Source organism: Anser brachyrhynchus (assembly GCF_964034855.1).
Source record: "Anser brachyrhynchus genome assembly, chromosome: 18".
Taxonomy (NCBI): domain Eukaryota; kingdom Metazoa; phylum Chordata; class Aves; order Anseriformes; family Anatidae; genus Anser; species Anser brachyrhynchus.
In genome coordinates this window covers 8,292,307-8,431,801 of record NC_137711.1, presented here as the reverse complement: position 1 = coordinate 8,431,801, position 139,495 = coordinate 8,292,307, and the positions used below count along the sequence as shown (strand labels likewise).

At 54.8% G+C, this 139,495-nt stretch overlaps 2 protein-coding genes and 3 long non-coding RNA genes across 10 annotated transcripts in view; all 5 read right to left on the bottom strand.

Moving 5' to 3' along the window:
• The window catches only part of SEC14L1 (SEC14 like lipid binding 1), a 42,785-nt gene extending 40,395 nt beyond the window's left edge, over positions 1–2,390 (bottom strand). The window contains exons 1-2 of one of the 2 annotated variants that reach the window (XM_080560633.1): positions 2,235–2,390; positions 495–585 (exon numbers count right to left, since the gene is read on the bottom strand). In XM_080560633.1, the coding sequence (XP_080416759.1) occupies positions 495–557 (63 nt within the window). In that variant the 5' untranslated portion in view covers positions 558–585; positions 2,235–2,390. Of the gene's footprint in view, positions 1–449; positions 586–2,234 lie in introns of those variants that run through there. The other variant, XM_080560634.1, reaches the window with a different exon arrangement.
• Positions 2,391–15,034: 12,644 nt separating this feature from the next.
• LOC308179874 lies at positions 15,035–18,611 on the bottom strand. The gene is made up of 3 exons (XR_013940649.1): positions 18,318–18,611; positions 16,129–16,312; positions 15,035–15,548 (listed from the first exon to the last, which is right to left on the bottom strand). It is a non-coding gene; the product is annotated as an uncharacterized lncRNA (long non-coding RNA).
• A 7,075-nt stretch (positions 18,612–25,686) lies between these two features.
• Positions 25,687–38,463, bottom strand: LOC308179867. Its single transcript, XR_013940648.1, has 3 exons — positions 36,695–38,463; positions 29,507–31,475; positions 25,687–29,466 (listed from the first exon to the last, which is right to left on the bottom strand). It is a non-coding gene; the product is annotated as an uncharacterized lncRNA (long non-coding RNA).
• A 10,791-nt stretch (positions 38,464–49,254) lies between these two features.
• Positions 49,255–59,211, bottom strand: LOC308179866. 3 transcript variants are annotated; one of them, XR_013940645.1, is made up of 5 exons: positions 58,114–59,211; positions 57,642–57,671; positions 57,138–57,236; positions 49,646–53,519; positions 49,255–49,516 (listed from the first exon to the last, which is right to left on the bottom strand). It is a non-coding gene; the product is annotated as an uncharacterized lncRNA (long non-coding RNA). The 3 variants fall into 3 exon arrangements; XR_013940646.1 differs by lacking the exon at positions 49,255–49,516 and having other exon boundaries at positions 49,658–52,147; positions 52,352–53,519; positions 58,114–59,210; XR_013940647.1 differs by lacking the exons at positions 49,255–49,516; positions 57,642–57,671 and having other exon boundaries at positions 49,658–53,519; positions 58,114–59,204.
• Positions 59,212–65,468: 6,257 nt separating this feature from the next.
• On the bottom strand, positions 65,469–123,246 carry MGAT5B (alpha-1,6-mannosylglycoprotein 6-beta-N-acetylglucosaminyltransferase B). 3 transcript variants are annotated; one of them, XM_080560513.1, is made up of 17 exons: positions 122,908–123,246; positions 116,750–116,862; positions 102,452–102,596; positions 92,352–92,464; positions 91,859–91,932; positions 90,590–90,760; positions 89,896–90,060; positions 89,044–89,213; positions 79,075–79,206; positions 77,987–78,120; positions 77,242–77,378; positions 75,779–75,934; positions 74,977–75,123; positions 73,543–73,659; positions 67,798–67,872; positions 67,155–67,429; positions 65,469–66,103 (listed from the first exon to the last, which is right to left on the bottom strand). In XM_080560513.1, the coding sequence occupies exons 1-17, from the start codon at positions 122,973–122,975 to the stop codon at positions 65,905–65,907; spliced, it is 2,391 nt and encodes a 796-aa protein (XP_080416639.1). In that variant the 5' UTR covers positions 122,976–123,246; the 3' UTR covers positions 65,469–65,904. The 3 variants fall into 3 exon arrangements, with proteins under 3 accessions (XP_080416639.1, XP_080416640.1, XP_080416641.1); XM_080560514.1 differs by having other exon boundaries at positions 77,248–77,378; XM_080560515.1 differs by lacking the exon at positions 122,908–123,246 and adding an exon at positions 122,035–122,319.
• Positions 123,247–139,495: the final 16,249 nt, after the last annotated feature.

Sequence of the window (139,495 nt, the reverse complement as noted above, 5' to 3'; positions counted from 1 at the left end):
CTTTTTGTTCATCCTTCTGGCCTCCCTTGGTTTTTTGTTCTCCCCACAAAGCATTGCCACTGCTCCTGATGCTTTTTCCTCTTCTGTTCACTTATCTTGCTTTCATGGCGTTCTCTGTGTTCTCTATTCTTTTCCACTCTATACTGATGGAGATGCAACCACAACCGTCTTTTAATCAACATACTTCATGCTTTCTCCCAGGGCCAGATTTGATTGCTCCCAATTACCAACAGGGAAGTACACTTCAAACCCACTTGGCTTTAAGTTTAAAACAAATCTGTCTATGAACTGTATGTAAAAATTCAGGGAAAAGATAATACATTATGTAAAAAATACGCTGGGGAAAGAGGAAAACCATCAAAACATATCTCCTGTACTTGGTACACCATCTCATGTTTGTGTGTTTCACAGCACCTAGCAAACAGTGCCCAGCTAGTACTTAGCAACACAAAGAACTGTCGAGTAAGAAAATGATAGCAAAACTTAATACTCACAGCCATAATCAACTCAAAAGGGTGTTTATACACCCGCACGGGAGACTGGTACTTCTGCACCATTGCTGCGGTTACTATGGTCAACTCAAACCTGAAAAAGAAATGTTTAAAATCATTCGTCAAATGTAGGAAGCCAGTTTTAATCTTCTCTTCAGACAACTATTTTGAGTGCGATATCATGCTTGCAATTCTATCTACAACTCCATGAAGACTTTTTTTTAATGAAACGGGTCCCTGAAAAGCTGTGTGTATTTTTTGTCAGAAATGACTCGTTATAATTTCTTCCAAAAAAAGACTTGAAATTAGGCACATTTTCAGTCCAGTTTTAGTAACAAGCCTTCAACGGACTTTATGACTATTCATCTGGGTGGTGAGACTTCCTGCACCGCTGTTAAGAACCAAACATTAGCACATACAAGCCAAAGGCAGAGAAGCTTTGCCTGGTTCCCCAGCACAGTAATTGGGCTGCTTATGGGTCATTCTGAATGGGGATTGGTTAAAGAAAGTTTTAAAATATTCCAAACGTTAAAAGCCGTCATTTTCAGAAATAATAATAATAAAAATATTATTACAGCAAACTAAGATGATGCGTTCCTACATCATTTCCAATTCAAAAGAATCAAGACTTTTTAAGAGAGAGGCTTAAGAAGTAGCTGGGGGGGGGGGGAACAAACCTTAGAGCAACTACAGATATTCCAACACCACCAGGAAGAAATTCACCAGCAAACAGAACAGGAGCTATTCCAGCAGCATTATACGTGCTTACCCCAGCAAAGCGTTTGACCCAAACTTTCTTGAATGCAATTACGTTTATTGAAAAATACTGGCAGCCGCACTTGCGGATGAAAACACTGGCTGCTAGCCAGACTAATTTTAGGGAGAAATGGCTTTATTACAATAAGTTAATTTTGCTTTCTTCTCTTTTTTTCGCTCTTTTTATTTTTCAAGCGCGTTCTCACATTATCTACAGCACTTCTGGAAGGAGTTACCAACTCCGAGCACGGAGCACCGGCACCGCAGCTCCTCGGAAACCCAACAAACCCCGGACTCCCAGGAAAGTAAAGGAATTTCCCCGCGACTGCCCCCGTCTTTCAACCCCCCCCCCCCGAAGCAGCAACAAAGCCCAGCACCCTCCCAAACCCTCGGCCAAACAAAGAACCGAGCACCTGCAGCGGGCTGGAGCCGCTGCCTTGCCGGGGGTGCCCGGGAGGGGGGCTCGGGGCTGCCGCCGGTAACGGCCGGGGGGTGCTGGGGGCGGACTGAGGGGACTAAAGGGGGACAGAGGGGGGATGAAGGAGCGAGGGAAGGGAACGGGGCGGGGGACTGAGGGGGGACACAGGGGGACCGGGGGGGCTGAGGGGGGGACCCCGGGGGGCTGAGGGGGGGGGGGAGGAAGGTAACTGGCCGCGGCACTGAGGGGGTCGGTGGGGACTGAGGAGGACAGGAGGTGGTTGAGGGGGACCGGGGCTGAAAGGGGACCAGGGGGCTGAGGGGACAGAGGGAGTCGGGAGGTGGCTGAGGGGGACCGGAGGGATGAGGGGGGCTGAGGGGGATCAGGGCTGGGGGGCGTGGAGGTGAATGGACAGAAGGGGACTGAGGGGACCGGGGCAAGGAGGTGGACGGAAGGTGGCTGCGGGGGACCGCATAGCAGCCGAGGGGACCGCGGGGCACCTGAGGGGGGACTAAAAGTGGCTGAGGGGACCGGGGGTGGCCGCCGGACCGCGCCGAGGGCCGACTTACCGCCTCGCCGCCCGCCGCGCTCTGCCCTCCTCATGCCGGCGCGGGGCAGCGCCGCCGCCGGTTCCGGCGGGGGAGGGGCGGGGGCGCCGCCGCCTGTTGTTACTGGTGACGGGGCGGGGGGGAGCGGCTTGGCCGCCGGCCAGCACTGCGCATGCGCGCCCGGTCCACGGTGGGAGGGGGCAGGAGGAGGGAGAGGACGGCGGGCGCCTTCTCCCCGCGCGGCCGTTTGCGCATGCGCGTTGCGCCCGGGGGGGGAGGGGGTGCGCACATGCGCAGTGTGTGAGGCGAGCGCGGTCACTGAGGGGCTGTGGTAGCCACCCAGCGTAACCCTCAGATACCCCCGTCAGCCCAAGCTTGGTGTTAAACCCTTCATTTCTGCCCTTAGTGCGGGGCTTTAGCTGATAATATGTAATAATGTCCCTCCCAGAGGCATGGCTGTGGCTGTGCCGAGCTCCTTATCGTTATCTGCAGCTCCTCGGGGCTTCAAAGAGGGGCAGCGTGCCTCGGGAAGGGGGGAGAGGTTCGGGGGGTGCCCGGGGTGAGGCAGGGCGGTGGCACACCGAGCCCCGTACGGGGTGTGAGGGGACAGGGTAACTGGGTACAGGGCGTGGGGTAGCACAAGTGGGGTCAGTAGGCACCGCAGGGTGACCTGACGGGGAACAAGTGGGGAAAAAACTGACCCGAAAGTGTGCCTGAGGCTTGAAGTGGTGAAGGGCTCAAAGAGGGGTGAGAAACGGTCCCAACAGACTGCCCGGGGCTTGAAATGGCAAAGGACTGAAAGAGGGGTGAGAAATGGTCCGGAAAGCCTGTCCAGGGCTTGAAATGATGGACTAACAGCAGGGTGAGAAACTGTCCCAAAACCCTGCCTGGGACTTGAAATGGCAAAGGACTGAAGCCTAGCGTCTTCTAGGTATCTTCTCAGGGCAAGTACTGTACCATTTTAGTAGAGATAACAGCGGCCGTGTTTGGGTTCATCGCCTGCGGAGGAGCAGAACCTGTCCCAGGACCGGGAGGCACACAGGGCACAGCCCTGCCAGCGCTGCGGGGGCACAGAAGCATGCCTCCAACACGCCTGAGCTGCCACCTGCCTCGCTCTGCTGTCCCCAGGCAGCCGTCACCCAGCCCGGGATGCCTCGCAGCTCCGCATGTCCAAACGACAAGCTCCGCTGTCTTAGTCCATGTCTAACATGGTCATAACATGATGTCCTGAAAGCAGGAAATACAGCCGTGTTTTGTACTGTACCAGTGTGTTACAAGCTGTGTTAAAATAAGGACTTGAAAATTAGGGGCAAACAGTTCTGTTCCCTTCAATGACTCCACTAAGGCGATGCTTTCGCCCTGAATATGTTTTATTATTACCTGCTTGCTCCCTCGAAAAATAAATCTGTCCACTAAAATTTAGAGTCATTATCCTGTCCTTTTGGTGCAGTTATTTCTCTAGGAAGGCTGAATTTGTGGTAGCTATTAAGTAGTGAATCAGCTACAGGTCTTTCTTACACAAAGCATGTGTCTTAAAGTTAGTCAAGAAAGGTCTGTTGTCTGATCCAGAACTAGTCCTTACAAGTAGTTCTTTAACATGTTGAGAAATTGTTTCTCTAAATCTGGTTTCTATCGTGGCACTTGGCCAGTCCTGTTCATGTAACCGAAGTTAGCTAGTTAATCTAGTAACTTTATAATTAGATTTAGGTATCTGATTGATATTCCCTGCCATTACGCCTGCAACATCCTTTTCCTGCTCCGAAGGCCTGAGATATAATCCTACCAGTATAGCAGGGTGAGGAATTTACACCCACTCAGATTCCTCTTTGTTCATAGTGCTTCTCCCCTTAGAGTCTGGGAAATCTTATTACCTGCCTCTATTTCATTTAACCAAATAGCTGTATAACCTGAAAAGCTTCGTTAAGACTCCTAAAGGCATTTGGAGTTTATTGATAAAGTGAAGGCATTATCAGTGCATCATTTAATGTCTAAGTCAGTCGTAGTAGGTGTCTCGCCTCTCTTTTGTAGCAATAATCTTAACGAGATAGACACAGCAGAGGAGAGTAGTATGTTTTAAAATGTTTCTATTATTGTTCATATTCCTGATACGTCTTCTCTTATGGAAGCTCCAGCAGCGCATCATTAGAAGGAGTATAAATAAATGAGTAAGTGGGTGAAATGTTTAAGGAATGCTGTGAGGGGTGATAAAAATTTAATCCCAAAGGACACAGGCTGAAAGTGCAAACCAGTATTTTCAGAAAATAAGGAATGCAGCTTGCTAGAAATGGAGGGAATACGGGCCTTGTGGAGGTTATGCAAGGTCAGTCACTCCCCACCACGTGAACGCTTTTCCTGGGTTTCATTCCTTCACGTTTCGAAGTCTGGTTACACAACTCAAAGCCCAGTCATTTATCCTGTTTCAGGCAATATTTCCATGGAGATTAGTTTGAACCATCGGCAGCCAATCCTTTATTACTAATAACAGCTAAGTTAAAGTGCAATTGCCTGGGAGCAGCGCGGGGCTGATGTATACACAAAAAGATTCAAAATGCCTCCAGGCCTTTCTGTAGCTGGGTGCAAGCCCGTGGAATTCAGCAGGCAGGGACTCGCTCTGTTCCCTTTTGTTTGCATCCCACAGAGTCCTAATAAAAGTGGTCATTGCTTCTTACTGTCCAGCAGGTCTCATCTTCACAGCTTTTGTACGAAAGAGAAGGGATTGTTAGGAGTTCTCAACAAGACAGGGCACGCATTCATTCGAGTTGTGGCTGCTAAGCAGTAAGCATATTAAGGAATGTGAAAGAAGGGATGAGATTTCGAGTTCAGATATAACGAAGATCTTCCAGAGTCATTCCCTAATAAATCAGCTCTGTCTGACTCAGTGGAATTTTTTATGTACCACTGGCTAAATTGAAATAAATGTCCTCTTCCTAAACATCTAAAGTCATGAAAAAGCTCCCAAATGATAATGTTTCCAGATAAAATAAGCAGGATAACTGACAGGCAGTTAGTAGGACAGAGCTGCGCCCTGCAGGCATGCGATTCTGGTTTACACGCACTTCTTATTAGGCACGGTTATATGTACTTAACTAGGTGTCACAATTCTCTCTTTCCTTTGTCAGTCTAGGGAGAAATACCTGGTGGTGGTGCTGGCTCTCAGCTGGTCTGAATTCCTTCGTTCAAAGAACCAAAGCAGCTGTGACATCCCAGTTGGGTCCTCCAGGCATACAGGAACGTGCTCCTCTGGATATATTTTTGAAAGCTCAAACCAGGGAAATGGTGCATGTGTATCTCTGAAAAGCACGTACTGGGGAAATGGTGCGCGTGCTTCTCTGGAGATCCTCAAGCCCTTTGTAAAGTCAGGGAGTACACTAATGATCCCAACGTACAGACAGAAATATTCAGGCTCAGAAAGCGCTACACAAAAACTCACACAGCGAGTCAGTGTTAGGAGGCAGACCAGAGCTCTGTGCTTCCAGGGGGATGCCCTTATTCCCCCATGCTGCTGCCTTTGCCCTTTGTGGTACTTTTCCACCATTGACAAGATTGGGAACAGGGTAAAAGGTGTCTGGACTGATCTGTGTTCAGAGAGACGATGTTAATGTAAGAAACCTAAGACATTAAACTCTTGCACAGAGATGCTCATCCAGGATTAAGCTGGCCTTAGCTTACAGTAGTTTAGTGCAGTATAAATGAGGGTGTAACTTCTACACCATTATTCGATTTTTCTGAGCTTTCCCATGCGTCACAGTGTAGAAGAGCCTTAAATGAACTTGTAGCCTGGAGCCCTTTGTGATTTGATGTCACAAACAGGCAGAAATGTGTTTTTTTCCTGTCTTCCAAAGTGACTGATAGGGAAATTGAATTGCAGGCTGGGAGCTGGCCAGGGACACCAGCTGCCAGCGCCTGGGCTCCAGCAGCTGACATCAGAGCCTGGATACCAATGACATTAACAGCTACGTAGGCAAGCATTACCAAATAGGACTAAGTTCTGATTCATAAAATATATGAATCAGGATGAGCACATGGAAAGCATCCACAGCCTCTCCTGCGAAGCCCATAACTGTACTGCGCTTCCTGCGTGCTTCCACCACCTGTAAGTACGGCAGTGTTAAAGCCAAGGTGAGCAGCTGGGGGGCTGCTGGCACAGCGACAATTAAATCATGAGGAGAGCTGACAGCATCAACTCCAACACTCATTTCAGTGCAGGAAATGGGTTACCAACACGCAGGATGCTTGTAACACCCAGGTTGACAGCACAGCCTTTTTGGAGGAACACGGGGAGAGGGGGGATGCCCTTTGGGGCCCTCCCAAAATGATTTTATCCCTGAGACATCAGGAGGTGGCACAGGAAAGCCAAACTGCCTAAGGGAACATGCCCCCCTCCCCTTCTCTTTTTTCAGCATAAAGGGAAAAACACTTGGATGATAACGTATTTGCTGGGGTATTTTACTATTGGTGAGGATGCTGCCATGCACGTGATACAGGAAGCTGGATCTGCAATCAAAGAAGGCTTTACTGGGCTTTGGGGAATGCTTAGCTTTCCTAAAGTGCCTTTGGAAGTGCTACTCGTGCCCATCTGCCACTGCCTAGCAGCCTTCTGGTACTTGCCTCGCAGGGAGGCTCCTGGTACCAGTCGGCTCTCTAAGTGCCTTAAAGGACTGCCTGGAACTCATCTAATCATTAATGACACTTTTCAGTCCTTAGAAAAACACCAGTGTTGACTAAGAGGCATTGCAAATGCAGAGATGAGTACATTTCCTATAAAAATAAAAACAAAGGCCGTTTACTATCCCTCCTTCAAATCAGTCTGAGAGCATAAACACTCTCAACTGCTTTAACAAGCACTGAATGAGCTATTGAGCTGTTCTCTAGCTAGACACTTTGTCTTTATTTGCCTGTAAAATACTGTGATTTTTTTTTATATATAATACCAGGGGATTAATAAGAAACAATTGCTCATTATTAAAAGTTTTCCACAAACCTAGCTCCTTTCACAGCAGGCGCTGACTGCACCAGTACTTGGCCCTTCTCATGGGGGCTCCCTCAGGACAAGCCTTCTTTGTGGGTGCTGCTCTGCTGGTATAAAAGTGCTCATATCTGTATTGCCTATTCCCATGCCTCAAAGAAAATGAGACGTACCATTACAAGACACTTCCCCACCAAAATAACTACCAGCAGAGCTATTTCAGGGTTTATTTCTTAAATCATGCTCCTAAGTGTAATAGCTAAAGCAGCTCAATCTGTCCCTGGATCAGGCCTCTGCTGGCAGCCTTCATCCAAGCATCTCCGAGAAAACACTTGAGAAACACGAGCCTCATGACGCTGCTCGCAGGCCACGGGACTGCTGCTTATCTCCTCTGATCAGCAGAATTCTTTGCTTGAATTCCGCTGCTGTATCCAAGGCGATCTCATTATTTGCTATACACGCTCGATCTGCTCGCTAATTTCTTTTTCCTTGTCACGGGGGAGGAACCTTCCTGTGCTCCACAGGCGTGCCTGTGCTTGGAGATGAAAGAAAGCCAGCAAGACGCATAAAAATGTCCCCCACTTGCAGCAGCCGCAGCCTGAATGGGAGCACGGTGCAGAGACAGATGTTCCTTCCAGCCGAACCGCCCGTGTCAGCGGCCCCAGCATCTTCCAGGTCCTGCAGAGCCTGGGCACTGCTGAGCAGAAGGCTGGCTGCGTCTGGGGAGCTGCTCTGCCCGTCCTCACGTGGCTGCAGCACGGATCTGTCTCGGCCTTGAGAACCCACCGGCTGCCTCGCCGTCCCGGAATTGATTTGACTAATGCGCCGCGTGATGGGAAGCCGCGTTTGCAGCCTCTCTGCTAGACGGGAGCGAACAGAGATCGATAGCATCCTCCGCCCCTGGCTAAGCGGACTGGGAGCAGAGCTGTGCTGAAGGGATACCCACCCAGAGGCCGCCCTCGGCTCTGTAGGGATGAGGGATGAAATATTTAACGCCTCGCAGCCCCTGTAGCTGTCAGCGTGGGGAACGGGGAGCGGGAGCAGGGAGGGAAGGGGCGGAATTGCCTTCTGAGCACAGCACCGGCGCTGCAACCCCTGTGCAAGCGGGACGTGGAGTTTTTTCTGAGGGCAGCTTCCAAATGGCATCCTCAAAATAACTTGCTTTAATGAAGGGAACGGTCTGCAGCACAGGAAGCCTGTTTGCAGTCGTGGTTTCAAGCTGGTAGCTACAGACTGACGTGTGGCCACTAAGTATTTCAAATTAGCTAATGAACAGCTGCTCCGTTTTATTTGCTTTTGAGCAAATAAAATTTAGTTGAGCCTGAGCCTCAACTAAACGAAAGGAGCCCGTATACCCCAGGCCATCCCCCAGGGCAGAGCCTGGAAATGAAGCCCTGCTCTCCTAGTGCCCTACCTGACATCCCCTACGTGCACTGCAAGCCAGGAGCTCTGCAGGAGCCTGTCCCAAATGTAGCCTGACTGGCAAATCCCTATTTTGTATCCCAGTCCATAGGAGTGGACACTTTTGGGCAGCCGGGAGCAGCTGTGTGCCTTCCCTCCTCGCTGTGACCGCACCCAGCACGGGCAGCGACACGCAGAGAACTGCAGGAGACTGCAAAACCCCCTCAGCACGTGGATGGAAGCTGCACCGCCACGGCACGGCTCAAACCAGCCCAGGAGGAGGTTTTAAACACAGGCAAACTAACTGCTGAAAAAAAAATACCCATCCCACCACGGCTGCTGCGCCGTGCCATGGGAACGATGCTGTGCATACGATCACATTTAGGATGCAAGCAGCCTGAGGGTCTTTTTACATTTGGCTTGAAAAGGCTAAAAATAGCACCCCAAATCACACTTTTTTTTTTTCTTTGCTTTGTCACCTCCTCCCCCTGTCCCTATTCTCTGGCGCTGTTACATGCAAAGCAGGATTTGGGATCCGAGGCCCGGTAATTAGACTCCAGCCCAGCAGCTGCAAGAGGAACAGCTGGAAGCGTTATTTTTGCAGGTTATTAATTGACTCCATAGAAAAAAAAAAGAAAAAAAAAGCCCAGCAAACAGAGCCAGCAAGCCACAGCCCATAGCCACATGACAAGGTCTTAACGACATAAAAAAGATAAAATAAAAGAGCGAGCCCAGTATCCTAAAGCCGATTAGTTATAGCAATTTCTCCGAAGCTAAATATAGAAAAAAAATCCTCCCCCATCTTCAGCTCTGTTGGCAGAGATCAGAAAGCACGAGGAAGGAGATAGAGATAAATTTCATTTTTCGCTTAACCTCCTTATCGGCTGCAGAGGAAAACTGCTGCTTTGCTGACGCTCCCAGCCCCAAAAAGCAGATTTCTGTGCCAGTTACAGCCCTTCCCCAGGGCACGGGCAGCCATGGAGTTGCTCTGAGCCCTGCCATTGTGGGCAGGGGCATGAAGCAGGGACCCCCCCGTGCCAGCATTAACGTAGCCCCTGTCTGGACACTGACAGCCAGCAAGGTCCTGTCCCCAGTGCCGCTGTAGCCTCTTTAGCCAAGCCCCAGGTTTAACTTCTGAAAATCAACCACTGCCGTAGAGCCGAGGCGAGGCAGCACCTCTTGCAGGTCACGCACGAGCTGTCCCCAGGCTGCATGGAGAGGATGGCGAGGAACATCGCGCCTGAGCGTCTCCTGTGCTGGCAGAGAGGTGGCAACAGGCCCTGCTGCCCCAACACCACCCAGAACCCGGACAAGTGGGCAGTGAGCACGCTGCTACGAGCTGCATGTCCCCACTCGGGGGCTCGCACGTTGCTCGTGCACCCCGTGCTCTGGCAGGACCAGGTCTCCCCAGGCGTTTTTCCCCAGTGAGACTCGGTACGTGCCACCTGGGCTGCCATCACACCTCTCCACAAGGTCTGAAGTGGTGGTTGCACAGGGACAGACGGCGCTTTGGGGGCAGCAGAAGGAAAGGAGACTTCTCCAAGGGGTGTTGGAGCCGCAGGTGACCTCCCTGCAAGCAGCCTGGGCTGGACCCTGCCCCCCTGCAGAAGCTCCTGCCTGCCCCGGGACGGGGACTGGAGAGCAAAGCTCATCTTGGAATGAAGATGATGTCCTTTGGCTGAAGGACAGGGACATTTTCCTTCCCAGCTGCTCCAGCCTTGCCCACACAGCCGGTGGGATGAATCCACACAGCTAACGATGCGACATGATTAGTAAACAAATGACGCGCTTGCACCGGGAAGAAAGAAAAGAGAGGAAGGGAGGAGGAAGGCAAGGGAACAAGGCACATAGAGGATAGGAGCATGCAGCAGGGAGCTCTTTAAAAATCTGCTGAGGAAGGCACTTGCACGGCACATGGTTTGGTCAGATCAATGAAGCTGCAGAGTGGCTTGCTGCTGGCAGGCACACAAATCCACTTTCTAATGAAATTTACAGCAAGTGGAATTTAGGTCACTACTCGGAAGCATTCAGTTTATTCCAGGCAGCTTTTTAAATATTTAAGGAATAGCTGTCAAATTAAGCCTGAGCACCTCTGGCTGGAAGGTCCAGCTTGGAGCCACTGCAGATTTCATAGCTAGAGCTTAAAAAACCATTTTGTAAAGCTTCCTTCAATTGCCCTCTGCCCGTTATCACGGCACAGTGACCGAGGCCAGGCTGGCTCCTGCCACGCAGCGATGCTCGCGCTGCACCCAGCTCTGCTCCCCAGAGCTCAGCCTGGCCTCGACCCCCAGGATGAGACCCGGGTCTCATGAGCTCCCTGCAGCTCGTTCTCTCCCTCCAAACGTGCTGCTGAGGGAAGAGCAGTACTGCAGCCAGACCCAGAGACTGAAAACAGCTCTCTGGGGAGCAGCTGGAAGCAAGCTCTTAGCAGAGGGGAACCTTAGCTAAAGGCTGAGCGATGCTGAATGGGAAGGATCCGGCCTGGAGCTGTGCTTGCTAACACTCTGCCCAAATGTCTCCTAAGAGAGCAGCCGAGGCTCCTCGATGGGCGATGGAGGGAGGAGAGGTGGGAACCAGGTGGTGCTGCGGCTGCTTGAGCAGCAGAAATGGCCCCAGCCCCAGCTCTCCACGCACTCAGTTCCTGTAAAATCAGAGCAAAAGTACAAACGTTTCCTTTTCTGAGATGCAAAGTTCAGCAGTTTGCATAACATACCGACGGGATTAACCAGTTCCTGTCCCAGCTCAAGGTCCAGCTCACCAGGCACAGACCTCTTGCGTTTTCCTACATGCACACAGGCAGGAGACGAGGTGGGAGCTGCTCCCCTTCCCTGGGGCCCAGCTTTCCTCCTCCAGCCCAGCCTGCCTGGAGCAGAGGTAGAGCACAAGTACCTGTACAAACACCTCTGCCTCCTTCCTCCCTTCCTTTTTTTTTTTTTTTTTTTCTTTTTTTGACTGATTTGGTGCTTGTGCACATAAATACCCATTTCACGCTCAGCTGCCAGATGCTTTGCTTGGCTGGGTGATGGCGCTGGCCCAGCCGTTGGCTTTGCACCAGGACCTGGCCCCGAGGATGCAGCCGGTCCCTGTCCCACCTTGCAGCGTCCCTGCTGGGCTCCAGGCTGGGTTGGGCACACAGGGACGCGGCTGCTGGCACCGCTGCCACATGGTCCCACATCACAGGGAAGCAGCGGTCACATCCCTCTGCCCTGTGATGGCAAAGGCTGCGCACGGGAAGCGCTGTGGCTGCATTTGCCCCCCGGTCAATCCCCAGCAGTGCCGTTCACCCAGGCTGTGGTGTTGGCTCCAAGGGGGGGAAAACGTCATCCTCATTTTACTTCTCCCCAAAGCAGTTGGCTACCTAAACGGGCTGAACAGCCAATTCCCCGTGGATGCTGCCGTGTGTCTGACTTTACCTCGGTGCACACACGCCCATTCTGCAGCGAAGATCTGGCTGCTGTCATCGCAGAGCTGCTGGCCCGGGCAGGTTTGGCAGACCCAGCCTGGAAGACCTGCTGGGATGCTCCAGCAGAGCACCCGCATATGCAAAGGGTTAGAGCTGCTCCAGTCCTTGGAGCCGTTTTCGAGCAGGAGCACAGAGCCAGGGATGGACTAAAAGCTGCAGAGAGCCACGTGGGGCTTGGCTGCATGGGGAGCACCCGAGGGCAGGGTGGAGGCAGCACTCAGGGGGGCCACCAGGACCATGCCCTGCCAACGAGCAGTGCTCCCTCCAGCCCCAAAACCCTGCTCCAACAAGGCATGCTTCCTCCCCGGCACGCCGTCAGCACAGGGAGCTTGTCCAACATAACTCATTGCTCTGAGACCCGCGGGCTCTGAGACGAGCTATCCTCACCCACTCAGGAAGGAATGTCTCGCAAACCGCACAAACAAGTGCATGGCTCGACCTTAACGGGGCTCCTCCAAGCGATTTGTCATGCTTGGATGGGGGGGGGGGTGTTTACAACCACCAAAGCACTCTGCTCACAGCTTCCTTCGCAGCCAGGGAAGGAAAATAAATGGGGTGCGCTTGGGGAGCCGGGGTAAGGCACTGCTTCGGGGGCTGGTGGTGAGAGGACTGAGCTTGGGTTGCTGGCAGACATGTCCCCAGAGGGGTGCTCAGCCCAGCTCACTTGGGAACAAGGCTGGGCCTGAATCCTACAGAGCCGATGGCAGCTCCTCTAGAAGAAAAGGATGGTTAGATCTAGCAGTGAATGTCTCAGAAAAATACTCTGGACTGCAGAGCCCCCAGGCTGACAGATCACGAGGTGACTGCCACGGTTCAGCAGACCCGGCAGTGACAACACTGCACTCCCCTCTGACCCCGCTGCAGGAGCTCAGCCTGCCCCTATCACCGCACCTCACCTGCACAATGTGAGCTCCCTCTGGTTCTCCAAGTGCTTTCCAAGCATGAGGAGGTCCCGGAGGTATGAAATCCCCATGGCTGAGCGTACCAGGATGCTGTCCCTGCAGAGCTACACCTGGAAGGCATTGCCCCCTTTCCCGTCCACACACAGAACACTGTCCATGTTGTTGCTGTCACCCCAGGAGAGCCAGCTGCAGCAGGGACGTGGTTATACCCTGCCTTCTTTCACTCACACCGATATTTCAGCTGTGTTGCTGTTGGGAGGAGCAGCTGCCACTGCAGGATTTGGCCCAGCACCTCCCCGCAGCCGTTCGGCGTTCCCTGCTTTCACAGGGTGAGCCAGAGCAGCCAGGGGAGGGACAGCACCTTGCTGAGCACCAGGTTAGAAACAATTTCCCTTCTGGACAAGACCGGTGCTAATCCCGTTAGGGATTTACACACTTACCCAACTAGTGGGCAAAACTTCTGGGAAAATAGGACAGGGTTAAAACATACCCATGTGATACCAATGCTTCATGACCAGGATGTTTGTGCGCTCTTTGTCCTGACATCAAATTCTCAGTTGCTATTTAAAAGGCTCCCAGCAGCTTCAGGCTGTAGGAGAACCCCACGGGTGTCCAACAAGCAAAGCCGGGCACATCCGTGTTCCCAGGGCACAAGAGGCTCCGGACAGGGAACGCAGGGATGCAACACTCACTGCTCCCGACAGACGTAAGCCACCTTCACAACTCAGTTGGAGTCACTTCAGCCGATGAATAAGGACGATACTTCAGCATGATGAACACTTTCCAGAGCCCCAAACGCACAACTGACTCACTCCCCCCAAGCCAGTTGTGCTCTCCTCAAACGAAGGCTGCTTGCAATCTCTAATCCACTTTCCTTGTCAGCAGCAGAGACCTCAGCAAACCGAGCCCATGAAAGCTGTGCCCTGCCTGTTAGTCAGCCCCAGGAGGATTTCACCAGAGCAGCACTGCCAGTGTAACCAACGAGCTTCAGCTCTGCTTTCACAAAAACCTGGGCGAGCTGGGAGCCACACGTGGCAGTCATGTGCACATGACTGTGACACGGCGTCTCCAAGCAGAAGCTGGGAAAAAGCACTTAAAAAGGAACACAGTGACCAACTTCTCGCTGACCTACTCTGAGTTCAAATCTCCAGAGAGCGCATTAACATTATTTTTGCAGAAGCCACAAGGTCAAATAGATGTAAAAAGTTTCCTTTAAAACAAAGCAAAAGCAGAAAAGGCACTGCAGGACTGCCCTTCCTCCAGGCGCTGCCTCACTTCCTCGCCATCCGCAGGCGCATTCCTTTCAGCCCCGTGAGCAACAACGCGTTTCCACCACGTCCCCATTGCTCCCCAGCAAGCCTCCACCCCAACACAGAGCTGGCAGTGGTAGGCAAAGGAACCGCTCCCCTCTCAGATGCAAAAAGTGGGCTTTAAATGTCCACTGACCCCATCCAGTACCAGCAGAGAGGAGCACACATTCAAGCTGCAGCAATCAAGTATTCCGAAATGGCCATCGCTCCTCCCGATACCTCCTTTCAAGTTCTCACTGCTCTAGCAAAGGCAGCATTGCTCAGGAACAGGGCCAGGTTTGGTTCTGCTCAGGAATTTGTCCTGAACATGACACTCAGAGGCAAAATTTAGCAAGGAAGAAATTCTGTACTTGGCCAAGGAGCAGTGTGGCTGCTGCAGCCCAGGGAAGAGGCACCACCTGTCGGCTCAACAGCCAGCGTGGTTTCACAACACACCAGCCTCAGGCTTGGTTCGGACTGGGAATATTGCAGATTCAGTGGAAATTCCCCCTACGAAAAGAAACCTAGAAGCCAGGCTCTTTGCAGTGCAAATGAAAACTTACTGTTTGCTTAGCAAGGGTAGATTTTACGACTCAGATGAAAGGGAAGGGAACGTGGTAGCTGTACCCGACGCAGAGCAGAGCTGCCTCCCCCGGGGCACACGCGTGCATTGCCTAAGAGCACAAGAGGATGCACGACGGCCAGGGCTGAGCATCACATGGGCTTCACGGCGAGCGCAGCTGATGGGTTATATAAAGCAGATGTAACCTGGGCTGCTGCCAACACAAAGAGCAGAGTTCTTCAACTGGAACATAATCCTGCCACAGCCTTGCTGCTCGCGCATCCGATTAAAGGAAGTCTCCCAGTTTCAGGGAAATGCCACCATTCTGCAGACCCTCGCACCCTCTAGTGGAGACCAGCGCTTGGCACACCAAGAAGATGTTCAGATTCTTTCAGGATTGCTTTAGCGACTGTCAAAGACTGAATTTCTCCTACAGATCCCCGAAGCACCACACCCAGAGAACACCATGCGCCCCCAGCATGACTGCCCTGGGCACAGGTGTCAGCACAGGAGAAGGTTTTATGCGCCTACCTGTCTACGTGCACACTTCCAGGGAGTTAAAATCTTTTTGCTTTGTTCATGCATACTAGCAGGCATTAAACACAGTCAGCTTGAAGAACTGGATTTTATTAATGTTTACCATCTACTTAGACAAAATTACCTTCTATAACCTAGAGACCACGCAGATATAACCACAGGGAACCACAAGGGCAGCACTCCCACCGTCACGCAGAGACCTTCAGTTCAGCCACCTGTAAAGAAACGACCAGGACACTGAAGCAGAACAAGCACACAGCAGGGAAAGCTGCACGCAGATATCAGAGCTGTTCAGTGCGCGTGCCAGGGCACCAGGCCCAACAAGTGCCACCAACAGCTAGCGATCCCTCTCACAAATGGTTACACTGCACGTTAATTGAAATGAGAAAACGCTTTATCCTTCAAAAGGTAGTTGAGGAAAACCCTCAGTCAGACAACTTTTAAAAAGGAATATTCTTCAAGCTTAGAAGATTTATTTCTTACTCGTATTTCTTCCCTCCTTTATTAGGAACCTGTCAAGTTTTAAATATAGCTATATATTTACCATAGAACCTTTTATCATTTTTTTGATTTAAAGGATAAGTACAGCTCAATTTCCCGGTGCAACAAAGATCAGGATATTTTCAACCGCCCTATACAGGGCTCCATACACTTTGACAGCCCATGTGGCAGAAAATACCAGTCGGTAACCCAGGAAGAGGGTGACATTAGTGAAAGGAAAGGGAAATGCTTTTTTCAGTAATAATGAACACAGGGTGTCAGTCTGCAGGAGCGCAGAAGTGAAATGCTTTCTACCTGCAGTCTGACCCCATCAGGCAGCTCTGTCCGGGTGAGTTCAAGATGAAGCAGAAAGGGAGGATTGGCTGCAGGTTCAAAGCACGCAGCTGTGCCTCCAGTGGGCAGAGAGCCCAGCTGAGCTCCGTTACCTCGGCCTGGGGCAGGGCGCAGACTCAGCAGCCTCCGTGGCAAGCAGGAACACCTACACAAAGAGCAGCGAGCGTTAAGGGGCACTTCGGGGCACGTGCACACTGGAAAGCTGCCGTTGCTAGGTTTCAGACGAGAGCCTGACACGAGAGCCCAGGAGCCGACCAACCTCCCTCCCCCAGGTGCCGCTGGAAACCCCATCATCTTTCAGCCACTGCACAGCCGAACCCGAACAACTGTCACGGCTGACTGAAATTCACCTTACACAGTCGGAAGGATCAAAAGGGGGATGTTAAACTGCATCACTGCTGCAGTTTTACCTCAGGTACAACACTTGCTCTGTTAGATGATGTCTGTAGGAAGAAGCACTACCTTTCGCTTCTTGGTAAGAGTTGATACAGGTGAGAAAAAAATCATTAAGCTCTCATGCCCATCTGCTGAAGGCTGCACTAGGGAACGCTCTGTCACACCTGCGTGTGCCTTGCAAGCTTAAAGAGAGCTGCAGGGAGCCTGGCAGGCTGGTCAAGAGATGCAGTGAACCCAGGTTACTCCAAACACGTGTTCCTACTTACACGGATGAAACAAACGCTTTGCCACTGATGCCTGCCACTGAAAATGGCAGTGCTTTTGTCAGCTCAGAAACGTACAGACTTTGGTTTCGATCCTGCTGCGGGGGAGGGCCACACCGCCTGATGCCTGCTGCACCTCCCAGCAGGACCTTCCCCAGGCCTGGCAGGCCATGGGAGCTGCTCCCACGCGGGGCTGCTGGCAGCTGGGCAGGATTTCATGGGAAACCCTCTGAGTCTGGATCTCAGTTCAGAAGAGTTGAGAACTGGACTTTTATTATCTCTGAACTGTGCTGTATTTGGCCTTCCCTGCTGCTGGCCAGTTTTAGATACGAAAGCTGTACTTCACGTCTCCTTGCCATTACCAGGCAAGCTTCAAATGAAAGCCCAAAGGCTTTCCCCTTGGTCTGACACAAACAACTCCCAGCTCTAGCTAGGTGCACAGCAGACTCAAAGGAACCCCTTGAGACTGCTCCTTGCCAGAGTAAAACAAAACAACGCCAAACTGAGTAGCACAAAACATCATGCAATGTTTTTTGAACAGAGAGCATTACGCAGGCAGGGTGTTAGCCAGAAGTTCAGCTGAAGCTAGGGACCGCTGCCACACTCAGATCCATCTTCTCTGTATGAGCTCCACTGAAACACCTGAGAAAAGCAGCCACCACCCCCCAGCTGTCTTTAAAATCCTTCCCTATAGCATTTTGACCTTGAAAAACGCCAAATGCATACTAGCGCTGAGCGCCTGATGGACACCAAGAAAACAACAAGAAAAATGCCTTGCTTTCTCTTGGAAAAGTATTATTTTCAGAAGCCCAGACCACTTTGGTGCCAGGTTCACAACCCAGGCCTGCGAGGACGCACAGCTGCCTTAGCTGGGACCTCAGCTGAACTCCTCGGCTGGAGGAGAAAAGTCAACACTGAAGAAAAGCACGGATGTAACGGGAGAGCAAAGCACACAGCTTCCAACAAAACCTCACACGTTGTTCAAGTAAAGAATCCCGCCTGTCAGCGTTCCCTGCTACCTGGGAACTAAAGCTTTGGAATTCAGATAAATCGATAAATTATTCCTGCGATAATCAAGGAAAAAAAATGTCAGCAGTGTATCCAAATTCTACCTTCAACGTCTGTAAAACCTGCCTGTAAAGGAAGGGCAACGTCATTTATTTCTACAATTCGATTTTTAAACCAATACAGCACAGGTTAAAGAAACGAATCCAGAGGCCATCCGGGGACTCTCCCCCTGGCAAAGGCAAGCTCGCACTGTGTGCAGTATCATACATGACCACCAAACGCTGCATGGATGCTCACACCTGTTACTGCACGGGAGGAACCCCGGCGGGGAGCCCGCGGGGGGTTGATCTGGGGCGCGGGGGAGGCCGGCAGGCACGGGCTGAGAGGCAGCCGCCAGCGGCCGTCCCCAGGCCCCCCACCCACCCGGCCCACTGCAGTACCTGCGGACAGGCAGGGTTCCTGCCTTGCCCGATTCCCCCTCACCTGAGGGACACGGACGTCCCACGCAGACTCGGCGACCTTTGCTCACAACTCAGGCCTGCAGGGCTGTGGCTCCTCTGGAGGCGACCCCCAGCGCAGATCCTGCGACACACGAGGCTCAGGGAGAAGCTGCTTCGTGCCACCCCCGCGGCCTGGCCCCTGCCCGCCTCCCAGGCCCTGCATTCTCCCCTGTGCCTCAGCACCTGCACCCCCGTGGCACCTCGCTGCCCCTCAGTGCCCACCTCAGCCCTCCATACCCTGACCCCCAGCCCACGATGTGACGCCCCAATCCCCACCTCCCCCTAGCCTCCTCTACCTTAACCCCCAGCCCCCTGTACCCTGACCCCCAACCCCCAGTACAAGCCCCCAGCCCTTCCCCAGTTCTCCATAACCAACCCCCAGCCCCAGTATGACCCCCCCAACCCTCCACACCCTTACTCCCCGCCCCCGCTACAACCCCCAAGCCCTGCCACAGCTCCCCGCTACCCCCAGTTCTCCATAACCAACCCCCAGCCCCCTGCAGCCAAGCCCCCAGCCCCATTACGACCCCCCCCAGCCCTGCCCAAGCCCCCAACATAACCCCCCACCCCTCCCCCAGCTCCCACTTTCCCCCAGCCCCCCATAAACCCCCCCAAGCCCCCACCTTCCCCCTCAGCCCCCCCACAAACTGACCCCCAGCCCCAGTACGCCTCCCTCAGGCCCTATAAACCAGCCCCAGCCCCCCATAACCATCCTCAGCCCCCCCATAAACCACCCCCAGCCCCTCACAACCACCCCCCAGCCCCAGTACGGCCCCCCCAGCCCCCCATACACCGCCCTCAGGCCCTATACCCCCCCCCCCCCCCGGCCCTGCCCGGGCCCCCCCCGCCACCACGCGGCCCCGCGCCCCGCCCGCCGCCGGAAGCACAAGGGCAGGAAGAGCACCGAGACGAATGGAAAACCAGAGCGCCTCGGGGGAGCACTTCCGGCCTCCCGCGGGCCTCCAGAGCCTTCCTTAAAGGGGCAGGCTTCCTCAAAAGGGCCCGGCGTTGCTATGGCAACGCGCAGCGCAGCCGGGCCCGGGCCAGGAAAAACGCAAGGAAAACAGGAAATGCGATGTGATCCAGAAAATAAAGCAAAAATAAAATCTGTATTCTAAGAATGCGCCCGCTTTCAGTCTTGTGTTTCCGAAAAAAAAGGCACATAAGCATTAAACCTCTGTGTACGGAGGGTTCGGAGGCTGGATTTGCTAGGAGCTGGGGTTGGAGTTAATGTGGAGTACATCAATATTTAGCCCTAATTTGCTGTTTATGGTTTCCGAGGCCCCCTTGTTTACGGTGAATTGTGCTTCACTTTCAGCGGCTTTGACAGCTCCGCTCATGGCTAAGTGAGAGAGGCTTTTCAGCATGAATGAAGGTATCTCAATCATGTAATTTAATCACAAATTTCCCTCCAAGACATCTCGGTACAAATAGCCCAACAGAAGGAGAACACCACAACAAGCATGTAAGAGCTTTCTCCCCGATGGCTGATTAAAAATGAATAAGCGCTTAGTTTTATTTGCGCAATAACACATTTTAGCAGACCTTTTATAAAATATAGACACCGATCTAAATGATGCATGTTGGACCTGGGTGGAAGGAGCAGCTTGCAAAGCCGAGCTCCGCACTGCTCACAAACCCTCACCTTGAGGTTGCTGCAGAGCCCTGGCAGCCTGACCCGACCCGCTGACAGAGCAGGGAAAATCAACCTTCAGGCTCTCGTTAGTGGTCCTACACCCCGTGCCACGCTGCCTGCATGCTCACAGAGCTGCTCTGTGTAATAAACGGTCCATTCGCTCATGTCTTTCTTCTGGAGTTTGTAAATACATGGTCAGACTGCTTCACAACTACCAAGAGAAGTCTTTTCTGTCCTCGTGAAATCAGAGCCCCCGTTTTGCGCACACACAATTGTCATGCAAAAGGACAAATGGAAATATAAATACCCACAGATCTGGGGACCTCAGTTTGCATAGCCTGCATCCACCTTTTCAGGGTACCAAGCCCTTTCCTTCTGCCCTTTGACCAGTGGACACAAGCCAAGGGATGCTCACCTCTCTCCCCACATGGCCCAGCTTTCAATCTGTTGCTTGTTTAGTATGGGATGTGGCAATGCTCAGTGGCTTTTTTTTTTTTCCCTTCCACTCAGAGTACAGCCCTGTAAGGGTACCAGAAGGTGCCCAGAGCATGGTGGGACTGCCCTGCAGGGAGGCTACTGGAGGCTGGACCCCAAATCCCCCCTGTCCCTCTGTGCAGTGGCTGTGCTGAGCAGGCTGGCAGCCCAGCACCCTCACAGAAGAAATGGGCTTTTCCAACCAAGTCAAAGAGGCTCCGAGCTCCCCACAACCTGCTTAACACTGTGGGACTGAGTACACCCTGATACACCTGCAGTGGTGTGGAGGGAGGTGAAGGCAGAAAAAATGGGGGTCTGGCAGATTTCATTTTAATTATTCAAAAATACAAGTTGGCCTTTCAGAAGAGGCAAGCACCTTAGCACTGGCAGGATGCAGCTGGACACGCTGTTCCAGACAGGCACCTCCTTCCCTCTCCATCCTGCATCGGGACAGCACAGGGGCACATGTGTGCAGAGCCTGAGAGCAGAAGCACACCAACTCCTTTTCTTTCCTCTTACTCTTAACACTGCTGAATGAGGCATGGTGCCACCCAGCTCTGACCGACAGCTCCCACGCCCCCGTGCTTTCATTTTTCCTTGATATAATACTGCCGGGGCTGCATCCAGCTTTAAATGTTATGCATCTCATTTGTACAGCTGAACCCGTGCTGTCTGGGTCTGAAAACAAACTCTTCTTTTTTTTTTTTTTTTTTTTTCCCCTTTGGTAAAAGAAAGCATTACCTTTCTGAGATTTACACACTAGATCAAGCATAAACCTGAATTATCTCCTTCTCCTTTTTTTTTTTTTTTTTTTTTTCCAGGGAGTAGATAATAAGTAGATCTATCTATCCATCTGCTCTGTTACATGTCGCCCAGCTTGGCAGCATTTCTGTTGCTATTAAACCCTGTCCATCCCCCTTGACATTTAAAGGGCCGTTATATGATTACTGTCACAGTCTCATACGTGGATCCTTAAACCAATTCTCTCCTCCTCTTCCCTCAGATGATGGATTTGCTCGTTTATGCCATAGTAATTTGTTTTTCTCATGCTGCGCTCCAGCAAAACGCTTTCACTGTCAAACATGGTTTTCAGTATAGACCTTCCCTGCAGTGCCATGTTGTAACTGAGCAGCTCTGGGCAAATTGGAGCTGCCCTGCCTTTCAACAGCATCAGCAAAACAAAGTAGCAGGAGCCTGGGTTGGATCCTCCTCGTTTGGAGTCACTGCTGCAGCACAGTGAACGGGGACAGAGAACAGCAGTGCAACTGCTGGGAACAGGGACCATTGTCCTCCGTGACTGCTCCAGTGCCCCGATGCAGGACGTGCCATGGGACGCACGGTCGTTGGCTCCACAGCGAGGAGCAGAGACTCGCTGCTTTCTGGCCTCTTTGGGAGCAGATTTCCAGCATTTGGAAACCACCATTCACTTGGGGGTTTGCAAATCACCTGTGGTGTCAGCACACACCAAGAAAACGCTGCTACAGGGTTTGCTGCCACTGGAGCTTTTCCGGAAGATCTGTGAAGCAGAAGAACGTTTCAGTGCACAACGTCCTGAGCATGCTTTGAAGTTCTTTTTGGCCTCTTCTATGTTCTCTTATTGGCAAGATGAAAAACAGTGACACAGGCAGTACCCAGCTCCCCCAGGCTCTGTTGTGCCACTTGGCCAGAAAGCTGGCCAATTCCTTGCATCAGAAATCAGCTTGCACTCTAGGTATCTGATAAGAAAGCCTAGCTCTGTACATCTTCCCACCACAGGTCACACGCAGACACCTGCCTCTCTCAGGGGTGTTCACACAAGGTGCTCACCCCATCTTCCCTGGCCAGCACAACCCAGGCAGCAGGACCGTGTCTGTGCTCTGTCTCCTCTTGCCTGGCTTAAGACCCTCACCCATCTCACGCTCAGAAAATGAGTCCAGTGGAGATCACGATGCCATCACACCTTTACAGGGATAGGGTCACAGGGGGTGGTGTGGCCAGTCACGTCACTGGGATGCCTGATCCCAAGGCTCTTGCTGCATGCATGTCCATCCTATCATGGGGCCAGGGTGCTTCTGAGCTGGAAGGCTGGGGCTGAAACATGAAATGTAAATTCCCTGCTATGCAAAACTCAGCTGTTTCTAGAATTCCCCCCAGCAGCAGATTCTCTGCTCCCAATCCCCTGCCTCAGAGAAGGACACAGAGGTTTCTGAACCTAATGTATTGCTATTGAACACCCTTGCTCACAGAGAAACATCCTTGTCCAAATCCAGCTGTGCTGGAGAGAGATGTTTCCTCTCTCAGCCACTTGTCACTGTCCCCAGCTGGAGCCTTTCCCTGCCATCAACCTGCCAGCAGCACTGTTTGCATGCTCGCTCCAACAAAACCAGCTGGGCTGGTGCCCACGTGCCCTGAGATGATAAACACCAGGGCAGGCGCTGCGGTGGCCAGGCAAAGTGGTGCTTTGTGTGAATTAGTGTGCAGAACTGCAGCTCTTCAAGGAGCTGAAACAAACCCTGAAGTGGGACGGAGAGTCCTCCCCACGTTGCTCAACCAGCATATCTGTGGGGTACAGGCCCAGGCCACGAAGGGCTGTGGGGCGCTAATGCCTTCTAGAAGCACAGCTGGATCACAAAGTTGACATTTCTTGGCTGTAGGTGCATCTGCAGGGCAGGAGCCCAACACCAGCAGTTACTCACCCAGTGTCCCCACCAAACCAGGGGACACAATCAGCTCTGCGAGCTGACAGACGTCAGGGATAACAACCGTCCTTAACCGCGCCCGGCCCCTGGTTTGACAGGATAGCGGGAAGAAGGCCGGGCACCTCATAAACGTGTGGTAGCTGGGGCCAGCCCAGGAAAGGTCATGCTAATCCCTCTTAATTTGTTGCTGGGGTAGTCCCACTCTGAAATGCCTTAGAAATACTCCAGAACACGTGTCCCAGGTCACAGCGCGTGGGGACACCCTGGCTGGCTCCCCCAGCCCTGAGCCTGGATGGGCAGCTGCCCTTTGAGATCTCTTTCTGTTGCGTTCACACAGAATTTGGCCAGTTTACTGCAGATTGCTGGAGCCTGGCAGGCTGGGGACGTCGCCTACCCAGCTCCTCTGGGCTGCGCACGAGTCCAGCACCCATCTCACGGCCGCCTAGGAGCTCCTGCCTCTCCCGGGGGGTCATTTAGCAGTAGCTCTGCTAGTGTGCTCTGCTACACAGCACGAGTGGATCCAGGGAGGAGAGAAAACCACATCTGGAGCCAGAAGATGGAGTACAGGGCCGAGCACTGGAAGGGCAAGAGTTGGCCAAAGTGACTCTGAAAAGCACACGGCATTCCTCGCTGGTGAGGTGCAGGCAAACCCCACCAAACCTGCCAGCCATGCTCCGTGCCAGCATCATCCACTGCCTCCAGTGGGGCAGGTTTGGTGCTAAAAGTCTTTTAGAATCCCTGAAGCACCACTTCCCATTTAATTCTGCAAATGGTGATTTGCAGGAAACTATTTGATTCACAGGTTCATCCTTTATTTTGGCAGATAACATCAGTTAAATGCCTGCTTATTTCTGCTTTGTGAGAACAATATAAACCACTTAAGTACACATACAAGATAGACTGATCCGTAAGTGCTTATGAGCTCTTTGATTTACTGGGGCATCTTTATCTTTGCTGAGTATCTTACAATGTCATTTATTATTTAGCAGTAAATTAAAGCAGAGGGTCTGTGATTTTCAACAACAGAAATTAATATCCCAGCACTCCTTTGTACCATATATATCTATAATTTACAGCCCTGAAATCAGCCAGATAGAGCTGGAAGATAATCCGTTTCCCCTTCTCCCTTGTTACCTTCTGATTACTGCTGCACAGGGGGAAATAAAAAATAGGCTTGCAGGAGAAACGCGCAAGTCAGTGAAGGATAGTTTTAAATTAAAAGTCCGGTTTTTGTAGCTCTCGTGAGATCCCCTCCTCTCCCCATTCCACCCTTGTGTGCACATCACTTATGGATAATATATCGAACAGGCTGCGATCTCGTCCGGAGACCTCTGAATTTTAACCACACCGATTCTATGCTCGGAGATAATCATTAATAAATAATAATGATAATAACAATTCTTCCAGCTGCAAGCGTCAAGCACGTGCTGCAGGGTGTTTTGGCACCGGAGGGGTGGGCCCGGCCCCTGCAGAGCTGGAGCAGGGTGGAGACTGTTTGGGAAGGGGTCAGCAGCCAGGACAGGTCTCTTCCTTCTGAGGCTGCACCGTGCTGGAAAGACGTGCTCACAGACCCTGTGGCTGATTTTGGGGACAAGGATGGAGGAATGCTGGAGAATAACACATCCTTCGAGCTGGCAACTTCTCCCCCTAGGCCTTGGGCAGCTTGCTGCCAGCAGCCCGGTGCCACGCTCCAGCGCAATAACATGGCCAGAAAGTTTTATGGGCTGCGTCGGGCCCTGGCTGACACAAAGAAGCTAATAATTTACAGCGATCTCCTGTAGCACAAAGGCGAAACATGCCTCGCTTGGATGTAGCTGTGCAAGCTGCAGGGATAAATCAGCTCCAGCAGGGAGCAAAGACGAGAAGCAGAAAAATGATCCCAAACTTGCTGCTTTTCCCTACAGGCGCCGTGGCTGTGCCAGGCACTGGGTTGGGGCTGTGGCAGGCGCTGCAGCTTCACCTGGCTGGGCCAGCACCTGCAGAGACATCCTGGTGACATCCCTGGCATCACACCGACGTGATGCTGTCACCATGCTTCCACTTACACATGCACCCTTTGATTCCCCCACTAAATTAAGCAAGCCGTTCCTCTTACCTCAAAACAGATAACAAAAAGGGAAGACAACAAGGAAAGAAATTCAGCAATTAACAAATCATGTTTTCACGCTCTTTTCTTCTTGGAAACGTGCAGAAGTTTCCAAGGAGAAACCATTGTGGTATTGTTTGTTTTTCAGAAGAAACGCGAGCTGATTAAAAGCAAACACAAAGCAATAGCTGTGGGGTCTCCGAGGCTCCCTCGCAGGAGTTCAAAGGAAAAGGGAATGACAATGGAAGCATCGCATCAAGACGTATTTAAGCTTTGAAGATTATATTGGTTATGGATGAATTAAAACACACAATAATTAGCACTGAAAGCTACAACACCTGAGGACATGGGGAGAACTGTTATCTTCATGCTAAGCCCTTCCAGCGATGCCAGTGTCAGGCTGGGTTATGGTCGCACAATCTCCAGCAGCGTCTGTGTCATGCTGGGCTGGATAAGGTTTATCGTGGGGAAACACCGCATTGCTCGGGATGGCAGCACGCCCCCGGACACTGTGCATGGGACAGCAGTGCTCTGTGCCCCCCAGATCCCATAACGAGCCCTGAGATGGACCTAGAGGTGGCACGGGAGAATGAAATTCCCCCCTTGAGATCCCTGGAGGCACCCAAAGCATCTCATCTGCTCCTGTCTATTGAAGATTACAGTTCTTTATTTTCTTCACCCCAGTTGCTTTGGGGAAAAAAAAAAGTGTGTGTGGGGGGAAACAGCCTCAGTGTAAGGTATGAGCCTCAAATAAATACCGTGGCTATGTTATCCCATTAAAATAAGCGTTTGCCTTCAAGCTCTGAGCACCTTGGGCCTTGGAATGCCCGAGGGGATCTGACTGCGGTGAGCAATGGGAATGTGCCTGCCCGCTGCAGCTGGCTCCTACTTTCTTGGCAAACTCTTCCCCCTTCTGTTAGCACAGATGTTTTTAGCACTTGGCTTCAGACCTGCCCCAGAGTTAATTTGCTTGAAAATTAGTCCCGTAGCTCAGGGTTCGTTCAAGTGAACCAGATTTGGCTTTTTTTTCAGTGGAGGAGGTAAAGGTGGAGGAGGTTTTTTCGGTGGAGGAGGTTCCAGGCACCAAGGCTCAGCCCCAGCCTGAGAACCCCTTCCCGTGAGGGCAGTGCTAAGGGATGGACGGGGCTGGGTGGCTGCACCAGCTCAGGTTTTGCTGGTGGCATTTGCAGATCAGCAATGCCCCTCGTCCTTGTTGTGCATCAAGGCCAGGCAGTGTATCATTCACTCCAGGAGGAGAAAACCCAACTTGTGCATCCAGCAGCATCAACACCTGCTGCCGCCTCCTCTTCCCTTTCCCTTTTGCTCCCTTCACTCAAGGAGCAAGGCAGATCGAAGCTGACCACGGCTAGCCCGTCCTCCCAAAACTTTTCCTCCCTGTAGGTGCAAAAGAGCAAAGAAACCTTCGTGATTGAAGTCACAAGTGGGGCGCTCCGAAACCCACCTGCGCCCACCCGTACAGATGCTCTCCCGTCTGTCGGAGGAGGGATGCGGAGCAATAACCCACAAAGCTGTGCTGATAAATTTAAAACCCCGGGGGGATAATAAAAAAAGCCTCGTCACCCTGAGCCAGTGCTGGGGGTGTCCCCGCTGCCGCTAGGTGTCACTGAAGGCTGGAGCTGGGCTCGGCGCCTTCCCTCGCATCCCCTGGGGCCAACAGCCCTTGGCCAAGGCCTTGGGCATCGCTGGGGGGTCTGGGGAGGCTGCAGGAGGTGGGGGGGTCCCGGCCCCCGAGCATCGCTGCTGGGGGCGCAGCATCCTCTGGGCAGGGAGGCAGCGGCTGCCTGGGCTGCTGGAAGCCTTGTGGGGGAACAGCAGAGAGAAATGGGCCTGTGCCCTGGGAGGAATCGCTGCTGGCAGCTCAGTGGCGTGCAAAAAGGCTAATTTTGGGGCAGCGAGGGGTCTGCAGGTTGGCACAGGGCACAGTGCTCCAAGCAGCAAGGCCACGAGCTTGGCTGAGCTCGCCCCAAAGCCACAAACCCACCTGCTTGTTTAACGTCCCTCTAATAAATAGCATCCTTCCCTTCCCGCGTCTGGCCACATCCTGGGCTGCACCACTGCAGGAGGCTTCACCCCGAGCACAAGGAAGGACTGCAGCGCTCTCCAAGGGACGGGGTGCTCGTGGGGGCATCAGGCGGCCTCCAGGCAGCTCCTCCACCCCAGCCTCCTGTCCTGCCTCCACAGCCCCCCAGCACGGCAGCTGCCCCGGGGAGCCGTGCCCTGAGCCCAGGGAGTGATTTGGTTTTTCACTTAAAGACAGCACGTCGGCTTCAGCTCCAAATTAAAAGCAATTTTGCACCAGCAACAGACAATGATGTAGGCAAAGTTGGAAATACTCCCCAGCTTCCCTCGCTAAAAAACATCAAGACCAGCCCTTCTCCCTGCAAATATCTCCTGTAACTATCATTTTCTAGTTAAAAAAAAAAAGGCAACAAATTCCAAATTAGATACCTGTAGTTGTAGGTTAAACTTCACATGGCAGATATTAAATATCACAGGAGAGTAAAAGCCCCATTCTCCTGCTAACCTTCCTCAATGAATTTGGGGGCTCCCTGTTTCCACCACCCCAACACCCAGTCATGTGTGCTCTGACATTCCTCTAATACAAAAAAATAGAAAAAAAAAATTCTAAGCCCATTTCTATTCTTATAAATGTCATTCAACATGTAGCAGAGCAGACCCTGCTCTGCAATAGACACCCATAAATCAATCCAAAAGTCCATGCTGATTAAAAAATGTGATTTTCGCAGCTATTTTTTTTTTAATCTATTTGCTCAAGGTGCTCTTGTAGGCAAAGACTTCCTCGTGCCCACCAGGGCAGGATGGTGGATGGGTGGGCTGGAGTAACCTGTGATGGCAGCGGGATGCTCCGCCAGGCCTCCTGAGGATAATTTTTTTTCCCCTCGAGGGTCTCAGGGCAGGGCTCGTTAGCTTCAGGGAAGGGCCATCACTGAGCAACTTTGCCATCCCTGTGACAAACCTCATGGTCAGTAATAACAAACACCCAGAGGCGGCTTTCAGAGAAGTGGGCATTGGGGAAGGCCCCAAAGGGACACGCTGGGCTGAGCCCTGGCTGCCCAGTGCCAGGGTGGCGCCGTGGCAGGGTGACAGCTCCTCGCCATCACACGGGGGGACAGAGCAAGGCAACCCCCAGGCTGTCCCTGCTGCCCAGGACGAGGGGGACAGCTCAGCAGCAGCAGCCACTGCTTCATTATTCCCATCCCTGGACTCAAATTGTGACCCTTATTGGGAAGGGGTAATAAAAAACAACCCGACCACCAAGGCCACAGAGCCCTGGAGAGCTGGGGGCCGAATCCGAGCTAATTTCATGCAAGAAAACAGCTATTAAGCTTTCTGAGGCCTTCTGAAGAGAATTAAAAGGGAATTAAGTTGCTCACTTCAGCTTAGTCAGTACAAATAAACCCTCAGCTGTTGGATTAGCGATGCCGGAGCAAGAGTGGTGGCTGCTGGATTTTTTTTCCTTTTGATTCTTGTCATTCGGGGGAACATAGTGTCAAACCAGCCTGGCTCTTCTCCAAGAAACAGCTGCCTTTGTGGCTGTGGTGCTGCTGCTTTCATTCCTGGCAGAAATAAAGGAAGCAGCAGAAAACCAAACAAAACCCTCCCTGGTCCCAGGTCCCAGTTCACACCGGTACCTTCTGTCCCCACAAGGGCCCATGCGGATCTCATTTGGAGGAGAAATCCTTTTTCAAACAACATTGGACAAGGAAATATACCTGGCACATAAAGAAACCCTCTCTCCCTGCATGCGAGCAGCTCGCTCTGCACAATTGAACTCACGCTGCCCCTGACAAAAGAGATGAGCCGAAGCAGAGAAGAAACTGCTAAAGAGCAGCTGCTTGCAAACGGTCTCCGAAATAAAGATTAGATGGGCTTAATGAACACATCCTCTGTCAACGGCACCAAGGCACAATCAGAGAGCGACCAGAGCCCGGCGTGGTTTTGTGCACCGAGATCCGAGAGCATCTCAGAGCCTGGCTGGAGCGGCCGAGCAGGCAGGGCTGGCACTGAGGCGGCCACAGGGGCTCATTCCTGTGCTGGGGCAAGTTGAATAAAAGCTTGGAAGCTTTGTTTCTGCACCCAGGGACTCCAGGTGCAAGCCAGCCTCCCCGTGCCTCAGTTTCCCTACCTGCAATAATCCACTGCTCTTTTCTACAGTGCATTGATGGATATCAACTTGCAAATTTATCTATGCACACACAAATATACACACTGATGGCTATCAACTTGCAAATCAATCTGTGCACACCAATATATACACACACAATTATAGTGGGATAAATAAGAAACCTTGACTAGGGTGCAGGATATATACCCCACCCTACACACATGCTTAGCAGGGTCACAGACTCACAGTGTTTAGGTACATTTGCAGAGTTAATCCAAGGCAGAAAACAGGACAGGTAGCCAGGAAAATTGTCGTGCTGGGACAGAGGTCGGCTGCTGGTATGTGCTGGGTCCTGCCATCCCCTGGGTGCCCTCGGTGCTGGAGCTGCAGATTCACAACCACGGGCAGACACGTGTGCTCCTCGCCACCCCTGGCTGCCTGTGTGGGGTACCCGGGGACATGGGCACAGCTGAACAAGCATGACCACTACCTGCCATCGTTAACGGGGCAAATTTCTTATTTTGGTGCTTGTTGAGCTCTTTCAGGGAGGCGTGAATGGCTGAGAGGTTGCTCCTCTGTGCCTCCACCACGCTGGGTGGCTCGGCTGTTGTGGGTGCTGTGAGCCACCAGGGCTCCTTGCCATGCCCAGGCATTTTGGGAATAAAGTCCTGCTGTGCAAGCATCCGTGCATGAGAATACAATGGCTTGGGGCAGAGGGGAGGCGTGGTGGGGACAGAATGGGGACTTACCCACCTGCAGCCTGCAGCATCCATCGCACCCCAGCTCTCCGAATCCCCTCCCCAAGGGGCTGTTAGACCCTTTGAAGGGGCTAAACACAAGTTCAAAGGCTGCAAACACGTTTTAAAAAGGCACAAGTAAATACTCACAGCCCCTAGCGTTTGCTCTGGATCAGGCAGCCCTTGCAGTGCTGCCCTTCCCCTGCCTCGGGGCCCTTCCGCTCTTCCTCCTCCTCCTCACCTCCCGTCCCTCCCATTCCCAGGAGCTCTGGAAAGCAACGAGCTCAAAGGGGAGCAGAAAGGGAGGGAGCTGCGGAGCCTTGCTGGCCAGGGGGGTGACACACGTGGCATCTTTATGCACCGATAATGATCCGCATGGTCAGCACTCCCTGCCCGACCCCAAGCCTGATGGCGAATAAAACTGCTTCCTCTATTAGCACGGTGCCACTCGAGCCAGCAGCCAATTTTCCTCTTACGGATCCAGCCGATGGGAGGGATGAGCAATTCCGACACCAGAAGGGAGAAGGTTTGCAGAGCGAAGGGGCAAGGCAGATCCCCCTGGCACCGAAGGGCAGGGCGAGGGCTGTGGCTAACAGCCGGGAGCAGTGGCACAGGCACCCTGGGGACAGGGAGCAGCCAGGAGCATCACCAGCCACCCCCAGGGCCTTAGCAGGGATCCCTCCTTCCCTGCACCTGCAGGGTACACCCCACGGCTGCGCTCTCACCAAAGCTTTCTGCATCTTGTTTCAGAAGCTCTCCTGAGTGCAAATATTTCTTGCATGCAAATAACTCTCCCCCCGCCACGGCACCACCAGGCTGCAGACACGTCACACACCTGGGGACAAGTCCCAAAGGTGTCACCTTCAGTGGCACGAGAAGGAAGTTGACCCAGCCGGGCTCCATGGCTTGCCTCACTCCAAGCACCCCTGGATGACGCACTTAGGCACCGACCCCAAAAATCAGTGGGAACCGACCTGCCAAAACGTGAGCCAGGACAACACCACCGAGAAAGCCTTCATGTGGCCAGGCTGCAAGGAGCAAGCAGAGCCCAGGACCTGCCTGTCACCACGAGCCCTCGAAGTGGGAGCATTTCGGGTCCTGAGCACGTAGCCCGGCACCTTCTCTGCGGCTGCTGCCGCCACCGCGACGCCGTGCCTGGGTGCCTCTCCTGCTGATGCTATTCGGGCTGACAGCGTCTTTTTGATTAAATCCTGCAGCTTCCAGGGCGCCGTGCTGCCTGGCATGTAACACACCGTTAGTGGGGTGTGTTCATCGCCGCCTTCTCCTCCTCTGTGCTGCTCGCCTCTGGGCAGTATTAAGGACTACGTGTGCTCCCTTCCCTGCTTTGATCACACACTCCATAGGGGCTTTTCCTTTTCACGGCTGCAAAACGGGGGTAGCAGGGCCTCAGAGTATGCTTAGCATTATCTCAGGCTTATTTAAGGGTGGCAATAAACCCGATTTGCTTTGTACGAGCCCTCCAGGCTGCTTGCTGCAGGAGAAACGGATGAACTAGGCCTGGTGGGGGGTCCTGTGCGGTGCCCCAGCCACTCAGCCCACATGGGTTCCCTCTTCCCCTTGGCTTTGTGTGCAAAGAAAGCAGACCACAAGCTCTCCATACCTGTTTCCAGACCTGTTTCCGTCATTGCTGGGGCTGCAGAGAGCACGCAGGTCCTCGGAGCATCTTAACACGTGCCTTGCTCCTGCATTGCCCGGCAGCATTTCCCAAGGGACAGAGCAAAACCCCCCCAGGATGGAGAAACAGGCATTTGGAAACCCCCACAGGCTGCTGCAGGAGCTGGTTTGGGGGAGGCAATCGGGGAGAGCTGCACTGCAGCACAAACAGGGCAGAAGGGAGGGGGCTGGAGGGACTGGGGACCCCAGTGGGCTGCACAGGACAGGGGTGCTCCCAAAGCCTCTTGCTTGTTATGGGGCAGAGCCTGATCCTCCGCAGCAAACACAAGGAGGCAGCCGTGGAGCTGCCTGATAAGTCAAATCCTTAGCCCTGGCCTAAAAACATTGGTCAGCGCCCTCCTGTCCTGCAACAGGGGGTTGTTGCTAACATAACCAGGGGGCAGGAACTCGGCAAAAACTCCAAACGCAGCCAAAGCGACTTTCCCAGATGTGCAAACCTCACCCAGCCCCCATTTGTATGTTTTGATATGCCATTTATATTGTATTTAAGATAGATAAAATAGCAATCCCCTCATTTTAAGCAGCTGCTAGGCAGCCCAGCCCATCCACGGGGCAGAGGCAGCTCCGGATCTGGGAGCAGGCACGGCACCGAGCTGCAGTCCCGGCAATGAGCTGCATCTTGCTAATAAAATAATTGAACATGATCGCCCGCCCTACTGGGATCGTGGCCAATATCCGTCACAGGAACCTCACCTGAAGCAGATTGTTCGTGAAGGGGGGAGAGGGGAAATAAAAGCCAGTGCAAGGCCCAGTTCTGCCGTGAGCCAGGCTGGGTGCAGCTGCAGAACCCGTCCCTGGAGCTGGGGGGGCTCGCACCACGTCGATGGGGATCAGAGGGGCATGAGAGCCTGTCCAGAGACCCCAGGCCCCTGCTGAGCTGGGAGCACTGGTTTTTCTGGGATGGCAGAGATGCTGATGATCTGAAGGAGGCCTCTTAAATGATGCCTCAGTGCAGTTCGCACCCTGCAGGCAGCAGCCTGGCCATGCCACGTGCCTGGGGACAGCCTGAGGACGGAGGGGACCAAACGTGCCCACCACCCCTTTTCAGATCCCCTTGCTGCACCCCCACATCCCCAAAAGCAGTAGCTTTTGGCCCAGCCCCACCACATGAGATAGTGAAGGGAAAGGTGGCGGCTGTTGCAGGAAAACAATGAGAAAGCAGAAAGAAAAATGCCAGTGATATAACTTTGCTAATAAAAGACATGACAAGGATAATAAATGCAATCCTTCCTCGGCTGCCCTCGCTGTTCCAGAAGCCATCCGTTACTCTAAAGCGCCGGATGAATTTTTTCTCCTTTTCAATAGCGAGCAGGCTCGGCTGCCCGGCACGTCGTTTGTTTCCAGCGTGGTGCAAGTGTCTGGCTCTGCTGGCAGCAGCTCCCCGCCGCCAGGATCCTTACAAAGGTTTTTTTTTTTTCTTTTTTTCTCCCTCTTGGAAACCTGCGTGTGAGTGCACAGTGCAGACACACCGCTGCTCGTCGCTGAGCTAAATGACAAACCGCTCCGATGGCTGCTCGGAGGGGATTTGGGAAAGTTCGGCATGTTCTCAAGTGGCATCCTCTGGACTTGGCTCCGGATGCTTTAGGTTTTGGTGTTATGTATTAACTGCTCCTGGATACGATCGAGTTAACCAGTGAGCCAGGACCCAGAGGCACAATCCAGCATCCCTAAACTGTACCGGAAAGAATTGTAAGGATTTTGCCCTGGGAGAAAAAAAAAATATAGATCCCCTTGCTCCCTGCAGCAAGCTCTGCCCTGAATAGCTCTGACAACCCAGCAGGGCCTTGTTCCCCTCGCCAGGAGCGTGTCCCCGCTCAGCAGGACGGCTGCTCCAGCCATCCCCTTCCAGCCCAGACCAGAGGCTGGAGGCACAAAGGGAGACCTCTCCTTTTTGGGACCACTTTGCTTTCTTATTTTCTACCTTTTATATTCCCCGCACAGCCCATGTGCCTGGCAGTATGCTAACACCGCCACCAAATTGACGTTGGAAGATGAGAGCAATCAAATCCATTTCCACAGGATACATTTAACTGGACAGGTTTTGCTTTAAACCTAAGTACCCTACCGGGGATTCATTACCCAAATCCATCCACTTCCCATTTGTTTTTAACAGGAGGGAAGATGAGCTCTGAATAATTAAAGGCAGCTCCTCTCTGCGCGCTGCCCCTGCCTGCTCACCCCGCTGCGGGGCCCAAGCCCAGCACCATTTATGACCCCACAGAGCCCAAAATGTTTGGGAATTCCACAAAAAAGAAAAAAACACCTGCATCCTCTTTGTATGACCCATGCAAAATCCCAGCTTGGACATGAGTTGCCCCATCCACACATTAAACCAGGTACCCAGCAAAATCAGTGCTAAAAAATAAAAATATAATAATCACCCTAAAAAAGGGAGCTGAGGGGGAAGGCACTGAAGTTTTCCAGCTTAGAGCTCATCCAAATTCTGGTTTGCAGTCACATCGTCTGCCCAGGGACATCTGATGGCAATCGCTTCCACTCGCAGGGGCAGTGGGGGAAGTGGTGACAAATCCCTCCAGTTAATTAAAAAGCCCCACTCCCAACAACACAGCCGAGCTTTTGAAGTAATTTATGATCGCTTATTCATTTTGTCCCAGCACAATCTCGGTGGAAATGTAAAATTCAGCTACTGTATGATTTTCTCTTCGCATTGACTGGAAGAAGAGAGAACGAATAGATTCTGTTAAATTAATTATCAGCATTGATTTCTTGTCTTTTTTATATTTTTATCCCAAGACAGAGCCTTCAGTAACTTTGAAGAATCTCAAGCACTCAGGCTTGGAAAATTGATCTAGTGGTTTCTGTGAAGCAGCGTTTCCAAGCTCCCCTTCCTCAAAATACACTCTAAATGTTAATTTGCATGCTCGAGAGGACCTGGGTGATTCGTCATCATACCTCCCTCCTCTCCCCTCTCCCAGATGTAGCTACTAGTTCCCTTCTTAATTGATTTTCATATTTAGACTCAGTTCCAGGGAAAGTAATTTGGAGACTGGATCGGGGACTGAATTAATAGCTGACAACAAACGGGAACTTTGATGGGACTTCATTAGGCCATCGGAGCACCCGAACTCGCGCTCTCTTCCTCCAGCAGTTTAATTTTCTTGATCCATTATAAATCATTATATTGAAAAATAGCTGCTAAATAGACTCCTCACTTCTTTTGCAAAGGAGCCTAAAGCTGCTAGATAAGGGGAAGGAATTGCTTGCAAACATTGATTTGAACACCAGCTCTGGAGGGCCTCCTGGCATCAGCAGGGGCTGGCGGCCAGGTGGCAGCTCAGGTGTGCGGGATCAGGGCAGCACAGGGCCCCAAAACAGGGGCTGTGAAGGCTTGTCCTGTGCTTTTTCTGCTCGGATTCCCCATCCTGATGTGCTCACAGCACCAGGTTGTGCCTGGGGACCCCAGGGCACGAGGGATGCTCGTGGTGGCCAAATCGCTGCAAGCCCTGGCTGGAGAAACCCTCCTATGTCCCTGGGCTGCTCGGCACCTGCTGGCACAGCATGGGAAAGAGTTGGCTGGCCGCTGTCATCCCAGAGCCCTCATTAACATTGCTTAATTAACACTCACAGGCACTCCAGGCAGTGTGGCAGTGCTCCAGCTGATGGCATTTACCTATCACCAGCATTTTGCTGCACTGGCCTGCCCAGGGAGCTTCAATCCCACCACAGCTCTGGGTCCACTTATTGCACTTTTAGCACCTGAACATGCACAAAACCCTCTTGTAGAGAAGAAAAGTTTCTCTGCCAGTACATTTCAAAGGAAGAAATGTTTCTCTGCCAGTCCATTTCATTTTAGGGCCGCTCCAACGCTGGCTGGAGAAGGCAGCTTCTTCCTCTAACTGCTCTAAACACAGTTAATTCTTTTATAAATTAACTCGCACAATGTCACACTACATTACCTCACCTTGGAATATTTTTATTCTGAACTTTGCATGGCTGATAAATGGAACGATGCTTGGATTTTCTCTGGGGATATTTTACCCGCACCGCAACTTATTAAAATACAGCTGACTGCGGAAGAAACGGCGCTTTTCCAACAGGGCCCAGGTTATCCAGCGAAACACAGATAATGAATAATGGTTTATGGCAAAACTGATAATTCAGCAGCTAGTATGTAGCCCGACGGCTTCCTTTAATCACACGAAAGTACCGGGCAAGGTGCCATGCCCCAGAGGCCACTTGGGAAGCAGAGGTCCCAAGGATGGGTGGCACCAGGTCACCTCGAGGGGTGGCATTGGGCACCTGAGTGAGCTTTGCTGGCCACAAAGTCCCTGCCCAGCTGCTGTGACTGATTGCAGCACTTTATCCCTGGCTGTGCAATGCCTTTATTTTATTTACAGCAGGGACCAAGAGCTAGAGCCAGGCAGCTCTGTTTGGGGCTGTGTTTGCTGCCTCCCATGCACAGGGCACGAGAAGGCACCCGGGATTTTGAAGAGGGCAGCAGCAGAGCTGCTAAATCTGGCTGCAGCCCCCACCAAAAGCACCCCGAACACGCAGCCACAGAACTTTGCCCACAATAATCATGCTCAGCTCCATACCTTGGGGCTGAACAAGGGCAGGTCCCACACCATCTCCCCATAGCCCCAAAACCAAGCCCCAAACCCCAGCAGCTGTGTACCGCAGGGCCACCCCACAGCAGAGAAGAGCATCTCCTTGGGTGGGGGCAGCACTATGGGCACCTGCTGGCCCCATCCCAGCCTGGCCCCCAAACCAGCAAACAAACTGCTTTTAGCCACCACATCCTCACTGGGTCCCAAAATCCATTAAAGGACAATTTCAGCAGCTGAGAAGAGACAAGCAGCTTTCAGCCAGAGCCAAGAAGCAGGCACAACCCCTGGTGCTCCCAGCTACGTAGCCATGGACAGCAGGGAACGCGTGCCACCACGTACCTCTGGGTACCAGGGGACACCGGTGGCTGCAGACCACGGTCCCCAGCAGCTCAGCATTGCAGAACGGGGCCGGGAGGAAGCCCCCAAGCAGCTCCTGGCTCTGCCTCCCCAGTACCATCACAGGAGATGCAAACCCTGCTGCTCCCCAGCCCTCCCCTTTATAGCACCTGAGCAACGGCCCCATTAACCCCCAGCTGCCCCCCAGCTGCCCACCTGTGCGGGGAGAGCTGTCACCTCGGTGCTGTTCCCATCCCTTTTTTCCCTTTCCAGCCCTCGCTGCTACCTGGGGCATTGGGGTTGCAACTGGGGTTGCAATGGGCAAGGGGTGCAGAATGCTGATGGGTGGAAGAGCAGCTCTGGATCGCTCCACGCGGCAGCTGTGGCATCAGCCGGCAGGAAAAGTGCTCTGCCAGGGGGGTTTGGCAGAGACCCAAATTGGGTGGCACCCTGGGACGGTGCGGGGACAGCCGCGGGCCCTGCTCGGTGCTGCCAAACAGCCACGTCGGTGCCGTGCCTCAGTTTCCCTGAGGTACCCGGAGCCCAACCTCAGTTCCCAGCAGGGCTGGCAGTTATGGGTCAGACATCCCTGGTGCAGCGAGAATCTTGCAGAGGGATGTGCATCCAAGTCAAACCCTTTTTCCTCACCTCGCCTGGGCAGAGCAGACACTAACAAGACCTGACAGTGCCCGTACCAAGCGGGCGGGCAGGAGCAGAGCCCTGCAGGGATGGAGCTGGCTCCCCCAGCCTTGCCCCCGCTCCTGGAGGATGTTTCCCCCCCTCCAACAATTGCTCCTTCGCCCCCAGCTCCAAACCCGCCGCTGGGGCAGAGGAAGGTGGCGCGGCAGCCCCGGGCCCCGCTGCTGTCGAAAACTCGGGCTTAATTATGAACGATGAACACTTGAAAATCTGACCCGAGGTAGCTGTTGTTGAGTCAGTCTCTGTTTAATTGCTTGCAAATATTACACTGGCTCACAGTGTGGGCTGTAAATTACCAGCAAATAAAGCGCGGAAGCTGCTTTACAGCTGATATATTGCTTCTTGGGCGAGTTTGGGATGGGAGGCATCGTTTCGCTGAGATACCCGTGCCTTCCCTGGGATCTGGCTGTGGTGAGGGGTGCAGGGGGACGCCGACATCCCTCCAGTCCATGCCTGCTCCTCCCGGGCAGGAAGATCCACGGGAAGTGAAACGTGGAGACATCCAGGCTGAGTGCTGCAGCAGTGTTTGTGCCACTTGCTGAGAGCCTCAGAAGTGCCAAGTGCTATTTATCAATATTTTCCAATACCCCCTAAGGTGAGTCTTTCTGAAGATTTCAGCATGAGGGTTCGTTAAGTGACTTCAAGTGAAAAAGAAGAAAAAAAAAAAAAACCAAGAAGAAGAATCCTCTATTCAGCAGCGCAAATTTCCCCGGAGGCTCCCGTTATTACTGTCTTCCAGTTATGAGTGATTTATCCGTGATGCTCCTGGCTTGGCACACACTTTGCAAATGATTGTTCCCAGCGTGTGCATGGCACGAGCGCCAGGCTGGGCACCCCACAGGGTCCTCAGCTGGGGGTGACAGCTGGGGGGGCTCTGCTGTGGGATGCTGAAGCCTCGGGGGGGGCTCCTCGGCTGCCCCAAATGTCACCTCGTGGAGACGTTCCCATCTCTGCGACCAGGTGGGGATGTCCCGGGGACTGGGTCTGGTCCTGGTGGTGGTGGCTCAGGACCATGGCTGTATCTCGAGTCCCATTGAAGTGACAAATATTTGCAACCGGTGGCCAGCACGGAGCGACGACTGGTGCAGTCTGTAGATGACTAAGAGGAAATAATCGCGCATCGTTTCTAGATCGTTCTTAGTAATGCTCAGAGGAAACCCTGCTCTTTGAAGCAGCCCCCCCCAAGAAAAGCAAGGTTATTTCAGGGCTTCATAACTTCCCCTTGGCCCTCAGAAAACAGGAGGCAAAATCAACAGCAGCCTCAACCACACTCACCAAGGCCACCGCGTGCCCCTGTTTCCCTGGAAAACGTACATTAAGCTATAAAACCACTACCGCTTTCTCCCCATCTTCCTCCGAAACTCCAAGACGAAGGATTATTAATTGATGAAGGAGCCTCTCCCCATGAAAGCACTCGCTCTCCTGCGCACAGAAAAGCAAACTATAATTAGCGAGGCTTTTTTCCTGTCGGTGCGCACGGCCCGAGAGCGCCGCGAAGCCCTCGGGAGGCTGCCGCGCTGGGGGCTACGTGAGCAGGGGGAGCAGGGGCTGGTGGCACGAGCGGGGATTGTTCCCAACCAGCCGGCGAGCTCAGCTCTGCTCGAGCTCTGAGCATCACCCCGAGGCAAAAGGGGACGTGTCCGCTGTCTGTCCGTCCCCACGTCCCCACCACGGGCGGTTTTAGGAAGTCCTGGAGGTGCCCCCTCCTCCCCATCTGCTTCAGATGCTTCTGCATGACTCAGGACTGCAGGGGAAAAAGCACAGATCCTACAAAACACAGGAAGGAGATGGGGTTTAGGTTTACATCAAGGATGTCAGACAGGGGTCACGTCCCCGTGGCTGGGGGTGCTCAGCCCGGCATCGCTGCAAACCTGACCCAGGCAGGCACCCGGCTCCCTGCGGGCTGGAAAGTGCTGCCCATCTCCTAGACACAGCTCGGGGCAGCCAGAAAGGCATTTCCTCTGCCAGAAATACCTGGAAGGGAGCAAAAGAAGCGGGGTGGAAGGAAGCTATAAAGCAGAGGAAGCGCTAAGGCGTTCAAAGCCTCGGTACGGTGACTTGCAGGGGCTGGAAAGGGATAAAAGCCTATCTAGTCTTTGTTCACTCCCAGAGCTGCACTTCTGGCAGAGGTGAGCAAAAACAATAAATATTCCACCAGTCCTAGCTTTTCCCTGAATAATGGTAGGGATTTTCTCAGGAAGAGCTCTGAATAGTGCGAAAATTATACCAGAGTGCGTTTCTGTTGCCCGCGGGCAGGAAGATGCTCGCCAAGAGGCTTCCCCAGCTGCTGGCAGCTCCCTGGGCGCTCGCAGCTGCAGCCCTGACCTCAGCCCCTGGGGTCTCGGGGCAGGGAGGAGCTGGGCAGGGGGCATCCCACCAGCACCTCTCAGCCCTCGAGGTTCCCAGCTTCATCCCTCGTCCTGCTCCTCGCTGTCCCCAGCAGCGCTCTCGGGCTCGGGGAGCGCTTTGCCATCGCCCTTGGCACAGGTTCCAGGAGATGCCCTTGGAGAAGCGCCGTAAGGAAACGCATCCTTCCCTCCTTCCCGCTCTCCTCCAGCTCAGCTAATTCCGTATTTCTCTTTCTGGCTGTGCTGCAGAGAGTAATGAACGTGGCTGATTTGCCGTCAGATAAATGGCATGCCATTAGCTGCCTGTTTAGAGACCATATTTCCTCTTTGTGATGAGAGCTCAATATCTTTCCGATGAGTTATTACTTGGAGATCTTCTAGACCTGGACTTTAAGTACCAAGCAATTACTGCGCCATAATTCCAGGGCTGCTTGCCTCCCTGTTAGACACAGTCTCCTGAGCCTCGCCAGGTTGGCTGGAGGAGGCGTTTTTAGGTTTAAAAGGACGGCTGAATGGCAGCGGGCTGCTGCACCTCCCTTTTCCCAGGCTGTCCCACGTGCATCGTCCCCCTGCTTCCCGCTGCTCTGGGGTCACGGGCAAACCCCTCCCTGCTGCAGGGCATTGCCCCTGTTGGCACAGCAGGAAAAAAGGTCTTATTTTCTTTGGGAAAAGCCCTCTGCCTTGGGACAGAGGTCCAGAACCATGCCTGCAACATTAATACAAATAATTTTTGCCCTCCAAGCACCCCATCAGGGCTCGAGGTCAGCATGACAACAAGAACAGGATTGTGGTTGTTTTTTTTATTTTTTTTTAATTTTTCTACTTTAAACCTCATTATTGTAGTATTTAGTGCATCTCGACATTTTCTAGATCTCAGCAGAGTGGTGGGCAAAGTTGGGGACCACATTTGGAGTTGCTTGAACAAGAGGTTCCCAAGTTATGTTCATTTCCCCCTCTTACAAATGGTTTTACAAAAGCAATAGGCACTTGTTCAACACAGGCACAGCCCCTGATGTCTTTTCAGAAAACCATCCTGCCGCCAAGCCCTGGAGGAGCTGCACACTCTTGAACCCTGCCCAAACCCCAGCACAAATCACCCAAAGCAAGTGCCCGCACCGCAGGGCTCAACGGCCTCAAGAAAGGTTTTGGGGGAAATGCTGTGGCTGTGGGACATTAATGCTGTAAAATCTAGGGCAAAGCACCCAAAGCACCGAGGCAGCTCCTCTGCTTGCAGACCTGCATGATCGCTGCTGGAGATGTACTCTCCAAGAGCACATTTCTTCTCTGCTAAAGAAAACAGCAACAACAAGTGGGAAACTCAGGGCTAAAACTGTTGATGCAGAGTTCAGGTTGCCTGGGGCATCTCCTGCATTTTTCAACATCTCTGCCTGTAGAAGTGGAAAACAAGACAGCCCGCTGCCCTGGGGAGGTGCTGCTGCCTGCCCAGCTCCAGCCCTGGGCACCTCTGCTCCCCCTGAGCCCCAGAGCACCCAGGCAGCCTGCACAGGGGGATGGGATGGGATGGGATGGGATGGGATGGGATGGGATGGGATGGGATAAATGGGATGGGATGGGATGGGATGGGATGGGATGGGATGGGATGGGATAAATGGGATGGGATGGGATGGGATGGGATGGGATGGGATGGGATGGGATGGGATGGGATGGGATGGGACGGGATGGGATGGGACGGGATGGGACGGGATGGGATGGGATACAGTGGGATGGGAGGAATGGGATGGGAAGCAGCAGGGTGGGATTAATGGGACAGGAACAGTGGGGTAGGATAAAGCGGGATGGACTAAAGCAGGAAGGGCTGCAGTGGGATGGGATCAGCAGGATGGGACGCAGCAGATGCCACACAGCAGGAAGAGGGATGGGACAAGGCAGGACAGGACACAGCAGGACAGGATGAGGCAGAGGCCGGGTACCTGTGGGTGTTTCCCAGCCTGGCTCTTGCAGCAACCGCAGCTGCTGTCAGCAAACACATTTATTCACTAACGATGAACTTAAGAAGAGCTGATGAGCAATAAACCACCTAACTATGCCTCAGGTGCACATTTTTGTCCTAATACGTGATAGAAACGGAGTACTATTGTCCCTCTTAGTGGTCGTGCTGCTCGGCTCTGCCAGGAGGGACCTGATTTTGCTTGGCGGCATCGGAGCATCGCAGGGCTGGTGCAGAGAGCCCCTCAGCCCTGTGGCTGCTCCTCTTCCCCACGTGTTGTGTATTCAGAGCAGCCCCAGCAGCATCAGCTGCATGCAGCCAGCTGCCGGGTAAGCCCGCACCACCGGGGAGCTGCTCTGGGTCAGTCGGGGCTTAAGGAAGGTAAAGAAATGAAAAGCAAACAGGAGAAATGGCTCGGGGCTCGCTCACAGCGGGGCTTCCCCCATGAGCTGCTCAGCTGCAGCCCGTGGGCATCCCCTGGCCAGCCCATCCCCAGCCACCAAATGCAAAGGAGAGGAGATGTTTCCACCCCTGGGTAGGTGGGTGGATAGATGGATGGACGGATGGACAGATGGGTGGCCATGGGATGAGCACCACCACCCCCGGATTCACCAGAGCAAACACTCTCCTACACTAGAAACAGGGAAATTGAACTATCCAGGAAAGCTCTTTTCCTTTTCCTTTTCCTTTTCCTTTTCCTTTTCCTTTTCCTTTTCCTTTTCCTTTTCCTTTTCCTTTTCCTTTTCCTTTTCCTTTTCCTTTTCCTTTTCCTTTTCCTTTTCCTTTTCCTTTTCCTTTTCCTTTTCCTTTCCCTTTCCCTTTCCCTTTCCCTTTCCCTTTCCCTTTCCCTTTCCCTTTCCCTTTCCCTTTCCCTTTCCCTTTCCCTTTCCCTTTTCTTAAACACCTCCTCTTACTTCAGACATCAAATTCAGTGTCTGGAAAGTGCCTGAGAGGCTCGGTGGTGCTCCCTGCCTGCTCGTCTGAGGAAGCGGCATGAATAAAAACCTTTTTCTATTCTTCCTATTGCTTTATTCCCAAAATTGGTCACAAGAAGGTGTTGGAAAGGGGCCACGTGGTACTCACAGTGGTGGTATTCACCACGCAGAGGCTCCAGTTCCTGGGAATTAGAGAACGGCAGAAGATTTTTTTTTTTTTAATGACCTAGAGGAGCTATTTCAACCTCCCAAACTGCTGACGTTGTAATGTATCCAGGAGACCAGGCTAATACTGGAAGTATTTTAAATAGATCAAATAATCGGTGCTTTGCAAAGCCAGATTTTTCTGTCTGAGGCCTCGGGCAGGTAAGTTCAAGTGCGTTTCCACAGCGTATTAAAAGCGTGTTAATGAAGCTCACAGACTCTGCTCGCGATCTTCAAAGGCTCTCTTGTTTTTGAACTGTAATTGTCCACTGAGAAATGACAAAACAAACAGCAATTACCCTGGAAAAGGGATTTTAAAAAAATGATGCCACTGGGACCGGAGCTCATAAAACTGCGTTAGTGATATATACACGTTAAACTGTTGCCAATTGCTGGAGACATGAAAGCGCTGGAGTGAAGGATTTTGGTGCCTTTTTTTTTCACGGTTTCTTTCTTTTTTTTTTCCTCTCTTTTAAAAAATTTTTGTCTGAGTGATGCTCAGGGATGAAGGCAGGTGGAGCATCTCTGCCCAAACCCATAGGATGCTCCCCAGACAGCCCCAGGATGATGTGGGGACCGGTGCCGGTCCTTGGTCCCTGTGCTCAGAGGAGCTGCAGACCCTGGAAATGCCAAATAATTCCTCAGCTCTGCTGCCTTTCAGGTGGGAATCTACAGACCTGCCTGGCTCTCCAAAAGGCTGAGAGCTTCCCCACCGACAGCAAATTTTCATTAGCGCGGTGCTAACAATTCCCTGTTTTTATTAGGGCAACGCTGTCCGGCTTTTTGTGCCATCTGCAGAATTCCTTTCCACGAGATAAAATAACCCACGCCGGACCCGGCGTGCAGAAAGCTGCTGATAGCAACACGGGGCCATTTATTCGGTGCGGTACTGTTAAAGCGAAAACAGCAGCCAGGCAGCGGCGGCCAATTACTGTCAGACAGGACCTGCAAATAGGAAAAAATTACCCTTGCTAGGAAGGAGAGAGACAAGTTATGGACCGGACTCGATGCCGTGGCAAGGCAAATAATAATAATTTCGGTGTCGGGAGAGATTATGGGCTGGAGAGCTGCCTGCCTGCCCGCCAGCTGTAGCTCTTGCTCTGTAATATTGGGTTTGTGCTCAAGGGGCAAAGCCAGCGGGGCTGCAGTGGAGCATCAGCTGCAGCTCTGGGCAAAGCAAAGGGCACTGTTGCTCAAAGTGCAGCTTTCCAGGGGTCCCTCCATCAGGACCGTCCTTGGAAATGGGATTTTTTGCTGCAAAACAGCTCAACCAGGTGCCACAGCCTCTCCTTGCACTTCTGCTGGGGCTGCCTGGGGAAAGGATTCTGCGTTTGCCCCCTGGTTTTGCAGTGCGATGCACTGGGAGGGGATTTTGTGCCTGGGGAGGCAGACAGCCCTGCACGCATGTACGGTCACATCCAGGCAGCTCAGTGACACCCACTGCTGCTGCTGCCCAGTGACGTCCCCATCAGAGCTGGTCCCTGTCCCCATGCAGCGCATCCTTCCCAGTCCCAGCCCATTTTCTGGTTACCCACTTCCCCATTAAAACCACAAAGAAATGTGATGCTGCGACTTAAACTACAGGCATTTAAGGGACTTGTATAAAGACACCGAGCAGCACGTGCTGGCTGTTGGCACGGCGAAGAAGCCAAAAGCTGGGAGGTGCTGGAAGGCTCCGGCTCAGCACTGGGAGCATTGCGGTGCCGTTAACCAGCCCCTGCCAGCACCACTGCTCCCAAAAGCGCCAGCAAAACAAATACCTCTCTGCGTCCACATTCCCCACTGATTTAGTCCCACCAACCAAGCCATTGGAACTGGGGATGAGGAAAAAAAAATGGAAAACCTCGTTTTCCCGTTTCCGCCTGCAAGTAAAACCGAAGTAATACATTAATTTTGAAACCACCCAAAATATGAAAATTCAGAACAAAGAGCTTGGCTCCCTCGTTGCAGATAGCACTTATCTTGTTTAGGGAATCAGCTTTAAATGCATGCTCAGATAAGCTTATATTTTTGTCGATAGCTAGCACATTTTAAATGGTTTTATTTAACTAATAAAAAACATTTTTGATGCCGGTTTTTAGGTGTTTTAAATTGAAAACCAATTTCCATCCAAATAGGCCATGACGCAAGTTGCGAGTCCAAAATTAATAATCAGCTCATAAAAACGCGATGCATCATTCCCTATATTATAACGCAATAAAAAGTAAAAATGAAGACTCCCCGTAAATATACATTAAGCCAGATAATTGCTTAAGTAAACTTGCACACATAGAGTTTTCTCTGTTTAGCTAAAAAAAGAAATAGTGTTGCCAAACGTTGTGTAAAAGAAGGAAAACTGCAGATTAGTGGTTGCCAACCGAGAGGAATCGCGTTCAGGAAATAATTAAATTGTACAAATGAGAGACAAGATTAGAAGTGATCGTTTAAATCAAGCTTTCTGGTTTGCTGACTTAAGCCATGATTAAAACCCCTTCCCCCCCGGGTGGGTTCGGGCTGGGGGACACGCGGCCGCGCTGGGTGGCAGCACCTGCCCTGGGAAGCCGCCAAATGCGTCCCCTCTCCACGGCTCCCATCGTATACATGGGGCAGGTCACGCCTTGTCTGTAGGGAAGCACCCACAGGATGCTCCCAGGTAGGCATCCTACGAGATGGACATGAGAAAAGGGGCACCTGCTTCCCATCCATCAGCCCATCATGGGAATAGGGGCAGGGGGTGGGAGCCCCCTTGCTGCTGCCTTCACTTCCAGGGTGCTGGGCAGAGCCCCGGGGTGCTCAGGGCTTGCCCAGCCCCGCAGCAGCACCCACACCAGTCCCCGACAGCCGGGGGACAAGGAGGGTTTCCCCACCTGTGCCACGTGCTCGTGGTCCCTCACATTGCCCTCCAGGACACTCAGACTTTTGGGATTCAGTCGGAAACATCCGCGGAGCCCATGTGGGATTTTGGCAGGACCTGGGGCAGCTCAGAGGAAGGGCAGGGGCACAGCCCTGCAGCTGTCCCCGGGCTAAGGGCAGCACCCTGGGAAGATGTCAGGGTAGGAAAAAATGCGATTCCTCCCCGGCATCTCCTGACCTGACTCTTCCAAAACACTCAGCCCAGCTCCTGAACAAAATCGACCCTCTTTCTTTTATGTGGAAGAGAGAGGCTTGGCAAGACGCAGCAATAATCTGTCGTTTTCTATTCTGCTGCTCAGCTAGAAGCCTCTGGGGATGACGGGGAAGGAGAGGGACCTCGAAATAGCGGCAGGCTTTCTGTGCAGCTGGAGAAGCTTTCAAGAACAAAGCAAAACCTGGAGCAGAGCAAACAGATCCCTTCCCCATCCTTATCCCAAGGAAACTGCTTGGGTGCCAGCAGCACAAAACATCCCCTGGCTGGGAGCGGCCTGGTCTGTCTGTCGGCAGGGTCAGAAGAGACTTCAGCAGCCCTGGGTCTCTGTCTGAGCCCTTGTTAGAGAGAAATCCTAATAATACCTTCATTTAAAATCACCTTGGGCAACCTGCTCTGGTGGGTGGCATCCCTGCCCACGGCTGGGGGTTGGAACCAGGTGGCTTTCAAGGTCCTTTCCAACCCAAACCGTTCTGTGATGTCCTCTGGGAGCAACATCTGCCTTTCTCCGGCCAGGCTGGCTGCAGGAGGCGAACACCAGCCTGTGGCCCACAGGTCTGGTTCCCCCTGCTTTTGTTTGACACCCGAGGAAGGGGCACATCCTGCCCTGGTTCCCCACGGCCAGCAGAGCTGCCCGCTGCCTCACCTTGAATTTTCCACCCCTGGATTCCTGCACGCCCCCAGAACGGCCAGCAAATATCAGAGCATCTCCTTCCAGTTCAGACCACGGCAGGAAAAAAAAAAGGATCAGCTCAGGCTGTGGATGCTGTGCCAGGAGCCAGCCCTCAGCACCAGCAGCCTCAGGCTCTTCCTCCAGCTCTTGAGCCGCCTCCAGCAAATGTCATTTTGGATGGAGCAGGATGACGCTCGAGGGTCTGCAGCTCCCACAGAGGGAAGCCCCAGGGGAGGGATTAACTCAAGATTTATCGCCCCGACAAGTCTCGGCTGTTTGTGACCTCCCCAGGGCTGCAGCGGGGCTGGGGAGGGAAGCAGCCCACCCGGGGGCTTGCCTCGTTTGCCCTCCCCAGTTTGTCGGTGGAGCAAAATACCCAACGCTGAGCCGGCTGGGAGGAAGCAGGGAGGCAATGGAAAAGGAGCAGGCTCAAACTTCAGCAGGCTCAAAAACCTCAGCAGGCTGCAGAAAGGTGCCTAAGGGGGGGGGAAATGGGCAAAACCGAGGACGCCGGGGTGAAATCCTGCTTTTCTGTGAGCCCAGAGCTTTAGAAGCTGGCACAGCCTAAGGGGCATGGCACAAACCAGCAGCAAGGAGACAACCCCAGCCTCCTGCAGGCCAGCTCCTTCTTACTCCTCATCAAATGCCGCTGGCCTTCATCCCCTCTCCCCATCATCTTCATGCCCTCAGGGAGAGGAGCTGCTCCGAGCCCCCAGGGTAGCTGCCTGCTGCCTTGTTTCTGTGCCTGTCTCCAGCTCTGGCCACGTCCCAGCTCCGTAATTTCCGAGATCCTACCGCCGCCTCATTAAACCAAACAAGGAGCGATTGGAAAAAAAAAAAAAAAAAAAGCCGTGGCAAGAAGAGGGGTTGCAAAGCACCAGCAACAGATGCCCCGGGTCCCGGGCGAGCTCTGTCTACCCTAGAAAGCAGCCAGCTCCAGGCTTTCTTTGTCTCGCCAATAAACAAGTGGTAGGGCTGAGCACAGCCCCGCGCTGCCAAGGGGTATAAATTGGCACCTATTAGCCAGCCTCAAAATAACCCTAACTTGTTTGACATAATGAGGTGATTAAATCAGCATGACAAATTCTGCTTCTCGAAGCCAACTGGACACGGTGATTTAAGTCGCGTTTCAAACCCCGGCGCAATTAGGGGAAGGACAGAGCAGGGGTTCAGGAGGGAGACGTCCGCGCAGGCTTCGTTAAGCTCGCTGCGCCGTGCCAGCAGCTAGCCCGTACGCATCCACAGCCTGGCCGCCTTCGTTAGCACTCCCAGGGCTGGGAGTACACACAGATTGCCCAATATGTCTGGTTTCACCCACTTTTCACCCTCCAGAAAAACATTAGGGCACACGAGGACACTGCAGCGAGGGATGCCAGCTCGGGACCCGCCACCAGCTCCCACGCGTTTTCCTGGTGGCAAACTCTTGGAGGAACTCCACGCGTGGCACCGGTGGGCAGACGCCGTGGGGACGGGCTCTGGGCTCTTGGCAAAGAGTGTTTTGGCCATGAGTTTGTTTTTCTTTTACCAGACATAGGAAAAGGGGCAGGAAAGATGTTGCATGGTGCATAGGTCGTGGAGTAAATTAAATAAATTCACCCATGTTGGGGAGGGGATCCTGAGCAGGCTTGGTGTCCTCAGCAGCTGGAGCAGCAGATCTTCATGCCACGCTGCAGGAGAACACAAGCACAGGGACGAGTGCTCCTGAAATCAGCCTTCTGCCGACACCAGCCCACCCAGAAGCTCCCCAAAATCCAGGGGAAATGCCCAGCCCCCCAGCCCTGTGCTGCTGTAGGGGATCTTCAGGGTCTCCATGCCGGCGTGGATCCGCAGAGCTCCCCGTGGCTGCTCCACCCCAGTAGCTCCTCTGTGTCCGCACATTGCCAGCAGATTTTCAGTGACCTTCAAAGGGCCAGCTCTGCTCGGCCAGCTCTCCTCTCCGAGGATTTGGTGCCTCTCCCGCTCCTGTCATGCAAACGGAGGGATGGCAAATCTTTGGCCAGCAGCAATGCGCATTCAGGCATCGTGGGGACTGGAGATAATGAAGGTTTTTGAAATCCAATAGTCCCTAAACACTTTAAGGTGCTGCCTTTGCCTTTCTATCCTCATGCTGCGAGGACAGATCATTCCTTACAATCTGTGTTCCCGTACCCTCTTGCCTGAACTCCGGAGAAGGATTTCATTTAGGTCTGGTGCAGAGTATGGCCATTTGTCATAAAATTATTTTTGTTCATTTATCTCCATTCTGCCTTTTCAAGTCCTTTTTTTGCGTGCTACTTCGGCCAAATTCCCAATTCCCTGAATTTATTATCACTATAAAATGGTTGCCTGCTCCACAGCATGACCTAGACGTGCACCCCACCGCGATGCTTTAGAGGCCTCCGTCTGTTCCTATGGCAACTGGAAAAAAGAGGCGAGCACCGCAGCCAGCTCGGGGACGGATCCTGCACGGATGCTGACACCCCTCGCCGCCTGGGAGGAGCCCAGAAGGAGCCGGGGGCCATGCAATGATGGGATGGATGGGGCAGAGACCCACCTGCCTGCTGTTTGCTGATACCCGGACACACAGCACCTGGTTTTCCTGGTGCTGCTCTCCACTTTGGGCTTGGACCGAGCCAACAGAGGCCCACGGGCGGTGGGACATGGCCAAAACCACAGGTACACAAATACCCGTTCCCTCCAAACCATCCAGCTTTGTAACAAAGAGCTGCTTTTGCAAAATCGACTGCCTATACGCCTGTTGATAGGCATTAGCGCCGTTACTTTCATTTACTGATGTTATTCTCTTTTAATTCTTTATTAATCAATTCCCACGTCAGCCACTCGATCAGTCTGCGCGGGATCGAAGCAGAGCTGACAGGCCCGTAATTATCCAGGTCATCTCGTTTATCCTTCTTAAATGTTGGCAGAGATCTCACCTGGGAAATCAGCACAGTGGATTCAGCTTTTGCTGGTGACACCAGCACGGTTTTGTTTTCCCACCCATGACGGGTCCCCCCCAGGCCCCCTCTGGCCTCTCCCTCTGCATCGAGCAATGGGAAACAAACCTCAGGGGATCGGCGGTGCTGAAACCCAGCTCTGCCTCTCTGTGCTGGGCCCCGACGGGGGCTGCAAGGAGGAAGCGTTGGTGCAGCTCCTGGAATTGCAAAACCAATACAGAGCAGACCCTAGGACGTGGCTTTGACCCCCTTTTGGGTTGTCCCAGCCAGCACCATGTGTAAAGCCACAAGTATCTCCCGTAGCATCCCTGGCTTTCCTTAAAGCTGGGAAGTCAGCACGGATGTGTCCTTCTTCCCCTCCACGGCGCAGGAACCAGCCCCTCTGCTGCTTGCAGAGCACAAGCCGGGCTCTGGCTGTTGAAAAGAAAAGCCAGCTGAAAAACCAGTGCTCAGAACTGCCAGGCTGCTCTCAACACCGGCCAAAGGACATGAAAAAGTGAAGGGGAAGGTAAAAAGAGCCCTGCTGCAGAGCGGCACCCTGGCTGCATGGCACGGGGGCAGCACATTTACACACCCCTGTTGCCTTTGATTTGGCAATTTTTTTTATTTTTTTTTTAAATTTTCTGATGACAAAGGACACAGCCTGCTCAGGCAGCATCTCGAGCCGTGGGCTCCTGCTGCAGACGGTACAAAGCACTCAAGACGGATGGAAGTAGCATCTCCTCCGTACGCAGCCAAGTGGTCGTGATGCGCTGGCAGGAGAGACGGGCACAGAAGCCTCCACTCGCTGCCATCTGGCAGCTGCAGCGCAGGGAGCCAGGGCTGGAGGTGAAGGAGAAAATAGCTTTTCTGTTTACTCGCTCGTAGGAAGGAGGAGGAGGAGGTTAAACGGCGACCAAGAGCCAGTTTGAAGGCTGGCAGGGAGCGCGGAGCCGCTTTCGCCACCTCTGCCTACTACTGCAAGAGCTTCTCCCAGACGGCAGATGAGAATGTGGGATTTTGGGTGCTGGGACGCACGGGGATCCGGAGCAGACATCACCAGCCTGGGCGTGACATTGATCAAACTCCCTCTGGGAAGTGGCTTTATTCTGAAGAATCTGTGCAGGATTTTTTTTTTTTTTTGTACGAGCAGAGGCACAGCGGGGAGGCTACCAGGGGATGAAGGCAGCTGGGAAGGAGCTCGTCCGCTGGTCCAGCCGGGCTCCGGGGCAGGCTGAGCACCGTGCCCAGGGCAGCACGGCACCCATGGGGACAGCTCCATGCTCTGCAGCCCTGCAGAGCTTGAAAACGAGTGAAGGCACCGTCCTTGGAGGAACTGTACACGTGCCAGCTGCAGAGCGAGTGCTGCTCTGAGGACCTTCTGGAGAAAGCTCAGTGCTGCTTCAAAGTGGCTGAAATTCCGGTCAAGGAAGGGATAGAGAGAGCTGCCTCCCCTTCACCTGTGTGTGGGATCCCTAGAGACAATAAAGGACCCTTGCTGCTGGACAGCCTGCCGGGGACATCGTGGTGCCCTGTGCCGAGCGGCACCGCTCCAGCACCTACATCAAGGCAGCACAAACGTTTTCCACCCCAACTTCCAAACACAAAGACCACAGCCGCCTGTGCCCAGGCTCCCTGGTTTCTCATCTCACTCCTCTCATGCTGCTCCCCTCCTTTCTGCACTGAAGGCGGGCTCCTCTTCCCACCTGCCACCAGCCTGCTGAGCCCATTGCCGGGCAGGTGGGACGCATCTCTCCGGTAGCAATGCAGGGGGTGCCTGGAGGCAGCGCAGACACAGAGATTTAGGGAACCCTGCACAGTTGGGCAGCAGGGATGGGTGTGCAGGACCTTCCCCGGGCTGTGAGTGACACCAGCAACAGCTTCGCCTGTTCAAGGAGTCGAACCCTCGCGCTGCAATTCGGAGAAACGCCGCGAGGATGAACTCCGAGCGCTCTCTGAGCCCAGCCGTCGGCAATTCCATACATCCTCGTCTTGTGATAAAGCCCAGCACATTACAAGAGGGAACCCACTGCTTTCTGCAAGTCTTTTAAAGAGCTTTGTTCAACACACATGCATAGCTGTTAAAAAAAGCCCTGCATCGATTCTCCTGGCACTTCTCCATCAGCCCATCCCTCCCCTCACCTCCCAAACCTGCCGCTTCTGCATTGCCCTTTGTACAGCAGCATTTCACGTAACACGCTCTCTGTGATGAAGATATGCCGCTGAACTCAAAGAAATGCCTTTTGAGCACACCTAAGCTGCTTTTTAACCAGGAGGGAGACACAAAGGGCACACGCTACTCACTGGGATATTATGGCTTGCGAGCGCTGCTTGCGCGTAGCCCCACCAGCCCCGCAAACTTCTCCAGGAGTCAATAGCGCCGAGGATTTAATAGCTGCAGGGATGGAGCTGTGAAAAATAAGTGGGCTTTGTTTGGTAGCTTCCTGCCACTTGTGGAAAAAAAAAGCTGTCTCAGACACTGCGGCTTTAAAGCTGGTTATTTTTAAAATACAGATTGAAGGAGGCTTCCAGCTGACACGGGGGCCCACGGGATGATGCTGTTTGCGAAGCGCTGGTGAGCAGCCCGAGGTTCCAGAAACGTTCATCCCTGCTTCCCTCCCATGAAAGCACCTGGGCAGGACAAACCAAAGGAGAATTTGGCCTGATGGATCCATGCAGCTCATCAGCACGGCTGCAGCGTGGAGCAGTCAGGAGGTGACATCCCCTGCTGGGATCAGGGGACCCCAGGCATCACCTCGTGCCCCAGGGGAGAGATGGAGCAGGGGCACAACCTCTGGCCCATGCCAAGCAGGCTGAAAAGCAAAAACTGCTCACTTTTGATACAAAAGCCCCGCAGCTCACTCGCTGCATCGGGAGGAAGCCTTGCTCTTATTTACAGCAGCAGCCTGGGACCCGAGGTCTGAACTGAAAGCATTTGCTCTCTTTTCGAGAAGCTATTTAGTCCTCTGCAGGGGAACGCGCAGCATCTTCATAAATTTCAGCAATGTCCAGAGGGCAGCAAGATCAGAGAAAATGCCCTGACCAAGAATCCATCAATCTCTTCAAGAAAGAATCAATTTTTATGTGCTTGTAGCTGTGGGGATTATTGTTGACCTTGTGAAATCATAAATAGAAGGCAGCGCTGGCAAAGTCCTCACTTTCATCCGGCTTGTTTCTCTCCTCCTTCACCTCCCTGTTTTCGGGAGGTAACGGCTGCGTTCATGGGCAGCCTGGAGCAACCTCCCCTGGTCGTATCCCCATGGGATTTTTTTTGGCAGAGGAGCACAAGCCCTCGCTGTTTGCAGGCTCCATCTCCTGCCTGGGGAGCACAACCAGAGCTCAGCTCCCCAGTGGGGCACGGCGGTGATGCAGCCTGCAAGATGCACCCAACATCTTCTCTGTGCTCATTTAACCCATTCCTACAGCTGTGCTTTTTCCCCCACCATCCCCCCACGGGCTTAATGCTCCCAGGTCAAGTTGTGTTGCTTAATTAAAGGGTCAAGTACAGCGTGCATTTCTGCAACGAGGGAGCTCGTCGTTTAAGCCACCACACTCTCAAAGACACCTGCAACACCCAGTTCTGCTCCAGGCATGCCTAACACCCCTCGTAGGGGCTCTCAGTGTGTGCAAATGTTTCTGCAGAAGCAGCACAAACCCCAGAGAAGCCACTTGGAAACAGGATCAGGAATCCATCTGATTCATTCTTGGCACCCATCGGGCTTTCGGGGCCCTTCCCTGTGCTCCCACCTCCCAGGGCATCTCATAGGAAAAGCTCCGGGTCTTTCTACAGCAGCACAGGCTGGCATGACAGCACGTTACACCACAGTGCTGGAGTAAAACAGCACCAAGAAAATGCTCCTTCTCTTTGGTTTTAGTGGCCGCTTGCCACCTACGCCAAGGCAGCCGCGTGGGATGTGCTGAGAGCTGGCCCAGCCTTGGACAGGTGCCTGGCACCTCCTGGGCTACATTAGGCAGACAGACAGGTTGCAAAGCTTTGAGAAGGCTGTGGAAGGAGAACACAAAGGGAAAATGTTTCCTTCTGCTGGCTTTGTGGAGCATCCTTACCTGCTCGCTTCACGCAGGCTGCCCCTCAGAACAGAGCCCCGCTTGTCAGCACCGTGACAGGCGGCAAGGGACCACTGCCTCTTACAGACCCGTTTTGTTTTGCCATAAATCACCCACCTAAGGAAGCGGCAAGCATTTTCCCACGTCATGCTTCAGTGGCAAAAAATAAGTCAGCATCCACGTGAAATTGTTGAGACGGGGACCGCGAGCGGCAGCAGCGCGGCCAGGAGCACGCTGGCTGCTGCGGAAAGCTGCAGGCGTGGAGCAGATTTCCTGAGCCAGGCTTCACACGGGGCAGGCCCCAGGCTGCCAGACACCTGCACATGTACTCTGCACATCACAAAATACACCTCACATGCACTGCGGGGTCACCTGAGCCTCCTTTTCCTGGCATCTTCAAGGAAAATGCGAATATTCCCTACCTGCCTGCATGGGGCTGGAGGATGCTGCTCCGGGACTGCTCTGCCTGCTGCACAGGCTCTGGACAAGCTGTGGGTTTGGGGAAACAGCCCCTGTGCCAAGAGCTTTGCCTGTCACTCTCTCACTCTCTCCTGGGCTCTGTGGGGCCAGAAGCTGAGTGCTACCAGGCTCCCCTTGAGCAGGCTCACGGCTGCGCTGACATTGCTGCATCGCGCCGGGTCTTACCCCGAGAGCCACAGAGGAGGAGGGTCAAGAGGGTCCCAGAAAAAAAGATTTCATGGCATTCACCCCTCAGCACAGAGCTGTTGGCATCCCCCTGAGGCTCCCTGCATGGCTCCACGTGCCCAGCGGGTTGCAGAAGCAGGGCAAGCTCAAACCCCCCAGGGAAGCTGCTGCTGGGCAGCTTCGGCTGTGCTCAGCCCCCTCCGGCCCCACTCCCCCTCGCTCCCCGCCTGCCGTGTAACACACGGATCACTAGGAACCAAAACAGGGCTCAGAGCAGGATCTAAAGAAAATAAGAGCGGGGCCTGAGCCCTATGCAGGTAGGGGCTGGGTGCTGCCCCCCAGTAACATCCCACGGGGGGCAGCTTGCTGTCCCTCCACGGAAAGCGAAGGCAACGCCGTGCCCCAGCAGAACACAGGGAAATGAATAAACCACGTGCCAGGCAGGCAGCACGAGCAGCACTTTAATCAGGTCAAATGAAATTTAAGATAAGCTAGATATGAATCAAGTCTTTTTTTTTTTTTAAATATCCTATTAACAGATCATGAATGGCTCAGCTCCAGAATATGAGCAAGAAAAGAAGTGGAGTGCTCTGCAAGCACGAGGAGACCCATCTCACCCTGCTCCCCTCTGCTCGGCACAGCCTGGCTCCTGGTGCAGGTCCCATGGGGATGTACACGTCTGAGCGCTCACCTGCCCCATTACCAAGTGCCAGAGCTTTTAGACTTGCTCACGGAGCTCCCCCCACCTCAGGCAGCCACAAGAACTCAGCAGCATTAATTCACCATCATTAACAACTCCTGGAAGGTCTCAGAAAGTGGGGACAAACGCAGCAAGCTGAGCTGGGGTGGCACAGGACCACCAGCAGACCATCAGGAGCACAGCACCAGGCAAACAGGACCATGCCACCGCTCTCGCTGGATATGCAGCCCCCAGCACCCCACCAACTAATTAAACAAAGAAGGGAACAGCAGCATCCCCCGTCGAACTGTTCCCATTTCCTCCAGCTCAGGGATTTGTGCCACGGCAGCACAGATGTGTTGGGAGGCTTCAACAGACCCTGCAGGAATGGGGTAAGGCACGGGATTCGTAAGCCTAAAAGATTTTGCAGGCCCGTCTTCTACTCAGACAACCTGCCCTTTGAAAGCTGGAGCGCCTCGTAAAATCTGGGTCACTTCTGAGAGATTATTTTGGAACAGTGGAAAATTGTTTTGACAACTTCAAACCTGTGGCTTTTTTTTTTTTTTTTTTTTTGGAATAAAGTGCTCTGGAATGACTTTTTGTCTTTATGATCTACTGAAGAGAAATCCAAGGTAAGACCCAAACAAGACGCCCCAAATGGTTCGTGACAGAGCTCCGTGCACTCGCCCCCACGCAGCCGGTAAGGTCTCACCCAGGCCAGCACTGTCAGAACTGATTAACTGTATCCCTTAAGTCATCCCCTGTCTCACAATGCTCCTAATTTAAGCCAAAAAAAGAGGGATTTCCAGCCCAGCAGACAGAACTCCGCGGAGAATCTTTCCCATCCAGGGAATTGCTGATGTCCTGCGTAATAAACGGGAATGAGAAAATATTTGTGTTACAATGGAGCATGAAGGGGGTGGACCAGAACTGCTGTCCCATAAGTGGGGACACATCTGGGGACGTGGGTCTGGGTGGCAGCAGTGACGTGTCAGAGTACTGGTGTCACCAGGATTCAGCACCATCTCCTCCCTCTCCCCACCACTCCTCTTTCAGGAGAGATTCACCAAGCTCCATTGCCGTGATTTCTCCAAAGCGCAGCCAAAACAGCACAAGGCAAGGCTGTGATGGGTGCCTGGGGGGTACAAGCCCACCCCACAGGCAGGGGATGGCCCAAAGCCCCTCTGGGGACCGCAACAACCCCGCTTGCACCAGGAGCACAGCAGTCCCATGGGTGCTCCGTGGGCACCCACACCCTGTGGGACCCTCCCCACACAGCTCCTAGGGCTCTGCGGAGCAGGATGACGGCAGACGGAGCCGGTGATAATTTCATTTCCCTTGCAGATGAGGCCCTGCTCTCTCCCCAGGCACCTCATCAGCAGAGCACCAGTCCCTACAGGGCTCAGCACCACCCCCTTGCCCAGCGAGCCCCAGGAGCAAATATTCCCGTCCTGCAGGGAGCCCTGACCAGTGCTATTTTCCTACCACCTCGCTGCAGGCAATCGAGCCGACAGGTTTGCTTATTAATGACGTTATTAACTATTAATAACAGCAACAACTTGCTTTTCCAGCAAACCTGGTTCCCCGAGACCCCACAGGTGCCAGTCGCTGCAGGCTGGCTCCATGGGGACATCCACCTGCACCGCCAGGCGCTGCTCAGGAGGGGATGCTTTATAGGGCCACTGTCCATGGTAGAAAGGGGCTTTGTGGGGCCGGGCAGAGAGATGAGGTGCGAGATGTCTCTGCCCCTTACCCGGATGACCTAACAGAGTGGTTCCCCACCATCTCCCCAACCCCCTTGTCCCACCTTGACCCCATCAAGGCTTTCCCACCCCATAGACATCACGGTGCAGGGACTGGACCTTCCCAGCTCAGATCCTGTTCAGACAGGGAGACGATGCCAGGTTGAGCAGCAGCCAGCCCAAATCCACGCTTTTTGGCAATACTCTGACTGTTTTGCTGCATTTAAATAGTCCTGAAAGCACTCCTGACCTTAACAGCCCCATTCCCCCGCACAGCTGCTTTTGAACCACACCATGCTGCACCAAAGCCAAACCAAGTTAAAAGCAATTAAAAGCGTAAGACCAATTAAAAACTAGACCAAAGCCTCCCCAGGGATTTCAGTTAAGGCTGGTGAAAGCCCCATAAAGCAAAGCCGTGGGGTTGGCAGGTTCCCCTGCAGACCAGGGCACAGCCGTCCCCCAGGTGCTGTGCCTCAGTTTCCCCACTCACCTCCTACAGCTTTGGCTTGGATCAGGGCGGTCACTGGCTCCCCGGAGGGTGCTCAGCCCCTGCAGCACCCAGGTGCCTGCACCTCCTCTGCTGGAAGTCCTGCAGCGAGCAGAGCAAGAGCCATTATGAAAGGTGCTGCTGGAAATATTTCCCCCACGCCCTTAATGGGGCTGTTTGCACTGAGAGGTGACCGATGGGCTGCAGGTCAGGGGACGGACACAGGGCCGGGGTTTTGCACTCACTTCTCTTCCTCTCTACCCGCTTTACAAGAAAGCAGAAGTAAAAGCGAGCCCACATGCTGCCCTGAGACCTGCACATAGACCAGCGCCCCTGCAGCATGAGGGCTTTAAGGACAGCACGTTACAGCCAGGAGAAATCCCCGTTCCAGCTGCCCCTACAAGCCCCAAAACACTGCCCAACTTCACCGTGCCTCGGTTTCCCCAAGTACACCCTAAGGAACACCAACACATCGCTGTCCCAGCCTGGATCCCCCCGTGTCCCTACCTGGTCCCCGCTAAGAGAGCGATGCTGGCCCTGCGAAGGAAAAGCAGGATCCAGCAGGATCCAGCCCCGCTTTCATTAATTTCTGTTGAATAATTAAACCCTGGGAAGTTAATACTTTCTACTTAAAAACTCAAACTGCAGTGTTTGTAATTACCGTTTTATTGAATCATTAAAAATTAAAGGGCATCCTGAGGTTGCTGTTAGTGCGAGAGCTGCGCTCAGCCCCACGGAGGAGGGAAGGGAGCTCCTTTTCTCGTGCCGGAGCCCGGCAGTGGGTGGCATTGGTGCTCCATGGGGCAGGTTTTGGGGACCAGCAGACACAGGAGGAACAGCCCCCAAAAAGCTGGGGTCCCAGCTGTAAGCCCAGCTCAGCTTGGGGCTGGTCCTGAGCTGTGCCTGGGATCCAGAAGGGTCCAGACCCCAGGATGCGGGACCCCAAACCACCACCCATATCCCTGCAGGGCCAACTCACCGAGGCAGCCGTGGTGACCCCACACCATTCCTCCTCTCGCAGCCAGGCTTTGGGGCTCCCCCAGATCCCCCACCTGCAGCAGCACAGCCCCAGTCCCCCCAGCAGCCCTTTATAGGCTCCAGCTGCTCCCACCCACCTGCACCGTGCCTGGGCTCAGCCACCCCATGCTGGGAGCCCTGGGAACAGGCAGCGAGGGCAGAAAGGTGCTTTTAGGGCCGTAGCTATGAGAAATCCTCCTTCCTTCCCCCCTTGGAGCTGCGTGCTCCTATCCCTGCCCCATTAATTTATCCCATAACAGAGACGTTCAGGCTCAGGATTTGGAGCCAGAGCACCCCCAGCCCTGCAGAGGCGGCGGTGGGAGGACAGGCCGATGGGGATGTCCCATCCCCAGTGTTCCCTGTCCCCAGGGAAGCTCCCTGCAGACAACCCGCAGCTGGAGATGTTGGCATGGCAGCGGGCAGAGCCCTGTGCACCCACCTGGGAGCGCACCGAGGCATCCCGGGGTGTCCCCAGGGCGTCCCGCTGAGGACACCTCCCCTTGCAAAGGAGAGGATTTGACCTCCCTTGTTTTCCCCGAGCCCTTTTGTGACTATTTTGGGAAGCCAAACAACCACAGAACCCAAACAGGAGGTGCTTTATTGGCTCTGGGTGGGGAGGAAGAGCTGTTCAGTGCGATCCACGTCGCGGCACCGCGGCCAAGCCAAGGGCACCCCCGGCCCCTCCTGCCGGCCCCGCTGGCCCCTGCCTGGTCCTGCTCTTCCCTCCCTGTCTCCGTGTAATTTCTCCCCGGAGGCAGCTGCGTTTCCACCCTCGGCCACTTCAAGGCTCACCTTTCTGCACAATTTGCAGTCCTCAGCATCAGCAAGCCGCGTGGCCCTGGAGTATCCAGCAGACCTTTCCACCTCCAGCCCACGCTGCTCCAGTTTGGGATGCTCAGCCCCCAGTTTGGGGTCTGCCTTACTCCACTTTGCGCCCCCCCCAGCCCCAAGTATCCCATTTTGGCGGATGCAGCGGGGGCTCAGCCCCGCTCTGCAGCACCCCTCTGTCCCATCCGTCCCTATGGACCAGCACCATCCCCACCGTACAGGTCCAGCCCCAGCAGGATGGTCCCTGAGTCCCCAACTCGTTTCCATGGCAGCTCAACTGGCTCATCGGTTTCCATGGCAATGAGGTTTTTCCCTCCCCATCCTCGGTGCTGGGCAGTTCCCGGGGCTTTCCATGGCAGCTCCCCCCTAATTTGGGACCCCCAGGTCCCCCAGCAGTTCTGCCCAGCGAGCAAACCAGTACAACCAGTGCATTCCCTGCACGGGCAGCCTCTGGCTACTGGATGCGGGACCCAAGCCTGCTGCGAGCACAGGGGACTTTCTCCTAACTCACTGGGTGACAACACCAATTTTTCTCCCTTCTGCCACCCCCTCACACCCATCTCTGGTGATTTCCTGCTGCTGGCGGCTGGAGCTGTGGCTGCGGATGCCTGCCAGGTACTTGGCTCTCCCTCAAACTGAAAGGAGCTGCCTCTTAAAGCATCCCTCCGGTTGCAGGAGGAGGCGAGCTTTGTAAAAATGATGCATGGCAGATGCAGATTAATTTTATTTCACAGTCCTGTGGAGGATTTTGAGCTAGTCACCGATAGGGGACTAAAAATACCACTGGGGTCCTCAAGTTTCTATTTGCCTGTTCAGCGGTGCTTATTATGGTGTTTTCCTAAACACCAGCCGAAATCACATCCAGGAGAGCGGAGAGAGACCCGGTGGGATGGCAGGAGCTGGGGTGGAGTAGCACCGAGCACCGGCTGCATGTGGGGTGGCTGGAGGATGGCAAATAGCATCACAGCAAACACGCTTTCATTTCACATCACCCACGAGATCCATGGCACAAACCTCTGCAGCTTCGGATAAAGCTGAGCCGTGGAGTAAGGAGCATCAGCCCGGATTTGCCGGGCTCCTAAAAATTGGTCGTAACAATTCATGGGACTGCTGCGGCAAGTTTGGGGTCTTTGGGGTATTTAATAGAGCTTTGCCCAACCTGCTTTGATATGTCCTTGGCAGAGGCACCCTACACATCCTGTGGGGTCAGCCCTTGGGGGAAATATTCGCAGCCTCTCCTGAAGGCAAATCGCGTGCTCTTCCCCAGGGCACCAGCAGCATCTTTCACTTTTGGGGTGTTCCCTCCCCTGTTTCACCCATGGTGCTTTTGGATCTGGGTCTGGGCTTGGGTCCTGAGCTGCCTCTGGGGTCCGGAGGGGTCCAGACCCCAACAACAGGGAACGGCAGAGAAGGAGGGGAGGTGTGCTCCTTAACCCCGCTGAGACAAAGCCGTCGCTGGAGGACGCTGCTTAATGAACGCGCTCAGAAAAAACGTCAGAAAAAGGAGAGCAAGCAGACGTTTTCATTCAGGCTCCTTTCAGCATAAAACAGCAGTGGAGGAGGATTAAAAAAAAAAAAAGTCAATGAAATCCCCCTACAGTTTAACCCTTGGGAAGGAAGCCGCACTACTCTGAGCACACCCCAGCCGTGCAAGAATTCAGCGTCCTGGGAAAAGAGCCAACGGTGCAGCCGAGGGGTGCCATCCGCTGCCCACCACCACCCCGGGAGCAGCACCTCGGGGGGACCAGACCTCGGAGGGACCCTTTTGGGATCCCCGCTCCCCTGGGGCTGTGCCCGGCGCTGCCCGTGCTCGGTGGCTGCATAGCTCCACGTCCCCGGCTTTCCTAATGAAGCTAACGGAGATAGCGAGGCTGTTGCTCGGGGTGGAAAGATGATTAACCACTGTAATCCCAATTACAGCTTTTAATTGGGATTAATCCGTGGAGTCAATTAAGTGTGGAAATGCGTTGCCTCCCACATTTCTTTTATGAACTGTTTGCTCCCCGGCCTGGTCCAGAGCCACAGCTGGGAGGGAAGAGGGCTCACTTCTCCTGCCTAAGGACACAAAAACTGCCAGGAGCAGGGCCACCAGCGGGGACACCCAGCAGGGTTCCTCATTTATCCCCCAGCAGCTGCTCTTTTGTTTATTTTTTTTTCCTCCTAGAAGTGGATGGGGCCAGGTTTGCAGAAATAAAACCAAGGTGGCAGATCAGGCAGCTGCTCCCAGCGCCCCGCGCCCAGCACGACAGCCAACAGCGCTGCTGGCAGTTCCTATTATTTTTCTCCGCACTCTCATGAAAATTAATTAATTCAATTAATTGATTAAATAAACAAACCCCCCACGCTCGATGACACCGAGCCAGCTGCGCCCTGTGGCGAGCTGCAGGAACATCGCCCGCTCCCGGGCTGACATGCTAAGAAATGCCTTGGAGAGGGCTCGAGGACATGAAATTGGGGGAATTTAGGAACAAATCAGGCCTGGCGAGTGAGGGGCTGCAATGCAACGCTCAGCAAAAAACCCAACTAGTTGTATTTTCATGCAAGTTGCGAAGCCTTCACTCATTTCTCAGAGATGCCGTCGGATGCTCCGAATCCTCGGATGAAAGGAACCAAATCAGGGCAGATTGTTATTTCCTGTCTTTGGGCTTGTATTTATAGAAAGGCTGATAGGTCTGGTGGCTCTCCTTAAACAAGCACAAGCTAAAAATAAGCCACTGTTTCATTCTGGCCTCCACCAGGAGCTGGACGTGAGACGTGAGAGGCGCTGGCGCGGTGGCTGTGGGGTCCCCAGGGGATGGAGAGGAAGAGGCTGGCGGCGGCTCTGCGGGGAGGTGGGGCTCGGATCCCGGCTGCTTTCCTCCACCGTCGTCGGGACAGGAGCAAAATGCTCCGAGCCCCTTTTCTCCTGGCTTTCCAAAGCCAGCACTCGGCAGCGGGGGCATCGTCAATGCATTTTGTGCACCTTTTCAGGCAGCAGTGGCACCTGCGCTGTGTGGCCATGACGTGGGATCACACCCCACAGAAACACCTAACCCCCCCCCCAAATCCTCCTCCAGCTCTCCCCATCCTCCCAAACTTCATTTTTACCTCCTTTCCAGAAAATCTGGGTGCCGGGGCCGGACTGCAGCAGTGCCCAGGCTAGGGATGCTCCAGCCCCCCCGCAGGTGCTGGTGGCAGAAGCTGCAGCCTCAGCACTTCTGCTCCACGCTGTCAGCGGGTCGTTGGTATTTCTTTGCCTGCCTGGGGAACGGTATTGAACAGTCCCTATCTCTCCTGAGAAAGTATTGAGCTGGAGTTTTAATGGCTTTCCATTAACAAGGCACAATAGGTGTCACTGGGAATTATTGCTTGATCTGATAAGAAAGGGAACACTCAGTCCCGTGGCTTCAAAAGGGGTTTTCACCCCCCTCCCCAAATTCTTTCTTCCAGAGGAGAAAAAAAAAAAAAAAGGAAAAAGAAAAAAGGCAAAAGATTTCACTGCTCTTTTAACTCGGTAAGGCTGAGGACAGATTTTCAATTTGCTAACTTTCTTTATGGCTCTGGGTTTGCCAAAAGGAGCAAGAGATGAGGGGAAGAGACAGGAGATTAAATACACGAGTTTATTTCGGGAAGGCCTTCTAAAGGAGGGGGAAAAAAAGAAATGGTAAAAAGCAAAAGCAAAAAAATAATTAAAAAAACAATAAAGGCATGACACCGGGGAGACAGGACTCAATTAAAGCAAGACCTTGAGATACACGAGCCAGCAGTCCGGACCGTGGGTCCATTAGACATCCCTGTCAGACACCATGCTGTGGTTAACGGAGCCGTGTGGCAGCTAGATCCATCACCTGGGGAAATAAACAACGGTGCTTACATCTTCAGCAGCTTCTTGATCTAGTGATAAACCCATAAGGGGAAATAAATGGGCTTCTCTTTCCCCGGCCTGTCCACACCGGGATCCAATTTGCCATTTTACCCGGGCTGCTGATAAGCAGGGGATTGGGAGGGAAAAGCCGCTTAACGATTTCCTAATAAAGCCCGAGATAAGAGCGGAGCAGCCCTATTACCTCCGTCCGGGTGTGATTTACAGCCCAGACAGCTGCTCCGTGCGGCCTAGCATCGGCGGGACGTGGGGCTGCTGGGGAGAGGCGCCCGCTCTGCAGCCCTGCGGGATGCTGCTTGGGGACATCAGGACAGGCACCGCCAGCCTCATCCCCCAAAATTATCCCTGTGGCCATGGAGGTGAAACCCAAAGCTCTCACTGAACCCCAGCAGCCTGTTGTATAGGGGCAGGCATCTGCAGCTGGGTGGGAGTCGGGTCCCCGTGTCAGGCTCAGCACCCCGGATCAGACCCCGCTGTGCCTGCTCCAGGTTTTAGGTGAACGGCCCTGTCCACCAGCAGCCGGGCGAGCAGCTCTCAGCTCCTCACGTGATTTTTAATTGTTTGATTTTATTCACGGTTTCGACAGTTTCTCTTCCCCCCACCCCACCTGCCCCTCCCGCTGGGGATTTATTCTTTGTAATTAGCTGCGGTAATTAGAATCCCTTTCATACGGCAGCGCTTCAGCTTCCCTTTAGATCTCTTCCATGTTCCTGCTCGGTAAAATGTGAAGTTAACGCCTGGGTCAGGCTCAGGTCTCCCACCCAGATGGAAACGTGTCCTGGCCAGGAGAGTGGGGTGAGCTCTGTAGGGCCACGGGATGCTGCAGCAACATCTCGGGCACAGCCGGGACCAGAAACCCCAGCAGGCAGAGAAACGGCAGCACTTTGTGGTGATGCAGCCCCTTTTTCTAGCCATCTCCCCTGCAAAAAGAGGCTTTTCTCCATGCAGCATCCACCCCCAGGGTGACACCAGGAAGGGGTGACAGCTGGCGGGGCTGATGGATAACAGCGGAGCATCGCCGAGACCATCACCCAAATGCAGATGCTGGCCCCAGATCCCCGCAGGTCCCTGACAGGTCGTTATTTACCGTGACAGCGGCTGAGGTGAGCGAGCCACCTTTTATTTCAGCTCGGAGAAAACGGTCCTGACAGCGGGTAATTGGGGCTGTGCAGCACGAGGCAGGTGCCCAGCCGCCAAGAGGTGAAGGCTGCTTTAAAAGCAGCTGAGCAGAAAGCGCAGCGAGGGCTGCCCTGGGAGCTGACGTGCAAAGAGAGCTGTCCTGAGCCAGGTTTGGGATCCGGAGCTCTAAATCTCCCTCGAATCCTCATAAATCAGTCTTATTCGGTCCTTACAGCCGGGAGCTGGATCACCATCACCGCCTGCTTGCCAAGCAGCAGCCTGGGCGATAGCTTGGGAGCCTTTGCAAGGTGCTGCCTTGAGCCCTGGATGAAAGGTGCCACGGAAAGGCACAGAAGATTGCTGCTCAGCTCTGCGGGGAGAGGCTCTCTCGGCTTTTATTTATACACACGCTTGCCGCAAGACACAAAAATTACTTAATCAATCCTTTCCCTTGTCGGCGTCGCTGGCTGGCTGGAGGCTGCCTGTGCAATTTCGCGCTGAAGCTGACAAATTGCTCCAGGATAACGGCGATGACTCCAGCTCTTGCCTCGCCTGGGTCGACAAGCACCGCACGGTGCCCCCTGCCCAGGCTGGAACGGGGGTGGCGAGAGCAGCGTTGTGCCAAAACGGGGCTCGCACTCATCCTGCTCGCTCCAGCGGTCACCTTGAGCCAGGCGGGGACAATGCTCCCCGGTGCTACCGCCAGCAGGGGCTGTCACCGCAGCCCGGCTCTCCGCCTGGGACGGGAGTTATTCCACGCAGGGAAGGGCTGGGAGTGAGTTTTTCTGGGATGTCAGCGCCTCGATCTCCAGCGCCTCTGAGCGGAACGAGGGCTGAGCACCAACCCCGCAGCACCAGAGGCTCACCTCCCTCTGGTGAGCAACCCTTCAAAAACACACCGGACTCCGCAGCCAGCGCTAAGGCAGCAAGAGGGCAGCCAGGAGAGGAACAGAAGCAGCACTGAGCTCGTCTCTGAAGTGAAGCTGATGACAAGCACGAGGAGAAGGTAAAGAAGCGAAGATGCTGCTTGGAAGATCTTTGCCTGGAGCTCACCTCCTCCTGCAGCTGCCCCGGGGCTGCAGCGTTTGGGGCTGCAGACACAGCGCTGCTCTTACACCTTCTCCCCCAGCTTCAGCCTGTGCCAATATTTCATCCCGGCTGCTGCAGCACCTCTTCCTTCCTGCCCCGCTCAGACAAAGAGCAAACGGGGAGCTGTGCCCCCACGGGCTGGGGCGTGGGGGTCCCAGGAGGGTTGAGACGTGCACCCTGGAGAGGTGGAGAGCGGCACCAGGGAGGGACCCCCAAGAGCAGCATCCTCTGCAGAGCCCCCCCACAGGGCTGCACTCCCCAGCCTCAGCCTCAATTCCTGGGGGGCACCACGGGCTCAGTCCCCCTTGAACCCACCCAACGCAGCCCCCGTCCTCAGGCTTCATCCTCCCCGGCCAAGGCAGGCACCGGCAGCCCCCTGCAGCCCCCCCGAGCAGCCCAATAACTCCTCGCAGAAGGGCTGGGTGTTGTTTCCCCTTTAATTTACCACTTGTCAGGGAGGGAGTGGTTAAAAAATAAATAAATAAAACAACCTCGGATGCTTCAAGAGGATGAAAACCCTGAAACTGCAGTCTGCTGGTGGCTCATCCCCCTCGCCAGAAGAGGGGAAGGTGCCCCCCCTCCCCGAGCCCCCTTTTTCTGCCACCCTGCCCCAGCCCCAACACGGTCCGGGTGGGTTCGGATGCGGACGGGCGATGCGGACGGGCGATGCGCCTCGAGAAGAAAACGAAACCAAACGTCAGGACACGGTCATTCACAGCCGGCTGGTAGACGAAACAACCCACGAGAGCCTGGCACCCCCAGCTCAGCGCGCGTCCCGCCGGGAGGGATCCATCCTGCTCCCCGGCTGTTGCCGAAGCTTTGAGACCAAGCCCCCGGCTGCAGCACGTGGCCGAGTCACACGCAGTCCCTGCACAGAGCCACTTGTCCTTCGCGGTAGTCGCGGCAGGGGCAGAGGCGCCGGTACTTGGAGTTGTGGCCGGCGCAGCTGAAGAGCAGCGGCTCCTTCTGGAGGTAGCACTCGTGGACGTTCTCGGCCACCGCCGGATAGAGATGGTTCATCTCGTACTCCGTGCTGTCGCAGGTGATGCTGAGCCTGGGAAAGAAGATAAAAAACATGGGGCGGCTTCGGTGCCCCCTCTCCGGGTGGGGAGGCTGCCTGGTGCTTTGCTACAGGGTCTTTAATTCTCTGTCTGTCCTCCCTGGGGTGTTCCCTGGGTGAGCTTTGGGCTCTTTGCTGGTTGCAGGAACCATCAGCACTACGCTTGGCGCCTTGATGTGGTTGCCAGCCACCAGCCCAAAACAGCACACAACCGAACCGTGCAACCCGAGGACCGCCCCACACCTCATGCAGGCCGTAGATGGAGGACTCAGGGAATCACGGGCAAAATCCCACTAAAACCCCTTACATCCCCCCTGGACCAAGGGGGCCGCCTGCTCCCTGCAGGCACCGTCCCCTGGGAGTGCACCTGAGTCAAATGCACACCCTGGTGTCCCCTGCTAGCCCGGAGCAGCAAAATGAAGACGGGAACCCACAAAGACCCCAAGGAGCAGCAGGACCCCAGCTTTGCCCTGCTCCAGGCTCGTGTCTGGGGGAGCTCCAGCACCGGAGCTGCCCCTGCTCCGTGCCCCTCCAGCCCCCCGAGCCCACCCGCGGCTCCCCCAGGGCTCCAGGCACCGGGGCACGGGGCGAAATGCGCGCCCCGGCTCTAATTCGTCACATAAAACTGTCACCAGGCCTCAAATTGCCTGCCTGGCCGGCGTGACGGAAATGGTAATACTTGCATCTTAATTGTCCACGCAGCAGCACGGAGCCCGGTGGCAGATTTATACTCTATTAAAACTTCACTGCTGTGTGTTCAAAAGGCAGTTTTATGGAGAAAGACGTAAAAAAAAGACAGAAAGGGAGCGAGCACGCGGGAGGCAGAGAGAAGCAGGGTGGGAGAGGGATGGTGCCATGCCTGGATGTGCCAGCGCTGCTTTGGGAAGGACAAAACCGTTCAGCTTTTGGCGTTTTAGGGGGGAGGACACGGGGACAACGGGCGCTGGGGGTGCAGGACAAAGCACCCAGCCCTGGGGAATGGGGGAGCATCTCCGGCAGCCCCCCCGGGGTGTCACCACGCTGCGCCGAGGAGGACACGACTTACTGGAGGAACACCTCCTTCTTGTTGAGGAACCTGAAGAAGGTGGGCTCGCAGACCAGCCCGCGCCGCCGGCACGTCTCGGTGCAGGCGTGCCGCGTCTCCGACACCCACACCTGCAGCGAGTCCACCGGGGGCCAGGCGCGGGGGTCCCGGCGGGCGCTGGGGGACCACACCAGGTGGGTGGCGTTGGGCGACAGGGCCAGCACGCTCGGGGGGCTTTGCATAGCAGGGCTCTTGGTCCTGGGAGGCGGAGGAGGAGACGTCGTGGTGCAGAAATCCTAGGAGGGAAGGCGACAGGTCAGTGCCCGAAGGGAAAGGGTGGGGTGGTGGGGATGGGGGCACGGCAGGACGCTCGGGCTGCTGGTGCGGCTCCACCGGTTGAGGACTCCTGCCCTGCCCGCATGGACGGTATTTCCTGCTGGGGAGATGAAGGTGGCAGCCAGCCCTTCCTCTCCCAGTGCTGCCTTAAGCTCTGCAGCAGAGAAGTCCTGCCCCTGCCTCGTCCCCGCACCCCCAGCCTCCCTCCGGCAGCCCCCGAGCATCTTCGGTGTGTGACAAATCTCCTGCGCCCAGCTCCTGGTGTCCCCCCCGGGAGCCTGCATGGGCCAGGGGTCCCTTCCCCGGCAGAACAAGGACGGTGCCCGACCTGGTGCTGAATGTAGGCGTGGATCCGCTCCAGCATCCCCTCGCAGGTGTACTCGTAAGGCAGGTAAGGGTCCACCTGTGCAGGGGAAGAGCAGAGCGCTGCAGCAAGAGGGAAAAGCTCGCCCGTCCCAGCCATCTCCGGGAGCATTTCCCCACAGGAGCAGCGGGGAAATCCAGTGTAAACATAATCCCCGTTGCTGGCCAAGAGAGTAATACTCCTGTCCCTCCATCTACCACCAGAGCAGAAGGGTATGGAAGAAAATCATCCAGTTCCTGAATGAATTCATCTCCTTTTCCTAAAAATAGCAAGTACCACGCAAGGGCACCGCAGGAATCAGACCCCTTCCAGGGCTGGGACCTCAACTCGGAAATCTTCAGTCCAATTTGGAAGAAAACTAGGACTGCAAACACCTAGGACTGCAAAAACTTGGCAAGCAACAAAGTGTTTGAGAGAAAGAGGGTGAAGGATTAACTGGGGTTTGACCCACACTTTGGTTAAAATGAAGTCACCCTGCTCTACTGTCTTTTTTTTTTTGGAACTGCAAAATAAAATCAGTTTAATGCAATAAGTCACTTCCAAATGAAAGCTTGAACACTTCCAGCCCAACAAAGTTTCCAGGAGCTCAGTAGATTTGCTCCAGCCCAGTTTCCCACCCAAATAAATTTCAGGGGCATTTCCCTGGCCCCCTGGAGATGCCGGTGGCCGGCGTGTCAGACACAGGGGACCGTGGGACGGGTCCTCACCCCGCGACGGAGCAAACGCCTCCCACAGCCCCGTCCTGCTGTTTGTGCAGAGCCAGCAGCACTCCGGTGTATTTTTAGCGTGGGTTATGAAACGCTGCTGCTCTTCGCTCGCTTTTCCACATCGCGCCTCCCTCCCCCAGAGCTGCCCTCGCATCCCGGTGTGGAAATCAGCTCCCCCCTCTGCATCCCGGCCCCGCAGCACCCCCAGCCCCTGTGGGGGTCACCTAACACCCCCCCCCCGTGGGGTTTGGTGTGGGAAGGGGCTGGTGCTGGAGCCCCCCCTTCCCCTGCGCATCTCTGCTGAGCTTCGTGCGAAGGATGGATTAGAAGCAAAAATACCCCAAAGATAGTTCAGCCGGAAAACGCTGCTTCTCCTATTTCTGCACATCCAAAATAGCTGTCTCCTTTGAAGTACCTGTCAAAGCCGAGCTCAAAAGGCTCAGCCTGCCAAAAAGATCCCTCTAAGCATCTCCCCACCGTAAATATCCCACCTGAGATCTCGGCAAGGCTGGAAATCGCAGCCGCTCTGTCTCATTACAGGTGTGCAGCGTAATCGGGGCTGACACCTTGGCAGGCACAGATCCTGCCTCCAAATTAGCGTTGAGTTAACCGGGGCCGAGTCCTTCACAGAGCACGGTGCTGCTGCATGAAGCCCGAGCAGGGCTGGGGGCTGCCTGGAGTGGATTTGGGGCTGCCAGGTGCAGATGTAGGGCTGCTTGGAGTGGATTTGGGGCTGCCTGGCACAGATTTGGGGCTGCCCAGCTACAAAGCATCACCAGCGCTGTGCTCACAGCAGTGACGCTGGGGAGCTTTGCTCAGGACGCTGCTGTGCAGACAAAACCTGTAAAACAGCCTCATCCCCCCCAACACACCACGCCTGCGGGGCACGGTGTGACCGATGGGATGCAACCCCCCCACAGCGTGCCCACCACCCCGGGGTTACCCCAAAAGCTCTCGCTGCCCCTGCCTCCCCTCACCCACGCTCGTTAAAATTCAGCTCCCGCCACTGGAACTGCAGGAAAATGCCAATTTTGGGAGGATAATTGTTTAATTAAAACCTGACAGGCTTGGCCTCCCCTTGACAGCCGCGGCGTTAATGCTGCTCCCCGCGCCGGGAGCTCGGGCTCTCCCCTGGGGGATGCTCCGAGATGAAGGCAGGCAGGGCTGGGGGGGGTTCACCCCATCACCCCCACCTCACAGCACGAGGTTTGGGGGCCACAGGGGTCCCGCTGGGGATGGGTTCTGCAACCCTTTCCTGCACACATCGCTGGGGAACCCAGGGCCGGAGCAAGGCACGAAGGCACTCTGGGGTTTTTACAGTCCCGCTCTGGAATCCCAGAGCTGGAGGCAGGAATAAGCCTCCTTGGGTCCAAAGGGAACAAAAGAGAAAAAAATAAATCCAAACGTCACCAGAGAAATAAGTAGAAAAGTAATGCAATTGTCTGCCAGCACGTAGCAGCAGGCTGGGAACGCTTTAACCAGCTATTTTGGCGGTGATGTTTAATACGCCACTCTTTCAAGCATAGCCTGAAATGTATAATTTTCCATTATATTCCTGTATGTTTGACTTTAATATAATGAAGCCTTCTCCCTTCGCTACACCAGAATATTGGGTCTATTAAATTGCTTGCGCGGGGACTGTTTTTGACAAGGGAAAAAGCTGAAGGCCAAGGAAATGACCGCGCATGGAAACCTCTCCCCTCCTTGTCCCCAGCCCTTGGCTGAGAGCTGCAGCTCGTCGCAGGGACAATTTGCCTGGTGTCACCTCTCCAGGGGGCAATTTGTCTCGTGTTTTTCTCTCTCCTGGGCCTCCTGGGCAGCAGTTTGCTGCCTGGTTTATATGGGTTTGGTGCTGCAATGCTCCGAGTCCTCCTTACAGCCAGGCCAGGGATGGGAGCAATGGGGGAGCACAAAGCGGCTCCACTGTGGGACAAGCTCCGCGGGGGCCACCCGCAGCGGGTGCTGCCTCTTGCAAAGACACATTGCAAACCTGAGCCACATCCGAGCCCCGGTTCAAACCTCTGGCAAGAAGGAAAAAGTTTTTTTTTTTCTTCCAGCAAACCTCGGCTGGCTCACGGAGAAGGACGCCTGCTGCATCTCAACTCCGCTATTTGCGGGGCATGCAGACCCAGCGGGCCAGTGCAGCTTCGCTGTCTTGGGATTGCTGCCACCTCCCCGCTGCTGGCAGCAGCTCCCAAGCCCCTCGAAGGGTCCCAGCACCCCTGGGTGCCAGCACCCCCCATGAAGCCTCCTGTGGAGGCGCGTCAAAGGAGACACCTCGCAGCTTCCCCAGCTTCACCTCTGGAAAATGTTTTACCGACACCTGCCTTGAAGCTGCAAAGCCAAAGGTGTGTGACGAGTGATTTTTCAGTGTCACGGTGGGAAAAAAAAAAAGGGGGAAAAAAATAAAATCAGTTTCAGGTCGGATTTCAATTTCCAGCGTTTCCACCCATCAAGGAGAAAAATGCGTTGTTTCAGGTCAGGCAATCTGTTTTGTTTGGTGAGGCAAAGGGAAATGCATCATTTTGGATCTAAGCCTCCCTTTCAATAAACGAGCGGGGCATTTTCAGACAAAGCCATGCAGATGGGAAACCAAAACACATCATCTCATTTCGGTAATGTTGAAATGAAACGTTTCCAGTGAAAAAGAAATATAAATTGATGGCCATTATTCTGAAAGACAAATTTGCCAAATATTCGGATGACACAACATCCCATTTTGCCTTGGGGAGAAAAGGAGCCAGGAAAACTGTTCCTCCTACCTGGCTGAGAGCAGCAGCACCGAACCGCCCGCTCCTGCCGCTAAGACATTTGTTTTCATTTCCTGCTGTAACAAACATTACTTTAAAGACAAGATACCAAGGGATTCCTGAAGCCAAAGCCCATAATGGGGCTTTTAAACCTGTGAGGTAGGTCAATTTTAGACTTAATTGCCTTGACAGCGTCTCTGGTATAGCAGACCTTTCTATTTAACAAACAAACAAAAAAAAAGCAGTTGCTCACACTCGGTCCCTGCTCTGCTTCCAGAGGATTTATAGATCATAAAAAAAACCCCAAATACAAACCAGCAGAGGTGTGTTGTGGGATTATCCCAGCACCCTTCTTGGCGGACAGGAGGGCCTCCTTGGTTTTGGGAGGCAGCCTGAGCTTCTGTCCCTGCTCCCCTTCAAGATTGAATTTAATAGGACCACGAAGCCGTTATTTCCAGCGTGGGTGCCACGCTGTAACGGGGAGGGCACAAAAAACCCCACGCAGTGCCCAGCCCCATGGCCCCGGCACCCCGACGCTGCCCGTCAGGCCCAGCCTCGTGCCCACGTTTTCTGTGCTCCCCTGCCTCCCGCCAGCTGTTCGGCAATGTAAGAAATGTTAATTAAGGGAGGGAGGAAGGATGTGTTGTGACTGCACCGCAACTGCATTTGCATGAACAGCTGACATGGGAACTGGGAACGGGGAGAGAACTGGTGATGGGAACTCATCAACTCATCAGCCTGCAGCAGAACTTCCCCAAACCCTTTTTTTTTTTTTTTTTATTTTTAAATCCTGGACTTGCCATTAAACTTCTAAATTACCCGGTCCATTTTCAATCCATATTTCAACATGACACAGCTGCCCAGGGACCGGGTCACCCCAAAAAGCCAACATTTCCCCCACACTTCATTCTAATTCTCCCTTGTTTTATGCCCCTGATGGCAGGGCAGCCCCGGACACCTCTATTTTCTTTCTCCAACGCCTCTCCCCCTCTCCTGCACACCCTCGAGCATCTCCCCGAGCAGATGGCGCCGGGTCGCTCGCTGCCGCTGGCGCACGCCGACAGCTGGCCCGGCGGCACGGCAGCAGGGATGGAATTATTTTTAATTTCATTTTAATCGAGATCCCGTAACGCATGCGCAAAAGGACAAAATGTTTTCCTAAGTCGGTTTTGTTCCTTCTTTGCAGACTCTTAGGGAAAATGAGGGAGGTGAAGAGCCGTGACGGTCACCGGTGGCTGCGGTGACACGGTGACAGAGCCGGGCAGTGACTGCGTTGGCTGGCCGAGGTCCCCAGGCTGGCACAGGCACTGGTGCCTCTCGTTCAGGGACAGGCAGCGAAGACAGGGACCTTTCCTGTGTTTTCAGCCCCGGTAAGACCAAGAGGCTGGATTTCTTGGATTTCTACCAGCACGTCTGTCTGCTTTGTGTTAAGCCAGGAGGAGCAAAGACACACGTTTCTGCTGGTGACCTCGCCAACACGCAGGGGACCTGCAAAGCCTGCGGTCACCCCCTGGCCAGCATCACCCCCAGCACCCTCCAAAATCCCACCCCGTGAGCCCCAATGCCGAACCTCATCTCAGCAGCACATCGTTATCACAAGGGGATGGTTCATTGTAACCAAAGCAAGTCGCGAGCGATCAGAGACCAGCACTTCTCCCCCTCCAGGAAAACCGACTTTATGAATTCGGAAAGGCTCCAGCCCCAGCTCAGGAGGCAAATAATTGCAGCAGTGTGGTTCAGTGCCGCTGCAGTGGGGGCTCTGCCTTCCTGCAGGACCCCTCGTGCTCCCCTCTCTCTTTCCTGCCCTTCATCCTTTACAGAGGCTAATCCTGGGGCTGTTCCTATCGACCTGCTTGACCCCAACAAAGAGCTGAATGGGGAACAGCAGGCGCAGAGGGCTGCAGCTCCCAGGGAGACGCTCTCTGGGTTTCCCTGCTTGATGCCAAGTAACACCACTGCTGTGCATCTCCAGCCACCCCCTGGTCCCAAACCTCATCTCCCTCACCCCAGCACCGCCTGGCTCCATCAGACCCGCACCACCACAAGCAGCACCGCGAGCTGCCCTGCAGCCGCAGAGGGAGCAGGCTGCGGGAGGTCAGGGCTGCTGCCTTGCACATGCAAATAATCCCAGAGGGGAAGCCAGGAGGGAGAAGCACCTCGTGCTCGAAAGGGAGAGCCAGCCACCAGCACCACCGCTGCTCTAAGTCCTACAGACCACCGGTGATCACCCCAGCCCTTTCTCCGAGACTCACCTGGGTCCTCATGATTGCTTTGATGGCAGCTTCGAACTCCTCGGAGTTATTGTAGTCGACAGTCCACACGTGGGGCTTCCCAATGAAGTCCTCGGCATATGGGTGCTGGGAGGACACCTACAACGCAACAACATGAGATGGTTTTTTTGCAGTCCCTGCCAGAAGCAGCGCTGCTGTCTAGCACCCGCAGCCGCACCAGCGGAGAGGAGCAGACTGCAGCCGGCTCAGCCGCCTTTGGTTTTAAACCACTGCACATGGAGATGTGCTGGGAAGAGAGCAGCTCCTCCGAGCCCAGCTGCTCCCCAGCGTTAGGCTGATGCCCTAAAATTCCCGCTGGGTTGGGATGCAACGTTCCCATCAGTGCCAAAAGTGCCGAGCAGCTCCAAATGTCCCCATCCCCATAACTCGGGTAAAACCTCACCTTGACCTGAACCATTCGTGGGAGCGGAGAGGCAAAACAGCCACATCTCTCAGGTTTGCCAGCTCCAGAAACAGGTCAGAGACAAAATCCATCCCCACCGAAGGCGGTGCTGGCAGCTGCTTTGCCCCAATGTTGCAGAAAACCACGTGTTGGTACCCCACCACCACCCACCTCCCACCAGGCAATTTTTGGGGAACGTGCCTCTTTTATTTAAATCTCTGACACTGCCTTTCTAGCCCCACATTGCTGAAAGGCAGCCAGAGCCCAAAATCTCCCTGTGGGACAGGAAGAGAGAGGATGCTGAGCTGTTTTGGGGAGCACCGCAAAGCAGGAAAACCTGCCAGGGAGAGGAGGAGAGCCACGCTCACTCCTCAGTTTCCTCCCCAGTTTGCTCTCCCTTCCTTTTTTTTTCCCCAGCAGATTGCCAAAACTCCTTCCCCTCCCCTGTGTGACCACCCTGGGGCATTTCACAGCCCCAGCAGCCGGTGGGGACAGGCATGATAGGGGACAGAGTGGCACAGCCACCGGGCACACGACAACCACTCCCAGGCTGAGCGTGGGGAGCGAGCGCTGCATTATCCACTTCATTAATAATGAAAGAGGCAATTTTCTCAACCCTTTAACTTTTAAAGAGTTCCTGCTTCGCTCAGATTGAATTCCCAGCGACAGGCAGGCCCGGGAGGGATTTCATCCCCCTGCAGCGATGCTGAGGTCCTGGCACCCTTCTCGTTTTGCAGAACGAGGGGGGAGTACTGGGCTGCAGGGGAGCACCAGACCCCGTCCAGGAGAGGTGTGCATGGATCTGCCCTGACCAGAAGGGAATCGGCACAGGGTTTTGGGGTCTGCAAGCATCTCCCACACCACGCTCTCCTTTGCAACCCCCAGCAGGGCCCCTTCCATCCAAACGCTCTGGATACTTCTGCACCTGGGGGTTTGGAGGAAACCTCTCCAAAAAATCCCAGTTTAGCACCGTTTTTTCCCTGGGCTGGCTGAGTACAGTGCTGTACACTTGCCTCTCTCGACGTCGGCTTCCCGCGGAAGAACTCGTGGTTGAGGGAGCTGTGCGGGGGGTTGAAGCGCGCCTGCAGGAACACACAGCCGTTGGCGATTGCCTCCAGCGGGGCAGGGCCCTCGTAGGGGAACCCAAAGCCGATGAAGAGCTGCAAGGAGCAAACCCGGGCAATGTGAGCTAACGCTGCCCTGGTCTCTGGCACGCCAGCCCCATGGAAAGACTCCTGAAAAACCCACCAGCATCCTGTGCTGCTACGGAGCCGCTATGGCAGCTCCACGTGGTTCAACACCCAATAGCTAAAATGTGTTAAAAACCATCCCCACGGTCAGATGGATGCTCTGTGGCTCACAGCCCACTGGTACAAGACAACGGGGTGTTTGCATCAGCGGGAGCTGTAGAGATCACCCAGAGTGGCTGCAACCACTGTGGTCCTGCATGGAAAAATGCTGCTTTGCTTGGGGAACCAGGGACACTGTGCCAGCACCCTGCACCTTGCTCTGAGATTCCCATTTCTTTTTATCGAGGCGACGGGAAGAAGAAAAAGAACAAAAAAAGCCCGAGCGAGAAATTAATTAATCAAGAAACTTTGCACTCCGTCTGCGAGGAGGAGAAACTCGTCAGACACGTCTCGAGTTGAAATTAGGTGCTCTGCCCTGCTCCTGGGTAATTAGCCCTGCTGACAGCGAGCCTGGGAGGCGAGCAGACACGGGGCTCTCCCCCTGCCGCCCTCTCCTTTAATTAGAGCTCGTTTCTCAAGGCCTGCTTAATGAGGGGCCGCAGCAGAGACCTCGAGGGTGGCCCACCTTCGCCTTCCGCAGCAGCTGCTGGAACTCGTGCTGCGGCAGCAGCCCGTGGTTCTTCACGAAGGCCGGCACCTCCGGCGGCCTCTGCGTCTCGTAGTACACCGTGCCGTGGATCTCCATGTACTTGTTGAGGATGGCCAGGAACCTCTCCTTGCCCTGCGGAGGAGTGACGCAAGAATTTGGGGGGCTGACCCCCCAAACCCCTGGGATGGGTGAGATTTCATTCTGAAACCACTCACCTGGAACACTCAAACCACCAAACCCACCCCCAACCCTTTTAGGAAGGGCAAAACTTGTACCCTCTCCTCCCCCCCGATCCCTCAAGACACACATATAGGGGAGGGGATCCCCAAAATCCATCACCCCGAAACATGCCACGAACGCCAGCACCCCAAGCCCGGCTTTCCCCGCAGCTTCTGCGGGCAGCTTTAGTGCCGGAGCTGCTGAATTACAGATGAGTGGAGGCAGGGGGAGGTTTGCAAAGCCGGGGCTTGTTAATGGCCTCTCATTCCACATAACAAGTCCCCAGGATGTTCTCACTTGGGTTTAATCCCTCAGCCTGTTTTACTACCTGGAAAATCAAGAGGGTCATCATTTTTCTTCTTTTAGAGGCTTTCTAGCTTTTGCCCTCCGAAGCAGCCTTCCATTTTAACAATTTCTCTGCTGCAGATTTTTTTTTTTTGTGCTTGGAGAAACACAAAGGGACCATACTTTGGATGCTGTACTTTCAGCTTATTCCAGGGCTGCAATAGGCCCCTAAGGAGCAGACTGGGAGGGAATCAGGAGGTATAAATGAGGAATTTGAGAAAACTCCACACGTTGCCTTAAAGCCTCTCTGAACACGGCATTTCTGCACTCAGCCACGTAGTCCTGGACTACTCTAAGGCTAAAAACCAGAGCTGCATACAGAGGACAGAAGCCAAGCAGCAATTCCTGGTGAGACAAGGCTGTGGGGTGCAATCCTGGCCACAAAGGGCTCAGGGAGATGGGGGTAAAACACCGCTGAGCATCACTGGTGGGGAGAACCAGATCCAGCTCCGCTGAGCATAATCTAACCCCAATAGCTGGGGAATTGGATATTATTTGTGAATTCTGGATTAAAGGAGCAGATGCACCCCCCCCCCCCCATCCACCTGGGGGCAAACAAGTGGCAAACACAACGTTTTCCCCCCTCAAACCGATGCACAGAGCTAACACGGGACAGCGGCGGGGTGCAGCACCGTACCTGCAGCTGGAACATCCCCAGTGGTACGCAAAGTGGTGGTGGTGGGGGGGGAAGAAACCAAAAAAAAACACAAAATCAAGAGTTAGCTCCTTGTTTTCAAGCCCTGGAAGGAAAAACAACTCTGGAAGAGAGAGGGGGAGAGGCAGAGCCAGTACCAAGAGCTCAGTACCCCCTACGAACGGGAAAAGGATGGTTTTTTATGGATGCGTGGAAAGTGGTGGCCCCAGCACCCGAGGACACGCACCTTCCAGATGCTGGCCTCCTTCCCGTACACCACCGCCATGCTGCCCACTTTGTTGGACTTGATGAGCTGCCTCTCTGTCTTGTTGAGCTCCTCCGACACGAAGCCCATGAAGGAGTTGTCGGGGGTGTGAGCTGCGGACACAAAAAGAGGGACATGGCTCGGACCTCTTGGGGCTGGATGAGCCCGGCTCCAGCACCTTGAGGGAGCTTGGAGGTAAAATAATGTGAAATCCCAGGAGAGCACCTCTAAAAATAAAGGCTTTGCACCTGCTTGAGGGGCTCTTTAAAATGTCAGGCATTTTTAAGGCTGTTAAATGGGTTTCATCCAGCCAGGAAAAGGCAATGTTTGAGTCACCGAGCACCCAAGGGGTCACTAGGCTCGGCTCAGACGAGCACAGCTCCCTTCCACAGCATGGCTTATCAGGTAAATCCAAACCCCGGGCTTCCTCCTGCCTCAAAAATCCCAGCCGAGGTAAAACCGTGCTCTGCAAACCCAACTGCCCTGCGTTTGCCTGCTGGAGCCACCTCTCCTCCATCTCACATTCCTACAGCAGGAGAGGCGCCGGGAGCTGCGGTGCCCCGCGATGGGCTCAGCGCCTGCCTGCACGCCTCGGGGAGCAGGATCTCAGATCGGGAGGACGGCACCATCCCTGCAGCACCTTCTAAAGGGGGCCAGAGCTGCTCCCGGGGCACCTACGAGCCCCCAAAATTGCCCCCGTGTGTCCCCGTCCCCAGCTTACGGAACATGGTCATGAACTGGGAGGGGTGCAGGTTCCAGTAGCCCCAGTTGGTGCGGAAGCCGCGCAGCGTGGCGTACTCCTCGTGGTTGTAGGCTGGCTCCGTCCCAAAGGTATCGATGACTCGGACGCGGCACCTGGGAGAGGAGACAGGACCACGGTCACGTCCCCACACCTGCCTAAGGAGCGATTTCCCACCCCAGGGCTTTCCCTCCCCGTTGTTTTCCAGGATGAAGCACGTCCTGAAGACTTGTTAATGCTTTTCCCAATATCCCAGGAATGCTGAGGCAGGCATTACTAGCACAAGACTGAGGAGAGAAGGGAAACATCGAGCCGGGGAAGAGAAAAACAAGCTGAATGTGAGAGCAAATGCATTTATAATAAAAGCAATAACATTGCTTGTCATTTTTCTCTCTAATAAAATTGTGTGGGATAGTGGAAGAGATGGGAGAAAACATAATAAATAGCAGGACTATCAGCACTAAATTAAATCGCATATTTTCCTGCCTGGTGATATACCAGGGGATGATGACATTTGTCTTGATGCTGAAGGAGCCAGGGCCAGGGCTCTGCTTCTCACAGACACAAAAGGCTCCCGCTCCCTTTGTGGCACAGCGACCCATGCCTGCAGGCTTGCAGCTTGGAGGCACACACATGCCGCAGACATCCATAAGGTTGTGGGTTTTTCTCCCAGTTCAGACTCTTCTAACGAGGTTTTGTTTCAGATATGTGAGGCTCTGGAGCGAGCAGACCCCCTCGTGTCACTGCAGCAGGGGCTGCAGCACGGAGGCAGCTGGTAAAGCCAGGCAAAAATCCGAGCTGCCATCAAAGGGGGAAACTGCCTGGATGAGGCCAGTGGCTCCTGGGGAGGGGAGGCTGCCCCGACAGGGCTTCGGCTGCCCCGGAGCGGGGCAGAGCTGGGCTGGGGGCAGAAGTGGTGATGGAGGCCCCACAGCTCAGCCCCTGTGGTGCAGCAGCTGGGTAACGATGAGTTTTGCAGCATCTCTTGTCGCCCGTTGTCCTTTGAGGTCATCAGCACCCGCCTTTGCTTGCTAATTTAGGAAGGCTGGAGAAAGAAGGGGTTTGCTTACCTGTATTTCTTAAAGGAGAGCCCCATGTGCTGCTTCATCTGTTGAAGACCGTGGTAGTCGGTGTAAATCAGGTCAAAAGGCAAAGGGTTCGTCAAGGGACAGTTTCCCCGTCCTGGAGGCACCCCTAAATTGCTGGAGAGAACCAGGAGGAGCCAATCAGCTCCAAACAACACACGTGCACATCCCTCACAGGGCTTTAGGAAGGGTCATCAGCCAGCTCCGTGCTCTCCACGTTGTCCTTGTGCCCTGGGGATTCGGGGACAGCCTTGTCCCCCCATCTGTCCCCAAGGAGAGCTCCCTATGCAAGGTGAGGCTGGAGCTCCTCTCTCAGTGCTTGGAAAGGCAGGAAAATAGCACTTCTCTGCCCAGCTTTCATTCCTGGGCCAAAAAATCAGTAGTTTGGGGGAGTCCTGGTTCCTCCCCATCTTCACACATTCTCCAGCCAAGTCCCTACCAAGCACACACGGATGATGAAGCTTTTGCAGAGCAAGAAGCAAGAGCTCACCAGCATCTCGTCCGACACACGTGCTCCCCTGGCCCTACAGGACTGGCCTCATGTTGACACCAGGTTTTGTTTGCTTTGTTGGCGATCACATCAGCACCAACAGACTTGCACAACCGCATCCTTTCCATCCTCTGTGCCCCCAAGGCCTCCAGCTTGGTCACCAGTCCCTAATCCATCCCGTGCAGACCATGCACATCTCTCCAGCCCTTACAGGTACTGACCACATCCCACAGGACCCTCACATTCTCCTCTGCCTGCCCCTGAATTTTGGGTACACTTATTACTATTTCTGACATTTTGCCCCATTCGTGGAACAGCTCAATACAGCCAGGGCAGTCGGACCAGGGGTCTCATTCGGTGCCAGTGCCAGGGACTTTCAGCCAGTTCCTTAAAATAACGCTTCTCAGCCCCTCTTCCCTCCTACAGCGGATAAGGTGCGTTCTGAAAACCCAGATAAACTAGATCGACTGCAATCTCTTTATCGAGATCATCAGTTACCTTGCTGCCAACGTGCAGTGTGATTAATCTGGCATGATACATGGCTGGTAAACCTGCGGCATGTCTCCTTCCATTTTCAATTACCTCTGTGAACTGATGAATCCCTCTCCCCAAAGCTGTTCCATTAAGTGTACCACTGAAGTCAGCCTGACAGCCCATCTGCTTGTCTGGACCACGTTTCCTCCTCAGAAAAAAAAATGTGACACCTTCCAACTTCAGCAGGTTTCTCAAAAATCCTTGCAACATGTACGTGTGATTTCAGAGTGCCAGTTTGCTCAGAAATACAAGCGATCCGCCCCTCAGTGGCAATGTTCTTGTGCCTTTTTCCTCCTAAACACTGACTCCTCCATCACTGTGAAACAAAAACATCCACAAAAAAATAAAAATTAAAAAAACATGCTGGGGCCATTTGGCCCAGCCGGGTCCTGCCCCACTCCCACCATGCTGCAGCCCCCGTTCTGCCTCAGTTCTTCTATCGGGGGGAAATATTTGTTGTATTTTGCAAAGCTGAGCCCAGCACCATTGGAAACCCTGCCCTTGGCTCCTGACTGCTGAGATGTCTGGCTTTGTTTTCTTCTGGGATCCTCGCTAACTCCTAATGGGAATTTACCCCACCCATCCCTATAGGTATTTTCCCTTTTCTTAGGAATAAAAGACCCAGGTGGTATTTATATGTCCAGGCTTTGAAGCCTTCACTCTACATGACCTCTCTTATGGGTTCTCTTAATTTCTCCACGTTTCTCCTTCCAAAAATGAGCATCCCCCTGCAGCCCTACCAGGGCTGTCCCAAACTTCTGAGCACTCCTGCGACTCCAGAAAGTGAGTAACCACAGAATCACACCGCTCGCCCAAGCCAGGAAAAACACAGATTTTCAATTTAAGGCAAAGAGCTGCGTCTGCAGCTGCTTCACTGCTCCTGTCACAAGGAATATCAGCATCAGCTCCGGGCAGAGCGGCCGGGTCAGCCGCAGGGGAAACAAGAGGCACTTTTATCACTTTTATGGGCGATTTTACACGACGCAGCAGATTGGGAAGATGGCAGGACTAGAAAGGCTCTCACCTCCACGAGCCACCTCAATGAGATAAACAGGGCAGCAAGGTGACCCGGCCTCACAGAGGCAGGGATGCTTGCTCCCGGCAGGGGATGCTGGCCCAGTGCCCCCCAGTTTGGGCAGGATGCGGTCCCGGAGCTGAGCTCGGGCTGGGGACAGGCTGCAAGTGGAGCACCCGGCTGGAGCAACAGGGCACAGCCTGGCTGCTCTCTGCGCCAGGGAGAAAGGGAATTTTAAAGCCACTAAAAATCCCCAGGATTTTATAGAGATGCAATAGTAAATGCCACGTTTGCTTGCCTACACGCTGCTTCTGCCTCGGGCATCAAGCGCTGTGTATTTAGGAGTTATGGAAACCGTGCCGTGCCTTTCCCCGAGCCCCCCAGCCCTCTGCACCTCTGCTCTTCAACCCAGCCCTGAGTTTTGGCTGCAGGCACCCCTGCCCAGAGCCTGGCAGCAGTGCTGGCTTGCACCAATGTGCACAGCCACGGAGCCAAGCAAACCTTGCATTTAACCAAACCAGATCTTTTCACTTTTTCCACTTCTCTTCCAGCACGTACACACCATACATTCTGTAATGAGGCTGCTTGTGAGATGCATCCAAGCTAGATGCCACAGGCTCGGACGCCTCACACAAGCACCCTTGTTTCAGAATCATCCAGGATTTGAACAAAGCCCTGAACGGGCTTGACAAGGGGCTGCGGGAGGCTGCAGGCAGTGCAGCTCGTGCCGAAGCCTCTGCAAACTTCCCCCTGGGTACGTGCCACAGGGCCAGCCCAGCCCTGACACCTCTCTCCAAAGGTCTGTGACTTTACCACGTCCACTCGTGCTCCGAGTCAGGAAGGAATCTGAAGGCAGGGCTGGTGGCTTTGAAGCAGAGCGTCTCTCTCTCACTTACTTATCCTTCCTAAGCACTTCTGAACCGCTGATTTTATTATGCCAATCATGCAAATGCAGGCCGCACCTCCTAGGTGGTGGGACTTTTTTTCCCCCGTTCCTCCTTATTTAAACATTCTTTATTCAAGCTTTCATCATTTGCCAGTTAAGTCAACTAATTTTCTACTAAACCCAATTTCACTCATGGTTGGAGTGAAATTTCCGCGATTTTTCCTCGTGCCGTGTACCATTAATGGCGCTTGAAATTACGCAAATAAAATTGATGAGCACAAACGCCTTTTTTTCTCAGCAAGCTCAGCCAGGAGATTTGTTTTCAAGAAACCCTCGATCCCAGTCCTGCTCCTGGAGAAACCTCCCCTCCGAGATGCCCGGCGCATCCCCACGGCCGGCTTCCTCAGCTCTTGCTTCCCACGAGGGCTCACATCGCCTCCGATGCCGGCAGACACGAGCACCGAGCTTCCCCCTCCGCCAGCTGCCTCCACCAGCTGTGCCCACTCCAGAATAAATCTACAGCAGCTTCTTGTCCTGCTATTTTCCCCTTGTAGGTACTTCAATCAACCAGGGGACGCGTTCCCTTCCCGAGCGCGGGGCAGGCTCTCTGAATTCAGATGACTGCGGGCTTATCTTCACATCCCGCTGACCTATTTTCAAATTAACCCAACCTTTCCTTCCAAGTCATCCCTTCTGAGGCTGAGAAGTCCAGCAGTAAATAGCTCTCATGGGAACCTGCTGCCAGCCCAGGCTGATATCCCACGTTATATCCGACTGCACCCTCTCTGCCCGCATCTGCTGGCATCAGCGAGCTGGGCTGCAGCAGGGGGACCGCAGAAGGGCTCGTGCCCTTTCTGCTCCCTGTTTGCAGAGGCACAGGGGACTACCCGAGGGACAAAGGGTGCTGGAGACAGCCCAGGCAGAGTGCTGGCCCCTGGGACAGCTCCGTCACCAGCGATTTAAAGAGCAAAACAGAGGCTGTGAGATGCGCGCCCCGCTGCGTGGCCTCTGCTCCCTGCTCTTCCTCCTGCCAGAAGGGAGGAGATGACCTCAGAAGCCAGGGGTTTCCAGCAATTACAGGACTCTTTGTTAAGCCACCTGCAAATTTCGTACACCTGCCCCGTGCCACCGGCATTCGGACTCTTTTCCTGGCCTGTGGTTGTGTGCTGCAGCCCAGCTGGGGGAGGGAGGCCAGCAATCGTATTTTCTTCTGAGGTTCAACAACACCCCGCTTTCCCATCGTGGCAGGAGGCAGCACTCCTCTCACCTTTCTAAATTATGCCGTGATTACCAAGGTTACGATAACCTCTACGTGATTAAAGCAGAAGTTTCTGCAAAGGCAAAGAAGCCAGCTTAGCGAGTCCTCATTTGGCGACAAAATAAACATATTTCACGAAGGAGTGCAATTTAACAGCTCGGTAATTCGCGCTAATTTATGCACCTTCCTCTCCTACGGGATGGAGCCCTCCGAGGTGGCAGAGATCCCTCCCCGTCGCTCCTCGCCGCTCCGAGGCGGCTCCATCCCCGCTCCCCACGTGGGAGCCGCCAGCAAAGCTCCGAGCAGGGAGATGCTGAGTTAACGGGAGCAGCACTTGTGGCATTTCCCAGCTGGAATTGGCCAGGAGAAGCCAGAAGAGCTGCCCGACCTGGGCAGAGCTGAACCCTGGAGAAGTGCAGAGGGTGCAAAGCCGCTGATTTCAGCCCAGCTTGCTCTGAACGGCTCCCACAGGGTTCAGTGCCAAGTTAAATGAACTGCAGAAAATTACCTGTGTTTGGAAACATGCTGGCAGAGAGAACAGCTCTTCCCGGTCAGAAATTCAGCAAATAACCAAGAAAGTTCCCAGGAAAGGTAAAGAAATGTTTGGGCTAACCCAGGGAGCAGCTGGGGTGCTCTCATTGTGGCAGTGCCCGGGCACACCTCGCCCAGCCGGGCTGCCTCCTGCTGCCCCAGCAACATCTGCAGCAGCTCAAAATAAAGGATATTTTCAGCCAAATTGTCACAGGTGCCACTAGTGCAAAGCTGGTTCCTACCCACTGATGTCCCAGGCCCCTGGGTGCTGCATTACCTAGGATGTACCTGCTGGAAACACGCCCTGATTAAACTACAGATGGAAAAAAATAATAATAAAAACACCCAGCCTTCCCACGGCGTGCAGCATCCAGCCCAGTGCCCCAGCACGGACACGAAAGCCCGCTTACAGAAACACAGTCTCAAGGAATGGGAAGAGCGAATGCTACACAAAACGCATTTCATCCCCAATGGCATGGAGCTGCTAAGTCCCACGACCTTGCCATGCCATCATCAGCGTGCGTGTCCGGCCACTGCTGGACATCTGCACGAGCAGTCCCCGGCTCGCCCGCGCGATGCCAGGGCTGTGTTTGCCAGCTGGAGAGGGAAGGTGAAGCCTGGAGCCCGGGCACCGCGCTGGTTTTCATGCGAACAGATGCGAGGCAGAAAGATGGCTTTTATCTGCCAGAAAATAATTAGAAATGCCTTCATCTGGACATCGCGTTTCCATTCGAATGGCCCTTTTTCCAGCCTGAATACACCTCAGTGACCGTGGAAAGCACGGGAAAATAGCGGCTCTAATTAAGTAGATGCCAGGCAGCGAGGTGAGAGCGGTGGCAGCGCTGGCTGCAAGCACTGGGATGCAGCCCGGGGCCGAGCAGAGCCCCGTGCCCGTGCCCCACTTGTTGGGATGCTCCTCGCCTGCACCCCACGGCTCACAGCCGCTGCTGCTCGCCAGGGGGAGGGCTGCCAGCAGGGGAACAAGCACGTGCCTAAAATTAAGTGCCCTGCCAGGGCCTGTGTTTTGAGTCCAGGACTTGACACCGGAGCAATTAAGCTCCGAGAACACTTTGTAAAGCCCTGACCCCGCGAGGCATCAAATCCTGTTTTCTTCGACTTTCTGTCCTGCCTTATGAGCTGTTAATTTCAAGGGGGTGATTTCAAAAGCACCTTTCAACGCCGCCGAGATCGATACTCCCCATCGCTTCAGCAGCGTGCAGAACTGCCCTCAGCTCCTGAAACCTTCCCCAGCAGCCCCCAAAAGCAGCCAGAGGTGTTGATGTGACCATGGCCACCGGTACCCGAGGACGGGGCAGGAGCCCGGTGCCCATCCTGCCGTGTCCCGGAGGTGCTGGGGGATGCTCAGCTGTGTGCACCCAGTGAGGATCGTGGGTTTGTGATGGCACGGCCATTGCTCTAAAGGCGTTCCTTGTAATTTTCCAGCATCTCCGACGAGCTGCCTCATTAGGAACCCAGCTCAGGTCCTGCAGACAACCCTCCCCTCCCCTGCCTCGCACAGCGAGCCTGGTTCGCATCTCCTTGCAAGCACAGCTGGGCTACCAAAGCAGCACGGGGGGGGGCTTCAAGCAAGAACCGAGTGCTTATATTCGGATTTGGGGGTGTCTCCTTCCTCTAATCAGGGCTCAAAACACTGCCATCTCCCTCTGTTGCCTCTGCATATACAGCACACAACTCGGACACCTCGTAACCTACCTGCTCCTCTCCTGATGCGTTGCAGCACGGCCAACACGTGCCCAGAGATGCTCTGCTCCCGTGTTTCACCTCCAGCCTGGCAAGGCGCATCAGAAGGCAGCTAACAAATTCAACGAGAAGCGCAGGAGAGGACAAACAGCTGCCTTTGGTTCAGCAGCAGGAGAAAAATTAACCTCTGGCAGGACACAGCAGCGTGATTAGCAGGTCTCGAAGCTCCAGGGTGGGCAAAAGCGAGGCTGGATTTGGTGTGTTGCGGTAATTCGGCAGCCCCTGCAGCTCACGGGGAAGTGCCAGCACCGAGCTACAAGATCTGCCCGATCCAGAAGTGTCTGCAGCCCAGGCAGGACAGACAGACAGACAGACGGCGGGTGTGATGGGGACAGAGAAGTTCAAGGACGTGGCGAAGGACACGCAGCAGCGAGGTGGGGATACGGCCTCCTGCCTCCCCTGCGAAGGTGAGCAACCTGATCGATTCCTGGAGCCCATTTTGGAACCAGGCCATGCAAAAACAGGGCTGGGCTCAGCAAATCCTCTGCTCCGGGTTCGCTTTCATCCCCAAAGCACCTGGGAAAGACCAGCTCAGCACCCAGGCGCTTCACCATTTGCAGTTTAGCCGCTGCTGCTCTCCGCCTCGGAGCACCGTGCAACGCACCAGGGCCTGGGCCGTGCTCCAGATCCCTTTGCACAGCCAGCCCACCAGGTGCCACCTTTCGGGGCCAGGGACTCTCTCTTCCTCCCGTTTACCCAATCCCCATACTTTAGACCCAATCCTGACCACCGCCTCCGGGCACTGCTGCATTGCAATCGATAAACACACCAGTAACGAGCAGCTGGCAGGTAACTGCTGGCTGAAGAGTGCACACACAAACCTTTTAGCCATCCCTTGCCAATGATCAATACAGGTATAAAAATCAGCTCAGAAACGTGAAGAGGCAAAAACAAGCCGGGAGAGAGGTTATTCCACGCTGAATAATGTATGGGCACCAGGCTTTGCTCCGCGAAGCCGTGCTGGGCAGGAGCAGGTACAGCTCCGAGCTGCGAAAGGAGCAGGGGGGTGCCAGAGAGAAACAAACAAAAATCGGAATCAACATTTCACTTTTCTGGAGAGAAATATCCCCAAACCCAGCCCAAAGCTGGATATCCTGGCTGCGGGCTGAGCTGGTGATCACAATGCTGCGGTGTGAGCCAGGGGAACCCCAAAAATCTGCAAGGCGGTGCTGCTGGAGGGGCTTCACCCGAGGCACCTGAAGCCACGTGTGAGCTCCCTGAGCTGCTCCAGGGGGCTGCACAGGGTCAGGACAGGGAATTGGAGCACTCGGGCTTCCCCTTCCCCACCTGGGTGGCTTTAGCTTTGCTGCCCGTCCTCAGCAGAGCCAGCTGGGGGACTGAGCAGGGACAGAAGCATCACAGCGCATTCCTGATGTGGGCTGCAGCCAGTTTTCCCTTGCACACCGTGTAAGGAGGGGGCAGAAGGAGGGTCCTGGGTCTGTCCCAGCACTGCAGCCCCCTCCTCGCACATCCCTGGCTCTCTGCACAGCATCCCCTGCCCGCAGCCGCCGGCAAAGCCCCCTCGGGGCCTTGGCTAAGCATGCAAGATTAACGGCTAGCACAGCTCGTTATTAATCACGCATGTTCAGTTAAGCCTCCCGCTTGCTCCCGGCAGCACGGGGGCTTATCTCAGCCCTCCTCCATGGCACAGCAGCGGGGAGCTTTCTGAAAGGTCATCAGGCACCGAGCTGGGCCCCAGCCAGCACCAGGACGGGTCTCCAAAGCGGGACCCGGCTCCGGCCCCAGCTCCTGCCCCGCTCGCCCCAGCTGTGGAGGGGAAGAGGGATGGAGCCTTGCGTCCAGATGTCTGGGGGAATAGGTCCAAAACCACACAGCCAGAGCAGATTTCATCGTGGCCAAGTGGTGCCAAAGCTCCTACGCTTCTTAAAAAGCTGAAACATTGCAGGGCCTCTCCCCAGGGCGGCTCGCAGGGGGAAGCAAACCCTGCACAACCCCCGGGAAGCCTCAGCCAGCTCCTTCCCTTCATTAAACAACCACCGTGAGGCCCTCCATCAAAAAACACAAACAAGGACCACGCAGCAACAACAAAAGCCTCCCAGCCATTAACTTTCTCCGTCCTGGAGCTCACGGATCCAATTCAGCACGTCGATTCAGCTCAGCACGCAGCACAGCACAGGGATGGCCGTGATGTGCGCCCGTGCCTCCTTGAGAAGCTGCTGCATCTTGCAGCAGGATCAGGATTATTTTTTGGAGTTAATTACTCGGGAGCTAATTCTGTTCATTAATTCTGAATGCTGCAGGGACTGGGTTGGGTTTTTTCTTTTCTTTTCTTTTCTTTTCTTTTCTTTTCTTTTCTTTTCTTTTCTTTTCTTTTCTTTTCTTTTCTTTTCTTTTCTTTTCTTTTCTTTTCTTTTCTTTTCTTTTCTTTTCTTTTCTTTTCTTTTTTTTTTCCCAGGATTGTTATTTATTTTTTGCACTCCCTTCCCAGCACAGCTCATTATGCGGCAGATGCTGGCTTAAGCATCGCCCCAAATCTTCCCAGTCCACGAGGCGACTTCAGGCTTTTCTCCATTTACATCCCGCCCTCATCTGCATTTTCATTGGCACTTGCCCTCCAACTTGACATCTCTGGCAGGAGCCCAGGAAACCTTGCGAGAAGCCCGGTGATAACTCAACCTCAGCAGCAGAGAGGAGCGTGGCAGCAGAGCCCCACACCCGCTTGGGCATCTCCTATATGATCACCTTCTTTTTTCTTTTTCCACTTAATATTGGTCTCTCTTGGAGACTGGGCACTGCCCAGACAGGCCCTTAGGGTGGCCAGACACAGTCGTTTGCACGCTCCCACCCTGTCTCTCCCCACAGCACACCGCAGAAAGCGCCCCAAAATTCCCCCGCAGGTCCCCAAAGCCACCCCCAGGACCTCCAAAGGAGGGCTCCTCGGTGGCAGCCACCCCCTCGCAAGGGACACGGGTTATTTTTGGCAGCCTTACTCAGCTGCCTCGCAGCCGAGCAGGAAGGGAGGGAGGGAAGGAAGGAAGGAAGGAAGGGAGCACAGCCGCCGCTCAGACACCGCCGGGGAAGCCACCGGGGCTGAGCGCAGCCGCGTACCCGCTATGGTGTGGAGGGAAGAGCCCCCGACCTGTGGGACATCCTGCAGCCACACGGCCCCCAGAGAGCATTGTTGGGGAACGGGGGCCAGAAGGGACGTGGGAGGTGCCGTGTGCTGAAAGCAAGGGACTAACGTTGCTCAGACCCAGCCCCAGGACCACGCGATCAGCCCCATGCAAAGCCCTGGTGCAAAGCCTTAAATTTGTACCAATCTCTCCCACCTCCCTGGGACGCCGAAGGGATGGGATCGACCCCAGCCATGACACTGTTGGGCTGCACCAACCCAGAGCTTGCACCGACCATGGGCAAGGGAAAAGCCAGCCCTGAGCTTTGCAGATCTCATAATTTCAGAGAAGACCCCGGCGCTGCCCGTGCAGAGCCCGAGGGCATCGCGCACCCACGGCACCCACCTCTGCAGCTCCTTCAGCGACACCGTCACCCTCAGGCTGTGTCCCAGGAGGAAGAGGGCAGCCAGGATGTCCGCCCACTGCACCATCTCGCCCAGCGGGCCCCCCTTCAGCACCCGCGGGCTGAAAACGTCCCCCGACTCCTCCGTCAGGAAGCCGATGTGAACCAGGATCTGGGGACAGGAGGAGAGGGGTCAGTGCCAAACGGGAAAGGTGTTATCACCATCGGGCAGTTTGGTTTTTACAGGCTTTGGCCAAAAATGACTGATGGTCGTCCCCCCCCTCCACCTCCTCCTGCAGGCTGTAATTACTCAGGGAAATCACTCGGGTGTGAAGACAAACAATCTATGCCCAATTAGCAAAGACCCAATATTTAGAGGCTCCCGGCAGCTGGGCTCTCTCCGTCTTTAGACCAGGTCCTTTTTCCCCTTGCACAGCAGGGGCTGTCCATGGACGGGGCATGAATCTCCCCGCAGAAAGGGACACCAAGGGGAGGGCACAGGGAAAATGCCAACAGGAGGGCCAACAGCTTCTGGCACTCCTAAGAGCTGTGCCACCCCCTCCCCAAATTGCAGTATCCAGCTGCAAAATTCTGCCCAGATTTTGGTCAAGCTTGTCCTGTGATGTCCTGAGCGCACACAAAGCCATGGCCAAGGCCACCCAGCTGGGAATCACAGAATATTAGGGATTGGAAGGGGCCTCGAAAGATCAGCTAGTCCAATCCCCCTGCCGGAGCAGGACCGAAAACCCACAGGAACACAGCCCAGCCCCTGCAGCCCTGCCGCTGCTGGAGCTGAACACTCCGAGTCCCCGTCCCCACACCCACACTCCCCCCTCTCCCCAAGCTGCTCCTACGTGTTTCTGGTCTCTTTGCCGACCCTTCAGCTTCTGCTCGAGGCGCCGGGCCGCCCGCAGCCACTGCTGGGCCAGGTGCCGGATCCTTTTCTTCATGAAGCTGAGCGACTCCTTGCCCGTGCCCACCAGCTCCAGCAGGCGAGCCAGGTCGCTCCGGAAAGCTGCCTGCGGGAGAAGGGAGCGATGCTTTGTGCCTGCTGGGCACTTGCAAGAAAAGTACTGATATTTTCTTTTTTTTTTTTCCCCCAAGAACCAGCTGGAGAGGGGTGGCTTCAGTTGGGAAACCCGATGCAGAAGGCAGATGGGAGAAGTGGAGGATTTTAGGGGTTGCTTTTTCTTCTCGCTGCCTCTCAGCTCGGCTCTTGATGTCAAGGACGTGGGAAAAAGCCCTTGGACTGCCCATGCCTGGGGATGGCAGTGGCACGGGGGTACCCAGGGCAGCCCCAACCAGCCCCCCTTGCACCATGGTTAACGCCATGCATCCGAGGTGCCTTCCCAGCCAAACCATCCCCCTCGTGTCACCCAGCCACGAGGTGACACCAGCACTCCACCACGTGCCAAACCCTGAGCCTCAGGGCACCCCGGGTGGGAGAAAACCCACGGGTGGCATCAGGATGGGTGCTGGGGACTGCCCGGGGGACGTTTATTGCAGCAGCCCCGTGCCCATCGCATCCCCCCGTGGCCCCGACCTTACCTGGGCGCGGGGTGGCGGTGGGGGGGACGGGGCGGCCACCGTCTGGTTCCTCCAGGGCAGGGGGGGGCAGAACCACTCGACTTCGCTGAGGTAGATGAGGAATGAGCACTCGGTGCCGTCCACGCCAAAAAATGCATAGCAGGGGTCAGAGGTCCACCGGGCCCTCATCCACTGCAAAGGGGGGCAAAGAAACACGGGGGGCTCGTCCCTGGTGCGAGAACCCTCGGTCCTCATCCCCCTGAGCCACGTTGGGGCTGGGGGCGAGGGCAGGGGGACGAGTGGTGCAGAGCTGCAGAAAAAGCATGGGGTGGTTGTGCTATTTTTGGTGTCTGTCTTTTTTTGTGTGTTTTTTTTTTTCCACCTGTTCCAGTTCTTCCCCCAGACCGAGTCATTACCTCCTAGGTAATGCACTACGGGAATTTCTTCTCATCCCCTGTGCCAGGGCTGCCGATTTCACAGCCCCAGGCACACAACAGGGCGAGGAGGCAGATCCAGCAGCCATCCCCGAAAAGGATTTCACGTGCAGGAGAACAACCAGCGACCGCAGCCCCCATTCATCATTCCCCCCGCCCGGCTCCTGCCAGCCTCTTCCTAATTCAACTCCAAAACCAAATCTCCTCGGGAGACAGGTCGCAGCGCCCGCTATGTAAAATGCACCAATCACCCAGACAGGAGATCGAATTACAGCCTTCCACAATTAAATTACATCCCGAATTCGCTCCAATCGTGGACGGAAAGGGTGCCTCGTGCTAGGGGAGGTGGAAAACGCAACGCCCCGGCGTCATTTCAATATACCCTTCAGTGTCTTTGCAGGGAGACTCAGCCCTGCAGGATCCTGAGCTTGGAAGCAGGAGGCCGGGAAGGGGAGGGGAGAGGGAGATGCTTTTAATTAGTTCGTGTAAATATGCTCTCTGACAAAGCAATCGTGCTCCAGGCCAAATGCCAGGCTGCGTTGAGGTGTAAGGAGTGCGCCGTGGCGGGCAGGACGTGGTATTTGCGATCGAGGTCCCTGCCACCTTAACAAGATGCTCTTCTGCGACACGCTGAGGTTATTCCCCAGACACCGGCACTGCTCCAGATATTTAAAGAAGATGTGACAGTGCTTTCTCCTCGCCTTGCTTCTGTCATTAAACACAGAAAATACCGGCAGGGAGAGACAGCCTCAGGGAGCTGAGCCTGCTGCTGCCTGCCAGCCCCTGGGTCCCCAGCCCTTCCCCGCCGCTTGAAGCCTTTCCCAGCAGTTTCCAGTTGGGGTCAGCCCCGACTCACCTCCACCTTCCCAGCGCAGTCAGGGTACTTGGGGTCCCTGGGCACCTCGCACTGGTCCCTCCTGCCGTCCCCCACTGCGGAGAGAGGAGTTGGGTGAGGCAGCGCCGGCTGGAGCCACGCGAGGGGATGGGATGGGGCTGGCAGCCCCCGGGCATCATGAGGCGAGATTTTTAGGAGAAAACTAGGGCTGTCAGAGCCCAGGGAGTGGGGGTTCCCTCCTCTTCCTGGCTGCAACAGCAAGGCGAGAGCCCTGGAAACCACACTCAGGTCAAAGATGCAGCAACCGCGCGCTGCATCCACACTGAGCTGCCCCAAGTAGTGCCAGGAGCTCTGCCCAAGGGCTTCATGTGCTCCCCTTGGTTTTGCAGACTGGAGTGGGTTAGGTAGCCTCAGATCAGCATCCACCCTACATTTTTACCAAGTTCTCCATGGCAGGATCTCCCTATTGCACCTGCGTACCGTGTCAGAGCCCAGCTGTGCACAGGACACTTACTTTTTGCGCTCATGAGGCTGTTCCGGAGAATCTGATCTACTTTTATTGCGATGTCCGAGACGTTTTGAGCAATAGCTTGGATCCTCTCCATCAAACCGGCCGCTGGTTGGAACCTGGGATTAAAGCAGAGACACCCTGAAAACATCCCCAAAACCCAGGCAGATCCGAGCTGTGGGGTGCAACGCAGGAGCGCCTCGTCCTGCACAGGCTTGGCACCGAGCTCAGTGGCTTCAAAGAGATTAGGCTTTAAATCTCCATAAATCCGTTTTCTGCTATTTTTTTTTCCAGCGTGCTCATAAACACAGATATAGCTATGCATTTTACATGGGGAAGTATTAAATATGCCGGAGAAATCTGTTTTCCTTATTTCAAACGTGCTATGTTTGAAAATCCTCTGCTGCAATTGTTGGTCTTGCAGTGCATGCAGGAAGATGGGGGGAGAAAAGAACCAAAAATCAAGCAAAAGGATTAAAAAAGCAGTGAATGGTGAAGGACAGAACCACACCACAAAGCACGCAGGACATGTGGACGGCCCGAACCACCACCGACGGACGAGCAGATTTCCACTCCCCCTGGTGAGGAGAGGTGCATGAGGGCTTTGGGGACAGGGGGACGGCTACGGGGACAGCTTTGGGGACAGGGCCATCGGCAGCACAGCCTGAGCTAGCTTTGAGCATGGTGTCACAGCCCCCACAGAGCACACAGGGACCTTCCTGGTACGGCTGGAGATCAAATGCCACCGGCGTGAGTTGCTGCGCGTGGTGGCTGTCGAGCTAAGGCTCGCGATCAATGCCGTCCTGGGTAAGCAGCACCATTAAACTCCTCTACACAGCACACCGAGCGGCACAAGTGACAGCACTGCAAAAACGCCCGATGTCAATTAAAACCCGTCGTAATTTACACAAGGGCAGGAAAATGCAATCCGTTAGCAGCAGCGCCCTGCCTCTCTTGGTGAGGGGCAGGATCTCCACCTCCGATGCCTCGCTTGCCATTTCCACTGCAAACGATGCCCTGATGAGCTCGGTTATCACGGAAAATAATTTCCCCTTCTGCAGCGTCAGGGCCATGAGATCTTCCCACTGCTGCTGAGATTGTTGTAATACAAGGAAATGTCCTAAGCAGGGAGCAAAACCAAAAGGGTTACCTCGAATACTCCCGGCACAGAAATAGGTACTGATATCAGGTCCTTCCCCCTGAAGTTTTATGCTTGTTCTCCAGCGGATCACTGAACCTGAAGGCTGGGATTTAAAGTACCTCTGTCCTCAAGGCTAAAAAAATCCTGGTTTTATGAACCGATACTGCTCCGGCTGTTGATTTAAAGTCCATTCTCCAGCAGCAAGCAGCCCACATTTTTCCTTCTGGCATGGTTTATGACCATCGATACTCAAACTGCATACCTCTACGGGGAGCAACATATCTTAGGCTTTTAAGAAATAATAATTAAATGCAGAGGACACCATTGCCCCCAAGTAACTTCCAACCTTTTGCAGAGAATAAAGCCCAGGTCTCCTGCCAGCTGCTGTAACTGCTGAAACAGGGAGATTCCTCGTGAGACCCTGGCAAAATACAGACACAAAAATGACCTGCGACAAGCTTGGCTTGTGAGCGTGGCTCTGAGGAGACAAAACACTCCCAGTCTGAGGGCAGAAATACTCAGCCAGCCCTGAAAGCTCTCAAAGCCCTGGTTTTTGGAAGCTTTATTCCACCAGGAAGCCACGGTCAGTCCATGCACGTGACGAGCACGCACAGACTAAAAACTAAAAAGCTAGGACGGGCAGGTGAGGATCAAACATCTCCAGAACTACCAGATTTACAGCCAACGAGCCCGACCTCCTGCTCTAACAACGGGAAGGGGACGATGGCTCAGCAGGGATGCTCCTCAGGTTTCTCCAGCACTCACAGCAAAGCAAAAGGATGGGCACAGCCACAGCAGCCCCGCTCCAGAGCGCCTAAATCAGGGCACGGTGCAACCTCTACCTGCAGCCAGAAGTTGTCCCAACAGCCGGCCAGGTCTAATCCAGCCCCCAGCAATCAGGAGGACCCCAAAGGCTGAATGCAACCTTGGTCTCCATCTCCTCCCTGACGACCTCCAGACGTCAGCGAGGACCAAGCTGGCGCTTGTTTGGCGCTGCCAAACACAAAATCAGGATCTTCACCCCAAATGAACAGCTCAGCCCTGCAGCCAGCACCAATCCGGCTCGCTGCCACCAGGTCTGGCCCAGCACCTCTCTGCTCGCCCAGCTCCTGCACGCTGCAGCGCTTCCCCGAACACAGAGGCTTCGAGGCTTTGATGTAAGATGTATGTTTGATCACGGCGTGTCAGCAGCGCTTGCAGTTCTCCGAAACAAGACAGCCGCGTCACGCCGGGCTTCCCGCAAGCTGCGGGAGGGTTACCTGAGAGGAGACGAAAACTGAACTGACCCGGATCAAGAAGCCAAGGGAATATTTCGCTCCCTTCAGCTATTCTGGAGCTGAAACGTCCAGCGTGGTCCTTGGCATGTTTCATATATTAAAAGGAAGGAATAACTGCAGAAAACATCCCAAACCATGCTCAGTCTAGCATCACCTGCACCTTTACTCTTCAAATCAGCCTCCTCCAAACCCCCCCTGCTTTGAGCACCTGGTTCCAAGGGCTTTGGGTGCAGCACCCATCCCGCTGCCTCCTCTGCTGGGCACCAGGGCACAGCTCGAGCAGCAAATTTCATTTAACGCGTTAACGAGACGACAAAGAGGTTAAGCAGAAGCTACATCACCAGTCATTAAAGTAATTTGTCACCTGGGCAGAGGACAAGAAAATAAAATACCTAAGGCAAAAGCTCTAAGGCAAAGAGGTTTCCTGCAGCTCGTCAGAATTTGATACCTTATTCTTAGCACCCGGAGACACGGGGAAGGACAAGGTAAGTGGCTCATTCTGCTAAACGACAGCTCAGCAGAACAGAAACGTCGCTCGTTATCCAAAAAACAGCAGCAAGATCACAAACTGTTTACCCAGCACGAGAAGCAGGGTGTGCAGAGTCACAGCACGTAGCTGGAGCAGGACGGTGCCTGGAAGGGACCGGGCAGGACACGCTCAATGTGCCACAAAGCCTGCTCCCTGCGGGGTCTCAGGCTGTGGGTGCAGCCCCCGCCAGCACAGCAGGATGAAGAACTCTTTACCAGCAACGCCGCTGCGCGGGGAGCAGCAACGGGCCCCTTCTTCCCTTCTTGCTTTTTTAATTTTTCTCTAGCGACGATATAAATGCCATCGAAATGCGCTGGGGCTATGCCAGCTATTGAAACTATAGTAAATTACTATAGGTTTTCTAGAAGAAATTTTTCCCTGGGACCTTAAAACCACTTACTACGGCAAATACAGTACTTTTACTTCTAACCATCAATATTGACTTCATCTTTATTATTTTCAGATTTATACTTCCCCATGTTGATTACGATTCAGATCACACGGTGGCTTATAACGCACTGTATACTGTATTCATCTCATTTCAAAAACTGCTATTAAGATGTATCTTTCCCCACAGGCAGATCATTTGCCATATAATGTAGCCAGAGGTTGAATTTTCCTTTACTTTTTTATACATTAATTTGGTTCCCTTCACTTTGTCTCTTGCTCCCAACCCTGCAGCAGCAGCTCAGACTCAGCTTGTTTATCCCTTTACAAGGTACCGTATTTTTATTGCCTTTTATAAAAAGTGGCATTATGAAAAGATGAATCTCTTTCTATTTGTGTGTTGTCTTCATAATACAAACCCTAAGCATATTTGTTTGCTCATCCTATATTTCTTGCTATTAACTGGTGAAAGCAGTGACTTTGGAGGACCGCTACAGATGGAGAAAAGCAGATGTTTTGAAGATCATACATTAACAAACGCAACATTCGTACAGAGCCGTTTACCAAAGGACTTCAACTTGTTCATGACAATGTCTGTGCTGTCATTTGCCTCTTTAAAGATTTTTTTTGCCCAAAGAAGCGAGGAAGAAGAGACATGCGAGCACAAAATGCACCTGCCCAGCCACACCGCAGGACAGGGAACCCAAATCCCGAGGGGCACCGATGGCAAACCTTCCATCCACATCCTTGTGCACGACCCCTACAAGGGGGTCGCACATACCCAAAAGCACAAAGAGGAAAAAAAAACCCTTAGGGCAGGGAGGTCGCCTGCTGGCTGCTGCTCTCCCCAGATTTCGGGTCGCTGTCCCCTGCACCGTGGCTCACAACAGGGGCTGCAGCGGGGGCTGGCTGGGTGCCCCATTCACGAGGACCAGCCGCACGTTTTGTGTTTATTTGAGTTGTAAACCTGGATTTATCCCCAGAAATCTGGTGCTGAAGCTACTCCTTACGTGTGCGTACACGAACTTTGCTTGGCCTTAGCGCGCAGCCATGGGGGGCCATGAGAACCGCCGAGGCCTGTGGGGCACCACGATGGGAGCTTGGAAAGGCTCAGAGCCGCAGGGAGCAGAGGAAAAGCCCAAAGCCTTTCTATCGACCTGCCAGAAAAGTATAGCTAAAAAAAAAAAAAAGGAAAAAACAGGGAAAATTAGGGAGAAAAACAGGCAAAGGTGAACAAACAACACAGAGCAGGTGCAAACCCCACTGCACGACGTGTTACTGGGAATCCCACGGCTGACAGGGCACAAAGTGCAGCAAGATGTGGGGCTGGGGCACGCACCCCATGCTCCCCAGCCCCACTGCGGCCCCTGTCGGTCCCCTGGGTGCCCCAGGTCCCATCGCAGCACAGGGACGGTGCCGCTGCTCCCCAGGAGCCGTGCACTAAACCCCATGCAACTGAGAAGGGTTTTATGCTTCACAGGCAGCCCCAGCCAGTCAACCGGATAAAAATAAAGAACTGCATTAAAAAAAATACATCACAGAATGGTGCACGCTTCAAATATAATTTCTGGTATCTCTGTATTCAGCAATCTTTTTCATTACATCTCAGGGCTGAGACAAACAGCTCAATCTCCTCTCTGTGAATACTTGAATAAAGACCCAAGATCGCTTGGGCTCTGTTTGCACTCTTCGTGAATTCATATCGGGCAAATAACCCAGAGAATGTATTATTTCAGGACAGGACCATGCCAGGGAAACTCATTTGAAGCAAATATCGGATGCTGCACGAGCAGAGCCGCTGCTGAGCTCCTCCAGTCAAGCTACTTCAGCAAATTGTGGGAGGGAAACCACGCGGGCGACCAGCCCCGGCTGTCCGAATGACGGATCACGTTGTAAATACCAGGGCATTTTCCTCACCGAAGTACTTCGATTTATTTTAATTTCCATTTACCGCAGGTGACGTTTTGCACAAAAATGCATTTAAAGGCTCAGGCCCTGAGTGAGCTGCGGTGCCCCTTGGGAAGCCTCTGCCTTTGCAGGGAGCAGGCAATACATTTCCCAAGAAATAAGGTCCCTGATGAAAACCTTGACCAACTTCCCAGTCAGGGTGGTATTGCAACCCTGCAACGAGCACCCAGCGCATACTTCAACACAAGCAGAGCTTGCCAGCAATGTGTAATTGAGATTGATAATTAAAATACTTTACGAATGCTATAAACTGCTGAGGGATCCTTCCCGAGCAGGATACGAGGCTGCAGCCACAAGCCCTCCTCTCCCTAACTCCATGCGGAGCAGAACAGAGCCAAGCCCTAAGCACAGGCATCCGCGAGTTTTATTCCTGTGAACACGAAGGGTCGCAGACACGAGGGTTACGGGCTCAGTCACCTCGATGTACCTTAATCTTCGCTTGATTGGGGCATAAATCAGATGTATTTGCTGCACGCTCGGGCAGTGTAATGCCTGCAGGCTGCCAGAAACGGCCTTCGGGGGGCCCTGGAGATGTCACCATCCTTGACAGACTGCTGAGGACGACATCCAAAAGCAACTCGCCCAAAAGTTAGACAAAAATACCCATTTTGCCCACGTGAGGCCATGCTGCGGGCACTGTGGGAGGATGCTCCCCGTGTCCCACGGGTGCCGAGGGCTCTCCAGCCGCAAGCCGCCTGAAGTGACTCAAGCACAGCTCAAAAACACCAGGAGAGCACGTTAACTCCACGCACTAACCCATCGAGAAGCCTCCTTGGCAAAGCCCTGCGTAAGGCAGCCCCCAGCACATCGACATTTTGGGCTGAAAATGAACAAAAAGCAAAGCCCGCTGAGGAACTGGCCACAGCAAACTGAGCTGGAGGTGCTGGGGAGATGCAAACCCAGGAGCAAGGGGGGAGAGGAGCCGGGTGATGCCAGGGGGGCCCCAATATCAGCAGCGATGTCCCCAAGGCACTCCTCAATGGCAGCGATTCGGGGACAAACGGAGCCGGGCAGGACGCAGGAACCCCGTCCGTTCGGTGTCACACTGTGCGACCTGTAATTACCGGGGGAATTCGGAGTCGTGTAACGATTACAAGAACAAATAGTTTAAGCGCGTGGAAATTAACTGAGCCCTGGCAGTAATTAAGCTTGAAGATTAATCAGTCATTAGCAAATAACACCCTTCGTCTGCTAACCACTACGCAGGGCAGAGGGAAGAGAGGGGCAGCAGGGCAGGGCACTGGCATGCAGACCCCGGCCTGGGACCCCCGCTGCCACCTACCATGTGGGGACAGCCCCAGGACAGGGACCAGGGCTCCCCGAGCCCCCCAGCTCTGGCATTTTTGGGGTCCATTTGGGATCAGCCACCTCGCACCCGCTCCATCCCTCCCCAAGCTCTTTCCAGCAGGGCCCCGGTGCTTCCCCCGCAAGCTAACGTTTCCCCTGCCCAGCAAACAGCTCTCCAGGAAGCTTCCATAAGTACTTCTAATTTCCTTCCCTCTGATGATTTACGAGGGTTGCATTCAATTAACAGCGGCATTGATTTTCCTGCCGCTGACTGGCAGCCTGCTGGCGCTCGCTGTGAAAGCCACCGCTCACCTTCCCGCAGGGGCAGGGAGCACGGACGGCTGGAAAAGGGACTCAGGAAACCCAGGGGCAGGCAGGGTGCTGCAGCTGGTGCCCCTAACCCAGTGTGACGAGCCATGGACCTTCCCAAAAAAACCCTTGGCACCTCCTCTAGGTCGGATTTTGGACACTTGGGTGTGCCAAAAGCTGTCTCTAAAGCCCTGCAGGAGCGATGCACAGAGGCACCCACGCGTGCCCAGCCCCAGACAGCACCTACAGAGCTGAAGGTGACTTTTGCCATCTTGGGGAGCCTTCCAGCTGCGTAAAGCTGCTTGTCCTGACTGCTGGGGGGCTTTCCAAGGCCGGTGGTTCATTACACCCCGCGTATTTGGATTCCTCCCTGTCCTTTTCCCTGCAGAAATCCACCCCTCCGGGCTGGCGCGGGGGCACAGGCTGCGCCGCAGATTGCAGGGGGTTCTGTACAGCACACGGGGGGCTCGTCCCTATCCAGGAGGTGCTCTGCGAGCCCACACCCTTCCTATTTCGGTGGAGATCCTATCATAGGCATGAGAGCACTTTGGAAAGGTGAGAAACAATCCTCTGCTGCTCAGACGGAGTCGCGGGCACCAGTGTTTGCGCTGACCGGGAAGGGGATGGGCACAGCAGCTGTGCTAACCAGAGGGGCTTTAAAGAATCAGATCCCTTTGAAATTATCACCCTTTAATCGTATCAGCGTTCACCGACAGCTTCAAGTCTGTCACGGGAGATCAAAGAGGGAGGGAAGAGGGAAGAGGCCGGGATGGAGCCAACAACCCCACACCCAGGCTGGGGCTGCCTTGGGCTCAGCTGCTGGAGCCCCTTCCCCTCGGGGCCCTACAACGAAGCCAAGCCCCAGGGGCTACAGGGGAGGAGGAAGCACAAAGGAAATGCTCGGAAGCGCTCAGAGACATTAAGGACCACCAACCCCACCAGCTTCATCTGCCATTTGGGATGCTCCCAGGGGACAATTTATACGGAACGAAAGGTGATGAGCTGGAAGATGTCACCCCTGCCAAGGAATATTCTGCCCCTGAAAACTGAGAAAGCTGTAGTTTCCAGCACTCGGTGCCATCTCAGAGCAGCCACAAAACCCAGAGGATGCTTTGAGCAGGTCTATCAGCTCCCATCCTCCGTGGTCTGTCTGCCCCAGACTCAGCAGATGAATCAGATCCTCCCCTCAGCCCTGCCATTAGAAACCCAGAGCTGTGACACCCTCGCATCAGGGTCACTGCTAGGTGTCACCAGCACGTGTCACCAAGAGCCACTCGTCCCTCTGAAGTGCCCGAGACCACCCTGGACCCACCTGGGACAAGCAGCTCCACAGGGCTGCCGCCACCCAACGTGAGATTTCCCTCCAAAGCGATCGCCACCAGCCCACATAAACGCTTCTAGGTTCATCTTTTGGCTGCTGATGTACAGCAATTACCGGAACCTGGAATTGTTCGTTCTTTTAATGAGAAATTGGCCAAAAACATCGTCAAATGGGAGCCAGCGCCTTCCAGTCTAGCAGCCACATCCCTTCCTGGGCAGGATTTCTGCTGTCCTGCTCGTGCCCCCAGCCGTCAGCCAGCCCCGCGACGACAACATCCCCAGCAGCCACCATCACACAGACAAATGATATTTTTCAGTGGTTAAAATTACATTACTGAAAAGGCAAGAGCGCGCACTCACAGGCTTCCTGTGCAGCTTTAATTCGTGCGTGCACTCAGTTCAGCGCAGCCCAGCCTTTAATTGCAGGCTCTCTTACTCTATTTTCCATTAGAGGTGCAGAAGAGACTCGGAAGGAAAGCGAGGGAGAGGAGTGGAAATGATCGTGGAAACACCGAGGTGCAGAAACCCTCACCAGCCGCCGAGCAAAAGCAAAACGCAGCAGCACCCGCGGTGGCCTCGGTGACAAGGTGCAGGGCAGCGGGGACAATTGTGCGTCACATCCCTGCACCGTGTCACCGGGATCTCTGCCTGAGCAAAGCCTGCTCTGCATTTTCCCAACCTTGCAGAGCTTGCCACAAGCACTGCCCCTTGGTGTTTTTTTTTTTTTTGGTTTGGTTTGGTTTTTTCCACCTCTGCCCCTCCGTATTCGAGTTCCTTTACCTACTATATTTTTGCAGGCCATGGAGTGACAGCAAATTAGTATGAATAAATGTTTAAAACCTCCCTAGCAAAAGGTAAGTCTCTTTGTCTCTTTGGTAAATCAGCTTGTTGTGATTTGAAGGCTGATGGCACCTCTCACGCCATCGGCACATGGCACGGACACAGCCCATGTACTGCACTGGTGCCATGCCACGAGCATTTCAGGGCTGGCCAGTTTGCTGCTATTTCATTTTTAGCCTCGCTCGGCTCCAAGGCTGGACATCTCAGCCCCGTGTCTCAAACCACGGTCATTTCGGTGGCTGTTTCAGCTTGGTGTTTCCGAAAGGGAGGATGGAGAGGGCGGGAGAGGAAGCTGTGGGGCTGGTGGCTCGGTGCCAGGCAGGACACCCAGGCTTTGTTCCCTTCGCAGCCCTATTAGTTTTATTTTTATTGCTTTGCATCCTGGACAGACCATACAATTGCCTGCCACCTGGGGCTGCTGCCTGCATGGGAGGTGTGACACCTCCTTACCCTCCGCAGGACACAGCAGCACGGGGTGGATGATGAGAGGAGCAAGGCTGGGATTTCCCAGATCCTCCCCATGGCTCCAGGCATCACCTGGGCACCGATTTGGAGCCTCATCTGCAGGCAACCCATCCCCTGCGGTGCTCCTGCAGCGGCAGCAAGCACGATGGAGACGTGTTTGCAGGGAGAACATGAGCACAGAGCAGCAGAGCTCGCTCCGGGGTTTGATAGCAGAGGGATGACAGCCCCCTTTGCACCATGTCCTGCTCTAACCCAGCTCCAGCTCTGCCACGGCACAGCGGTGAAGAGATGCTCTTCCACACTGCGACACCAGCAGCAGGGACAGGTGCTCCAGGTAACCCCCAAGTTCATGGTAACTTCAGAAATTCCCCAAAAAAAAACTTTCCAGGAAAGGCAAACACCACCGATGCAGATCTCCCCAAGTCCCATGCCCTGGGGAGCTTTGCCAGCAGCTCAGCCCGGGAGTTTTGACACCGCTGAACACATTGGGGGGATTTTTGCTTCTGCAAATCCCCCGTGCCCGTGATCCAGAGGCCAGCAGCGGTGCCCGGGGCCGCACGGGACGTCAGTGCAGCCGACTGACCTGTCCAGAGGGAAGCGCGCTTCGTCCCCTTTGTGGAAGTCAGTGCTGTTCTCCAGCCTGGCCAGGATGTCCATCCTCTTCATCAGCAGCTCCAGCATGTCGCTCATTCGCCGCAGCACCCCTCGGGACTCCAGCGCGCCCATCACTGCAGGGGCACAAAGAGCAAGGGGACACGGTCACAGCCGGGCGCTGCCGCAGGGCACCGAGCCGGGCAATGAGACAGCGAGACCACCCCGCGATGCTTCAGCCCCGAGCTGCCCACAGTGCTGCCCCTGTGCCCCCCAGGTGGGCTCGGTGGGTTTGGGGCCATCTCAGTGCCCTGCACATCCCCTCCCTGGCTTTGCAGCCCCATACCCATCATCGTACCCAAGGTGCAGAGCTCAGACTAATCCCTGCCTGTGCCCGAATTTATCCGGGCTGCTGCAGATCCCATTAACCAGCCCCAGCCCTGTCCTCACCTGCCTCTCTGGGCACAAACTCCCGGCACACCCACCCGACCCTGCCTGTCCCAAGTGCTTACAGAAACCAAACTTCATTCTTGAGCACTAAACAAGCAGCCTTTTGTTACACGCTTCTATTTTTCACCCTGCAAGACCCACCTAGCCCAGCATCCTGCCTTTGGCAGCAGCCTAAAGGGGATGTTTAGGGAAAAGCACGAGAAACAGAGCAAATCCCCGCTCCTCCCTCAACGCATCCTCCCAGCAGCACCACGTTTTCCTACTGCAGGGAAAAAAAAAATCTTTTCTACCCAAACCGACTACAGGATAGGTGCCCCAGGCGCTGGAAATAGCTCACTGTTTGTGCATTGCATCTTAGCAAATTCTTCCAGCAGGGAAAAACCCCCGATTCCCAGCCCCATTTTGCACTCTGCTTGCTTCGGGCTGGCACGACACTGACCAACATTGTGCTGAAATTGCTGGCAGCCGAGCTCCCTGAGCCCCCGGACCGGCAACACGCGGGGTCCTGGTTTGATCTTCTGCTTAGTGCCAGGCATCCCCGAGCCCCGAGCCAAGGAATGGAAAATAAAGCTCCCGTTTCATCTCAGCATGCTTCATTTCATGTCCGCAATAACTTAATCAGCGCATAATCCCCAAACTTCTCCCGTTTAGCTTATCTCCACGCACATGTGCTTGTCAAGAGGCAGCACACATTTCGTTTACGGAGCCGCAGGAGATGCACAGACGGATGCTGCGGGGGGCTATCGGGATCTGGGCACCTCCCCTGCTGCTGCAGACGGGCACAAACCCAGCTGTAGGAAGGTCAGAGTGCAGCCCCCTGCCCACGTCAAGAAGAACAGGGACCTATACATTGGTGGCATCCAAATGACCGTGGTGTTTTATGGCCGTGCTGGGATCTGGCTGCCCCAGGAAATCTCCCAAGGTTTGACTCCTGGTGCTGCAGTGCTGGCACCGTGCAGGCAGCAGGGGGGATTCCCAGCTCCGATACGGGAGGGCTGCATCAGGCACCACAGCTGATCCGGGGGCTTCGGCACCCACGTCCCCCCCCTGCACCAGGCTCCTGAGCACCCCACAGAGCCGGGCAGCGCTAGGTGCTCGCCCCAGCAGCTCCGTGGGTGCTGTGAGAGCATCGCATTGCTGCCACATGCACCTGAGCAAGGTTACATCCGAGCCCTAAACCCTACGGGAAGCTGATGGCAGGCCAGCAGGACCTCGCCAAGGCCAGCAGGAATCTTGCCGCTTGGCTAAGATTATCAACAACACATTATTTTTTCCTGACACTATCCAATAAAATGGAAGAAAAACAGAGTGAAAGCAATTCCAAAAAAAAATAAATAAATTGTCCCATCCATTCCCGGGACTTTCAAACCCTCCCTGCACTCCCATGGCAAGGACTTGGAGATTTCTGCTTGGATCAGTGGGTGCCCATGGTCCTGAGCAGCCCCAGACCACCCTGGCCAGGTCCAGGAATGAAGCAGCCACCTTTGCCTACCCTATCACCCAAGCCAGAGCCCAATCCTCTGGGTGGGGCAGGAGTCACAGCCTTTCTCACTAAAAGGCAGAACTGCTGAAAAATGCACAATTAAAAGATGCTGTGGGGGTCAAAAGTGGAAATTTGGACCCCGGAGCTCAATTTGCTCTGTCCAGGGACGTCCCCAGACACAGCTGGGCAAACACGGCAAAGACATGGTCAACAAAAACATTTTGAAATGGGCTTAAGTCAAAAAATCCACCCCGAAAATGTGTCCTGGGTGGATCGGGAGCCCACAGCCGTGCTGCTCTGCTGGGAAATGGCGAGGGAGATCCCGGCAGGGGAGCAGGGATGATTTAGTGTCGCTGCCGCCTTCGCCGCTCAGAGCCGGCCTGCCGCCCCGCTTTGTAGCCAGGCTGCACTCGTTTAATTAAGAACGCTCATTTAGCCGTGCTGCTCGTTTGAAATTTAAATGGCTGCTCGCAAAGCCCAGGCAGCAACCAGCTCTGCCCCTTATTAACACCCAGGCACACGCAGGGAGCTGGCCCCCATGGAGAAGAGCCAGGAAAAGCCCTCCCAGGGGGCCACCACCTCCCCAGCAAGCCCCTTGGGGTCACCCGTGGGCATCTCCCACATCGCAACCCCCCCGGGACCCTGCTGCAGCCCCCCTGTGCCGGGGGGGGTCTCACCCTTCATGCAGGGCTGTCCTGGCACATGTGTCCCCCCCACCGTGCCCTCCCCTGGCTCCTGAAGTGAAGTCCAAGCTGTGCCCATCGCCACCTCTCCTCTGCCGGGGTTGGCTTTTCCCCTTGTTGTTGTTTTTCCAGGAGCTTAAGGAGGATAACGAGGACAATTTGACATTTTTGGCAACCATTATTACATCTCTTGGAAAGCCTGCCTCATTAAAAACCCCAAAGAAAGGAGGAAAAGTGCTGAAGCCACTCTTTTTAAAACGCGCAGGAGCCGGGGTTCATTTGTCACCCCGACGCGGGCACTCGCAGCAGCCAGGCAGGGACCGCGCTGCCCCCAAGCCCCCACCTGCATTTTGCCAGCTCCCTCTCAAATAAAACTCCTTAAAACCACCCGCCAGCAAGCTCAGAAGATGTCACGTCCCCAAACACCCGCCCGGGGTAGGGGTTGCCTGCCTGGCTGCGGGGATTTGAGCCCCTAAACCCACGATGAAGATCCTCGAGAGCACGGCAGGAGGCAGGAAAAACCCAAACCTGAACCAACAGCACAAAAACCCAGCGAAACAGCCTCGCAAGCAACTTCCCTCTAAAAAACAAAGAGCGAGAGAGCTGCTAATTACAAAAGAGAAATATTCTAATTACCCTTGATAATCAGCAATGATGGGAGAGAAAACACAAGTAAAACTGCTCAACGGATTAATTGGAGTTTGCCAAAGTGTGACAGGTTTCTGACAGTTTTCTGAGCGGCAGACACTCTTTAAAGGCAATCACCGAACCTGACAGAGGTTTTCATAGTAGCACTATGAAATAATGATTGCAATCAATCATATCTTACTGGATTTCGTGAGACATGCTGGTAAACACAGCAGAGGGAGGAGAATTATTTATGGTGTTTCAGAAGAGCGTACAGCTAAGTAATTGGATGAAATCAGGGGAAAAAAAAAGAAAGCATCCCCTCCGGGTGATATCTATTGGAAGAAGAAATAGTTTCTCTGCAGAACTGCGGGAAGAGAGAGCCAATATGCTCAGATTCGGATGGGTCAGATCCCCGGGGAAGGCAATAATGACACCGGTGTCTTTAAAGCACCTTCTCGGAGCAAACGCATCTCTGGGCGAGCATCCCACCCGCGTGCTCACCTGGCACCAAAAGCTGCAGGAGCAGGAACCAGGAAGCACACAGGTGGATCCTGCTCCGTGTGCAGGTGGCCCCGGTGGGGACAGCAAAATTCGGTGCTGGGTATCTTGGTGGGGGCTGCATAAGAGCCCAGTGTGGGGCTGGGGGCTCTGGAGAGGGAGTGGGGCAGAGCTGGCAAAGTCCAGGCTGTGCTGGGGGAGAGCAGCACATGGGAAGGAGGTTTTCTTGCTGGAGCATCACGTTTTGGGACCCTAAGCATCCTCGCCATGCCGCCCCAGGCTGCCACACCATTACTCTGAGTTGTCCCCACCCAGCGCTGATCCAGGTTTTCAAATGGAGCTGAAACCCCCTGGGAGAAGCACCCTCACTGAGCAACATGGTCCCCTTAGCCACTTGGGCTGATTTCAGCCTCCCGGCCCTGCTCAGGGCCTGCACCCAGATGGCAGCTCCCATCCCTGGGTCACCTCGGCCCCATCCTGCCCAGGACGGGTCTCACGCTGCTCAGCACCAGCCCATCAGCCCCGGCTTCATGTCGAGGAGCTGGGGAAAAGAGAGGAATGTGCTGGGGAAACAGTGCTTGGGGTGGCACCCAGCCTTCTGCATCCCTTGTGCTTCCCTCCTCGTGGGTGCAGGACCCCAGCGCCACCCCAGGGGTGCAGTGGTGGCACCTCACCTTGGTCCTTCTCACACTGCCCTGCACAGGGCTTTTCTACCCAAAGACCAGCCCAGTTTCGAGGGGAGCAAAAGCCTCCCGTGCTGGGGAAACCGAGGCACAGCCTCAACCCACCTCTCCACAGCCCTGAACATCCTCCTGACATTTAAAATGCGATTCTGCAATATCTCTCTGCTGTTCATAACATGGCTGATTTGCTGTGGATTTTTTTCCTCCTTCTCAGACATAAGTCACATCCCTGCCTGGCTGTCTTGCAACAGCTGAACGCTCCACTACGAGAAGGGAATTTGCTCAGAGATGGTAAGATATTACTTACATCCACCGAAAATACCAGCTGAATTAATTTCAATCTAAAGCATCATTTGCTTTGCTTTGTTTTTCTCCTTTAAAAGACAACTCTAGGCTACTTAAACTCCTCGAAAGGACAGCACGCTCCTGAAGGAGCGGACTGCAGGAAGGAGCAGATGTTCCCGGGGTTACTCGGCAGAACCACAGCCTACAGCCCCGTACCCTCTGCGAGGACCACAGCGGCTGGGAGATGCACCCGGGGCAGCCTGCGCTGTCCTGGGCCAGCAGCTGGCCCCGTGGCTGGTCCTAAAGCAACGAACCACGGAGGCTTGGAGATGGAGAGCCAGCTGGAGATGGAGAGCGGGTGGCCACCTTCGCTGCTTCCAAGGGAGCAAAGTAGAAGCCCCCTGCTGCTCTCCTGCACTCCTCTATTTACCTTCGCCATCGATTTTGATTCAAGCGGCTTAAAAGGCCACAGAGCCAACTAGGCCAGGGCTGGCCCCGATATAATCCGTTCAAATCGCAGCCCAGAGGCCCAGCACCACGGAAGCCCCAGGGTAGACCCAAGTTAGTGGTGCCCGGGTCCCTTTGGGGTCTCCGGCCTCACCTCCTCCTCAGAGGCAGCCTTCGCTCACCGACCTGTGTCCATGCCTGGCAGGGAGCAGAGGGGGCTCCGGGAGCTCCCCCCCACCCCATCGCCTCCCCTTTCCCCCACCATCCGCACCGAAACATGCACAGCACCAGGCTGCAGCTCCGTACCTCCCCGCTAACACGTGCCCGCTCCGTATTTCCATAGAAATAAGAAGAGGCAGGAGGCTGAGCAGTACAAACAGACACTTGCATTTATAGACAGGAGCGTTTCGTTACCGCTATGGAGAGCGTAGGGCTGTTCCCTCCCCATTTTTATTACTTCTTTACCCTCCCACCCACCAAGGGACAGAGATCTGCCCTGGGGGCAACGGGGACAGTCGCAGAAGTCCTGCCACAAGCTGTCACCCCGCAGGGAAAACAAGCCCGGTCGTCTCCTCCTGTCCCCAGCAGTCCCATGGGAGAGAGGACTAGAACACGCCCAACCCCAGCACAAGCTGCAGGTCAGCATTTTATTTATTTAACTTTTTTTTTTTTTTAAACTCTTCCCCATCCCCCTCTTCACTGTTTTTTAATGAGTGCTTGCAGGGTATTTTTAGTTGCTCCTCTATTGCCAGCCAGCGCTATTTTAAATTGCATCTTAAGCTATTCCGCAGCGCTCCAAACACCTCGCGCCGCAGGCGAGGCTGCTCCAAACAACAAGATTAACATCGATTTTAAATTGCTTCCTAAAACACAAGGACCGGATCAGTCGCGGTCACGGCGGTGCCCCAGCCCGAAGGACACGGGGCTCCGGGCCTGTGCGGGGTGCATTCAGCACCGGGGGGCAAAGCTGGACCCCGGATTTGGAGCTGGGACCCCCGCTCAGGGGGGCAGCCCCAACATCGCTTCATCCATCCTCTTTACAGGAGAGGCATCCCACGAGGGCACGGACACCTAAGCAGCTGGTTCTCCTGCAGCCCCCATTGCTGGCCCAGGGAAAATGGCATTTTTGGGAGCCAGTGTGCCATGGATGGCAGGAAACTGGCTCAAAGGACTCCAGGCTGGCATTCACACGCCCCATCCTCTCCCTCCTCCGCACCGCGCGCCCAGCTCCGCAGCTTTATTTACGACTTCACATTTGAGAGCTTTCCTAATTTAACATTCCCAAAATGACCACCGGTTTTGTTTCAGCCAAAACTACCGGCCAAACAACTCCGGGCAGCCTGCCACTGCGTTTCAGAGGGGCAAAGAAATCACCCCTCCCTCCAAACCACCCCGCTCAGTGGCCGCATCCTGCCAGCAGGGCATCAGCAGAGCCATGGGAAGGGGCTCAGCTAACACCCGCCTGGGCTGGATGAAGCCCTGGGCCCCCATTTTGGCCACAGCAACAAATAAATCAGTGGGGAAAAATCCAGCTTTTAGAGGCTGCTCTGGTTCCCGCTGTGCTAGCTTTCTTTTCTGAAGTACCTGCTGCCTCCCTGGCTCAGGATGAATTTTGATTTAGAAGTGAAAGGGGTAATAAAAGCACAGAGAGCCATTAGCATTCCTCCTGGCTGTGGTGGGGTGTTTGCTCATCGCAGGTTGATGGAAACGCCATTTGACTTCCTTAGGAGCTATAGAAAATCAATTAATTGATTTAATCATTCCCCGGGGATCCGCTGCTCACGGAGATAATGGAGCGCCGGGGGCCAGTGGGACGCTGCTGGTCTGACACGGGGGGGACGTGGGCAGGAGGGGGCCACAGCCCTGGGCTTTGCTTGGACAAAGTGCTCACCCCAAAGGGACAAGGACCAAGGGGACAGCGTGAGCTTCCTGAGCCCCGCAGCGGCCCCTGAGGACATGGCACACGCCAGGACCATCATTCACCTCCGCTCCCACCCCATCACAATTTGCTGCTCCATCAATTTATGGCTCGTGAATCAGCACTGCTGCCTTCCAGGAAGTTTGGTGGCGTTTTAATTTATGTTTTCAAGCCTGCAGGCGTCCAGTTCTGGGCAGTGGTTGTACCAAGTGGGCACTCCAGGAGGAGACGTGCGCCCAGGGCGGGTTAGGCCTTAACCACCTCTTCAGCCTCCGGCTCCATTTCACACCTCTTCACCCTGCAAAGCAGCACCTGCATCTTACTCCTGTGTGCATCCCAGTGGACTGGGTGCTGAGCCCTCCTCAAGCACACAGAAACCAGGCTGGGTGCCCCATCCCTCCCCAAAAACTGCCACTGGGAGAAACCACCTCAAAGCTAACACACCTGAGCCATTCAGAGATAAACGGGGACCCCCCCACTGATGTCTTTATTTTCCCCCTATTTCAACAGCACTCATTTCCCTGCCTGGAATAGCAATTTAATAAGAGCTGTAAAGTGTTACACTTCCACTTTAAGCTCCTTTTTCAGAAGGGGGCTGGAGACTCGAGCCCAGCACGTGTACCCCAAGTACACTGAGCTGGGACCAAAGCGCCCAACAGGCAGCACGGGCTCGTGCAGCAGCCCAGGAGCACAGGGAACGGCACCCCCAGCCCCTCTGCTACCACTGCTGCCTCCCCGCCTGGCATCCCAGGGGACGCCAGAAGACTCAGGCACAAGGAGAGGATGGGTATTTTAACCAAACCCCACTTTTTCCACCCGATCCTGGTGCCAGCAGCACTCGCAACCCCAGACGGAGCCGCTGCCACCCACAGCCGCTCCCCGCGGCCACTTCTCAGCACCCAGCATGGCGTTAAGCAATAATTAACAAAGCCTCCCCGTACCCAACAGCCAGAGCAGCAGAAGTCATCACTGCAGCCGCATGCAGTGTTATCTACTTAAAAGAGCCCCCGGAGCACCCGAGCATCTGCCAGGAGCAGCAGGGTGCGGGGCTGGGGGGGAGGCAGAAAGCCCTTACTCCACGTTTGGGATCTGCCTTGCTTCGGCATCTCCGTTCCCTACAAAGGACCGGAGGGCAGCAGGGAGGAGGTGGTCCTGAGCTGCAGCAGCCGCCACAGTGCAGCTTCTCCAGGCAGGAAGGGCAAGCAGGAAGCTCTCCAGGCTTCCCGAGCCAAGGAGGTGCTCCAGCACCGGCCGGTTTGCCTTGGCACTGGCCAGGCAGCCTCTTCCAGCACCAGCCGGCTGCTCGGAGCTGCTTCGGATGGGGCAGCAGCAGCAGAGCCGGCCACGAGGCGCTGCAGGGGCTGTAGGACATCACCCGCAGCTGCAGGCAGGCTCCGGGTACCGAAGAGCTGCCTGGCACACTTCTCCAGGCGGGTTTCACCTTGCTGGCATCCCTCCATCTGCCTGCAAGCTCCAGCAGACTCAAATCCAGCTCTTGATGCAGCAGAAATAAGCTGTGGGGATATGCAGGACCCACGCCCTCCTAGCAGCCTTGGTGCCACCAGCACCCGCCCCAGGGACCTGGGGAAGCTACCAGCCACCCCACTGGGGTAGATATCAGACAGGGGGGCCTCCCGCTGCCTTTTGCCAGAGTTTTGCATAAGCCAAATCTGAATTCAGGTCACGGTGCTGCGACAGCGCTCCCGTCCCTCCGCCTGCACAAGCGCCCCGCTGCTGCCCGGGCGAAGCGCTCACGCTCCAGCGGTGGATCCTGACAAGGTGCTTACAAGCCGCTGCAGATGGTTATCCGGCCCCGCTCAGCAAACAACGGCAAAACATAGCCAGAGCAGCCCTGGGGAGAATTGTAACTCACCCGGGAAGAAACTGGGAATAATTATTGCTGAGTCTGCCCAGCCGAACCTGCCCAGCTCCGTCCTTCACTCTGCTCGTGTCCCCCCATCACTGCCACTTGGTGACACGAGACTTCGCAAGCAGTTCTCCTGGCATCATCAGCATGCAGTAAAGGCATTAAGACAAATTTATAACCCTGCAAGACTTTTTGAAAGCAAAGGGAAGGTGAGCATCGCTGGAAGGGTACACGTGTGCCTTACATCTCCAGCCCAGGCATTTGCTCCCAGGGGGTTTTCTCCAGCAAGACCCATATGGGTCAGATGAGAGGGGCTGGCAAAGCTACTTGGAGGGATTTTGCTGGTCCCAAGCCACGTTTCCATTAAAATAACCTCATTCCCTGCCTGAAGGCAGGGGCATAAGCAGCAATAACCCTTCCCAGGACAGAGGGAACTGGGATATATAAGGACAGACATCTGTGTGCTGTTTTAACCCCCCTCAGGCTCCCCGCAAGCCTCAGGCTCCCCCTCATCCCGCAAGCAGAGCCGAGCCACCCCCGCACAATCAGCTCTACACAGGGGTCAGGACCATGCACGCACCTCCTCCTCCTCCCCGAGCTGCAGGAGGACGACAGTTTCTCGAGCTCCCTCTGATCATTAGCGATGCTGAGCTTGACCTTTCCGCATCTCCTGCGAGAACAAACGACGGCGGTATCTGGCCAGGCTAATCCAGCCGGGGAGCTGCCGGAGCGGGAGGGGAGCCGGCAGGAGCAGGAGCGAGAGCAAAGGACCCCTCTCAGGGGATCACGTCGGTTCTCACATTTCTGTTTGGCCTCTTTGCTCAGCTCCTCGGGGAGCCATTCAGGGGACTGAACGAACACGAGATCCCGTCGTTTCATGGTACTGTGACTCCGGAACGGCAGAGATGCCCTACAAAACCCTGAGCAACCTTCACCATTATCTTCTGCGGCACGATTTCCCCTCCGTGAGCATCCCTCCTCCTGAGGGAGGAACCACAAGCACCAAGGTGTTGAGCTGTGCTGCACAGCCCTAAACAACCTCTCCACTTCTGTGTTCATTGAGGGAAGAAATTGCTTTAAGCAGGTGAGACTCCAGGATCCAGAGCAAGCCACGACCTCAGGAGAGGCGCAGAGCTTTGGTAGCTGTAAAACAGGACAAGGGCTGGTTTCAGGAGGGCAGGGGGGATTTCCACCAGGTGATGCTCAGTACCGGTTCCAGCACAAAGTGCCTTGGCTGCTGGCCCTCTACCGAGAGCCCTGAAGTCCTGTGCAACGAACCAAAGCCATCCTGGCAGCCCAGGAAAGCAGCACTGGGGATGGGGCTGCCTGGGAAGCCTGGTACTCATCCCACAAGCTGTCCAATATCCTCAGCCCCAAGGAGATCAGACCCCCAAAACACATTTCAGCAACCTAGGATGAAGTGCAGCAGCCTTGCAGAGGACGTGCTTCACCCCTGCTCGCCTGCCTGTTCCAGCTTGCTCTCTAAAAGCAGCTCAGCACCACCCTTCCCTTCCTTCGTTTCCCATGGGGCTGAGAAAACACAACGCGGGAGCTGTGGTCACCAGCAGGAAGCCATCCAGATATGCTGCTGGGGGATTGTTTTTGGGGGGAAAAAGGCAAGTGCTGAGCTTCTCAAGCCGAACATCGGCCCGGACAGGAACCACTTGAGGCTGGGTCAGAGAGGCAGCTGCAGGAGCAGCACCAGTGAGCGCACAGCCAGCAACCACATCCCAAAGGTGTGTACGAGAGCCACTCAAAGCACTCACACCCAAGCACCGCCAGAAGCAGCAGAACTTCGGTCCAGACTCTCGGAGCCAGCAGCAGGCACAAGCCAGCAGCGAGGGCTGGTTTGGGAATTCAGACCCGTCCTACACACCCCCGGGGCTGCTGCGCGTCCCTGCAGCACCTTCCACCCCAGCGTATGGGGGAAAAAATAACAACCAGAAGTCCTGCCACTTTTAAACTAGCTGCAGCGGTTGCAGGCAATATTCCAGCCACTTGTAATCATGGTTTAACACTTAATAACCTATTTCCTTCTGCTAAGCCCCGCAGCAGCAGGCTGTGCATCATCGCCGAGACCAGCCCAGGGCCCCAGAGCTGCCGTCACCCTGCCAGCACTCGCTGCTCCTTTCTGCCCATTAAACATTTTGGTGAGGTTTTAGGATCAGACCCGTGCCCCAGGCCAGCTCTACTCCAGCAGTAAAACAAAGCAGAAAGAGATGCTAGGGAAGGAGAAAAAAAAAAAAACACAACATTTTAAATTCTAAGCAGGAGGAGAGACGAGGGCACAGAAACCTGAATCTCTCGAGTCTCGAGCTGCTCCCAAAGCGTCTCCCACATTCAAAATTTATAGACTTGTCTGTTCTCTTTTTCTAATCTAGATCTTTGTTTGTAGAACAAATTCTCTCGGTGGCCATTTCAAAACAAAGGAACCTTTGTCTGTGTTTACTTGACGGCAGCGGATTAGGATAAAATAACTCGCATTTCTGAAGGTTTTTATTTATCGTTAAGAGGCAAAGCCTCTGCTGCATCGAACCGCCAGGCAGAGAACCCATCCGAGGAATGATTTCCGGCACACACCGGGAAACTTGGAGAAAACCTCTTAGAAGCGGATTCACGTATAAAAATAAAATTAAAAATGGGATTAACTCCTAGATTGTGACATTATCCGTTTCTCCTTTTCACGCTCCGGCCCTACATCTGTCTTCATTTGGCTTTGATTGTTGCTCACAAAGCTCCGAAGCCAGGACAGCTCTGGGTGAGTCCGTGCCATTCCCCTAAGCTCCCTGCTCTATTCAGAGCACCCTCTGGGTGGGCACACGTCAGACCCAGGGGCAGATTTTGGGTTGCAGCACCCAAGGGGCAGGGCTGGGCTGGGCAGGACATGGGGGAGAAGCAGGAAGAGCCCCAGCCTGGGTTATAAACCAGCACCACTAGGGATGCTCCACAAGCCAGCAGGATTTCTCCAGCGCTAATTATTTTGAAGCCCCGGGGTGCTGGGACCAACCCCTGGCTCTCCACAGCCACCCACAAATTTTGGCACCGGGGATGCTTTGCTCACACCTGGCAGGCCAGGATGCTGCGGTTCCATCCTGCAGACACAACCAGCACCGACACGAGGACCAGAGCAGGATCAGACCCTGGCTAGCCAAGCACCCCGGTAAACCCACCTGCTATGTTGGTGAAGCAGCCCACGGCCAAGCAGATGGGGAAGGATGCTGCTGGCTTGCAACACGAAATTAATCTGTTAACGAATGATGCTCAGAAGGGGCTGCTAAACCCAGCGCCACAAGGAGCCCAAGCACCCCTTGCTCAGACAGACAGCACTCCAGAGGACCTCGGTTCTCTGTAGATGGGGAGCCTGTCCCAGGACACCCAAAACCGTGCCAGGAGGCTTGGCAGATCTGAGCACACACCCAGGAATTTCTCCGGAGCCACTGGGCCTGGACCCGTGCAGGTTTGTGAGCGCTGTCCCACTTCCCACCGTTGCTAATCAGCCCAGCAAAATTAACCTGCTCCTCCGAGCTCGTCTCCAGCCCAGCATCTTAAGAGCAATGATAACAACCGGCAATATTTCTTGGGTTTCCCCAGGATCCAAAACATGTGTTAATTAAATGCCCATGTATTATTCAAACAGACCCGTTGAGACCTCACGGAGCTAATAAAAGTGCATCCGTCTCTGTCCCACTGACCCTCACCCCCTTCCACAGGGCTCCTGCGCAGCTCAGCATCCCTCCATGGGGTCGGGCTCACGGCCCTGCCCCAAGCAGAGCAGACCCAGAGCTCTAACCGAGGTTTCTGCGCCTCGCATCACCCAGAGGGGCTTTGGATGTCTCCTCCTTGGTGTTTTCCCACGTGCAGGGACCCCAGCACCAAACAGCACCCCTCCTTCAGTACAGGGGAGGAGAACTCCTCTTCCAGGTGGCCTGTTAGACAATAAATGGACCTAACCTTCCCCAACAAGAGACAAAACAGGAGACAGATCTGCAGCAACTTGTCTGGAAGCAGTAAACTAGTTCAGCAGATCCATCCAGTGACTTAGAAAGGATTTAGTCTCAATTTCTGAGCTTCCTAACAAAGCAGCACTTGCCTTGGCTGGAGTTACAGACTAATCGAAGACGTGAAAAATTAGAAGACTGAAGTCACAGACGTTTTTCTCTTTTATAAATGAAACACACCCAGACCGTGCAGCCCCCGAGCAGAGCAGGGGACATCTCTCCCTGCCGGCGAGGAGCACCCCAGAGCTCAGATGCAGCAAGGGGAGGCAGCTCACACATTTCGGTTTAATCTCCTACAGCAGGGCGCATGGGTGAGTCAGAGGTGTGATAAAAGGTTCCTTCTGCTCCCTGATCCATCTCACCTGGCAAATGAGACACGCAAAGGTGGGAGTCAGGGGACTCAGGTTTGGGTTAAATTGGTGACCAGAGTGAGGATGGGAAAACTGACCCCACTACAGCATCCAGAAAGGGGATGAAGAGGCTGAATAACTGCCCTTTTGCTATAGTTTTGCACCAGCCTTATAAAGTTTTTTGGGGGTGGAACCAGGGACTTCTGCCCCTCCAGTGTCCCCCCCTTCTCCTCCTTCTCTGCAAGCTCCCGAGGGTGCTGGGGATCTCCTGGGACAGGGGGGAATGTCCCAGGCAGGTGAATTTTTTAAGCACACGTCTTCTAAAAGGATAACCACAACGAAGCAGTTATCCACAGGCTTCTGCCCACCTTCCTCGTATGCAGCTTCTCATCCCCAGCAGACCGAAATCCCTCCTAACCAGACTTTTGAAAGCGTAACCCAGACTGGTTGCACTCAGCAAGGGGACAGGGATGCTAACAGAGCACCCGTCAGGACGTTTTGCTAAAACCGGGATGCTTTGCTTCCAATGTTTCAGAACCTGCAGGAAATCAAAGGCCTTTTGTTTTCCTTTCTCTAAGGAATGATTTCCACTCCCTGCAGACCAAAACTGCCCCAAACCACAGAGCCCTCTGAGCACCCGAGACAGCCCCTCACATGGGACTAGGTGCAGCCCATGTAACCCGCACCACCACCATCACCTGTGGGTCTCATCCTGCCAGCCCCAAGCCCTGGTGCTTCCCCATCACCCTGCGGGGTCCATCTTCCACACCCTGACACCTGTGCTCCTGCTTTGCCTGCACAGCTCTGGATGCAAACAGCCAGATTTTCACCACGTGGCTGCAAACCCATCCTGATGGCTCCGTGACTATGCAGAGGGACTGGAGGGAGCTCTGGGGTGTACCAAGCACCATCCTATCGTCATCCCCAGCACTCCTCGGCTGGGCCACAGGCAGTCATCGAGCATCGGGGGGACAGGATGGGCGCAGAGTTGTGCTTACCTTCGGTTCGGATGGTGAAGGGCGAGTCCCCCAGGCGCTTGGCTGAGAACTGGCCTCCCAGAGACGTCATCAAGAAGCACAGGGTGAAAAATCCAATGCCCAGCACAAATATCCTGCGGGAGGAAAAGCAGCGCCGTAAGGAGGTGTGCAGGGTACCCGGCTCGCTCCCCAGGACAGCCCCACCACCCGTCAGTCCACGGGGCAGCCCCTCAGCACCCCAGCACAAGCTGCTTTGCTTGGGGACTTGTGGCAGAGGTGGCCAGGGCGGCCCCTGCTTGCTCCTCCAGCCCAGGGAAGGAGCATCCCTGCTGCCCCTGCAGTGCAAAACCGGGGCAGCGCCTTGCCTCCGACCACAGCCAGAGCCACGCACATATAATGAGAGCCCCAAGATGCTCCTGCATGAAGCCCGGCAGCAAACCAGTGGGTTTCGCCCAAAACCACCCTCCAAAATCACTGCGACCTGCTCGGATGGACAGGCCTAGAGAGGGAGCCGAGGCCCTGTGCCTTGGGTGGGAAAGCTCAGCCAGAGCGGGCTGCAGGAACCGCTCAGACAATACCCATTCTCCTTCGGAGGGGGCCCAGAGAAAAGACAGACCTTGTGCCTTCCCTTCCTTCCACAGGAGCTAAAAAAAAAAACACGGCACTTTTTGTTCCCCCCGTAGCTAGACCACCGGTGTTTCCCCTTGTGTCTGCTTCGCACGCGAGGCACAGGCAGCCTTATTCTGGGGGGCAGGGAGGGACCTGTGCTGGCTGGGAAATCACCCCCCAGATCTCCCGGTCCCTCTGGCTGCAAGCAGGATGAGAGCTCTCCGGGATGCTCCTCTCCGAGCCAGTAGCAATTTAGGGGTGAAATGCCTGAAGGCAGGGCTCTGCACAAGCGGGAGGGTTATCACACACGAGGGGAGCATCACACAAAGCCTTCCCATCTCCTCGGAGGACAAGCACGCAAGGACAGCACACTGCACTTGGGGACGGCGAGGAGAGGAGCGCAGAGCCCGCTGCACGTCATCCCGCACCTTGGGAGGTTTTGCCCAGAAAGGATTTTGGAAAAGTCTGCCCGTGAGAGACCCTCAGTATAGATTTGTGAGCGCTACAGCCTCTTCTCCAAGAGATAAAAGGATTCTTTACTAGCTTGTGTTGAAGAGTGCTTTCTAGAGGCCAGGAAGCCCTCTCAGGCTTTCAGAGGCAGACTTGGCCACCGCTCGCGGCATCACGGCGCGCCCAAACAGCCAAGCCCAGCAAGCGCCTGGCCGCCTTCCACCACGAGTTTCAAGGAGAAGAGACAACAGCCAAACATCCTCATGAAGCACAGGGTTTCTCTTTAAATAGCTGCACCCTATAGGTGATGAACAGCCCCATACAGGTGCTCGTTGGCATTTCTGCCTCGCTGAGCCCCAGGGAAGCGAACCACGGAGACCGGGCGGCAGCAGCGTGCTCACAAGCTAACAGCATTACCTGCAGGGTGCAGGAGTCACGTGTGTTAACACAGCGCAGCCACCCCACGCCAAAACTACACTTTTCCAAAGAAAAGCTTGGAAAGGAACGCCGCAGCCCTCCATCTAATCATTATTTTGTAGTTAAAAGGCAGGGATTAGGAGCCCCTTTGCACCGCCACCGGGAATGCTCACGGATCTCTTTGGAGACCCACGGACAGGCACAAGGACAGCCGACTTCACCGAGGGAGGGGATGTTCAAACGCCTGAGTAAAACAGCCTAAATCCCCGTGCAGACACTCCAGGAATGAAGCAGACCAAGGCCCTTTTATTTGTGAATGAGCCAGCCCCAGGGGATGGAAAGCAGTTTAGCCAAGCTATAAAAAGCATCACATCCAGACCTGCATCCCTAAAGGCCCATCACAGATGCTTGTGAGCACACGGGGATGACCAGGGAGCTCAGCCCCCTCCCAAAGCAGACCTTGCAGAAGGGCTCCCAGGGAGCTTTCGGCTCAGCTCGGGAAGGGAGGTGACTGCAGAGGCAGCAGAGCATCCCTGATGCTACAAAGCAACAGGGCTTTGCACCATCTGCTTGGGGAGGTGGCGATTTGGAGACGCTGGGCACATCCCACTCCCTGTCCCCATCACCCTGCCCTGTGCCCAGCCACGCTGGGTCGGGGAGAGGCAACGGAGGGGTGGCAGCATTCACCCCTCGGGCAGGCGAGGGGGAAAGCTGCCTGCCGCAGGGCCTCCGTGGCAGAGGACGATGTCCTCGCGGAGGAGGCACAAGCAGGAGGAGGAGGTCAAAGCCCAGCCCCTGGGCGAGTCCCTCAGCCCGTGACCGAGGGCCCCCCGGGAGCACAAGGTGCTGCAGAGCCCACCCGCTGCCTGCTGCCCCTTCCCAAGGGGCACTCAGGGAAGCATCACCCGAGGGAGGGATGGTGAAGGAACCAGAGCAGGTCCTGCTCTTTATTCTCACCCTTCCTATTGACAGTATCTTCATCATTATGCAAGAGCTTGTTTACGCATTTTTAATCTTCATAATTATAACCTGGCAAGGAGCGGTGGTTCAACTCTGTGAAGAAAGGGAGGAAAGAAAGAGAGGGAAGAGGGAAAGGCTGGGAGGTGATCTGTGCTCAGGCGTCTCATTAGCAGACAAAATCTTTTTGATTTGGACTGGATTACAGAGAGCGGTGGAGATGCAGGAAGCTTTTTTTTCTTTTTTAAATAAAAATGAGGATCAGAGCCGAACCCAAATTAAGGTGCTTAGGAGAAGCAGACCCAGCCCGACGGCAGCAGGGAGCTTCCAGGGGTGGCTCGCAGCAGAGGACCCTGTCTTGTTTGCCTCGTGCTGACCTGCTCCTGGGGAATTGAGACATTTGCCCCAGCCTTAATCAAGCAGAAATTCCTTGTCCAGAAAATGAACGGCATGAAGTAGGTAAAATCTACCAGGGCTCAGATCTCCCAGATTGTACAGCAACTGGGCTGGGACCTCTGTCCCGCAGATGAAGCCATTTGCCAAGCACCACAGCGGCTCCAATGCCCAAATGACATCCCCCCGGCTCGCTGGCTTTGCCTGTCACCGCACGCCACCTTTAATTCACCGCCACGGCGCTCCGACGGGCCACGGCTCTGGTGCCAAGTCCCTCCGCACATCCACCTCGCACTGAAATGTTCGCAAATTGGGGCTGTGGCTCCGTGCCCAAAAGAGGAGGAAGCCAAATTCCCCAGCTCTTCGGTGCCGACCAGAAGCGATGCCCACACGTCTCACATTTTAGCCCCTGCAGGTAAGAGCTGGATGCACCCAGAAGGGACCGAGCACCGTGAGGGGGCCCAGCAGCACCCAGCGGGACGGGGCTGTGACACCGGGGCCAGCTGCACGCGGTGCTGCGGTGCCTTGCTGGGACCGAACGGGGGAATATCACCCGAGCGCACAGGGAAGCCGAGGGCTGGTATCTTGTACCAGACAGGTTTTCAACGCCCGAGGCTCTGGAGCCCGAAGGCTGAAGCACAATTTCCGACAGCAGCAGCCGGACTAACGCAAACTGCTCCCTCTGCCCCAAACCCTGTGCTGCTCACAGACACCAGCACGGCGCTGTCGGAAGGATGCTCAGCCACGGGGACCTTCCTCCATGAGGGGCCACGGAGCAAATTCTCTCACTGACCAGCATTGTAGATGCACTAAAAGCCTGCCCTTGGTATCCAGCAGGCAAACTGTCCCAAACACGCCACGCTCTGCAAAACCCAGCGCCAGGCGAGCTGCACCAGGGCGCTCCCAGCCCCGCGGTAAATCCTCGCCTGAACCCAGCACTCGCAAACTGAACGCCTTCTGCTGCTGAGGCTGAAGCCAGAGCCATCCGCGGGCGCTTCCACAACCCGTTCACACGCTGACTTGCTCTCTCTGCCTTTTCCGCTTGCCACAGGCGCTTTCACGGCTCAGGGCTTCGCATTGCTTTGCTAAGCATGTCTGGAGCGTGATTAATGAAATGTTTTGGTGCAAAGGGTCAGGTTTCCTGCTCGCTGTTTGCTGATGGCACCGCTGCCAGGAGTCTACACCAGGCAGGGGATCTCACCACGGGTTTCTGCTGAGCAGCGCAGCTTTGCCCAGGCAGAAAGAAGAATCCGATTTACAGGACCTGTCCCGAATGCCCCCACAGCAGCATCTCTGGCTCCTGCAGATTGTCCCCGATTCACATCGGCTGGGGGTGCTGATTTTAGGGGAGCAGAGCTGATTTGCACCGGGTTAGAGCTGGACTGGGCTGTAACCCAGTGCAACACTCACCTGGGCTGGGAGCAAGGTGACACAGCCCCGCAGGACCACGGCACAGAGGGGTCCGGATCAGCAGGGCACCAACGCAGACGAGGTGCTGAGCTGGGCACTGGGACAGCTGGGAGAGGGTCTCGGGACTTTCTCCTCTTATGGGAGAAAACCTGACTCGTTCACAAAGTAACCCCGCTGGTTCCAGTGGTGCCCTTACTGGTCTGCACTGGTTTGAGAGCAGAAGCCAGCCCAGGACGTGCAGGCAGGACTGTGCGGGACACCAGGAACCCCCCTGCCTGGAGCTCTCCTGCCCTCACAACCCCCCACCCACCCACATCCTCATCTCTAACAGGTCTTTGTGACCACCCCACGACTCACTCCCTGATCCCAGGCCACTGCTGAGGACGAGCTTCCCCTGCCCCAGGCGTGATGCCGAGGGCCCTGGGCACAGGCGAGAGGGATGCTCAGCCCAGTCCCTTCCCCCCGGGGACTTCCAACCCACTTGAGGGAGCAAACAGCCACTCTCAAAGCTGTGCTGAGCGCACCCCTGGGGTGCAAGCATCCTTCCCACCTCGCAGGGCCATTGCCCTCCCACAGCTGCACGCTCACAGCCCCAGAGCTTTGCCCCTTTCCATCCCACCAAGCCACCCGTGTGCCCCAAGCTGTCCACGCACCCCACGCCGCGAGCAAGCCCAAGCCGCAGGGACCCTCACGCCTCTGCTCTGCCACCACTTTCCCTTGTGACCTTGGCCAAGTCCCTGAGCCCCAGGGCGCTGCCGCGGGATCCGGCAGCAGGAATCCCTCCAGGCAAGCAGCACGGAACTGGACACCTCCAAAACACGAGCGCAAGCGAGCAGCACAAGCACAGCCCCATCCTCCTGACCGTCTGCGAGCAGCAGCCTTGGCTCAGCAAAAAGGCAGGGGTCAGATCCCTCCGGTGGTCCCAGGTGACGCCAGGCTCCCCCATACAGCGGGGAGCGCTCGCCGGGCTCAGCTCACCCCACTCCACACTTTGCTCCCCGCCACTTTCCCCTCGCGTGGGTGTTTTGCTCCCCTTAGAAAACAAAAAAAAACCAAATCCGAGCCATTACCGGTGCCTCCCATGTGGCGCAGGTCTGGGAGAGACCAAAAAGCATCTCTGGTGAAATGAGGGTGCTGGGGAGCAAGGAGCGGAAGGGGAAAGCCAGTGCACGGAGGTAAGAATGAGGAGAGTTCAGCCAAGGGGGGAAAAAAAAGCCAGAAGTGGGCACGGACGTGCTGGGTTTCAGGCACGGATACGGTATCAGCCCCAGCCCGGCTGCCAGTTCAGGTGTGGGTTTCGAAATCCCCGTCAGCACCGGCGGATCCAAGCCAGAGGAACCAATTCCCCCGTGGGTACCGACACCTCCGACGGAGGTATTAAGAAAAAGGCGGCCACAAACAGCCCTGAAATAAATCCCCCAAAGGTACCAGGGCGACGAGTGAACGGGGAGCCGGCGGGCAGCGAGCGCTGCAGGACCAGCACGATGCTGACCTGCGGGCAAACTTGCCTGGACGCTGATATTTCCAGCCGGCACCAATCCCCCCGGTAAACCCCATGCAGAAATGAAAATTAAATTAAAGTAATGGGAAGAAGCGAGCGGCAAGCCCCATGCAGAAATAAAAATCAAATGCAAATAAGAAGCGAGCCGCAAAACCCTTGCACAAATAAAAATAGAATTAACATAATGATAAAATAAAGAAAATAAAAAGAAAATGAAAATTAAAAATAAAAATTACAAATAAAATAAAAATTACAAATAAAATAAAAATAAAAAATAAAATAAAAATAACAAATAAAATAAAAATAAAAAATAAAATAAAAATAAAAAATAAAATAAAAATAAAAAATGAAAATAACAAATAAAATAAAACTAACAAATAAAATAAAAATAACAAATAAAAATAAATGCTTTCCATCCCGGAGCCAAGACCACCAACTTTACCTAAAGGGTCTCAAGGTGACGAGACATCTTCTGACCATTATCTTGCCATCCGCGTTGACTGTGAGCATCCTTCAACGGCGGGGGGCGGCGGGGAGGGGGCGACCCTCGCCCCCCCCCCCCCCCCCAAAAGGGGAACCTCGGCAGCGAGCTGGGCTCGGGGGGGGGGGGGGGGGGCGGGGAGAGGTCCTCAGCGGGGCCGCACGGTGCGGAGCCGGGCGCGGAGCGGGGCGCGGAGCGGAGCCAGCGGTGCCCCCCCCCCGCCCCCGGCCGCCCCGCTCCGCTCCGCGCAGCCCCGCGGGCAGCTCCGCACCGCTCCGCTCCGCCCCGCTCCGCGCAGCCCCGCGCCGGGGATGCCCGGCCGCCGCGTGCCATCTAGCGGCCCCGGCGCCGGAGTTACCGGGGGGAAATTGGCGGGGGTTTTAGCCCCGGGTTTTTGGGTTTTTTGGTTTTTTTTCGGAGTCACGGGGTTTGGGGACGGACGAATAAAGTCGGGGTGTCGCGTTGAGGGGGGGGGGGTTTGCGGTAAGACGTGGTTTTGGTGTGACGACGTGGGTTTTAGGAGGTGGTTTGTGCAGGGGAATGTGGTTTTGCAGTGGAAAATTCCACTGATCTTGCATATTCGGAAGTGATTTTTCAGGTATAACGGTTGGGGGGGGGGTGTTAAGCAGGTAAGGGGACAGCAGAAGGTCCCCAGCGGAAGGTCCCACTGTCCCGAAAGGAGGATAGCTGAGAAAAAAAGGAGACGAGCAGTGCAAAACCTGTAAAAACAAAAAATCGCCAGCCCTCTAGTCACAAGAGAAGGAGAGAAAAAGGAGAAGGAGAAATTAACAGCTGGTCAAATAAAATTGTACATATACAATACAGTAACAAGCATTGAGTGGGTCGTGAACCTGTAGTGCTCGGCCAGTGAGGAAATGGGAGGAATTAAGTGTAATAACAGGGAATATAAGGTTATGAGGTTAATAGGGAATAATAGGGAATATAAGGTTATATATAAGGTTATAATAAGGGAATATAAGGTTATGATACACTGTTGCTCCTGCTTCAGGATGCCTGCCATTGCAATCACAAATAAAAACGCCACTTCACTGGCTGCAGGTGGTTTCTCGCAGTGCTTTACTCCGTGTGGCTGGTTCGGGGGGAGCACGGTTATGCCAGGGGCAGGCTGAGCTCGGGGGCAGCGTGCCCATCCCTGTAGCCCAGGACCCTGGGGGGTGAGAGCCCACGAGGCTGGCAGCACCCCCAGGAGCTGGGTGCCCCGTGCTCGGCGTGGGGCTGCGAGCAGCCAGGCGAGCCTTGCCTCGGGGGAATGGGGGAGTCCTCCGGTCTGGAGATGGGATCTGGCTGCGGCTTTGCTTCCCCACCAACCTGTTTGCTTTGTGGGGGCTCGCTGCTACATCCCATGGCGCAGCTTCCCCAGGCACCCCTGGGTGCTGCCAAAAGGAGGGCCCTGGCACGGGGCTGGGCAGAGGCCAGGCAGGGAGGCAGAGAAGCGACCTTGGAGGCCGTAGGAGCTGAGGCAGGAGAAGCAGCTGCTGAGCTCAGCAGAGGTCCTCCCATCCTCCCCCAGCTCATGCACCGGGGAGGTGACAAAAGCGAGGAGCACAAAGAGCATCCCCACAATTAAAGGAGCTAAATGCTCACAGAGCCAATGGGTGCCCCATGTCCAGCCCCCAGCAGCACATCCCACCAGCGGGGATCCCTCTGCTTCCTTTTCCCTAAAAGTGGTGACCGAAGTCAGCGATGCTCCAGGTAGCGCGTGCTGCAACAGCACCAGACACAAGTGAGCCCGCAGCCAAAAGGCAGCTAGAAATTTCCCATGAAACAGCACTTTTTGCCAAGGAGACGTAAGGGAAAAAAAAATCCTCTTCCAGAGTTTCATGAACACAAAAGGGTTTTTGTGCTCATCCACGCTTTTTATAGGGAAAGGGGCGCTGCCGCACCCAGGCTGAGCAGGATGCTGCTGGGCTGAGGCAGGCGGACATACAGACGTGCTCTGGATTTGCAGGAAGAGCGGATCAGAAGCAGCAGCCAGCCCTGCCAAGCCGAATGCAAGCCCCTGGGACAGCTCTCCCTGCCTTCCAGCACAGGCTGCCCAACATCCCAGCGGGACACCCCTCCTCGAAGCTGTTCCCCGGGGGCACCTCATGGAAACGGCCTTCCCGAGTGGCTGGAGGGGGAAAACTGGGCATCCTGCCCCAAAGGTGCAGAGCAGGGGGCTGCGAGAGTTATTGAACTGAATTTTGCTCCAGGACAGGACCCCCCTGCCTCACCTGAGGATGATTCTGGGCCATGCCAAGCAGCAGCAGCCCAGCAGGCAAAGGGCAGACAGGGACCAGGGAGGAGATGGTGGCCCCAAATGCCTCCCTCCGGGGCTGCCCCAGGCTGGTCAAGTCCCCTTCTGCCTCACAAGGGGCAGTTTGTCCAGAAGGCAGAAGGTCAGCTCCACCACCTTGGCTTCCTCCAGGTGCCTTCTGCGATGCCAACCAGCCAAAAACATAAAGCAGAACAAAACGCAGAAATCTGGTTTTGGCAACCCCGGTTTAACAAGCTTTCGTCCTGGCTCCAGCCAGCACGTGAAGTGGCAACCGGCCATTACCCTGCGTGGGATCACCGAGGCATTAGTGATGTGGTAACAGCCCCATCAACGATGTGCAAAACCCCATAAACACGGCGATTAGTGGGAAAACCTGACTCAAAAGGACACGTCCAGGTCTCCTTGGCACAGACCTCAAGCCTTTGCCTCTTCCCAGCTCCACGAGACAACGCTGGGGGAATCGTAGGCATCTCCCATATACACAGCCCAGGAGGGTGCAGGGGACAGCAGGGAACAATTGGGGCTCGAAGAGAGGGATGCGATGGGCCACGGCCCAGGCAGAGCTCTCGGTGCTGCTGGGTGCAGGATTTGTCCCCTGTGATGGAGACGTGGCGTTCGCCAACCCCGCGCGGCTCCTGTCCCCGAGGAGCAGCGCTGCAGCAGCCGGTCCCTTCCCTGTGCTGCTGCTGGAAAGAAAAGCTTAATTAACTACCAGCCCGCTGTCGGTTTGAAGCAATAAATCTAAAACCCAAGGATGGTGAAAAAAGTAGTGAATTATCTTCTAAAGAGGCTGGAAAGCAATGCCCCCCAAATCAGCGTGATGAAGTTACAGGCACAGACGGTATGTGCGTGTTTGCTGTTGTTGTGCATTGGGCAGAGCAGGGAACGGAGGGAGCCTGCTCAGCAGACAGGTGGTACCAAATAAACCAGTTTTACACCAGCTCGAGCCCCTGCCCAGCCAGAGGCAGGCACGGAGCATCTCTGTTAAGGGGTGCAGGCAGGCACCTCTGTGGTGTGCAGGTAACCCCAGCCAGAGCCGCAGCTCCACCTTCCACTTGTGCCCAGCAAAAGACTTGGGAATTTTCAGCTCATCCCAAGCACCCAGTTACTGAGTCTAAATGCTCCCTGAGCCAGCCAGTGCTGGGTGAAACAGTGGCTTAGACCACCGCAGCCAGAGGAAAGGGGCTATAAGTGCAAGGGGGGCTGTAAACCACTATAAATGGTGCTTAAAACACAACAGCCCAGCACAGGGGGACCACCACCGCCGCTCAGCTGAGGGTAACGTGCCCTCGGGCAGCTCCAGCTAAGTGCCACTGGTCATACTGGGTTTGGGGTGCAATGCCCAAGGGTTGCAAAGGCACCCCAAACCCTCCAGAGACTGCTGTGCTCCAGCCCAGGGCCCCTCTTCCACGCCTGGGGCTCCGACCCTGCCCACGTTTCTCCTCGGAGCCTCCAGCTGCTCGGCCTTCATGGAAAAATAATGATCAGAGCAGAGGAGAATCACAGCAAGCCGCCGAGCTGTAATGTGCTCCGACAAGCTACTTGTCTCAAGTTCTCCCTGCACACAATTTTACCCTTGAGATCGGAAATATAATTTGATTGCCGGAGCTGCAGTGCCCAAATGCTTTGGGCAATAAGATCACTTAGTCACAGTAACTTCTCCAACCCCCTCGAGCGACGCTGCTGCATACAAGGACCTCTTTATTGGTACGAAACAACTCCGCTCCGTCGCTGGCTCAGCCTCAATTACAGCATTCACGCCTCTGTCCATCTCTGTAGCAACAAGGCGGAAAGGCTCCCAGCCTGGTGCTGCTCTCCTGCACCAGCGAGCCCCCCGCGCTGCTCAGAGCTGCCTGCCAGCGCCGCGATGTGCTCCGGCTGCACCAGCCAACACAGAGCTGCGATGCACACCCAGGCATCCCTGCACCACCAAAAGCATCGAGGCTTTTGGCCCATTCTCAGCAAAAAGCGCCCCAGGGCACTGAGCTAAGAGCAGGGAGGGGATGCAGCATCCCAAAGCCACCTTGTGTCCCTGCCCACAGGAAGCTCAGGAGCCGTGGACCTGAGTCGGTGCCACTGGGATGCCCCAGGGACATCAGGTGGAAAAGGAACGAGCCAGGAGGTGGCACCAGCCCCGGTGTCCTGCTGGTGACAGGCTCGACCCAAGCCCTGGGCTTGAGGGTTTTGCCAGCACTCTGCTTGTGTTCACTGCAAATATTGCACAGGGATAAGTCAAAAAGAATATTTACCTGCCCTGCAGCCAGGCTATGGCTAGTAAGCTGCAGCGAGTGCTTAGGTTTGAGGCCAAGACCTCAGACATCCATTAAGCCCTTGTCTCCTGCCCCTACAACCCCACCCTGAGCTGGAACCCAGGCAGCAGACCCCAGCCCCACCACCTGCTGCTGCCCTCAGCCCGGGGCTTGCATGCTCTGGCTGGAGCCACAGCTTAAAACAGGGGCACCTTGTACCCGTGACCACTCAGGACATCTTTGCCCCAAAGATCTGGTGAAGAATAAAGTCAGCGGTGGGGCCAGGAACAGGGGAACACGCTGGTTTTGGCCCGGGCAGGCGCAGCATTTTAAGAGCAGACCAAAATTTGGCCACAAGCTTACAACAGCCAGAGCACAGCCCTGGGAGAGCAGCAGCACCCAACGCCCCCAGGGTGCCGCACTAGGGGGGGGCCAGCCACAGACGCCAAGCAGGGACCTGCCCGAGTGCCCCCAGGGACGCAGAGGCTGTGGTTCCCTGCTGGCCTCGGGAGCTTTTGCCACCCTCCTCCCCCAGAGCTGCAAAGCAAGGGCAGAGCAGCAGCGAGGCTGTAGGAAATTTGGTTTCTGGCGAGCCTGGTGTCCCCACACCAGGTCCCCAAGGCTGCTGGTGGGGAACAAGAATCAGGCAGGGACCGTGGCCGATGGGGACGTCCCCACAATGCCAGTCATGCAGCACAGGGGCTCCAGAACCTGCTGGAGATGTGCAGGCAGGTCAGCGGGAGCACAGCACCCTCTGCTCCCAGCACCATGGAGCAGCACCAGCACAGCCCTGCGGGAGAGTTCAGGGAGCTCCTGCCCTCACCAGCCCGTCAGCACCGCAAATCCTGTGCTGCCTTTAGCTGCTGACTCAATTCCAGCTTGGGAAAATGATAGAGAGGTAAGGATGGCTCCTTGGGTCCCAACAGGATTGTGTGTTTTGAGGGGAAATGAAGCTAAATTTCCCTTCTTCTTAGAGAAGGGAATTAGTGCGTTTGTCTTATGGTGTTAATTAAGAGCAGCAATGACCCTTGCTTAACCAAGGAGAAAAAAAAAAAAAGGAAAGAAAAAAAGCAAGAGGTAAAAGGAAAGCCTGAACCAGCTTTATCAATCTGAAACATTTCCTGAGTGCCCTGCTGCGGAGGGAAGTGCCCAGTGGAAACAAAAGCAGCAATTAAAAATTAAAGAGAGGGAAAGAGATGCAGCAGAGCACGGAGGTGCCCTTGTGCCATCGCGGGGCTTTAGCAGGGCTGCAGCTCCCCTTCACCTGACACCAGCAGAGATGCTCCCGGTCCTCACAGCCATGGGCAGCTCCCAGCAGCTCAGAACAAGGCAGGGAAGAGGAAACAAAGAGGGGACTGAGCCAGAAATCCTCCTCTGGGTGAGGAGGTTTAAGGCTAAGCCCCCTGCGCCTGTTGGGTTGGGTCCAGATGCCTCCAAACCAGGTCCTGGATCCATCCCTTGGGCGGGCAGGTTCCTCAGGGCTGCCACATCAGCTTTGCCTCCTGCATCCTTCTGGCACACACACAGCAGGGCAGCATTTTACAGCCCAGCACAGTCTCAGAGGACGCTCCATTGCTCAGCCATTGAATTAGCATCGACATTGCACAGGGGAGACCAGAAGAAAAATAGGCTGGAGGAGCCTCGCAGGCTGGTTAGCTCCTGCTGCAAGCTCTGCCTCCCCTGACAGAGGCTGCCCAGGGCCAACTGGTGCCCCCCGGGGCTCAGCCAAAGACGCTCACTGGTCTGGCAGCACCAAAATGCACAACTTGGAGAGGTGTCTGGGCCTGAGAAAGGGAGAGGATGCCAAGAGCTGGGAGGAAGGAAGAGCTTATAGCCTTCCCCAACCACTCCCTGCTCACCGACACTCAGCCCTGGGCTGCAAACACAGCACCCTGCAAATAGCCAAGGCACAGGGGAACCAAAATCCTTCCCAGCCCTCCAACACCCGGGCACATCTGCACCCTGCTCGCCTCCCCAGGGGCATGACGTGCAGTCACCGCCTCTGCCAGCAGCTGAGCCCCTCACATCTGTGACCCCAGCACCCAGAGGCAAGCTGCAGGCACGCATCCCCTCACCCCATCCCTTACACACCACGGGATCAGGGAGCAAAGCCCTTGTCCCAGCCAAGGCAGCCCCCAAATCTCCCCCCAGAAGCTGGTGCGCCCCAGGCAGGGCGCTTCCCCTGCCAGCACCCAGACACGGCTCCGCAGCAGGACAGCGGGCGCACATCCACCCCTCAACAGGAACTACAGATCTTCACGTCCCATCTCATACACCCACCCTGCTCCCTTCGTTTTCCCTCTCCTAACACTCCCCAGCAGGATCAGGCCCCACGCAGGGTCTCCGCTTGCCGGTCTCTGACGCAGAAGACAGAGACCCCAGGGCATCCTCCTCACAGCCAGCCCCTCATTCCTGCTGGGTTTTCCTTCCAGCCCCTCTCAGTACCCCCAAACCTCCACAGCTGTGACCCCACAATTAACATCAAGCAATCCCAGAGCCCTCCCATGCTCCAGAGGCCACCCAGACCCATCGCACCCCAGCACCCCCAAACCCCCCAGCTGTGTGCAGCATCAGCACAGCACCTAGCAAGCTGAGGGCACCAGCAGAGGGAGGCACCAAGGGACACCAGGCACAGCTTGTTTTTTTATTATCAAGCCTTTTTCCTAATGCAAAGCACCTGGGAGACCCTGGGAGCACCTCCTGCAGCCTCCCAGCCCCATCCAGCCCCAGGAGGTGGTGATGCTCTGGACTATTTGAGCACAGAGCAGCTGGGGGCATCAGCCCAGAGGCTTCTCCAGCCAGCACGGGGTGATGCTCAAGGGGATTTCATCGGGTACCTGCTGTGCTTGAGGCTGCTGTGTTGGAAGGCCCCTCCCTGCCATTCCCAGACACGGAGAGAAGTCGCATTTTGCAGCCCTGCCCCTGCCAAAAGACTTCAAAAATCACCTAGGGAGTTTTATGTTGTCCTGACACATTCAAATTCATAGAGCAACAAATGTAAAGCCCCCAGCTACGGGCTGAGATCATGCAATTAAGCCACTGAAAAAATAAAGCCCTGAAACCCGCAGACATTTAAACCTGATAGGCTAGATGAAGAAAAATGGTCGCTTTTCACATGCAATGAGTGGAAATCATTTTAGGTTTTTATTATTATTATTTTAGAAGGGAAATAAGCATATTTCAATCCAGTCAAGAGTGAAATTGAGTTTAACAACAAAGCAATTTGTATTAGTAGAGACCCAGGGAAAAAACACAGATGAATAGAGGACTCGGAGATACAGAGAAACGTGTCAGACAACGGTGGGATTAGGAACTAAAAGAGACTTTGCTTTACTGCTGCTAATATAAGCACATAACGATCCACCTCGTTGCTGATGCGCTCTCTTCCCAAATAAACACCGTAAAAGCACAACAGCAGAAAAGACATCAGGCTGCAGCCTCCCCGTCAGCCCGCAGCCCCGGTTTTGCCCCGGTGGACAGGAAAACCTGTACTCGGGGCTTTGTTTGCTCTGCTTTGGTGTGCAGCTTGATTTTGGGACGGACTCCTGGCGTGACAGCTTCTCTGCGGGATGCCGAAGGTCCTCGTCGTGCCTTGCTCCTCCTTTTGAATCATCCCCGTTGCACAGGACCGAGGCCACTGGGTTAAAACTTGGACGTGTGAACAGTCTGAAGCATCAAATGTAGAAGCAACCACAGTGTCCTACATCTCTCCTGGCTTTAAGGATTCGCCTCAATGGGCAGCTCCGCTTGCTTCCCCTCAGCACAATTCATGACTCGAATAGGGAGACCAACGAATATTGATTACGTGCATTATTAAGTGGAATTTTTGGGGCTGTTTTCTTTCATTTTGCTTTCTCCCCATCGCTCTTTTCCTGCAGACAAGGAGGCCACCAGCCAAGAAGGCTTTTCTTATTCTCCTGGGGAAGAGTGCGGCCGGCAGCGCTGCGCTCCCACGTCTGCCCACGCCAGCACCCTCTCCGGGCCCTGTCTTCTTTGATTTCCCAAAACCGAGAGGAGAAAATAGGAACCAGCAAACTGAGGAGAGACCAGAGCCGTGCGTGGCATTCACGAGGACTGATAAATCTCCTCCAACACGAGCAAACCACCAGCCCTCGCTGCTCGCTCGAGGGGGAGCGCCCCCCAAACCCCTGCAGTTACGCCTTTGTCTCCTGGAAGCTAGTAAATAATTCAAACAAACTCCTCTTTGTTGTTTTTTTTTTTTTTTGCTTTTGTTTTCATTTTAATTAATCCACATAGAATTTTGTCCTCCAAACACAATTGCGGCAGCGCAGGAACAGCAGGTAGAGAATCTCATTACCCAGCCTGGCAGCCAGCTCCTCGCGCCGTTATTAATAGAGACGTCACCGCGCGAGGAATTAATAAAACCCGACTGCGAGGGGGAAGGGAAGGGCTTCTCCTGGAGCTCGTCGCCCTCTGCCTGGTCCCCAGGGTGCTGGAGACACCGGGGGGGTGCTGGGCTCCATCCTGTCCCCTCCCCGGTGTCTGCAGCCCCTTCGTGGCTCCTCGTCCCCTCCAAGCCCAGAGGTGCCACCTCGCCGGCTGCTGCGGGATCCCGAAGCAAGGCGAGGAGATGGAGAAGCCCATCCCCATATATTTGGATGCTGCCTCGGCATCAGGACCTGATATCACCCATGGGTGGCTTTGCAGGGGCACGAGCAGCTCCGAGGTGATGCCAGAAGGACACAGCGGGGGGGTTCCCATGCCCCATCCCATACCCGTGCCCCGGGAGCTCCTCGTTCCCACCCAGCTCCAGCTCTCGCAGCTCCCCACAGGGCCGCGACCTGCTCGGGCTCATTGCCTTCATCAGCTGCACTCAGCAGCACATCGCTCAGCAGCTTTAATTAGAGGTGTTAATAGCGCCGGGAGCTCGGGGAAAGAGCAGCGAGGCAGGAGGGAGCGCGGTTTGCAGCCTGAGGATAACAACGGGAGGAGCTGGGAGACCTGAACCTTCCCAGGGCTTCCCCTCCTGCTGCAGGAGAGCCGCCGGTGCCCGGCACGGGGACCACCGAGCTCCAGGAGGCCACATGAGATTGCTGGGGAAACATCGCCCGCGCTGATTATCCTGAATAATTTACGCAGATGTTGTTATGCATCCATATTTTAGGGAAGGCTTGCAAAGCCGAGATCCTAGTTATTCACAACCATTCGCTGCGTTCCCAAAAGACCTCATCCATGGCAGGGCAGGGAGGTGGGATCAGGGCGCGGGTTGCACCTCGGGGACCTCGGGTCCCCGCAGCACGGAGCAGCATCGGGGGCAGCCGCGTCCCCAGGGGCCTGCAGCTCCCTGCAGCGGGGCTGGGGTGGCTGGGCTCGGGGTGCTGCGGGCTGGGACCTTCCTCCCAGGGGATCCCCGACAATGAAAAAAGGGAATAAGGGAAAATTGGAGGTGCACAGACCGTGCTGGAGGAGGACACAGCCCAGGGAAGCCGGCTGTCACCCAGCAGAGGGGGTGTTAAAGGGAAGGTGCTGGATATTTCGCTCCCTGTGGCCCCAGCATCCCTGTCCCCTGTGCCCAAGGAGGGCCACCAGCGCTGCCTCCCCCCCGTTTCTTGGTTTTATTTCTTTTCCTTTGGAGGCACGCCAGGGAAGTTTCGCTCAAGCCAGGCTGCCTCTGCCTTCCGTGAGCCTCACCTTTTAATTACAGACACATCCCAAACGAGGAGGCCGGCCACCTGAGCTCCTTCAAGGCAGGGCTATGGAGACAAACGGGCTCTGCCACGCTCGGAGCCTCATTTATCACCCACAACGATGCTGGCGTGCCGAGCCCCCCGCTGCGGGCAGGGAGCCAGCGGCACCCCCGGCAGGGGGAATTTCACCAAGCTTGGCCCCTGCAGCACGGGGCAATCGGGTACGGAGCTCGGGGAAGGAGCTGGCGCCTGCCCCAAGGTAAGCACGAGCCCGGGGACTTGCCCAGAGCCCAGATCCCTCTGGGAGCTTGCAGCACGAGCGGTTATAGCACAGCATGAGTGATTTATTGGGAGAACTGCTATCTGCGGCGGCTGTGAGCCATGAGGCTGTAGTACCAGCATCTGCTTCGGCACAGAGGGGTCGGCAACGACACAGCGTGATTTATGGGGTGGGAGCTGCTGTTTCGGCACGGGGTGACCCTCCCGCCTGGCTGAGAGCTGCCACCAAGCCCCAAAGGCCCCAGGTCTTGGGGTGATGAGCTGGGGGTGGCAGCACGGGGGAGGGCATGATGCCCTCCTCCAGCCCCCCGACAGGCTGCCACCTCCTCACAGCTCCACTAAAAGGCTGGAAATTTGGAAATCCCACCCCTGCTAGAGGCCACCAAGCCCCAACAACGGGCGTGCACTCTTTGGGCTTTTCCAGGACGCAGATTAAACCTAAGCACTGAACGAGGTTTATCAGGAATTGCTGCCAGTTAAAGCCCGTAGGGATGCTGGCCACGCATTAAAGGATCCATGCAGCCCAAGCATCCTCCTGTCCCGGCCCTTAGAGCTTCCCATGGGGCTGATAAGTCAGCTCCACCACAGCAGGGCTCTCGTAGCCCCAGGGGAGCAGGGAAACGCAGAAGGGGTGGAAATCAGGACCCATCCCACCTTGTCCCTGGCCCCGATGCAGCAAACCAGGCTGCGGAGGACTAAAGGAACACAGAACACCGCAGCTGAGGGCAGGGAGAGCACACCTCAGCTCCAAACTTACAAAAGGAGCCTTTTTAAAAAATCTTTTCTAGGGAAACAGCTTCATTTATTTTTTTTTTGTCTGGAGCAGCCAATCAAGCCCAAAGAGTTGCATCCAACAGCGAGAGGGAAAAAAAATACAGGTCTATTAAAAATGATGAAAGACACCTTGATCGTGTCCTTTTAATGTAATTAAAAACCTATTTAAAGGCATGCCAAATGTTTACTAATTAAATGAGCGCTTCATTCTGTAGACATAATGGAAAAAAAAGTAATCACGATACTTTTAGCAAATCCCAGGTTTTTAAAGAAATAATTACTTGATAGAAAATGAGTTACTAAATTAAACCATTCTTTACCAACTGCGGTGTGGTTTTTTTTCTTTTCTCTTTTTGCTCATTTTGTGCAGCAAGTTGAATCCCCAAATTACCTGGGATGGGTTTTTATTCTGAATAGTGAACGGTTCACATGAAAGGAATATAGAAAGGAGAGAAGTAGGACTGACCAGCGGGTCCCCAGGCCCTTGCACGTGGCTACTAAAGGGATAAGGGCGATGCGGTTGGAACAAACTGCGGGGTCTCAGCCTCCCCTGGGGACAGGGGACCTGGGAAAGGTGCCTGTGGGACTGATGCTTTGTGGTGCCCTGGCTCTGCTCCATCACAGCCACCAGGAGCCACCAGCGGAGGCAGAGCCCCGCTCAGCCCCCGAGCAGGATGGCCACGAGGTCAGCAGTGGGTTGTCAGCCCCACCTGGGGCTTGCTGGCAGAGGTTGGGGGGTCTCCATCCTTGGAGGTGTTCAGAAGCCCCCCAGACACGGTTCGGGTGGCCCCGCAGTGGGGTCGAACCGCTCGGCCTCCCAGGTCCCTTCCCAGCCCAGGCGCCCTGCGATGGCCCAGGAGGGCAGAAAGGGGCTGGTGGCAAAGGCAGCGCTGCAGCCCCCAGCCCTGCCCACCAGTCCCAGCTCCCAGATCCAGCACAGAGGGAGGGAAAAAGGAACCCAGGCACCTCACAACCAACAGAAACCACCGGACACCCAGCACAAAGGTCTGGGTCCATCCCCTCCTCCTGCAGGCACTTGCAAAAGCAATTCTGGCCAAGAGGCAGCTCTTATTTCTGCGCATCGAGCACACAGCACTTAATTGAACATGGCTCCATAAACCACCTGGCACTTATTTTTTCAGCCCAGCAGCTCTACCTGGCTTTTTCCAGGTGGAGGCACAGGCCGCAAACACGAGCCCGCTAATTTAAGGTGACACTAGCCCGAGAGGAGAGGTGGCAGAGGCGCGGCGGCGGCCGACATCTGCGCCGGCAGCCGGCTGATGGCTGGCTGCGAGCTGTTGGGTTGCAGGGCACTTTGATAGCAGATGGAGAGTCTGATTGCATTTGTTGATAGCGGATTAGGAGGCTTATCTTTGATCTTGACTTTCCCCCGGTTAGCCGATTTCTGGAGGGGCGCTGCGGGGAGGTGTTATGAGAGATTTATTAACAAGATAAACTGCAACGCCAGGAAAAGCTGCTTCGGCAAAATGCACTCTCCCTCTCATGCATGCACAGACATAAATCCACCCCCTGCTTGACTACACTCAGCATCTCTCCTCCTCAGGGGACTCGAGCAGACCGGCTCTTCCCCTCTCCGCGGGCTGCTGGAGCTTCACAGGTGCAGTGGGAAGCTGCCGCAGCCCTCCCTGCCCGGCCATCCAACAAAACCCAAAAATGCATTTAATTGCCAACAAGGGCAAGCCTAAGCACCTCACCAGTCAGGCATCCAGGGCAGAAAAACCTGGGGTAACTCCATGGCACAGCCTCTCCCAACCTCGGCTTCTCTCAGTTGCTTTTGCAACCAGCCCCAGGCCCCTTTCCAGGAGCTGGGGGCACGCACATAACCCTTTATCGGGGTTACACTGCTGGCCCCTCGCAAGCAGACCAGGCTGGAGAGAGCTGCTGAAGCCAAGTAATTAAATTTCAGGTGTTCTTCCTCGAGCTCGGTGCACCAGGCATCCCCCACGCTCCCCAGAAGCAGACTCGTGGCCGCAATGCTCCCATGGTGCAGGGGCAAAGCCGGGATGTGCTTTAAGGCACTTGCCCAAGACCAGCCGAAGGGCAAAGATTGGAGACATGGAGCTCAAAGCTGCCTCTTCTGCACTGTGTATGGCTCAAGGTGACGCTGCTGGCTCAACTCGTGCACTCTCTGCTCCAGGAGCAGGAGTCGCTGGCGCTGCGGGGGGACGACCCCAAACCCCCCTCGCAGACCCGACACCAGCAGCCACGGCCACCGGCATCCTCCAGAGGAAGGGGTCCTCTCAGCAGCTCAAAGCAAAGGAAGAAGCACCGCTAAAGCAACCAGCAGCAGCTGCATATTTAATCTTACGCTTCACCACGAGCTGCAGAAATTGGCTTTCCTCTGAAACAGCAGCTGTCACCGCGCCAGGCACGCCGGTGTGCCCACAGCCCGGCAGCATCCCCAAACCTGCAGCCAGGGCGATGTGCTCAGTGACAAAGCCCTCAGTTTGCTGCCTTCCAGCAGCCCGTTTGCTCTCTGAGGATTAACCTGATCTTGCAGCTCTGTTTCCCTGAGGGAGACTGGGGAGAGGCGTTGCCTGGTCCCCAGTGCCACCGCACGGCCAAAGCACGAGCGACCCTCTGGGACGCAGATCAACAGGCCCGCTGTGCTCTCACCATCAGTGCCTGGGGTATTTGCAACAACCGAGGCCCCGTGCAGAGGAAGGATGGCATCGGAGGCTGTTCCCGTGTCTGCCTTCAGCCCCGAGAATGATAAATGACTCCCGCAGCCCAGCCACAATTCATCTCGGCCGCCTTTAGAGCCGGGATCCGAGCACAGCCACCACTTAGCCTGGCCAATTTCCTCTGCTGATGCTTCACCCGTGACCCTGGCGGGAGAGACTCATTAATTACGGAGGCTGGAATTGTCTCCCCGGTAGATAAGGGGGGAGCCAAACGTGGGTCAGCCGCCGCACGTCACCGGCAGAGCAATGAACTCCCCAGCAGCTGCCGCTACCAGCAGCGAGGGCAGGGCAGCGGCACGCTCAGCCAGCCCCAGCACTGCTGGGCAGGTCCCGCTCGGTGGGGGCAACGAGGACGCCTTGGGGAGGAAAGATGCTGCCGCGTTCAGGACTTCTTTGGCAGCTGGAAGAGGCTCCCTGCCCACCTGGGGGCTCCCAGCACCTGCGTGTTTCGGGTAGGACTTCGATTCCTGCATCCGATGTCCTATCCCGACCTGCAGCTTCGTGGCTCAGGGTCTGGCAGCCCGTGCAGTCACGCCGGGAGGGCAAAGGTGCTGGAGAACACACACACACACACACACCCCAACCAGGCCTCTGATAAATCAAAGTGCCTGACATACCCCACAATACCCTCAGAGGGTAACGCTCAGAGGCTCTTACCACCCTCCTGAACCCACAGGATGAAGCTGCCGCCCCACAGAGGGCAGGGGAGGTTTCCAGGACCAACCTCATCCCCAAATGCACATCCAAATCTGCAGCCAGCCGCTCCTAGGGCTTCCCCCAGCACCACAGCATCTCCTCACCCCTTCCTGTGCCCCTCTCACACTCCCGAAACTTCTCTCCCCCCACAGCCAGGAGGATTTGCTCCAAAACCCAGTCCTTCCCCATGGCAGAGCAGCTCCTGCCGACCCGGGATTGGAGCAAGGAGTTACCTTCACACTGGGACGCTGATGAAATTCTCGTCACCACTGTGCTCATCCCAGGGAGCCCAGCTCTGCGCTGAGCATCTTCAGAGCATCGCCTTCTGGCTGCCTCGGGAGGATGCACGACACCCTCTGCAAACACAGGGGACAGCCTGCACTCCGTCGAGCCTCTTCCCATCTTCTAGTACTCAGAAACAGACTTAAATCCCCCAGCATAAAGTCCGAGAGCTCTTCTGCTGCTTCTGTGGCCATTAATTATGACAATCAGACCTAGGAGGGTTTTGTGTGCTTCAAGTGCTGCCCGTGCAACAGCCCACCAGCATCATGCACACCCCACCGCCTCCCGGTGCCCACCCAAGCCCTGCAGGAGAAATTGCTACAGGGAAGAAAAATGGGGAAGAAATTATGTTGGCTCCCAGCCTTTTTTTTTTATATACATATTTATTTTTTACCAGGTGCATTTCGAGAATCTTCCAAACTCAAGTTATGAGGGAGGCTGCTTGGCAAGAGCTGGGCTGAATTTATCTGGAGGTTGTTTGCTGGCAGTGGGAGCAGGGAACCCGAGAGGGCACCTTCCAGGGTGCTTGGGGAAGTATTTTACATCCCAAAGAGGGAAGAACTGTTAACAACGGGTACAAGCTCCCAGGACGGCAGCATTGGCTGGAGACCTGCAAGCAGTGACTGCTAACACCAGCTCCCCTGCTGAGGATGCCCAGCGCCCTGGACACAACTTCGCTGTGCTTCAAAATTATCCTGCTCTGCAGTATTTATCCCCTGCATGAACTTTTTAGGACAGGTTATTGACAGAGGAAAAGCGAATCAAGTATTTCAGAGCAATGCTTTGCAGTAGGAAGTACTGAGCAGTCACATCTAAGTGCTATTGACACCGAGTCTTTAACTCCACTGGAGACAAAACAAATTCATGTGAGAGCTTGTCAGTGACCCCAGAACACTATCGTTCTCGCTAAATACAGCCTCTCATTAAAATATTGACTCTCAAACTGCACTTCCAGCTGCTTGGAGTATAGCACACAGCGTCCCAGCTCCTTGCACACTTCGGGTCCTCCGCCCTTCCCCATCCCTGGCAGCGGTGGTTTATTTGTTTACCACCAAACACAAGTATTTTTATCGCCTAGCAAACTTTTAAAATCCGATTGCTTTCTGCGTGGAATGAAACTCAGCGTGCACAATGTCCCTTCCTCCCCCTACAGCCGTTTCTGGTGTGTGCATCAAACCCCAGCAGCGCTAGCAGGGAGCCGCTCCACGCCGAGCACCCGCAGGGGCACCACGCCCCGGCCTCCGCCACAGGCTGGGAAAGGGCAGCGCTTCGTGTCTTCCTGACACGGCTGAGAAGTTGCAGAATTAGGCTCTAACGAAGTATGATTATTATAATTATTCATAACTGTCATTGAGCTCTGCCTGTGATTGCTGCTCTACTTTGCTCCGCATTGAGGTAGGGGCAGCATGCGAATGTGAGCACTGGAACATTCCTTTTTGGAGAAAATGGAGAAAAAAAGTCTCACTCGTGCCATATTTTCCTCCAGAAATCCCAATTAGAGCACAAGTGGCCCTTTTACTGATGAGTTCAGCACTGCCTAGTGCCTAGCCACTGCGCAGCCCAACACGCCAAGGGAGAGCATCGGTCTCACGCCCGTGCCTGCAGCCTCCAAAGGCAGAGGAAGAGTCCCAGCGCCGA

What these genes read in the sequence shown, in the direction of transcription:
- MGAT5B (XM_080560513.1), bottom strand. Translation starts at nt 122,975, where the DNA reads ATGCTCACAGTCAACGCGGATGGCAAGATAATGGTCAGAAGATGTCTC. An exon ending in GCGCGCTTCCCTCTGGACAG is followed by an intron (nt 92,465 to 102,451) that starts GTCAGTCGGCTG and finishes CTTTAATCCCAG; the next exon opens with GTTCCAACCAGCGGCCGGTT. An exon ending in AGCTGCTGCGGAAGGCGAAG is followed by an intron (nt 75,124 to 75,778) that starts GTGGGCCACCCT and finishes TGCTCCTTGCAG; the next exon opens with CTCTTCATCGGCTTTGGGTT.